Source organism: Rattus norvegicus, chromosome 5 (assembly GCF_021556685.1).
Source record: "Rattus norvegicus strain SHRSP/BbbUtx chromosome 5, alternate assembly SHRSP_T2T, whole genome shotgun sequence".
In the NCBI taxonomy this organism is placed as follows: domain Eukaryota; kingdom Metazoa; phylum Chordata; class Mammalia; order Rodentia; family Muridae; genus Rattus; species Rattus norvegicus.
In genome coordinates, this window is record NC_141538.1 from 66,756,375 (window position 1) to 66,899,910 (window position 143,536).

The 143,536-nt window shown below is 48.9% G+C and overlaps 1 protein-coding gene and 2 long non-coding RNA genes across 3 annotated transcripts; 1 reads left to right on the forward strand and 2 right to left on the reverse strand.

The window, feature by feature from the left end:
- Positions 1 to 2,337: 2,337 nt before the first annotated feature.
- Positions 2,338 to 15,855, reverse strand: LOC102551073 (uncharacterized). Its single transcript, XR_015620205.1, has 3 exons — positions 15,290 to 15,855; positions 7,157 to 7,263; positions 2,338 to 4,126 (listed from the first exon to the last, which is right to left on the reverse strand). It is a non-coding gene; the product is annotated as an uncharacterized LOC102551073 (long non-coding RNA).
- On the forward strand, positions 14,933 to 119,986 carry Col15a1 (collagen type XV alpha 1 chain). Its single transcript, NM_001100535.2, is given in 40 exon segments — positions 14,933 to 15,230; positions 15,314 to 15,402; positions 52,680 to 53,227; positions 54,901 to 54,975; positions 56,578 to 56,658; positions 61,146 to 61,290; positions 64,410 to 64,519; positions 65,922 to 66,056; positions 67,087 to 67,212; positions 68,915 to 69,118; positions 69,518 to 69,646; positions 75,238 to 75,330; positions 76,435 to 76,560; positions 77,386 to 77,448; positions 85,610 to 85,645; positions 86,004 to 86,144; positions 86,342 to 86,407; positions 87,726 to 87,761; positions 87,848 to 87,931; positions 89,521 to 89,586; positions 91,515 to 91,550; positions 93,898 to 93,960; positions 95,710 to 95,778; positions 95,887 to 95,922; positions 98,593 to 98,646; positions 98,743 to 98,802; positions 99,491 to 99,559; positions 99,677 to 99,718; positions 102,415 to 102,460; positions 105,032 to 105,112; positions 105,548 to 105,597; positions 106,038 to 106,130; positions 106,795 to 106,939; positions 110,582 to 110,646; positions 113,072 to 113,200; positions 113,338 to 113,397; positions 114,296 to 114,355; positions 117,072 to 117,257; positions 117,492 to 117,607; positions 118,905 to 119,986. Coding segments are annotated over 40 exon segments (4,038 nt in total). The 5' UTR covers positions 14,933 to 15,219; the 3' UTR covers positions 119,119 to 119,986.
- LOC148005777 (uncharacterized) lies at positions 36,088 to 55,118 on the reverse strand. Its single transcript, XR_015620206.1, has 3 exons — positions 50,649 to 55,118; positions 41,559 to 41,646; positions 36,088 to 37,506 (listed from the first exon to the last, which is right to left on the reverse strand). It is a non-coding gene; the product is annotated as an uncharacterized LOC148005777 (long non-coding RNA).
- Positions 119,987 to 143,536: the final 23,550 nt, after the last annotated feature.

Genomic DNA, 143,536 nt, shown 5'->3' on the forward strand with positions numbered 1-143,536 from the left:
AGGTTCCTCTCTGCACGTTTACAGGTTGTTATGAATGTTCTTTTTTTTTTTTTTTTTTTTTGGTTCTTTTTTTCGGAGCTGGGGACCGAACCCAGGGCCTTGCGCTTCCTAGGTAAGCGCTCTACCACTGAGCTAAATCCCCAGCCCCGTTATGAATGTTCTTAATGGATGGATGTGTACAGGGCTTTGTATGTCTAGGTGGGCAATTATATCTTATCAACTGGATCAGAGGTTATTGTGTTTCATGTTCTTTCGTGTGGCAATTTAATTGAATTCAAGAGAGTTCGTGGTGGCTGGAGACACTGGGCCCACCACGGAATTGGGATGTTTATGTCTGGCACGGTGGCAACTTGCCTTGGGAAATAGACGGGTAGGGAGATTGTTGCCGGGCTCAGGGATGGAGCAAAGCAGGTGAGACACTGAGACACTTTGCTGACTGAGATGGAGATGTCTACCAGGTATCTTGGTGCACTACAGTGCCAGATCTAGTGTGGGATAAAAGACAGCTTTTCTTACAGTTTCACAGCAACACGGGAGCTGCAGAATTAGGCAGTTTGGGTCCAGCTGGCGTCTGGTTGATCTTCATTCTGTCTCAGGCCAACCCGGGGAGAAGTCCATGCTACTGGAGGGAGCGCTATTAAGGTATCTCTCATAATCATACGATTATTGTTTGTGCTGCTGTGCGGTGTGTGCCCCAGGACTGCACCAGGAGGTGATAGGTCTGGGAGGCTCTGTTACTCCTGGAAATCCTGAAGTGACTGCAGAGTTAGGCAAATACTGCCTAAGAGGTGCTCAGGTGTCTTTTAAGGGTGCTGACCCAGACATTGTAAATCAAGGTAACCCCCAGAGGGCATACCCAGAGCTCCATCATTCAGGTGGACACTGGACAGTGGACACTTACCATCACAGACGGATGCCCAGTGAGGGTGAGTGGGTCCCAAGCGGATGAGTAATTCCATGCATTATTGAGAAGGCTTCTCAAATCATATATCACCAAATGGGGTCAAATCCTCAGTGGGGCCAGCCCCATGGGCTACAGCATTGAGACTCGATAAGTAAATAAACAGGCGGATACATAAACAAATGCTCTACACGTTTGCAGCACCACCAGCACCCGTAGGAGCTCCACCTTCCTGCTCTTGTCTGCAATGGGCCGCCTGCCTGTGTCCCTCCTACTCACAGTTTCCCTCAACTCAGCATGTTTAAAGCGATTCTGATTCTGTGGTATGCCCAAGATGGTCCCCAAATCTTTGCTACCTCTCTCTCTCTAGAGTTCTAATCCCTTTGCCTTGAACCTGGGCCGCCTTTAGTGCCCTTCTTGATTAATGGTGTAGGGCGGAAGCAAACGTCTTTGACGTCGGAGATGAGTAAGCAACGGGAAACCTTGGAGCTCCTGCGCTTTGGGATGCTCACTCTGGGGTGGGGGTGGCAGTCACCATGAGATGGGGACAGCTAATCTGAGGATGCTCCAGCAAAGCCCCAGTTTCCTGTTGGGTGTCCTAGAGTGTCCTCAGATGCCACGAAGAGCAAGAGAACTGCCCGGGTGAGCACTGTCTAATTTCCTGACCCTCGATACCATAGCCTACATCGAATGTATCCAAATACTCTGGGATTTTTAGGGTGCTTTTGTTAACACAGTGGCAGATAACCAGGGCAGAGATCTGTTTCCCTTCTCCTAAAAACAGACAATAACAAAAGAAACATCAAAAACAAAAAACGAAACAAACAAACCAAAACAAACAACAACAAGACCAATGGTGGATTGCTTGATTGTGGCACTTGTGTGGAGGTCAGAGGTAAATGTGTAAGATTCAGAGTCCTTCCACCATGTGGGTCCTGGGTATTGAACTCAAGTCATCAGGCTTAGCAACAAATTCTTTGCCTGTTGAGCCAACTATTGGGTCATCCTTTTTCCATCTCCTGTGTGAAGTGGTGCCGTTTAATCTTGGGGTAGAACTTTGACTGCCTCATCCCTGGAAGGTCATGTATGTCTGCCTTCCACCCGCGTCACTGAACTAAGGCTCTCATGGAGGAGAATTCTACTCCAAGGCTCCCTTCCAATTCTCTCCTGTCTCCAAAGTTCCTGGATGAGAATTTAGATTTATTTCCTGCATTCAATATCCACCTCCAACTGATCAAGGCACAGAGTTCTGGGGATGAAATAGAAACTCTGAGACACTTAGCATCATTTCAAAGTTCCCTGACAAGAAGGTCCTTGTATGTGTCTCCATAGCAACCGAAAAACACAGAAATAAGAGATTGGTTAAACATGACATGGTTTCTGCAGTAATGGAATCTGGTGTTTTTTGTGCCTAGAACAAAAACTACCTTAAAATGTTTTCCTTTTTTGCATACGTTTTTTTTATTGACCTCATTTGAAAAATCGATGTCTTCTAAGGACAATGAGTGATGGGCAGGACGCTTTTCCTCCCGACGTCTAATCTTTATTATTGGTGTATTTTTCCTGGAGAAATAACTAGTAACATCCATTGCTTTTTCTTAAAGAAATTCCAACTGTTATGGGAAAGTGGTGATAAGATAACAAGAAGGAAAATTGAAAACAAGGTACAAATCCATAAGCCCGCTGTTTTGACGTTGTGACAACTACGTTTTCTACATTTCCTTATTGCTTTTACAACTTGTGTGCATTTCAATATTTTTCCAGGCGTTTCCACCTAATATTTTATCATAAGCATTTTCTGTGACCCTTCATAAATTGTATACCCCTCATCTTTAATGGCTACAGAATATTTCTTCAAGGTTTAGACTTAACTGCCCTCCTTTCCCTTCATTGAATCTTTGGGTTGAGTCCAGTTTTTAACTGAGTAGCTCCTTGATAGATATTTTTCTGCATATGGCTTTTGCCATATTTCAGGGTATTTTCTTAGGCTAGCTTCCCAGAAAGGGATTACTGAGTCAAAGCCTATGAACATTTTTATGGCTTCAAAGTATCTTTTGAAGAAGGTAGGTGTTCCATTTCATGAGGTCCCCAAACATGAGAGAGGAAATTTGGCTTACAAAGAAAAAAAAAATCCCTCATAACATGTGCATGTTAGCATTTTGGCAAAAGGGCTGCTCTGATAGTTTTCTGAGTAATTAAAACTTGCCTTTCCCAATGAGACAAATATAAAAAGTTATGTTTTATTTTATTTGTTTCTGGGGACAGTCTTTTCTGAGACACTTTGTGCTTCTGAGTTTTTCTAGAGTTCCAGAAACCCTGTTCTTTCCTAGGTACTCACAGACCACAGGCAGCTTTTGGGCATGGGGGTAGGAGGGGTGGAGGCTAAGCCTATTCCAACCACAGATAGCATGTCAGACCCAGCATGTTGGTAGGAAAACTCCCAAGCAATCTTTTCTTGTGCTGTGTGGACAGTGAGGTGGACCTGATCAGTTCTGTTGCTCTTCTGGGAAGGCCAGTGAAACAATGAATGAAATATGAACGGGAAGCCGGAAGGTTCTGCCCTTTATCCACTAACTGACTTCAAGAAGGTTAGTGTTATTGGCTTCCTCATCTCTGTCATGGGGTTGAGGGCACAGCCCTGCCCTAGCTGCTGCGCTGAGCCTTTGAGCTAAGAGCTAAGGATGTCCTGATGGTCTGAACCATGCCAGCCAGCATCATCTCATATAGGTTCTAAGAACAGAGGCCACAGCAGAAGCAAAGCTTTTCCTTTGCTAGCTTGTTGGTGGGATGACACTAAGTAGGGGTGCTTGGCTGAGGCAGGGTTCTCCAGGCTAGAAGTGGGAGTGAGAGTGGGTGTTGGGGTGCGCAAACACCTGGCTACACAGGTAGTGCACGAGGAGGACAGGCAGTATTTTGGAGTGGGCTATCTGTGTGGGAACAGAGAGTCCCAAAAACCAAGGAAGTAGGAAACTGAGGCAGGATGTGTGTGTGTGGGGGGATGTCCAAGGTGAGGAGTTGGACTCCATTTTCTGGAAGGGTATCTTTCAAACTTGTCGATAAAATGGTTGTTGAGAACGCTGTTACAGAGACACTGGGAGAAGGGATGAGATCACTTGCGATAGAGACTTAATGGCAGCAGATTGAACACTGTTGATGAAGGCTGGGGAGATCTTAGGTACAGAGAGATGGAACCCTCCACCCAGCGGGTCCAGGCTCTTGTCACTGCTGGGGAAAGAATTTAGAAAAGAGACAAAGTAAGGAATTGGGAGCAAGTTTACCTCAGAGCAAGGTGCACACTCTCGGGGTGACAGGGAGCAGAGACTGTGCTGAAGGGGGGAGGTTATTGATGTGTTAAGGTGGGGAATCCCAGGAGTGAGTGGGGATTTTTCCTGATGAGAGTTTGATCTCATTCTTAGATCTGACCTGGTGTCAGAGGCACAAAGGGAACACACAGTTTGCAAGGCTGATGATACACAGATACCATTATAATGAGGCACAGTGGACCTCTTTGTCGGCCACACTGCTGCAGATGTCTGTTTATTTATTCATTTATGTCTCAAATGATAGAGGTGTGTGTGTGTGTGTGTGTGTGTGTGTGTGTGTGTGTGTGTGTGCCCACATGCACATGGGTGTAGGTGCCCATGGCGTCAGAAGAGAGCATCAATTCCAGTTCCCCCAGAGCATGAGCTCTGTGTATTTGCAAGCTTCTGGATATGAAGGCTGGAAATCAGACTCCTGCCCTCTGTAAGAGCACTGTATGCTAAAGTGCTGAGCCATCTTTCCAGCCCAATGAAGTCCCATGATTTTTTAAAAGTCAAGCAGGAAAGCGGAAGAATGATTCTCATCTTGAGAATTGCCCAACATTCCTATCCAATGGCTGATTAAATATTTTGAAATCATCACATGGGTCATTGCTTCTTCGTGGATCATGAAAACGATCTCAGGGGTGGGTGATCTGCTGATTTTGACCTTTAATAAAATGGAGCAGAATAAGGTGGGAGAGATCTGGGAATTATGTGGTAAGGAGAAGTGGTGCACGGTGAGTGCAGATGGGACTGGGAGCCCGATGGTCTCTATCAGTGAAGGTTGACAGCGACAGTCTGTTGGCATCTCTCAGTGTGTGCCACCAACACTGTTTTGCTGCAATATTTCATGTTGGGTAGACCACCTCTCCCATTGCTGAATATGATACCCTTGGCCTAACAAATGTTTATAGCATCCACTTTCATTGTGACAAAAGAGATTCCATTTCTGAATATTCCCAGAGCACTATTGAGCGTCTGTAAACCTTTGAACCCTTAGGGCTGAGGGAAGAGGAAGCTATAGCCTGCTGCCAATCACAGAGACCATTCCCTCTTCCCAATGGTACCCAGAGGAGTCAGGCTCTAATAGCCAGAGACAAGAGAGTGTGTTAAGACAAGGTGTGAGCAGAGAGATGGCCTGTCACTGCCCACTCTCAAAAGCAAAGTGAGGCGAAGTCATTTACCCATCACTTTTGGAACAAATGTCCTGTTCCCCTCTCTGGCTTAGTTCAAGGACACATTTGACAACACCTTACCCTTACGTGATTTTTATTACATAAAAATAGACTCATCCAGCATACTCATATTTGCCACGTCTTTTGTATAGTATTCAAAGAATGGCAGCCATTGTCTGTGTATCGATGGGGGAGCCAGGGAAAATGGAAGGCAAGAAGCCTGAGGGTATGGGGAGTCCTTACTCACCCTAGTCCTCTACTAGGAGAGCTGCACAGCTTAGTGTCTGTTCACCTTGGGAACAGGTACAAGGTCTCTTTTAGTCCTACGTAGCTTTCTTAGATCCTAAAAGCCTAATTCAACAAAATGCATTTTTTTCCTTCCTCTTCCCAAGGTGGGCGGGTGATGAAGTTCATCTAGGAGCGACATTAGCAGCGTGTCTCGGATGGAGGCAGTAAATAGATCATTGCCGGGACAGTTTTTGAAACCTAAGTGCATTCTCATGCGAGCAATTCTAGGACAGAGCTCAGCAAGCAGGTGCTGCAGTGACTCTAGACTACCCGTGACAGGCCTCGGGAGATGCTTACCTCCAACTCAAAAGCCCAGCATGAAGCTCCCCCCTCTAACTACACAAATACAGGGAACCTGGACTTTTTAACCTTCTTTTCACAAGGTACTGAGGCAGGCATGGCACAGACTAGAAAACAAATGAACCATGGCTGTTTGGTAGAGTGGAGCCCTCCCTGGGCTGGGTTTAACAGAGTGCATAGATACCTTAGGATATCTTAAAGTCACAGAGCATCGTTCCCAGTTCTGATGTGCAGTGGCCTTGACACCATGTATGAGAGAACTGGGCAGAGAGGAGGGCAAACGGAAGCAGTCAGGACTTCAGATTAACTGACGCTGGGCAAGTCCTCCCCCCTCTGGATGCCAGAGGAGCTGGTCTTGAAGGTCTCTGGCTGTTCTATTTGAGTCGCTATTCTATGACTCTGAACCCAGCCCTATTATCTAGAGACCGAAGTATTCAGTGATACGACTGATACATAAAATACTCACTGAATTGCTATTTGTGTGACTCAGTTAGGGGCTTTAGGCACTTTCTATTATTATGACTACTTTTTTCAGTTCATGAAATTTGAAGAGCAGAGTACTAGTGACTTTCCTAAGATCACACAGACTGTAAGGGGCTATTTCTGGATTTAAAAGTCTGTGGTCTAGTGTTTGAGTACCCTACATTGCTCATACATTCACAGACTGGGTAGAGTCCCCACTATCCTCTTGGAAATAACCATCACCTCCCTCTATTCTATGGCTTTTGGAAGCCCAAAGTCATCTTCAATATTTAAGCAAGCCCCCAGAGGCCAGCATTTTTGTGTTTTCCTTGGACACCAGCCTCCTGTGTCTAGTAACAAGCTATAGAGATGGTCCCTGAGAGGATAGTCTTCTTGCTTCTGGGTCCTGGTTGTAGCTCATCACAGTGTGTGTAGATTTTGTTCTGTTTCTATGACCTAGATACAGAACTTAGCAGTCCATCCATGACACCATAAGACTCCATTGCCCTAACAGGTCTCTGTGTTTGGTAGACCTAGCAAAGTCACGAGTTGTTGATTCTGGAAGAATTCTTGGGAATGGAGGGGCAGTAAAGTGGGAAAGTGGAAAGAGAAAATGGCCATCTGGTGCAGACTGGTTTGTCTTCCTCATGCCTCTAAAGAAGCTGCTTCTCGGGTCTCATCCGGGAGAGGAAGGGGAAAATATTTATTCACCCATTGTTTCTGCTTACCATTGTTCAAAGTTGTCCACATATTATTTCCTGTGCCTTTGCAAGGGGCTTGTGTGTGCACAGCAGACGAGCCCCACCGCATCTTACACTTCCGGCCCCATGAAGTCCTATGGCAGGAAAGAGAAGTGGCCGAGGGTTAAGGCACTGTCAAGTCATGCTCATGGCAAATGGTGGGTTCTGAGGTGACCTCAGTAGCAAAGGCTGTACAATGGCAAATGACCACCTGGAGGCAGGAAATGATAAAAGAGGATGGTCAGTGAAGCAGGAGAGGCCAGAGCTGTGCACTGGGTTGTGCAGCCCACCTGTGAGCTGCAGGGACTTGGAACCAGCCAGGAACAGACACTGCTCCTGAAAAGAAGTCCCCGACTCTCTGTGGTTGTGTTTTCCACAGTTCAGGTACTTGCAGTTAACTGTGACCCCAAAACATTAGATGGTTCATTCCTTAGCTTCCACTTCACACTACCCTGGGCACCCATTGACCTCACTCCCTCTAAAGATGAGACATTGAGTCATTCCATGTCATCACAGGACAAGAATGGAGTATGGACTAAGGAGAGCACAGAGGAGAGGGGAAAGGAGAGGGAAGGGGAGGAGAAGGGAGAAGGGGAGGGAGAGGGGGAGGGGGAGGGGGGGAGGGAAGGCGAGAGGGTAGGGGACAGAGGATGAGGAAGGGAGAGGGAAAAGGTAAGGGGAGGGGGAGGGGAGAGAGAGGGAGGGGGAGAGGGAAAGCTACATCCACAGGCTTTCGTTGAGTATATTGATATGACTACTCTCATTTATCAGTATTTCATAGTTGTGACTCTTACTGTGCCTAATCCATATAGTACATCTTATTGAAGTCCTGTATGTGTTAAAAATGGTGCTTGTGGGGTTCAGAACCATCTGCAATTTCAGGCATCCACTGTGGGGGTCTTAGAATGTACCCTAGAGAAAAGAGGGGATGGTTGTACTGTTACACAGGGCCTCTAATTTTATGGGAACACAATGTTCTTCACATATTTGAAGAAAAGAGATGAAAGACTGGTAGTCAGAGTCCCTTGTGTGAGCACAGCTAACTGACATCTCTGCAAAGCCAGAGAGTAAAGGTAACTCCATCCCCAGCTGAGCCTCTGGCCTCCTCCTCCTCCTCCTCACCCGCTCTAGACTCCCTTTGTTCTCAGCCCACACTACAGATGCTCCAGCCAGCTTGCCTGGAGAGACGGTCCAGACTTCATCCTGCTCTCAGACCTCCCGGCCATCATCCTGAGACCCAGATGCATCCGAAATCCTCTGGGTTGTTCTCTTCATCTATGCGTGTTCTCCGCCTGTACAAAGTAGCAGTGAGGCTGGCTCCTGGTACCCATCGAGCCTCACTGTCCTCCCCCCTTTTTCCCCAACACACACACACACACACACACACACACACACACACACACACACACACACACCCTATTTTCTGCCTGCTTGTCCAATGTCATGAGAAACTCCAAGTGACCCAGTCAAGCCACAGCTTCAAGATTCATGGAAGTACTGTTTCACTGGAAAAGCTTCTCTGCTGGAAACCACCATCCTGACCAGAGATTGCCCAGGGTTTCAGTGCTTCTCCTGAGGGAAGAAGACTTCACCCCAACACAATCCCTTGACTCCCAGACTTGTATATTTGTCCCTCACATCTGTGGGTTCTGCATCTGCGGATTCAACCCAATGCAGGTCAAAACCCGACATTCTGACTGTAGTATATGCAGACTTTTCTTTCCTCTGTTCCATGAACAATGCATACAGTAACTATGTGCATTAAGTCAAGACTGTATTTAATCCTGAGGTGATTTAAGATATATGGGACTCTGGGATGCCCAGCCCCAGCCACATCCTCAACACAACCTGCTCCTGAGGCTCGGGAACATCATGGAAGACAGAGCAGAAAGATTGCCAGAGGCAGGAAGTCAGCTGTGCCTTCTATACATGGCAGAGGTTAGGGTTCTATGGATGCCTTAGCAGGGCCTGCTGAGGGCAATACTAATAGACGTGCTAACATGGAAAAGCCCATGGGACTCCGCCCCCAGAAAAAGACCTGTAGGCAGCTAAGGGATGCCGAGAGCAGAAGCAGTCTTCCCCAGGGAGGAGCCCCACAGTTGATTATCCAATGCTAAGTGCTCAGTCCTAAAACATGTACATGGAAACAGCACTTGTATATTTATTCGTGTGTGTGTGTGTGTGTGTGTGTGTACATGCTCACGCATGTAGCAATAATAACTAACAGCCATGAATTTGAGAGAGAACGAGGAGAGGTCTTGGAAGGAGTTAGAGGAAGGAACGGGGATGGAAGGAAATAAGGCAATTATATTTTAATTTTTAAAACTAATTAAATGAAATATATAGGAGGGTTGCATAGATATACAAATATCATGCCACTTAATATGAGGAACTTGACCAGTTTGGATTTGGGTGTCAGGAGGTCATCGTCTGTGGATACTGAGGGACATCTGTATCCTAGATTCGTGAGACACATTGGCCAGTCAGTGACTCTGTCTCCTACATTCTGCAGGTGAGTCCCATAACTCACAGGGCTGTCCCTCGCTGAGGCTTTAGCAGGCCTTTCTACCGTATCAATACCCAGTTGTGTTCTGTGCACATGCTCACACTGAGGGGTTCCTCGAATGGCCCCTCACCCACAGTCGCTCTTCTGCTATCAAATGGTTCTTTTTATTTGATCAACATCCTATGAACACAAGGTGGATGAAGCAGGCATTGCCTGTTTGGGGATGTAGTAGAGTTGGCAAAAGATGCTCAGCTAGGAAAGGCAAACCAGCACCAGCTGGGCTCTCTGAGGTGTCATGGAGATCGCAGTGTGGGCATTTGTGGCCAGTGGAGTAGACAATCACTGTCACTGGGGCATGCTTCAGAGGGGAGGAGTCCATGCTGTTGGACAAGAAGGAGGACTGACTGGTCTCCCCAGGACCATTGCAGAGTTTTCTCTGTGGTGGATAGTCCCTAGCGAGCAGTGTGAGATACATAGGCTTTGGGCTTATACAGGCCAGTCCACAGTCCTCTTTCCTATGTTTTCTTGTGGAGATGGTGGGGTTGGGGATGGTGGTGTCTGAATGTAGGCTTGCCTGAGTGGAGACCAGAGATCAACTTTGGGTGGCCCTCATTTTTTGAGACAGGGTCCCTCACTGAACATGGATCTCACCATTGGCCATTTCTTGTAGTCTGGCTGACCAACAAACCCCCAGGATCCACCAGTCTCCGTGCTGGGGTTACAGTTGCTCACACCAAGGTAGGTTTTTATATGGTTTCTAAAATTCCAGTCCTCAGGTTTATACGTCAGGTCCTAGAGCTGCTAACATCTCCTCGGCCCTCCCTGGGACTCCCTGTCCTGAATCAGCCATCCTTGTCTTTCACACTGCTGGCCATCATCCAAGACCTGCACCAACTTCTCAGGCCTCTCTCTAAGTGGTCTCTAAGGCCACTCCTCCCTCCTTCAGAGAGGTGGGCCAGCGCACAACCTAAGGGTGCACCTAGAGGGAGAGTTCTCATTACCTTTGCCCTTCACGGTCACTGTGGAGGGGGGATGCAGGACTGTACGCCTACACCCCGTGAGGACTTGCACAACACCCTCATTTATCTGCGACACAGCTCTGCTCTCCCCTTCCCTTGCTCACTGGTTACAATAAACCACCCATGAAGCTGCAGATGGGAGTTGAAGAAGGGCCTTGGCAATGGATGACACAAGGGGGCTGCCTACCTGTTCCCATGGTTACCTGTGCTTTCTGTACCTTTGGGGCCAAGTCTCAAGTGCCTCTATACACTGAGCTTCCAGTAGAATCTTTACATCGGCAACTTGACTTCTGCAGGGAAAAGTCAAGTGAGCGTTCTTGAGACTACTTTCCCACTTTGAGATAGCAAGGCAGAAGCAATCCAGACTCCGGGAAGTACTGAGGGCAGCAGCAGCAGCAGCACCAGGAGTTAAAAGGAAAGGGTGTGCCAAACCCCTGGAAAAGGCCACATGAATGTGGCACATGATTGCAGCTCGTCCTGAGCCTTGCCAGATGCTAACATCAATGGCAGCTGCAAGGCAGATGCAGTGTATTTACTAGAACTGATCAACACGGCCTTTGGCAGTGAGTTGCAGTAAGATCCCACATGTGGGGTCTCACGGAAGGTTCCAAAAAGAGTGTACTTTCACATGGTAAAGATGAGAACATATTGTAGTGTGTTATACTGCAGGTACATCGACTCTTCAGTGTTCACTATTGTGTAGCCCTCGGTAATGTTTGTCCCTCTTCTATGTCGATGATATCATAATAACGGGAGCTTGTAAGCAGTGAGTGACAGGTGACAGACACTTCAGATACTGGGCCAAGGACCATGGATATGTGAAAGTGTGGAAGAGAAATTCCCTTCTCTCATCCTTGGCTACCCAGACAACAGCATCTGAAGTGAGTCTTAGGTGCCTCTGTGCAGTGAGTATCATCCTAGGGAATAAGGGTGAAGGAAGGGGGCGTGTGGCAGCGAAGGAGGAAGAGCCCATAAGAGGCCTTAGCTGTGTGCATTGTGAGAGCACATTCCAAATGCCTTAAGAAATTCCTCAAAATGTAGCTGGAGGTATAGCTCAGGGAAGAGTGCCCGCCTGCTGTGTGCCAGGCCCTTGGAGTATTCCTTGTAGGGAGGGAGAGGAAAAGACCAGGAATGAGAGAAAGGTTAAGAAATCACTGTTTTTGTAACACAGGATCTGGAAGAAAAAAAAAAGAAGTACTAGCCATTTTCCATTGGCTAAAAGAATTGGGAAGGGGGAATTTAATTTTGTCATGCTTGCAGACAGAATAGGCTCCAGGGCCTGAGAAAACATTCAAGGGATGTGGACAGGGGACAATGGCCACTATGCACATAAATGACAGGAGAGAGGAGGTAGGAGCACATGGACAGGACACTGGGTGTGTGCTTAGGAACCCTCTGTTGCACCCTCTCTCCTGTTTTCTCCTGTCCTGCTGTCTTGTCAGATTTTCTTTTTTTTTTCTTTTCTTTTTTTTCAGAGCTGGGGACCGAACCCAGGGCCTTGCGCTTGCTAGGCAAGGGCTCTACCACTGAGCTAAATCCCCATCCCCCTTGTCAGATTTTCAAATCCATAATCATGTGACATGCTGAACAACAAGCCTCCTTCACATAGACACAGCCAAGGTCTCATACATTCATGGTTTTCTCTCGATTATCCGAGACGCAGCCTTCTTCCCCAACTGTTTCACTAAGTTCACTTCTCGCAGGCTGGTGATGTCTGCTTTTCCTTCTCATTGATCAGATGCAGAGGGCAGGCTTTGTATATCTCCTGTGAGATTGCAAAGGCACATCACACCCACACACTGAGAAAGTCCAGCTGAGAAAGCTGTGCACTGACTCTTGGTAACCGCTTTCCAAACCAGGTCTGGGGCGCTCCTTCCAGGTTCCTGTGCCCTCCTAGCTGCTGGAGACAGTCTGAAGAATGCCCTTGGATACAGAGCCTTCTGGGACACTTGGCTGGATTGTAGGAAAATGGACAGCTTACTCATTTAGTCAAGTTCTGGAGAATTCGGGACATTAAATCCCCAGTCTCCACACGTCCCGGTCTTGAAGATTAGCCTGAACCATGGTAAACAGTTTAGACTAGCTAGAGTATGACATGATGCTTCCTTTCGGGTATTTCTACAACTACACATTGAATGGAAGGAAATCACTTAAGCCCTCACGGCACTGTCTGGAAGGAGGTGGAATGCCTTGCTTGGCTTCCTGCCCCATCAGTCCCATACCCACAAGGGACCATCTCCCGACCCTTTCAGCTCCTAGGCCTGAGATATCCCCTGTCTTAGACCATAACCCCCACCTTCAGGCAACACAGTGGTCTTGCTTGTCTTTTCCAGGTGAAAGAGACACAAGTTGGCACTGTTGACCAGGCTCTATTTCCAATCACCGTGTGAGAAAAGACCCAAGGGACCTTTGTCTTCAGGTTCTGAGGAATTGGTCTTAGATGCTTACCTAGAATCAACAAATGTGTACACAGGACTTCCCTGAGAGGGTTGAAAAGGAGTCTACTGCATTGCCCAGCGCTGATAAGTTGAACCACACTCAAGCCCCATCAGCTGAATACAGCATACTGTATACATACATACAGCATACATACAGCATACTTCATCCTGCAGGCAACACAGAGGCCGGGCAGGCCAGGCTTGTGGCACAATGTTATCTCCTATGTATACACAAGCTTTATCTGTGTATTGAATCTGTGCTCTTCCCCATCTTCATTTAGAAACAGCCTTCTCTCTCCACAGATCTTCCGTTTGCCCATTTGGCACAGGTTGGTGAGCTCTCAACCCAGTTCCACTCTGACGTATGAGCAAAGACGGACTTCAAGTGCAGTATTAAGTAGGACCGATCCTTCGTCAGGAAACAGGAGATGGTGGCAACCACGATAAACTGGAGATTATTGCCTGAACCGATTCAATTCCAATAAAATTGGCCTCGAAAATGCAGATTCCATGTCAATAGGTCTACCTGAACTTTAATAATCCACAAATTTGGGTTTTAAAGGAAGGTTTATCAATTTGCATGCAAGTGTATCTGTGTGTCTGTATGGACATGCATGTGGGAGTGCCCACAGAACCTAGAGGAGGAAACCCCAGAACTAGAGTTGCAGGTGATCGTAGGCCACTGTTCGTGGGTGCCTGGAACTTGGGTTCTCTTCAAGAACACTACATGCTCTTACCCTCTGAGCCATCCTTCCAGCCCTACAAAATATGAATCTTAACAAACATGTCATAATTATTAAACGCTGTTATTCTTAACCTTTTCATTTGGAACAGCCTTGGGTGCTGCAGTCTTCTTAGGGAAAATCTTTCCAGGAAGCCAGTTACAGATCTGGCTGATGCGTTTTGCACAGAATACAGAAATCCAGACCCAAGAAAGCCAGCTTCCCATGGTTAGTAACTTGTAACAAGTGTTATACCCAGCACAGCAGGCACAAAAGGGGAAAGAGAGTTCACCTCCATAGACATCGTGAACAGATGTCAAAGCCACTGTAAGTGGGCAGTGTCCTTAGAATGCTGTCTTCCTTGTTCCTGCCTTGGCTCCTGGTGCCTCAGCCCTGGTGCCTCCCTTAAAAGCCTATCAATTGTGCTGCCTGTCTTGACCCCTGTGGTCTGAAGGTGCCATCATCACAGCAGGGGAGACAGCAGTGAGCACTGTACTGTGCTGGCCACTCTGAGCATTAACTTCGTGGCCTGAGAAGGGACCAGTCCCCACCCCCACTTTCCCTGCAGTGCACTAGAAACTTCAAGAGTTCCTGGGGATAGCACGCATAAAAGCCAAGCTCCCAACTCCTGCCCTCTGTGTTGCTTGTTAGTTAAGGGGTGTCTTGTCCCCAGCAGGCAGGTCATACACCTGACTATGTGCCCTGGCCAACGTTGAGGGTTTGTTGTTTCCTCCAATGTTGATTTTCTTGTATGGTTTACTGGGTGGACACCTTGATAAATTGCTTGCCTTCTCTGGACCGTCTTCATTAACTTGGGGACAGGCGGAAGGAGGCCAGATCAGGTTTGGTCAAGGTTTGGGAATTCCAAAATGTTCAGTGCACACTCCATGAAGCCTTCAAAGTCCTAGCTCTGTGCATGACTTCCGTCCCCACCGCGCTTCTCTGGGCAAGCAAGCGGGATCCTGGTTGGTGTGCTGGGCGTGGCACAGCAACCAGGAGCAACTTCAACTGTGTGGCTTTGGGACACTGCCACTCCCCTCTGAATCTCAATAGCCTAGTCTGTCCTATAAGGAAACCCCAGCTATCCCAGGCGGCCCTAAGGTTGTGGAGCTCTGTGTCTGCATGCAGGACTTTCCTCGCGTGTTACATAAGGCCCTGGGGTGGCGAGAAGAAGGGGGCGTAGGGAGGCGCGGCGGGAACCAGCGGCGAGGTGGGGCACCGCGCGTGGGGGAGCGCAGGGCGCGGCGGAGTCGGGTTTCAGAGCGCGGGTGACTCAGGCACGGGCGGCAGCCGGGATCCCGCCGCCGCCGCCGAGCGCCGCCTTTGTTCCGCGGGCAAAGTGGAGCTGGGGTCCGGCAGCTGCACCATGACACACAGGTAGGACCCGCGCCCCACGGCCCCTGAGCCTTGGTCTCGCCGCCCGACCCCCACCTCACCTTCTCTGCCACCGCTTCTTGCAGGAGGACCGCGCAGGGCCGGCGCCCGAGGTGGCTGCTCTCCATCATCTCCACGCTGCTTTCCACCGTCCTGCAGACGCGCGCCGCGACAGGTAAGCCACAGCCGCCGTTTGCGCGCCCGGGTGCTGGGGCGCCTCATTCCTGGACATAAAAGGGAGTCCTTGCTTGGTGCAGCGCACAGGCGGTCTTGCCCCGTGTCCTCCCGGCCCCCCGGGTTCCTGGGCTCTGAGGCGTTTGCTTTAGCCAGGGCACACAGAGTATCTGAGCTGGATGTGGCTCCTCGGAGAAGGCAGAGAGGGACTTTAGTTGTACAGTGACACCACACTGCCAGTGGGAACAGTATCCCAAAGCGCGCTGAGGTCCTGCACACTGGGCTGTGAGTTGAGCAGATCCATGGGAAACAAGGTCTCCGGCAGAGATACCTTGACGTCCTGGTTGTTCCTAACAGAACAGAACAGAGTCGCTAGCCCACTTGATTCAGCCAGAGTCCTGAGAGGTCCCCATCCCTGCAGAACAGAGGTGCAGTGGATGATGGACTAAGCCTGAGAAACTGATCTTTCTTTCTCTTCTGAGGGCATCAGAAGCTTGAGTTAAAGTGGGTCTGACTTAAAGTCAAGCTGCCTGGGTGTGAATCGCTCCTCTGCCGGGTGACTGTGGGCAATACTTTTCACTCTGAGTGCCTCAGTTTCCTCATCTGAAAGGAAGGATTAACTAGACTCTCATAGTTCCCAGAAAGGTTGAGAAGTGTAATGGACAGAGGGAAAATAATGTCCTTTCCATGCTTCTGGGTACTTAGCAGGCAGAAGGAAAGATACCTTTCTCTTCACAGAAATGTGTGTGTTGAAAAGCACTCTTTGAGAGGCTTAGGAAGTGGTAACTATGAAAACCAGAACTCAAACCCAGTTTGGCATGTTCTTGTCCTCCCTCACCCTTTGCATTGAAGACGCTTGGAGCCAGAGCCTCTCACCCATTTGGATTTAGAGGAGTTAGCGAAGCTGGTCTGGGATTGGTGATGGTTTAACTCCTTAGGTACTTGAAGAAGCCTGGTACCACTCTGCCTGTGGTGTGCAAGGGAGTGAGTGAGACGCAGAAGCAATGATAGCTTTTCCTGCCAGGGTGCCCAGCCTGGTGTTTCTTGCAGATCAAAGGGCAGTTGGAACCGAGTTCTGGCTTCTCCTGAGGATGACCAGTGTGGAAACCTTGCAATTTCCCATATGGCATAGGGCTTTGCCAAGTCGGCGGCAGAGGGCAGCTGATGACATTCAATGCTCCTTTGGGATCTGAAGAGGGATCCTGGAGCCCTGAGCTGTGTAGATCTTGCATGCAGTTTCCATGGCTAACCCCCACCCGACCCTGCATCAGTTGAGGTCTGAATGGGGTTCCCATCTCAGTCCCTCTCCCAGGAGCTGGGAACCAAGGACTGAAGATGCCCTCCCTATCCTGAGCACACGGAACCCAAGCCACAGCTTTCTAAGTGTCTAGAGTAGAATCTGATCCAGGTGCTCCTACTCCAGAGACTTTGTTGTCAACCATCAATCAAAAAGAGTTTTCCAGACAGAGATGGCTTTAAGGTCTCCCAGTTCCTGATGTCCTCCTCGTGACGGGAGCCTAATGCACCTCCAAAACTCTTAGACCCTACTGCTCTTTGGGTCATCTCCTTCCTAAGAGGGGAAGCCCAGAAGGGGCATGCAGTCATCCTAAAGCTACTCAGTTGTCCCAAGGTAGATCTGTGGTAACCTGCAAATCTGTGGGCTCTGGGGGACATTCCTCTACAGGGCCATTGTTCAACTGGCTGTTAGGAAATAGGAAGGAAGGAAGGAAGGGAGAGAAAAAGGCCATGCTATGCATGATGGCATATGTTTGTAATCCTAGCACTAGGAATGCTAAGGCAAGAGGATTGTAAGTTCAAGGCTGGCCTGGGCTCCTTAACTAGATTATATTTCATTGGACCCCCAAGACTTCATAGCTTTATAGGAGTCAGTCGGCAGAGTTCACGCCAGCCCCATTGATGCAGCTTCACAGACAACAGTACCGAGGGAAGGTCATTGTCTGTGAGCACATGGCCTCGTTGGTGGAAGTACAACTGGGAGAAAGTTTGCTCTTGACCACTAACCTAAATGTTTAAGCTTGTTTCGTTTCCCCAGTAGTTGGGCAGCTTATTAAACACTAGCTATTCGTTACACCACTATCTAGTGATTCTACTCCTTTAATGTCTGTTTAAGTGAAGGAAAGTCATATGCCCACTCACAACCTTTTATGTAACCCTTCATAATGACTTTATGCATGATGGTGAAGCACAGAAACAAACCAGTTCACCAACTGCTAAACAAATAAACAAACCATGATATACATTCTGTGAAATACTATTTGACACTAAAAAGGGAGTGAGAATAGACCCGTGCTAAAGCATGGTAAGTGACGGCGGCCAGATAAAAGCCTGCAAGTTACCAGAGCCCACTTCAACAGAATTTCTAAAAAGGAAAAGGCCACAGAGATGGATGGCATCCTCAATTGTCCAGACCTAGGGAAGAGAGCAGGTTTGACTAAAATGGGCAGCTGGGGTCTTCGTAAGGAATGATACAAGACTGCACTGTGGTAGCCGTGGTCTCATACAGATGCATTAACTCATTTAACTGCCTTCACCAGGCTGTGCATCTGACCTCAGCAAAGCTGCTTAGAAAAACAAAACAAAAAACAAACAAACAAACAAACAAAACATATGCACTTTGCAGATATCCAGTCTTAGGTGGGTGAAACTTCTTATCTGGTTCCCAACAAGCCTGACACAGCCTGCACATGGCTGACCACTTACAGGCTGCCAGCCCCATCGAGTGCTGGCTGCCCCAGGAAGGTTGTTCTGAGTCCTGGCTGCTCCTCTGGGTCTCCAGCTCAATTGTCCTGCTGTCCCTGAATGCTATCATGGGCAAAGCTCCTATGTTGGGTATGGAACACAGGTGTACAGTAATCTTCAGATTTATTACAAAATAGATTTTTGTAAGCTTCCTAGTTGCCCCCTCCATGACCCAGTTTTGAGGATTGGAAAACCCAGGCTTCATCATGGACCAATTCTCCTTCCGAGCCTCTATTTTCCAATCTGTGAGATGGGATGGCAAGATTTACTCAGCTCTGTATTCCTTCTAGTTCTGAACACCGAGAAAGGAAACGGCATTTACCCAGCTTGAGAGTTGCAACATCTGGTTCAGCAAACAGGTTGAGCACCCAGCCAGGCCCAGGTCTCCCCCAGGAGGCTCTGAGTTCACAAGTAGGAAGAAAAGGTCACATCTTACTCCATATTTACCTCATCCTGAGGGCGCTCTCCATCCCCCCTCCTGTATCAGCCATCATGGCCCCCGGTGTCTCTGAATGGTCAGGGCTAGGTAGCTGGCCAGCGCTGCAGGTTCTTCTCTCAGTGAAATAGCTCGGTTGGAATGGAGGGTGAGCGCTGTTGCTGGAGCGGGTGCTCTTGTGCCTGTTACTAAAGTACTGGTGTGTGCAAGTCATCTATTTCTTTTGCTTTCTCCTGAGGGAAACACCTCGACTTAGAAGAGTGTGCCTTCGAAATCCAGCCCAGCAGAAACAGAGCAGGAAGCAGAACACCCTGCCCTGGTTAGGGGTGGGGTTCCCTGTCTCTCAGGGGTGATTGTCACCTGAATTTTTAGAGTTGTCAATTCTTTTCATTAAACAAGAAGAAGACAATGGAAATACACATCCCTAGATCCCTGGGCTCTATCTTTCTTGTCTTTGAACCTTTTCTACAAAGGATGCATTGTTCAGTTTCTAGTTTTCTCTGAACGTTGAGGTTTTGAGGTTCATGCATGAGGCAAACATTTTCTCTGTGGTATAATAGCCCCCTCTATGACTATACCTACTGTGGTCTTTCCCCCTTTCCTCCAACAGCACGTGGGCTGTCGTGTACCTTCGGAATCTGACAGTTGGGTACCTACTGTTTTCCTGTGTATCTCAGGACACATGCATAGGAGACATCTCCTTTAGCTTCCCATCTCGATGTGGTCAGGGTCACAGGGGTGAATATTCTCCACAGAAGCAGGCACGGCTGGCACGCCTTTCTCCGTTGTGGGTATCAGGGAGTGAGAATCCCCATCCCTGTATCTTGGCCAGCATCTGGCCTCATCACTGCATTTAATGTCAACATTTCTAACAGTGTCTAGTTGAAATCTTAATGAAGCCTTTATTTATATTTTCCTTACTTGTGCATCTGTGCATGTGTTTCTCTTCTCTGTCTCTGTGTGAGTGTGAGCGTGAGTGTGAGCATGTGTATATACACCATCACCTTGTTTTTAAGACAAGGTCTCTCACCTATTAGTGTAGACCGCCTGTCCAGCTGGCCCTAGGGACCATCCCGCCTCCACCTGCTGGTGTTGCAAGCGCACACGATGGTCGGTTTTTAACATAGATGACTCAGGTCCTCATGCTTGTGTGGCAGACACTTTACTCACAAGCACATTTCTCACGTCTTAGTGGATCGATACTTTGTATGTTTTATGAACCATGTGTATATCTTGACTGGCTGTTGAAAACTGACGTGAAACTATTTTAAAATATGGACATGGGGTCTTTTGCTAAACGTGGATCTCAGAGATTAGGCTCTACTTGTTGGCCAGCAAGTTCCGGGATCCTCCTGTCTCAGAGTCCCAGCATCACTGATGTGTCCTGCTGGGCCTGGCTTTTATGTGGGTCTGAGTCATCAGACTGTTAAGTGAAGCCCAGGTAGCACAGCCAGACGCTGTCTCAAAGACTGTGGTTTTGAGCATCTCCCAAACTCTTCACCCTGGTGGCTTCACCCTTTTAGGTTCCTGCCAGCAACATCAGCAACACTTCTTCCTCTCTGTTTTCTTTGGAGCCACCCGAGTGATGTGGCGCAGAAACTCACCATGGTGTGAGAGAGTGACATGGTCTGGTGCCCGGCTATGGTGTGAGCGAGTGGCATGATGTGGAACCTGACTGTGGCGTGTTGAAGTGACAGAGAGTGGATTCACCCACCTGAGATCAGAATGAGGTCCTTATATGTGCCGATGAATTTCACACAGAAACTAAATCATGGCAACCTCTGGTTTACTTGCCCTAACTATATCTAAGATGCCCTTTTGCTGCTTCTTGCTTGAGAGACCCACCTCCTCTCATGGGCAGCTATGGTTTCTGAAGGAGAGGCTCGATGCTGACATCTTTCTCTTTGCCCACACACTGCCCTTTTGATCATGCTCCTGTTCTACTTCATCTGGCAATCCCATCTTCCCTTAGGATTCTGCCCTGGATGCAGTCCCTCTCTGCCCATGGGTGCCTCTCAGTGACAGGGAACTCAGACTGTGTTGTGACCTCCCACAATCCCTTGCTGTACGGGAAAAGTCATGAGACAGGCCTGGGCTTTGTCTAACTCTGAGCCCCAGAATCTATCACAGGGCCTGGCACAAGAGGATACCCAATGGGGCTTTGTAATAAATCGAGGCAGGAGCAAACACGTCTGAGTTTTCTCATTAGTATAATACCTTACCATATTCTCCATGGTCCGTAAGCCATGTTGAACCTCCACAACCCTCACAACTGCAGAGTGACTGAGAAATCAGGGAGCTCTAAGGGACCTGCAGCCTCCTTCTATAACTTCATAACTGGGTGGTCTGGGATTTGAACCCTTGGCAGCCTGCTCCCTGCCATTTGTGATTGTCTGAGTTAGGTGACCCATTTATTTGCTGGCTCGTCTAGCCTCTTATTTCTGATGGCCACTGTAGTCAAGGGCGGGACAGTCACCTTTCCTCTTCTGGCTGAATTTCTGAATTTAACTTTGATGGTTACCACCCAGTCCATCCATGGGCCAAAGATAAAGTCAGTTTTGTTCTACGTGGGAGCCAGGATTCCTAAGTTACAGAGTGTGAGTTCTTGCCCCATTGTGTGGTTTCCTTATACAGGTTTTTAAAAATTAGCAAAATAAATTTAATTCTTCAATTTCTATATTATTCTTTACTTCCACTAAAAAACATGTGTGTACTGCCTTTGTGCGTGTGTGTGTGTGTGTGTGTGTGTGTGTGTGTGTGTGTTTAAACCCCTATAGCTTTGATGATTCAACAATCAAAGCCAGGTGAGAGAATTCACCTGGGTTTATCCACTAAGACATGGATTCTTTTTTAAAAAATCATGTATTGATTGATTGATTGATTGATTATTGTGCATGCATACCTGCCACAGAGCATTTGTGGAGGTCAGAAGACAGCTTCCTTCTTGGTTTGCCTTCTATCATGTGAGTCCTGGGGATGGAACTCAGGCCATCAGCCTTGGGAACAAGCACCTTTACCCCTGAGCCATCGAGGGTCTGAATTCTTTCGTAGGTCAGTTGTTAGATAGCTGCCTCAGGAAATGACTGGTCTCCAGGAGTATTCTGGTGAGGGTGGGTGAGGGTGGGCAAAGGCAGTCAATCTCACACAATTCAGTGAGAGACATCAACAGCTGAGGAGAATGTATACACACAGGACTTTGCAGTCGGAGCACATGACTGAGGAATGGGAACCGCTGCTATCAACAGAGCCCAGGAAAACCAAGATGGTGTCAGAGGTGTTCTTCAGGGGAGTCAGGTTTACTAGCTGACTAGATTCTGCCCCTCATTAAAGAAAGAACAAGCAGTCTAGGATAAGAGTAGAACTTACAAGAAGGCCCAGACCTATTCCTGAGCAACATATAATGAGGGGATAATGGGGCCAGTGGAATTCTGTGAGTGCATCCCACATGACTTCCCCAGCAGAAATTACTCAGTTCTACTCAACTAAACCCAACCCAACTCAACCCAACCCCATCCAACAAAACTAACCAATTCTTTATTCCAACTGAACTAGCATGGCACAACTGATCCCAACACAGCCCAGCACAAACCAATCCAACCAAATTCAATTCAACCCAATTCAGCCCAGCCCAAACCAATCCAACCAAATTCAATTCAACCCAATTCAGCCCAGCCCAAACCAATCCAACCAAATTCAATTCAACCCAATTCAGTCCAACCCAAGCCAATACAACCAAATTCAGTTCAAGTCCTTTCAGCCCTACTTAATGTAATCTAATTCAGTAAAATCCAACCTTACTGAAAGCAGCTTAAGCCAACACAACTGTATTCAACTCAATACAACCCAACTCAGATTAACTCATCCGGACACAACTCAGCAAACTCAACTCAACCCATTCTAATCCCTTCAGTCTTTTGTCTCCATGGTGACATGGGGTAAAAAAAGAAGAAAAAGCTGTTCTGAAAGAACTATTAAGTGACCAGGACTCCAGCTTTAGGATGTAGGGAGCACCTTTCTGGGTTTAGGAAGCTTGGCTAGAGTCTGGCTTTCAGGTAGCAACTGTGGGAATTGACCTCCCTGTTGATGAGGGTCTCAAAGAAAGCCCAGCTGAAAAGTCTCAGAACTATATTCTCTTTAAACTAGCTTCCTCCCCAAAGTATCTCCTGACAATGTCTTTGAATTGGCCTACCCTTCTGACTGCTTGTAGAGATGTCTGTCTCCTCCCCCGTAATTCCTGGCTGTCCTGTTTTCTTAGGGCTCCCTGGAGTGGAGGTGGGGTAGTGAGAGTGGCAGATTCACTGCGCCTTCTGGGAGAGACCCACATGCCAGTAGTGGAGGCTTGGGTAGGGGAGATGGCTTGTGTGCTGAAGGCTTGTTCTGAGTGTCCCCATAGGCTCACAGAAAGCTTGTGCACTACTAAACTAGGGACATCCGGTTCCACTGAAAATGGGGGAAGATAGAAGGGTATAACCAGTGTGTGTGTGTGTGTGTGTGTGTGTGTGTGTGTGTGTGTGTGTGCGCACATGCATATGGGGATCAAAGGACAACCTTGGGTGTCAACCCCAAGTGCCATCTATATCTTTTGTATTTGTTTTGAGTCTGACAGAGTATCTCACTGACCTGGAATTCACCAAGTAAGCTATACTAACTGGCCAGGGTAACCCAGGGATCCTTCTGTCCCCACCTCTCCAGCACTGGAATTGGACATGCTACACCGTTCAATAGTCAGCCTTTAGGAGATTGTTTTCGAATACCATAAAAAGTGATTGAAGTGTACATAGTCACTACAAAAGCCTGGAGACAAAACAAAAACAAAAAACCACAAACAAACAAAAAAAAAAAAACTGAAAGCAAAACCAAAACAAAACGAGTTTTGTTCTGGTTTTGGTTTTTCAAGACAGAGTTTTCCCATATAACAGAGCCCTAGAGCTCCTGGACTCATTTATGGACCAAGTTGGCTTCGAACTCTCAGGAATTCCATTGCCTCTGCATCCAAGTGCCGGGATTAAAGGCCTGCACCACCACACCCTGCAGAACTTTTGGTTTAAATAAAGATCACATGTTATCTTGTGACTATGACTCGGCAATCAGGAAGCCTGCTCACACGTGGGGGACACTCTTTCACAACCGTTACCCTCGTGTGAATCGGCCCATATGTTAGAGAAGAGAGTGTTCCGTTGATTGCTCTCTTCCCTTAATACTTGCTGAGATGCTTCCTCGAGAGCGTTAAACATTCCCTGGTTGTCTCTGTGATTGAACCAGCGTTGCGTGGTGTAGATACAGCGGTTAGGCTGGTTCTCTTGCAGGCCTCTAACTGCTGCTGCTGGCTCATTGCAGATCCTACTGCGGTGACCGAGATATCGTCTCCGATGACCACTGTGGTTATTAGCAAACACAGATTACTAAAACAAATGTTCAGAGGCTTTGTTGTCGTCTTTGGTCAGGCCGTGGTAATTTACAGTCAGGCCACAGTCATGGAGAAAGCCTCTGCCTCCTGCCTTTGACCTGGGCTGCTGCCTCTTCAAGCCTAAATGAGAGAATAGCAACAACCAAGGGCCAGGGTCTGCATACTTCTCCATGCTCCCACCGGGGTTTGCATGCTTCTCCATGCTCCTCCAGGGTCTGCATGCTTCCCCATGCTTCTTCCAGGCTCTACACACTTCCTCACGCTCCCACCTTAGCCAAATGGAGATGGGGCTCCTCTTCTCCATCTAGTCACGCATTTTTGCAGTGCCTTGTAAACGCTAGAAGGTCCCCCCCCCATAAAATTAGAATGTGAATGTGCAGGTCACAAACTGGGTATCTACAACCCCCTAGAAGCACCCTGGAGATTCCAAAAGAACCAATGCCCAGTTGTTGCTCTTCATTCAAACAGGGTTTTAAAAGCGTCTGGTTCAACCAGTGCTGAGAAGCAGCAGTGTTAATAACAACCAATCCAAGCGGGGCATGGTGCACTTAGAAAGCTGAGGCAGGAGAATTTACTAGGACTTCAAGACCAACCTAGGCTACATAGTGAGATATTGTCTCAAAACAGCAACACAGACAGACAGACAGCAGACACACACACACACACACACACACACACACAAAGCCGAGAAAATCCTCCAGTTCTTTTAGAAGGAAATGGTCCTGAATCCTGGATAGAGTCTATATTTAACCATAACCCAGGTGGCAGAGCTGGTGCCCAGGAAGAGATTTAGGATGTGTGGTTCATGCCTCTGGTCTCCAGAGTTCTGGGCTCAAATCTTAGCTCTGCCGCTTCCCTTTGAGTGACGAGTTTCAGTCTTTCTCATCTGTAAGTTGGGACAGGATTAGAAATGAGTCAGGAGCCAGTCACTGACGGCCAAGCTCAATGCCTCATTAACCCCCTCCCGCCTCACTATGGGTTCCTGGGAGGTAGGACCTTTGTTTTACTTACCTGTTTCCCCAGCATAGGCCACAGCACCCAAAGCCCACATTGAGCACTCAAATTCATCGAAGAGTGAATCTTCAAAGCCTGGGGCTGAGGTGATCCCAGAGAAAACCCAGCATCCTAAGTCCTTTGACATGAACATCTGTGTGCTGGAGGCTACTTAGTCATTCTTTCTGGTGGTAGGAGGTGGTGAGTAGCTGAAAGCAAGACTTACAACATGGCCAAGTCAGGAAGAGTGTGTGTTTTCTGGCTAGAAATGCAGCAAAGTGTTAGGGAGCTTGCATAGCATGCACAAAACCCTTGGTTCAATCCCCAGCCAGTGTACACCACACGGTGGTTGCACTCGATAGAAGTTCAAGGTCATTCTCAGCTATATGCTGAGTCTGAGACTAGCCTGGGCTAACAAGATGTTTCCATCTGCTAGAGGGGAAATTCTGAGATCCGCTGATGAGCAGGCATTTCATCAGTACTTTCTGCTTCTCTACCTTCTTCTGCTTCTCCACCATCCTCTGCTTCTCCGCCTTCCTCTGCTTCTCCGCCTTCCTCTGCTTCTCTACCCTCAGTCACTCAGACTTGCAGCAGCTTGCCTCTGGCCTTCTGTCCATTCCAGAGAAGTACAGTGACTAGCTCAGCTAGCTGGAGGTCAGAGTGCGAATTGAAAACAGAGAGTCACATCTACAACAGAGCCTTCTAAGTTTGCACTCTGGGACTTAGAGAGCTTCGCATAGACCTGGATGCTGAGTTCTATGCGTTTTTATTCAAATTTGCCATATGCTATGTTTCAATCGCATTCCCACCAACTCCTTTCAGACTCTCAACTCCATGTCCATCCCAACTCTATGTTTTTCTCTCTCCATTTCTCTCTCTCCAAAGAAATCAGAACAAGTGAAAATCAAAAGAAAAAGAAAGCCAACAAGACAAAAACAATCTACAATCTGGCACCTTGTGATGTGGACAGCCCCTCTGCTTCTCTACCCTCAGCAGAGTCTGTTTTGCATTGGCTACCAGTCTGGGCGTGGGGCCTGCCCTGGCCTGTGGTTGCTCTATCCAGTGACTCTCCCTGGAGAAAACTGCTCTATAGGTTAAATACATACTCTGGTTACAGAAATGTGCATGTTTCATATTTATCAACGATAAGTACATATGACATCTGTGCAGTTTATAATTATCAGCTATGAATATATGTAATTGTATGGTATACATAGAGATTATATGCATATTAAGCATCTATATGCATCTGTGTTTCATATATAAATTGTCTGTATATATAAGCTTCTATGTATTGTGTCCGTGTGTGTCTGGCTTTAGGTATACATGGTGTACACATAAATACATTGTGAATTAGAGTGTGTGTGTGTGTGTGTGTGTGTGTGTGTGTGTGTGTAACACATCCAACTCTCCCAATAGCCCTATTGTGGGAGAGACAGTTGAGTCTCAGCTCAACAGGAGCACCCAGGTCTACTCCAAGTCCAGCATCTACACTGGCGTTCCTCTCACATCCTTCACAGTCCTGGCATCTTTCTGTTCTGTTGTGGTCTGTGAACCAGCACCACCTGGGGACATAGAAAGCCAGAGTCTCTGGCCCCATTTAGAACCCGGTGAGTCAGAACCTGCATCTTAATGATCTCATGGTGGAATTTATCAATTATTGTTGTTGTTGTTTCGGATTACGTTGGTCCTGACTAAAATCTTTCCCACGATAATCACTGTAATAGGCAGAGCAACAGTCTTCCAGAAGAGTTCATATCCAACCCCAGCCCTGTATCAGGCAATGTGGCAAAGCAGAATTAAGGTCTCAGGTGAAGAGACACCACCCTGGGTCATCTGGTTGGACTGAGTACATCCACAAGGTCCTTGAGTGGAAGAGAGAAGTAGAGGTGGAGGGAGGCTGGGAGGGTGTAAGTGAGGGCAACTTGAACAGCGAGTCACAAGCCAAGGAAAGAATGTAGGCAGCCTGAAGGGGCTGGATCCAGCAAGGGCACAGATTTTCCCCTGGAAGCTTCTAGGAAAAAAATCCTTCTGTGCCCCCTTATTGGGGGCAAGACCTGTTGGCTCTCTAACGTCCAGCTAAGTCTTTGCTGGTCTGAGCCACTGAGTTCATGGCAATGGATAAAAGCAGGACAAGGCAGTGAATACAGTAATTATTCCTACTCCATCTGTGGTCCTACTGAGTGCTGCTCTGGCCTGGTCTCTCAGACCTTTGCTCTGAATCCTTGGGGAGCCCTACTTCATGTTCTGAAGGCATGAGATCAGGGTGAAGAGAGCAAAGCACTTAGCATGTGCCTGGCCTGTGGGTTGAACTTGGGTGACTACTCTTGTTGAAGGAGTCCTTCATGCAACTTTGACCCAGGTTAGTGCCGACCACAGAATCCCCACGCCCCTCAAGCTCGCTGTGCGCAGGAGGCAGCTATGGCCAGGAGGAGGGTTGTAACAGAGACCAGCCAGAGCCTGTGTTCTTTCTCTGCCCATGCAAGCTTCTCTCTATCACTGGGCCTCACTTTCCCGATCTGAGAAACGAAGAGGTCACACCAGGTGAATTCTACGCCACCATCGGCAAGAACATTTTAGCATGTCTGTGTTCGGTTTGGCCCAACTTTGTGACAAATGAGGGCATCGTTGTGACCGAGCAGGGCTCAACCCAGCTGTCTGGTCCCAAGCACGTCCTCTCTCACTGACAGTCCATTCATGAGCAGGCCTCAAATCTGCTGAACAACTGTGTATATTTGGTACCAAACAGAGACTTTAGCTGCTCTGGCCGCCGAGTCAAAATGCCAAATTACTCATTCTCCTGCAGAAAGCACAGGGAAAAAGGAATCATTTCTCCCTGCACAGTTTTTCCATGTGACAAATTTTCTAATTTTACTTCAGGTTAAGTTGACTCCAGCTCATGGCTCCATTTCAGAGTCTCCTGACCCTTTTTGGGATTCAAGCTTCCTGATTGAAAAACACAGTTGGTTTCGTTGGTTTAACGTTTGCAGACATGAGCTGCTATCAAATTTGCGACCGAATGTCTTCATCGTCTCTACTCTATGATGTCCAGCAGTGGCTTCTTGGTGTAGTTGTTTGGGTCTAGGCCTGGCCAAGTCCTGTTCACCTTGTGTCTGCAAACACTTTTATCTGCTGAGGGAGGGGAAAACTGGATGAGATGGAGCCCACATGGCTGGATGGAAACAGTGGTTGCTGGATATGTTTCTAAGGGTGGTTGGTTCTGTTAAGACTGTTGCGATGGGAGCCCACACCTGCTGCCAGCTGTGGGTCTGCGTGGAGACAGTTGGAGCACTTTTAGCACTGGGAAGATCGTGATGGCCATGTTTGAAAGACATGAGTTCTGCCTGTGTGGCATGCCCTCACTGTCTCCCACCCTCTTGCCACCCTTGGGGTCTTGTCTCTCTGACAGTCGGGTGTTGCCTCTCTCTGACCTCTGGTTCATTTTTCTGTGCAGTCAGAGAGACTTGGCCAAAGCACATGTCCTATCTTGTCCTTTCTTCTTCTTCAAGTCCCTCTCACTTTCCATTACAGCAGTGAGCTCTACACTGCCTGGGCTACAGCCAAACCCTCTCCTCTCCCGTCTCTCCTGGCTTCTGGCTCCGGCCCCGCTGAGTCCCTTGCTGGTCTCTGAGATCACAGGCGGGCTCGTTCTCATCCTTACAAGCCTCATGTTCTCCACAGACTTGCTCCTTGCACTGTGGTGGTCCCTGAGCTGGCAACATGGGTATTACCCTGAGCTAGTTAGGGATACAGCACCAGACTTTGTGCTTTCGATGCCCCTGGGCAATGCATTTGATGCCGAAGTGTGATCCACAGGTCTCTGTAGCCTGGGGAGTGTGCAAGTCTGGCAGAGCTGGCTGGGTTCCAGGCTCCATGAGCTAACAGTTGGTGACCTTGGATGGCTTCTTCATCACTGCAAACCTCGGTTTCTCCATCTGTAGCAGGAGGGATAAGAATGTATCGAAGACTACTGTGATCAGTAGATGCAGCGATGGTCTCTCCCCTCAACTCAGTACAGTGCATGTTGATCCTCCCCTTCCCCCTCCCCCCGCCCCCAGCTCTGCACAGTGCATGTGGTAAACACTCAAAAGGGCAAAACTTCTTGGAGTGGGTGTGAGAGGGACATAGGCAAGCTGGGGAGTGTGGCGTATATTAGAGCACTTACTGACGTCATGGACAGATGGGTACAGCATGGTGGGGGTCTGAAGGGAGGAAATTGGGGCCTGTGTGTCAGAAGTGAGGGTCCCTCACTTCTTATAACTCTCTGAGAGAATGGGGAAGTTTTGCAGCACCAGCCTGGTGGTTTCTGATTCCCAGGCAGGATCAGAGAAAGTAGTGGAGAGCGGGATGTGTGACTACCAAACCCCCTTTTGATGTAAAGCCACTTCCCAGGTGAGAGATTCTGGCACCTGGAAGTCTGTCAGCTGGGGACTCACAATATCCACCCCAGAACCTTATTTTAGACAACTGTGAGGGAGAAAAGGCTGCTGAAGGCATTATGACGTGAGCAGCAGCTGGATTCTAGCATGACATCCTTATAGGTCACAGGGCTGAGGCCCAAGCTCAGTGTCACCAGTAAGTCCTCAGGTGGCTTCATTCCAGGTTGGCTGTCTCTGTTAGGTGACAGAATTCACCTGCAAGCTCATTTCACTGAGGACTTGGAGGGGTTCATGTCAATGCCACTCACCTTTGAAGGTTAGGGCTGTTGACCCTTCAGGGACAGGAGAACAACAACTGTAATTAGATGTGGGAGAGTTGAGTCTGCTAAGCAAAGATGGGTGGACAGAAACACTTGTGAAGTTCTGTGGTAGAAAAGGCTCATCCACCTGTGGAAGCCTGGTAGGTTTTTCAGACTCATCCATTTATTCCTTTGCTTTCACTTAAACATTTACTGTACGCAAGGTGATTTACGATGTGTTGGGTATAAAATGATGGACAGGCAGGCCTGGTTCCAATGGGGAATGCTAACACTAACAATTCATCCCTAACAATCCTTTGGTGATGATAAATGGCAAATGGGTCTGAAGAATAGGAACCAGACATGGGAGTGCATGCTTTTACCTTAGCACTCAGAAGAAGGGGGAGGCAGGAGGGTAACTAGTTTTAAGCCAGCCTGGGCTACAAGGCAAAACCTAGTCTTAAGAAAAACAGTCTTAAGTACAGGATATTTTCATCTGTATGAGGGCACCAGGGAAGTCTTCCCAAAGTGTGACCTGTAAGATGTGGTCCAAAGGATGAACAGATTTATTCAGGGAAGGACGCTGGGTAGATAGAGCTGAGCCATCCAGATCTCCAGGTGAAGGGATCCAAGTTGGGAGAAAGAGTTAAGAAGAAGCCTGCTGGGGCCAGAGAGATGACTCAGTGGTTAAAAGCATTGAGTGTTTTTCTAGAGAACCAGGTTCAGTTCCCAGCACTCTCAGATATTTGTAACTCTAGCCCCAGGCTAGATCCAATGCTGCTGCTAGTGGCCATTACAGGTCCCGGGCACCTATGTGGTGCACAGGCATACATGCAGGCAAAACACTCATATACATAAAATAAAAATTTAAAAACGTTTTAAAGGGCCAGCCTGCCTTGCCCAGCGTGCACAAAGAAGGAAGGTGGAAGCTCCAACAATAGCCTAGAGTAGGTACCATGGCCCCTCAGGTTTCATAAGGTCCTCACGGCTCAGGGATTGACATAGGATGAAGGCCTTGGGTCCTGGAGGAGTGTAGAGGGGAACTCTGGGTTTGGGCACCTGCCTTGTTTCTACCTCTGCTTATAGGAGAATGTACTGATTCCAGTGGAGGAAATTTTTCACAACCCACTTTTAAAAAGGGTTTAACCTTTCCTCTAGCCCACTACCCAGCAGAGATAGCGGAAGAGAAGAGTTATTGGGATATGAAGGAGGTGGACCTGCTCAGTAATAGTTTGCTGTGGGTGAGCTCAATCTTCTTTGGTAGCAGTTCAGTCCTGTAACAAACACCAAATATGACTCAGCAGCTGCAGACCAGTCTTCTAGGCAGGCAGACAGCAGGCATGAATTGGCTGCCACAGTTCAGCTCTTTCAGCAAGCAGACACCAGGCAGCTGTAGTTCAATCCCGAAGAAACCACTAGGCTCACCAACAGGCCTAAGGTGAGGCCGCAAAAGTGGCAAGCTGCTGTTGGAACCTCATGAGCAGTTCTTGTTGAGCTTCTCTCAATGTTGAAGTTATCACAAGTTGAGCTCAACATCGCTATGCAAGGCGAACCAATACATGAGTGTCATTAGTGCAGAAGAGCGAGGCAGAGCAAACCAAGGCTCAGTGCTCGTCCCCTACTGTCTGTGGGGCCATATCTATACTCCTTCATCACGGGTCCTTTCACACGTCTGCTATATCCAAACGTCCTTTCACCTTCAGGACAAGAGTCTTCCGTGTGTTTGCTTTAGCAAGCCATCCTTTCACCTGTGTGCCCCAGCAAAACATCATTTGGCATAGCTAACTTTCCAATGAACTAGAAGTTTCCACTTCACAGTACTAGGTATCACCCTGCTCTGTGGAGGGTGTTGAGAATGTAAATGCGGTATGAGTCAGCCTTGGGTTCTTGCTGAGACAGAGGAGGGAGCTAGGTCCCAGTGGTGGGGTGGGGGTGGTGTCTGGGTAGGGAGGGGGGAGTGTCTGGGTGGGAGACTAAGGGAGCCATTCCTTCAGAGACAGCTGCACCCATGGGAAGAGAGCCCTGTAGTGCCCCCTCCACCAGCCATCCCTTTAGTGGCCTCTGACTGCTGTGCAGTGGTTCCTGGCGTGGTAACAAAGGCCTGCAAAGAACCACATTGTCTATTCCCTGGAGCACGCAGTTCATTCAGTGGTTGGGAAGTTGGGGTAGGAGACCAGTCGCAACTGGGGAGTAATCTGGAACGCCACTAAGAGACACAAACACCCGTGTGTTATGAAGGGAAAGCTGAAGGGCTTTGAAGCAGGAGGATCTCCTTGAGTTTCTAAGCTCCTGTGGCTTGTTGGCTAACTCAGGCCCACAGGTGTGGGGTCCTTGCTCTCTGATGATGTGAAGCTTGGGTAGAGATGGTATTTTATGTAGAACCGAGGTTCCCAAATTGTGGAAGATGCCAGAGCGTACTTGGGAAAATTTTTACTCCATTCATAGCCCACGTGTGTTAGGGCCATGTATTGGATGACAACGTGGAGACCACTGTGTACCGGATGACGATGTGGAGACCATTGTGGTCCAAAGTCTTGTAAGAGAACTCTAAGTTCCAAAATGACTTGTGTCTGTCACTGTTGCACCTCCAGCATCTAGAATGGCGCCTGCCATATCGCAGGTGCTCCATAAATGCTTGCTGCATGAACACCGGTGCGTGTGTGTGAGTGTGTGTGTGAGTGTGTGTGTGTGTGTGTGGTGTGGTGTGTGTGTTGTGTATGTGTGGTGTGTGTGGTGTGGTGTGTGTGTGGTGTGTTGTGTGTGTTGTGTGCATGTGTGTGTTGTGTATGTGTGTGTGTGTGGTATGGTGTGTGTGTGGTGTGGTGTGTGTGTGTGTGTGTGGTGTGTAGGTGTGTTTTGTGTATATGTGTGCATGCGTGTGTGTGTGTGTGTGTGTGTGTGTGTGTGTGTGTGTGTGTGATAATGGCTTCTTTTGCTTGCCTTCTCAGCCGTGCTTACCTTTCCAGGAATAAGTGAGTGGGGCTGCTCTCACATGGGAAGCTTGGGTGGAATGTGAAAAATTCACCTCATGAATATGCATGCGGGAATCCAGCCAGTGCTGCCCCAAGCTCAAGATTTCGAAGAATCACCCTTTGGAGGCAACCTCCTACCCAGTGTGGTTTATGCCACGCATTGGCTCCTTGTGGGTGAAAGCACAGTTTATCATCCATGTACCTAGCCTGGCTAGCCCTCCTTTCTCATGGGTCCTGCACATTTCTAGCATCTGGGCGTTGGTGATGGTCTCTCTGGGCTCTCCCAAACTGCTGGTGGGAAAAGGTATTGAACAGCCACTGTCAGCAATACAGGGTTTCAGGACCAAGTCTAGAACTGTCTGCTACTGTCTGGGTGAGTGCAGCCCTCACCCCTTTCTTGGAGTTTCTGAGAACATTTGAGCACAGACAACACAGTTGTCTGTCTGTCTGTCCCCTCCAGGAGCGTGGCTAGCAGTGAGCTCTGCAGTCGTTAGATGGACTTCAGATCCCAGCTCAGTCCCTTACTAGTACTGTGACTGAGCACCTTTCTCAGGTGTGGGATCTACATCTGGGCAGAGGAGCAGACTGCATGAGAGCCAGTGGGGGATGCTGAGTCTGATGAGAGCATCTGCCCAGCACTGGGAGTAGCTGAAACCTCACTCTTCTGGGCAGCAGTAGGCCTGGGAGCTTCCCGAAACACCAAGGCCTGGGACATCACCCAAACCCCCATTGGAGCTGAGGCCAGGCACCTGTGTTCTGAAGCTCACAGTGTGCTGGCTCCCAGACAGTTTAAGGAGCTCAGTGTGGACACCTGTGCTATGGGAGCAGGCTCACATCTGACCTGTTCTTTCTGAATGTCCAGGACTGGCAGGGGTAGGCACTTTCTAATCATGACATTCACCACGCACCACAGTCCTGAGAGCTAGGGATTGTATCATCCCAGTGCCTGCATAGAGACTTAGGCTCAGAGACGTTGAAGGATGACCCCAAGGTCCCCAGCTAGGAGGCGATCAGCAGGGTCTTGCTGGTTCTCTTACTCTCTGCAGCGCTGTGGGAGGCTGGCCATCCTCTGGTCCCTGCACCGTTCCTGTCTCTTCATTCCACTTCTTGGTGCCTCTAGCACCTTGCAGATTCCCTTGCAGCTTCCTCGAGGCCGTGAGTTCTTCCTCCGGCAAACATTTGGAGACTGTCAGGTTGTCCTTTCATCTGAGTTAAACAAGAGTCAGCCTGTTTCAAAATATGACTCTGGGGTCACCATCTGTCCTGGCCACCATCTGTCTTGGCTGTTCCCTTAAACTCAAATCCCACTTCAGAGCCAGGCTCTCCAGCAACTCTCTGAGGGCAGGCCTCTGCATGCTTGGGCCAGAACATTTCTACAAAGATGTAGTGTCTTTGGTAACAACCGCAGAGGACTTTTTTTAATGCACATTGTTTGTTGTCCCCTCACGAGCAGCATTCAGATCATTACCGAGGACGGCAAGCCCCTGGACAGGTTTGGTGCACTCATTTCTCCAGCGGGCATCTTCTCGCTGTCTTCAAGCACCTTGCATGGCATTTTCGCCATCTCTCCCTTCTTTGGAGCCTCGGGTGGGCGTGGCCTGGGTGGTTTGGGAATTTGACATTCCTGGATCTGTGTTTGCTCATCTTAGGGACTTGGTATTTTCCAAAATCCTTCCTAGATTTCAAGGTGACCCTGCCCTCTTTTTCCATTTTTTTATTATTATTATTATTATTATTATTATTATTATTATTATTATTATTATTATTGCTTTAGAGAGTGCAAGCATGATTTCACCTTGCCTGCTACAGCTGGGAGCTCTTTCTGCTGTAGCAGCTTCCTTGCCCTGGCTGGATCTACACCAGAGCATCTGTGGGGACGCCCCGGGCCGTTCCCAGGGCAGCTTGATTTGCCCAAGGCGTACATGCCAAGTGCTGAGAGAATGCAGGCAAGTGTGTCTCCTGCCACTGCCAAACTCCCACATGCACTCTGCATTCCAAGTCACCCAGTCCCACCCTCTCCTTGGCAAGGGAATGGAAGGGGGGCTGATTATCAGGGCAACCGCTGGAGGAGAAGGAGAGATTCCTCCTAAAATGGTCAGGGGAGCTTTCCTCAGAAGCCCTCGAGTTACCCTGCTGCCTGTCATGTAAATTTAAGTCTCCTGGTTCTGATGTTTGAGGGCCTCTGCTCCAAAGAGAGAAGGCGAATGGGCTTCATTCATCTCCTTTGCCCTCGACCTCCTTACCTGAGGTATGGAATCCATCAGATTAAATGTGCTCCTGTGTTTAGCCTGAAATTGGCCTGTGGATGGCCTGATATTTCTAACCCTATGGAGCCAGGAACTCTGCTCCTCACAGTCTCTTTTTCTTCCCTCCCCAAATCACTCAAATCTTAGCTTTCCTCACTTGGCCTCCCTTCTGGATCCTCTTCAATGATGCCCTCTTTCAGGCCACTTCCTAGAACTTTCAGTAGATGAAGAACCCCGCAGGTCCCCTCCTGTCCTTAACTCATGGTCTCCAGACTCAGGTCTTCTGTGTCAGATCTATGGAGTAGGCTGAGAACCAGGTGGGAAGCAACTCTCTTATTTTCTCCCTGTCTGGGCCAAGTCCTGATGGTTGGGTGAGGAATACAGACACGGGTACAGGATTGGGGTAAAGCGAATGGTAGGAGGGCAGCTCTTGCTTCCTCCTCGGGGCTCTGATCTTTCTTGTGGTTCTATTCTGAAGGGTCTGAGGACCCGTGGATGGCCACTCAGAAGAGGCTTGCTGACTACTTAGTAGCAACTATGCTATACCCAAAGATTCAACCCTAGGACGTGTTTCACTTATGGGTGAAACGCTCCAGGAAGCTCCAGAATCACAAAACTTTCTCAAACTCACCCCCATCTCTCCGTGATGCACCCACCCAGTGTCTGTCTCTTTAATGAGCTTGGGCTTTATTCATATGAGAGGACCAGAGATCTCAGAGTTCCTGGCGCCTAGAAGGCTAGAGAGTCTCATCTGATCTTGCCCAGTTGCCTGAGCTGATGTCCAGCCCCAGGATGGGCCACAAGCACCCTCCCTAACCAAGGCACAGAGAAGGGAAGCATCTGTTATTCACAAGTCCCACCCAGAACATTGTTCCAAAGAGAGGGAAGGTGGAGGCGGCTGGAATTTCATCTGAAGTCTGAGAAGCCAATGTGTCTCAGAGGCACTCCCAGCCCAGCTGGATGAGAGCCCTGGGCAGCCATCTTGCAGAAGGCTACATTTTCCAAGTCTTCCTGCTTAAGGGCCAACTGAGAATGTGAGATTGCAGACCTCGGCGAGTCAACAGTGAGCCTCTGTGTGGCTATTGAGGTGATATTAATAATTACTGTATTATGTCTAGGCAGCGGGGGTCAGACGAGGGTGGGGTTCGAAAGTACATATTAACTAAATATTGGTATTGGTGAGCAAAGATTGGCTTTTAAAAGAATTCTTTATGATCAATGATATCAAATATACAGTGGCTAAGGTAGGCATATAGTTATTCTTGTCCAGAATCCACTAAGCTGGTTCACTTATTCATTATTCGTTCATTCATGCATCCATCCATCCATCCATCCATCCATCCATCCATCCATCCATTCATTCATGTATTCATCCACCAACTGTTTGACTTTTGCCAAGTCTCAGGCAATACCCCGTGTCCAGAAGCTGTAGGGGGAGTCTGGAGGCTTTAGAGGAGAGACAGATTTCACCTGTCCCCTACAGCACCTACAGGCCAGTGGGAGACACAGACAAGTGAACAGATGGTAACAGTAGTAAAAAGCTGGGGCTTCTGGGAGACCAGGCAGGGGGAGAGAGTTGCCCCTGGGACCTGGGGTGATATATCTGTGAATGAACAGAAGAATAGGAAGAATAGCGGGCTACAAGCCTACTTCCTGTTGAAGCTGGAGTAGCTTCTCCTGGATGTCTGTCCATCTCTAACTGTATGTGGCGCAAGACTGGGACGAAGCTGAGGAACCAGGTGCTTCCTTCACCTTGGGAGGAATGAGTCTGTTCTGCTCTAGACTGGACATCCTTCCATAGAGCAATACCAGCCCCTTGCAGCCGGCTACATAACCCTTGCCCAACAGTGCCTGGATCTGCCAAGCCCCTCCAGAGACTACCCTCCAGGGATCTACCCACATACCTCCAGAGACATCCCTCCATAATCTTCTTACCAGTCATCATCCTTCTCATCAGTGGGGAGCAGGTGGCACCTTCCCCCTGGCCCTGGGACAGACTACTTCCTACCCGTAAAATCTGGCGATTCATACACACAGCCTGACTGGGCAGCCACTCAGCTGCTAACTAAGCTCCTGTGTTACAGGGAAGGCTCAGCTTTCCCATGTAGTCCTAGGGCACTTCCTGTAGTGCTCTTAGGGGCAGCAGCTGGATTCTTACCCCTGCACTCTGAGTTTGGGTCTCTGGCCATGCAGCAGACTCCTACCCTGCTTGCTGACTGCTCCGTGACTCCAAGACTGGATGTAGGCCACCACAGCAGAGCAAGCTTCAAATTCAAGTGTGAACTATAAACCCTTTGTGGTAAATGCATGACATTCAGGGCTCTGCCCCAAAATCCGTGGTGTTTGGTGTGGATCCTGAGATCCGGTAAGGTCCCAGATGCTACCAGTCCAGATGTCACACGTGGAGACCCTCTAATGTCCTGGGAAAGCAGATGGGCTATGGGGTCTGAACCGGGCCATAAAGGTCCAGACTCTTCCTTGTGTGGCTGCGTCCTTCTGTGCCTCCATCTCTGTGTGAGAAGAGCAGGGTTCACTGTAATAGCTCTTCGCTGGATTCTTGGGAGTATTGACTGTGGAATGGTGCTGGCGTGCATCAGGAAATATTCGAGATACCTAGAGAGCGGTGAACAAAACGCCACAAAGTGAGTCCGCTAAAACATCAATAATTTATCACCGTGCAGTTGTAGATGCCAGGAATGTGAAATTAAGATGTCCAGAGCCCTTCTCCTCTGAGCTGTTTTGCCCCTGGAGTCCCAAGCTGAGCCCTGCAGAGCAGCCTGTGGGGAGGGATGGTGACTCACTGTAGCTGATGTCATCTTCAGGAGTCAAGGCCCTGCTCACATTCAAAGAGCCTTTGTTCCCCCAAATGGAAAGCAAAGTCCCCACACTAAGAGAATTGACTGCAAGCTCTTCCCTGGTGCCCTGGGCAGCACTGGTGCACTTGCCACTCTTCCCACAGTCTCTGAGGTGACAGCACATTCAGGTCCCGCATCAGGTGTGGGAAGGCAGGTGAAGGGAGGTTGCAAAGGCTCACACTGCAGAGCCCAGCTCACTTGCTGAGGCTCAGATGTGGATCTTGTGGGGAGGCTGGTTCCCTCCCCCTCCCCCCTGTGTGTGTGTGTGTGTGTGTGTGTGTGTGTGTGTGTGTACACATGTGCATGCTAGGTGAGGTGAGTCCCAGAATGAGGAATGAGGTGAGAAAGCCCAGTCCCAGAACGAGGAGTGAAGCTCTGCGAGCCCCATTGATTTCTGCAGATTGTTTCTTTCTGGCTCTATTTAGCCAATCACATTCTTTCCTTTGTGGCTCAGAGATGTAAGATGCTTGTGAGGCTAATCTGGGACATGGCATGTTGATCTGGGGGGGGGTGGAGGTGGGGGGGAGCAGAGGTCAAGAAGAAATCAACTTATCTAGGCCTCTGACTATAACCCAAGTGATCCATGCATGCCAGGCCCCGTGTTTAGCTCAATGCTCACTGAGTGACGGATCTCATATTCTCAGCCAGGGTCCATCATGTCTACACTATACAAATCAGAAGGCCTCAGCTCAGAGAGGCCAAGTGGCTAGCCCATAGCCACCTGAGTAGCTAGTGGCAGACTCAGGACCCAGTCTAAATCTATCTGATGTTGAAACTGGCCTATGGCTGTTACCACCAACAGGGCATCCCACACACTTAGGCCAGATCCTAAGGACAAGCACCAGCCCTTGTCACCCTGCCATGTATATCCTGCTTTCTAGATGTGAAGTGGGTCTAACAGCACCTTCCACCTTGTGTCAACATGAGGAGGAACTTGCAAACTGTTGAGGAGTTCTGGGCATGGTGCAAGCCCATAGCAAAGGGCCATGGGTAGCATTGATTCTAGTCAGTCCATTCACAGGTCGCCTTTGTTAAGGCTTTGCTCTGGGGACTGAGAGGTAAGCTGGAGTGGGCCATGTGGAGGCCCACGAAGATGCAACAAGTGCATAGGAAGAGGGTGGCTCCATGGAAGGACAGCGAGGTGCTGAGAGCATAGGCAGTGCTTCATGGGAAACTCCATGAGAGCTGTGGAGGCAGAGGGATGCTGCAGGCAGGACCCTCTTCCAATCTCATTGCTTACTGATCCTGTACTGAGTGAGCCGTTCCCTCGCTGTCTAGGAATCTCTCCCTGAGAACTGAGAGAGAGTACTCCCACCTTGCTATACTGTTACAGGAGGAACAGGCAAGGGGATGACTGGGAGACTGGAGAGTTACCCCTGGACAGGTAACTTCTGCTGCCTTCCTGAGAAACAAACTGTAGCCCTCAACCCCAGATCCTAGACCCTTACTAACCATCCTCTCTATGGAGTAGAACAGAAAGGAGGAGAGGAAAGAGGGAGGGAGAGGGAGGCCTAGAGCAGAGGAGAGAAGGAGAAAGGGAGGGAGGGACGGGGAGAGAGAGAGAGAGAGAGAGAGAGAGAGAGAGAGAGAGAGAGAGAGAGAGAGACGCTTGAGGGAGTGCTCACACAGTAAGTTCATTGAGAGGGAAAATTCTTTCGCTATATATGAAAACCGGAAAAAGGAAGAGGCGTTCTCAGTTTACTTGGAGGAAAATGCTCTTCTGTGATTCAGAAAAATGGGGTCTTTGATCATCGCCCAGCCAGGTCTCCTTTCTAAGTGGGTCCAGGACTTTTCCCTGGCAGGAAAACATTCTTCTAAGAAATGCTTTGGGAGGTGGGTTTGTCTAAGAACCTCTTGCACTTCACCGTGTGGCCTGGAGGGTGCTGTGTTCACGTCCCTCCTGTTGGGAATCAGGTGGTCCCAGGGCCTCTTGAGACCAGAGGGTCCTTGTAGTTTCCCCAGGGCGAGGCTGATTTTCCTTACAGGCAGAATGTGATGACATTATTGAGGGTATCATTGCTTCCCAATTCTAGCGAGGCCAGGAAGTCTGTGGGGGAGAACTGCTCTCCTGGCCCCTGTAGGAGTCATTCCTTCCAGGCCTGAGGGAACTGCTGTCTAGGGTGGTTAGAAAAACTGGAAGGCAGAGGAGGAGGATGCGGGATTGGAGGCACTCCGGCCTGGCAGGGGCCTTGGGAAAACATTTAGTCCAGACTCTAGTTTGCAGATATTGAGCCAGAGACTTGGAAGTGGCAAAGAGATTTCTGAAGCTGTGTGTGGGGTTGGTGATTGGAGGCTGTCTTAAAGACTAGTGCCTTTTCTAGTAGCCTTGTGACATCTGGGAGACCACCGTATGGAAGTTGACATTTTGTCACCCACGGGGCTGAGCTCTGCCAGCTGGTGGGGTGGGGCAGTTACAGGGAGGATGGGCTTAGCTCAGCATGAGAAAAAAACCTTGAAGACTTAGAATTTTCTTATGGCTGTTGACTGGGAGCGAGCTCTCCAACAGTGGAGGTGAGCAAGCGGAAAGCAGGTGGCCGTTGACAGGTATGGACTGGAGGAGACTGTCCCCACAAAGGGAGCTTTTTTTGTCAGAGATCTGTAGCTTGTTAAACTCCTCACGTCTTTTCTTTCCAGACAGTGAGAGCCAGAGAAGCCACACCCAGGTCCTTGGGGTCACTTTTCTGCATGGATGTCCAGGAAAAAGTCTTACATGGGTCTGTTATCAGAGGCCTGTATGTGGTCTCAGCTATGGGGAGGCTGAGGCGGGGAGTTTACAAGTTCAAGGCCTGCTCTAGCAATTTAGTGAAACCATGTCTCAAAATAAAAAGTAAAGAAGGTTAAAGGTAGGCCCAGCCATGCAGGGTTTGCCTAGCGTCTATGAAGATGTAGATTCAATACTCAGAACTGAGAACAAAATATATTAACAATCCTAAGAGGGGTTGGGAAGTGTCAAGGAGGATATAGGGGTTCTCCTTCAGCCTTAGAGGGGTAGTAGAAGGAATTCTGGACCGGAGGATCCATGACGGGGTCCTAAGGATAGTCACTCCCATCTTACCCTGCACACCCCCTAGACGGCTTGCTGGCTCTAGTCCAGGCTACAACCACCACAGGGAGTCCTTGATTGAGGGACTACACACACCACAAATGAAGACCAGCCAAGTGCTCTGTCAGCTTCCTGCATGGGTGGGAAGGACAGCCAAACATCTTTGCCTCCCCAGGCAATCCACATTGGAAAACAGGATGGGAGCTATGCCTGTGGGTTCTAGGCTCATCCTGGTCACAGAGCACGGCATGATGTCACACCTCTGCTCCTGGACTGTTTTCAAATCTCTGTGGTTGGGATCTGGGTTCCCTTTGGTTCCTCAAGTCAAGTGCACTCAGTATTCCTAGGACCCTGGGCTGGAGTTCTAAGAAGACACAGGTCTGTGAGAGGCCACTAGGGGCCGCTGCTGTGCCCAGTGGTGGAGCGTTCCTGGCTGTGCTACACAAGGCTCTTGGGATTTCTCCACCGCCCAGCCTTGACCTGGTGCCAGAGGAAAGCAACTAAGTCTCTTGAGGCCTTAAATGCTGACAAGCAAGAGCCCTGGGCTCAGGTCCCAGATGGTCATCTGTGGGATAGAGCTTTGCAAAGCCAGATAGATACGGCTCCCTAGGGACACCAGGCTCCAAAGCCCAGACAGGTCCCCACGGATGGAAAGGTTGATCCAGCCCAAGGCACAGAAAGGGATACAGGCTGAAGGGCAAAAAGAGGTACAGGTGTCCAGGGGTCTGTGGCAGAGAGGAGGCGAAGTGATGGGACTTGTTTCTTACCTCCTCCAAATGTTGAACCTACTAGTCCGGTTTGTTTCTTCACTGTTAGGAGTCTTTCCTGGTTTCCATGGAAACTGGCATCCGGACCCTTGGGAAGAAAGTGGTACCCTGTGGGGACTGCTCAGATTTTCCTCTAGAGTTTTCTAAAGCCCTCTGATGACTTCTCCCTATGCCCTGGGGAGGGGCCACCCTGAAATCACTGGGGAGTCTACACTGAAGTTTCCAAGGGCAGGAGGCCCAGTTCGTTTCTGTCTGTCCTCCTTTCCCCTGGCCACGTTGCAGACTACCAGCTCTGCCAAACCCTGTGAGTGCACGGGAGGGATGCCTGGGGCTCTGTTCATACGATAGAAGTGGAATTCCTTGTGTTGGGGTGCGACTGACCCAGCCTAGAAATGCTGGTGAGAAGACACAAAAGAAAATATTACGGTGCCAGAGAGATGGCTCCGTGCTTAAGAGCACCTACTACTCTGGCAGAGCACCTGGGTTCACCTCCCAGCAGCCACACAGTGCCTCACAGACACTTTTCATTCCAGTTCCAGCGGATGGGACGTTCTCTTCTGACCTCCACAGAAATTGTATGCACATGGTACACGGATATAAATGCAGGCGAAACTCTCTAATACACATAAAAAAAACCTTTAAAAAACAGTAGTAATTTAGCAAACAGAATGAGAAAAGAAGAAAGAAGAGAAGGAGGAGGGAAGGGAAGAGGGGAGAAGAGGATAATTTCTGTGTCCCCCACACTCCACTGAGGATAAATCCAGAGGCTCACGTACACTAGGCTCTATCCCAAACCCCATATGTGCCGGGAATGGAATTTCGACTCAATGTTGAAGGAACCAGGGAGCCATTGGAAGCATTGGAGCTGGAAAGAGGTGTGAACGAATAGGTAACTGCTAACTGTTCCTAGACGGTGTGCGTCTTAATGTCGGAGGGTCTGGGCTCAGCTCCCTCCACATCTTCAACACCACTTGAGACACAGCATGGGGGGTGGGGCACAGACTTTATCTGAACGACACTCCCTCCATGAAACAAGTCCTGTGCATCAAAGAATAAAGGAGCAAGACTGAAGTTAGAGGCAGCGGCACGAGGTGTTTGAGGGCAGCGACGATACACAGACAGGCTCATCTTGTTCAATCCGGTGCGGACAGGGGAACTGAGCTCAGAGCCAGGAAGCTGTTAGCTCATGAGCACAGCTGGGACATGAACTTGAGCCCCACCTCTCCTGCCTGCTGTCTCGTTGTTTGCTCTGAGGCTGTGTGACTTCCAAAGAGGCTCCCTGGGAGACGGAAGGAGTTTGCATGCCTACATGATGGATGAGCATGCAGGTGGTTGTAGGGTGTGAGGCTGGAGGCTGGCTGCACTGACGTTCATTAGGACTTCAGACTCAGAGCCTGGATGTGGGTTTAGCCAGCAACCCCATCTTAGCCAATTCAGCAAGCCCCAGGCCAGTGGGAAACCCAGCTTCAATAGTTTCTGAGGAATGACAGGTCGACTCCAGCATCTGCATATTCATCCATTCAAATGTGTACACACACACACACACACACACACACACACACACACACACAGAGAGAGAGAGAGAGAGAGAGAGAGACAGAGAGAGACACAGAGAGAGAGAGACAGAGACACACACACACACACACACACAGAGAGAGAGAGAGAGAGAGAGAGAGAGACACAGAGAGAGACACAGAGAGAGAGAGACAGAGAGAGACACACACACACACACACACACACACACACACACACGCACGCACGGATGGGACCCGTTCATGCCAGTTTGACCGCGAGTGTAAGAACTATATGGAAAAATAACAAGGTAATTATAATAGTAAGAGAAGTGTATGCTGAATGTTCTAGATACACAGTTTTGCTCAACACATGAAGCTGCCCTGTGATAAATGTTAAGATCTGTGGAGAAGTATGAGCTACTTCAATGACCCCAGTCCAGAGAGTCCTATTAGCAGCCCCCACCAGCAGTGTTCCCAGACTTCCAGGCCTGTCCCTCCAAGATGGAGAGATATCTTCCCAGCAGCTGTGACCTTTTTCTCTCCCTTGCCCCCAGCACAAAGCCATCCCAGGACAAGTCATGGACCAAATTGCTGAGCCTGTTTCTCTTGGCTCCCAGGCTCCTCCTTCCCGCCCCTCGTGGCTGCCCAAGCAGGTGGCCTTTCCGCTGGAAGCCAGGGATAAATGAGCCAGCAGGCACAGGCCCAGCCCTGAGCATGGGTCACTCCAGGCCAGGGGTCGTTCCCCGCCATACCACGCCATGGGACCATGCGTGTGGAGGAAGGCGGGGCTGCTGAGAGCAGGGCTGAGGACCAGGGCTTGCAGCAGACTCTGTGGCTCTCTTTCTGAGGCGGAGTCAATGGAAACAGGGCCTGTGGCCCAGCGCCTGCACACTTGTCTTCTCTTGCGGGTCTGAGACCTTAGGATGAGGCTGTGAGCGGAGAGGGTGGCTGGAGAGATTCTGCAGCCTGCAGCTTTTGCTAACTTTATGCCTTTCGAGCTTTGCTGACAACTTGGATTACTTGTCATACCCCCATAGGATCTCCCTAAAGGAAGTAGGCAGGACGGCCCAGTGTCAACCTGGTCATCTACGCAAAGGCTGCACGTTTGGTAGAGGGTAGAGGCTGGAGGGGATCCCAGCTCTGACCAAAGTTAAAGGCGTCTCCCACTGCAGCCTGCTTCCTCTTCATCTCCCCTTCGACTGCTGGCCCACCATGGTGCCTGGAAAGGCTAGGTAGCTGGCATCTTGGGGACTTGTGATTTGGAGTCTGGGTCGCCCCAGATTCTGCTGCTAGGCCTCATGACTATGTCTCTTCCTCCTCTCCATCAGTTCCATTTGATAGAATTATGAAAACATTTTCAAACAGATACCTGGATGTAGGAATTTGTGAGATGGCCATAAGGAGTCTAGAAGTGCCCTCATGTGATCCCCGAACTCTAGAGCACTGGATATGAGCCAGTCCAGTTATCCTAACGGCATCACAACTTCTGCAGATGCAGTAACATCCCACCAGAAAGCTTCCCCTCCTCCTAGTAGAAGAGAGAGGGGATGGGTGGATGAAACAAAGAACTTTGGGCTTGGTCTTTTATCTAGAGCTGTGGTAGGGAGGGAGGAAACCTGAGTGAGCTCTTCTCCCTTCTCCCCTGTTTCTTTCTTACAAAGATGGCTACATCCCAATGAAAAAGCATGTAGTTAAGTTTCCTTCTCCCCCCACCCCTTCTCTCTCTAAGACAGGGTCTCTCTATGTAATCCTGCCTATCCTGGAACTCATGATGTAGACAGACTGCCCTCAAAACGCATAGAAATTCCCCTGCCTCTGCCTCCTAAATGCCAAGATTAAAGGTATATGTGCAGCACCTGGCATTAAATTTCTAAAAACAGATTCAAGGAGTTAAGAATACCTTTATTTTCCACACCAGGCGAATGGTGTAATATAAAGGTATCCAGTGAAGAGGCATATCCTCTTGTCTCCCTTCCCTGGACACAATTTCTAGCCCCGGTTTCTTGAGCCTCCTTCTGGAGAGATCCTAATATATTCTAATATATGCATTGATAATACATGTAGGAACCTGATGTGTATACTTGAACTAAGAGCTTTGAAGCCCCTAGACAGCACCCTGTCTTGGGCTACCTTACACATGTAGCTCATTGCTGGTCAGCAGTGTATATAGAACATAACTATGGGCTTCAAAACCCTTTGCGTGCTAATGTCTTTGCTGTGTTAACCCAGGCACTTCCTGCTGATAATCATCCTGCGCCTTAACTCTTTTTACCGGCTGAATTCTGGTTGTTGCTCAAATCATCACCTAAGGGCTCATATCCTTTGGGAGGACACGTTGAATTCCCTTGTGTGAATGTATTTTATCATTTATACGGGGTCAAAGAATGCATGTGCATCGGTACTTTTGAAAGGTGTCGGATTGCATCCCATGGATTTCACCAGCAGAGCAGGAGAGGCCTCGTGCTGCCTCAGCCCCTTGCCAGCATTTTTGATTAGCCAACGTTCTGATCGCTGCCAATCTGACGAGGAGGATGGGTTTGTCTTGCAGCTCTGCACTTCCTTCTTTATGAGGTCAGACATTTCCCATATCCTCAGATCGGAGCCGCTTTGTTGTCTCTGCTGTAGATAGATCTTCCTGGTCTTCACCCATCTTCCTGCTGACTTGCGCCTTACCCATCTGCTTTGCATGTTAAAGGAGCGGGCTCGGTGTCTGTGACATCATGATTCTGCTCTTCCTGTCGGCTCTTGGTTTTTAAGCTGACATCTCGAGGATTAATATTATGATGATTTAAAAAAAATATGTTTTGGCCCTCAGATTTTTATTTCTTTGTAGTCGAATTTAACCAGATTTATGTCCTTAAATTATGAAATCACTATTGTGAGCCTTTTCTTTGTCTAGTTACATTTAACCAGATTTATTGTTCTTTTAACCTACACCTTGTGGGGTTTAAGCCTCAAACTAAAATTACTTTGAATGATGTCTGTCTGTTTGAAAGCTGGCTGCAAACTGGAGAGGAGAGCTTTCAGTTGAGGATTAAGTCTGGGTTCGTGACCATGGGACCCTTTCCCTCTATTAACCCTGGCTTTGTGTTCTTTAAAATGAGGAGGTTAGGAGTTTCCGCCCTCCCTTCCATCCATCGCCCTTCTGTCCTTCTACTGGCTCATTTATTTGTTCATTTTTTGCACTCCTCCTCACTGGCCTGGGTCCTGGGAACCATGAATGGTGAAATCCTTGTCCCCATCATTCACTGGGGGTACAAACAAGCAGCCAATGATGACATGGGGAAGGGGCTGAGATAGTGACCCCAGTGTGCATGCAGGAGTCATGCAGTTCCATCAAGAAGAGCTTATGGGCAGTGAGGGGGAAATGGCTACAGGGGAGGGAGGCCTGGACTGAGTCTTGAGGAGGAGCAGGAGGAGGAGGAACAGGATGAGGAGCAGGAGGAGCAGGAACAGGAGGAGGAGCAGGAGGAGCAGGAGGCACAGGAGGCACAGGAGGAGGAGCAGGAGGAGGAGCAGGAGAAGGAGCAGGAGGAACAGGAGGCCCAGGAGGCACAGGAGGAAGAGCAGGAGGAGGAGCAGGAGGAACAGGAGGCACAGGAGGAGGAGCAGGAGGAGGAGCAGGAGGAACAGGAGGCACAGGAGGAGGAGCAGGAGGAACAGGAGGCACAGGAGGAGGAGCAGGAGGAACAGGAGGCACAGGAGGCACAGGAGGAGGAGCAGGAGGAGGAGCAGGAGGAGGAGCAGGAGGAGGAGCAGGAGGAGGAGCAGGAACAGGAGGAGGAGCAGGAGGAGCAGGAACAGGAGGAGGAGCAGGAGGAGCAGGAGGCACAGGAGGAGGAGCAGGAGGAGCAGGAACAGGAGGAGGAGCAGGAGGAACAGGAGGCACAGGAGGAGGAGTAGGAGGAGGAGCAGGAGGAACAGGAGGCACAGGAGGAGGAGCAGGAGGAGGAGCAGGAGGAGGAGTAGGAGGAGGAGCAGGAGGAGGAGCAGGAGGAGGAGCAGGAACAGGAGGAGGAGCAGGAACAGGAGGAGGAGCAGGAACAGGAGGAGGAGCAGGAGGAGGAGCAGGAAGCACAGGAGGAGGAGGAGGAGCAGGAGGAGTGGGAGGAGCAGGAGGCACAGGAGGAGGAGCAGGAGGCACAGGAGGAGGAGCAGGAGGAGTGGGAGGAGCAGGAGGAGCAGGAGGAGTGGGAGGAGCAGGAGGAACAGGAGGAGCAGGTGAAAAAGGAAGAACAGGAGGAGGAGGAGGAACAGGAGGATGAGGAGGAGGAGGAGAAGCAGGAGGAACAGGGGGAGCAGGAGGAATTGGAGGAGGACCAGGAGGATTAGGAGGACCAGAAGGAGGTGCAGGGGGAGGAGGAAGAGGAGGAGAAGGAGCAGGAGGAGCAGCAGGAGTTATTCTGAAAGGTAATTGGGTGGATGGAGTGAGTAACATAGGGGAGGCATTTGGGGTAGAGGTAGGTCTGTGTCAGCAGAGGAGCACTCTAGGGGCCACTGTAGATTATCTTAGGAGAGTAGGGGAGCATGGCCGGGCCCAGACAATAAAGGTCTCTCAAGTCTCTGGTTGGCAGCCTGACCCTGGGGACCACAGAATGGCCATAGAAGATTTCTAAGCAAGGACTCTATGTGATCCGATTTTCTCTTTAGTTGAAGAGGGTGGTCGTTTTCATAAAAGTTGCGAAGTGCCTCCAACGAAGTATGTTCTGAAGAACAATTGTCATCACAACACAGTGGCACACACTATTAATCCTGGCACTGGGGAGCAGAGGCAGGCAGATCTCCCCAGTGACTTTGGGGCCACCCTGGTCTACAGTGGATCACCAGGCCAGCCAGGTCTACCTAGTGAAACCCTTTACAACAACAACAACAACAACAACAACAACAACAACAACAACAACAACAACAACAACAACAGTACAGTGAACACGTCCTTGGAACCAATATTAAAATTAAATATATGGGATCTGGAGGGATGGCTCAGTGGTTGAGAAGGCCACGTGTACTTTTCCAGAAGACCTGAATTCGAGGCAGTGCACTCAACCTGTAACCCCAGCTCCAGGGCATCTGACACCTCTGACCTGCACTCACACACCCACGCCCACCACACATACACGTAATTAGAAGAATAATAAAAATAAAGATTTCAAAAGATTATACATACCACTGCAATTGAAGAGTGTCATGGACCTCTCTCAAGTGAGTCTCTCTGCCTCTCCTCAACACGGGGAATGCTAGGCCACCCGTGGGTGGTCGGCGGCACAGAATCTTCAAAGAGCACTTTAGCAGCAGCCAGTGAGATTGTAAGCGAGCAGACCCACGTCACCCACCGTAGATGACGCCTGTCATCTGTGCAGTGGGATGGCCTGTACCCGTAAGCAGAGGAGGTAAGGATAGCGGAGCCTGTAGCAAATTGGTCTGGAAGTCACATAAACCTTCCTCTCCATTGCCAGAGAAGCTGCTCACTGCTTCTCATCCACCCCATGCTACTGTGGTAAGAGCAGGACCACAGCTTCAGCGAGGACTAATCCAAAAGTGACGACATTGTGGGGAGAGTGGGGAAGGACTCGAGGGACGGCCGAAGGCAGCGTGCCAGTGTTTGTGTGAGGGTTGGGGGCATCCTTGGTAGCTCTGCACTCTGTTACAGGCAAGGCTTACATAGTAAATGAAGACAAATGGACAGGAATGGTGACACTGGTGTCCCCTGGGGCCTGGGCTGAGGAAGTGGCCTGGAGAGGGTCAGCAGAGCCGGTGGGTGGCTCTTTTCTGAAGAGGGGTGCTGGTCACGGGCGGCTTCTGCCCGCTCTCCTTTCATTCTATTTTTTCCATACCGGGACTGGGACAGAGAGTGGATCCTGAGGGCCTTGTGCGTTAGACAAGTGCTGAACCAGGGAATTTTAACCCTTTCTCCGCTCTTCTCCCTCTCCTTCTCTCTTCTGCTTTCTGAGGCAGGGTTTCTCTGTGTAGCCCTGGCTATCCTGGAACTCACTCTGTAGACCAGGCTGGCCTCAAACTCAGAGATCCGCCTCCCTCTGCCTTCCGAGTGCTGGGACTAAAGGTGTGCACCACAGGCACAGCCACCCAATCCTTCCTTCTGTTTGCTTTTGAAACAGGGTCTTATTAAATTACCCAGGATGGGTTTGAACTCATGATGTAACCACAGCAGACATCAGACTTATATCTTGCTTGCTTCAGTCTCCTGTGTAACTGGAAATATACACCAGGCTCAGCTAAAAATAATTGAGATGAAATAACATTTAACCCTCAAGCTTCCAAATGATCATTTGAAATCATGACCAATATGAAAATTAATTATCTATGTTACACTGGATTTGTTTTTCCAAATCGGGTCTTTGATGTCCAGTGTGCATTTAGAGCAGCATGTTTCAAGGGGAAGGCACACCACTCAGGTGTTCAATGCCTACTTTTCGCTAGTGGTCCCACGCCAGAATGGCAGGAGTTAACACACTCAGGTGGAGCTTATATCCCCTCCAAGACTGAAAGTCCAATAACAGTGATGGGGAAGGCAGGGGTGAAGGGTCACCCCATTTACTGCTCACAAGCCCTGCGCCAGCATCCCACACTGTGCCATTTAATCACCTCAATAATCCTGTGTGGTGACTCGTGGTTTTCTTTTAAACATTTACTTGTGTATATGAACACATGGACATGTGTGCAGTAGATGTGTGTGTATCTGTGTGTGTATGTGTGTATGTCTATGTGTATGTGTCTATGTGTGTGTGTGTATGTATGCATATGTATTTGTGTGTCTATGTGTCTGTGTGTCTGTGTGTCTGTGTATCTGCGTGTGGAGCAGGGGGAGAGTTTCACTTGGAAGTCAGAAGTCAGGTTGAGCGACTTCCTCAGTCTCTCACTGAATCTGGAACTCACAGATTCAGTCTGTCTAGACTGGCGAGTTGGCAGCAAGCTTTGGGCATTCTCTTGTCTCTGCCTACCTAGCACCGGGGACACAGCCGTGTTTTTAAATGGAGGCTGGGGATCCAGGTTCGGGTCCTCGGATTTCCATAGTAACCACTGCTGACTGAGCCACCTCCCCAGCTCATGTGTGTCTCCCACTGTGAGTGAATATGCATAGCATTTGCCATTTTGACATTTCGATGAGTCTCCACATTACTCCTTATACTTTCTATAGAACCAAAGCACATATTTGGCTTACACACACACTCACACACACATGCACATGCACACACACATATACACAGAGACATGGACATACCACACACACACACACACACACTCATATACATGCACACACTAACACACACCACACACAGGCACACACACACTCACACCACATATACACACACCACACACCACACACACACACACACACACACACACACAGACATATATACACTCACAGACACACACCACACATACACATGCACACACACAGACATACACAGACACATACACACAGATACATGTACATACCAGCCACACACACACACATAAACACAGACATATATACACATGTACATACAGACACACACAGGGGCGCACACATGTCAGGCACACATGTGCTAACTGCTAACCCTGTGGCTGCGACCTTTACCTCAGGGTCCTGTTGGTGCTCAGGATCTGCCTTCGGCTGAGTTTCACCCAGAACCATTGTGGAAACCCCTCTTCTCATCGAACTTTCTGATATCACGTCAACTGGAAGTCAGGCTAACTGTGGTTCACAGATCTTCCCCATCACTGACTGCCTGTCCTCAGGCCAGGGTTTCATGTCCTGAGCCTCAGTTCTTCATCCATGAAATGGGTTAGTAGCAGTTGATTTCCAGGGCTGACGCAAGGACAAAGGAATACAGCAGATGGCAAATGGCAGCGAGTGTTCTGGACTAGGAGCTCAAGGACAGAGGTGGCCCTGGCCCAGCACAGGGAGTATCGACCATTGTGTAGATGTAACAGAAAGGGCTGCTGTGTCTCAAGTGTTTCTGACTGAGGGCTTTGGTATTCTACTTTACTCTTCTGTTGTGACCTAAAGCAACTTGAGGAGGAAAAGGGTTCTTCCACCTTAACACTTCCAAAACGCTATTTGTCACTGAAGGAAGTTGGGACAGGAACTCAAGGCAGGAGCTTGAAGCAGAAACCAGAGAGGAGCACTGCTAAATGCTCCCTAACCTCGTTTGCCTTCTTTCTTTTATAGTCCAGGGCGCCCTGCGTTGAACTGACCCCCCCCCCCCCAGTGCATTCTGCCCTCTACATCAATTTCAACAAGAGGCTCCCACAGCTCAGTCATAGAGAACTCTTCATCCGAGGCCTCCTTCAAGTTGATGGCTGAAGCTAACTAGGAAAGATGGTCTTAACCATCCATTTGGGTCGTCCTTTGGCTTCCTTGTGGGATAGAGAGAGAATCTTAGCCATGGACTAGGGGCCTCTGGCTGATGGCTATAGCAGGGGCCACTAGGAGATCTGCCCTACTGTCCGCCACTGCTCCATTTTAATGGCTCTGAAGCCCTGTCCTCTGCCTCAGTGGCACTGGGTGAGTTCATTCCACCCGAGACCTGTATTCCTCTCTCACCCCCCATTGCTGTCACTTCTGCAGCAGCTCAGGACTGTGTGTCAGTCACTGGAGCAGCCTGTAGCTTTTGCCCATGGGCAGTGGTTGGACCTGGGGTCCTTCTCAGGCCACCTCCCTGCAGGTCTATCGACCCCACCAAGCCTGCTGGTGAATAGCACAAACTTAGGTCAGGGGCTCTAGCCTTGAATTTCGCATGTGACTCTTTCTTGCAAATTTGTTAGCTTGTGGCAGTCTTGATTTTTCTCCAGAGTAAGCAGAAATAACAGTACCTAACCTTGTGGGGCTCGAGTGAGGATGAAGTGAGCAGAGCTGAGAGAGTTGCCTGGTACAGAGAGAAAGGTGGGATGCGGATGCTGGTGATGTTGCTGCTGTCACCACCCCTGATGATGGTGGTGGTGGTGATGGTGGTGGTGATGGTGGTGATGGTGGTGATGATGGTGGTGGTGGTGATGATGGTGGTGGTGGTGATGATGGTGGTGGTGATGGTGATGATGGTGATGAGTATTTACCACTAGTAAGCAAAACTCAGTAGTGCTGGACTCCAGAGAACAGCCTCCTCTGTGCTGCTTTACCCCTATGCTCTGACGCATGTAAACAGAAGCCTCATTTAAAACAGAGCAGTACAGCCAGGTTCAACTTTCTTAATAATGAAAGAAATCTCCAAGTTAATGTGGCACTGTATATTCTAGAAACAGTTTGTGTTTTTCCAAACTGTAGATCACTGTCCATTAGTGGGCAATCCAATCTATTGGTGAGCCTTGCGGGCACGGTTTTAATTTTTACAAGAGAAAAGAAACAATTAGCCGGAAGGAGAAAACAGTGGAAGACCCAGCGCTCAAGTCACCACGAGGTGCTTTCTGAAACGGTGTTTCCAGTTATATTCGTGTGTTTTTGTGCACACTGTACACCACACTTCAATACTGGGGCTTGTTTCAGAAGTTTGAGAAACTGTCATGCAGAAAGTCCCCTTTCAGTGGATCCCCGTGGAATCCAGTTCTGCTTGTGGCCCCCACCTCCTTGTTCGAGCATAGTGGAATCATGGCCTCTCTCCCTCCCTTGCAGGGTCAGCCTCTCAGGACCACCTGGACCTCACAGAGCTCATTGGTGTCCCATTACCCTCATCTGTGTCCTTTGTCACCGGCTATGGTGGTTTCCCGGCTTACAGCTTCGGGCCTGGGGCCAATGTCGGCCGCCCAGCCAGGACCCTCATCCCATCGACCTTCTTCAGGGATTTCGCCATCGGTGTGGCAGTGAAGCCCAGTAGTGCCCAAGGGGGCGTGCTTTTCGCTGTTACTGATGCTTTCCAGAAAGTCATCTACCTGGGCCTGCGGCTTTCCCGTGTAGAGGACGGCCGCCAGCGGGTTATCCTCTACTACACGGAACCCGGCTCCCACGTGTCCCAGGAGGCTGCTGCTTTCTCGGTGCCCGTAATGACTAACAGGTGGAATCGCTTTGCTGTGACCGTCCAGGGCGAGGAAGCGGTCCTTTTCATGGACTGTGAGGAACACAGCCAAGTCCTTTTCCAGCGATCTTCCCGGCCGTTGACTTTTGAGCCCAGTGCCGGGATCTTTGTGGGCAACGCAGGAGCCACCGGCCTGGAGAGATTTACGGTGAGTTTCAGTCCACTCCCCACAGGCCACAGAAGTTCATACATGAACTCCCACACACTAAGGAGGAGCAATGATTATTATTATTTTATTCTTATGCTCTCAAAAGGCATGTAAGTCACGTGGGAAGGACTCTGGGCCCGGAAGCCAGTGATCCTAGTACTCTGCGATAAACTGGGGCTGCAGGCTTTAGGCAGCAGTAAACGAGGGAGTCTGTTGTACTGACTGAATGCGGGCATAAAAGCCACTATCCTGAGGTTGGGCTCTTTGGTCCATCCTGTACTCTCAGCACTCAGGAGACTGAAGCAGGAGGAACATGAACTCAAGGGCAGCCTGGGATACATAGTAAATTACAGGCCTGTCTGGGAAAATAGTCAGAACCACTTTGTTCACTAGAATCCAAGCCTGCTAGTCTCAAGTGATTTAATGTCCGAATGTAAATGGTATTGTGTTTAAGTTCTTTCTGTAAGGCTGGATGAATGTGAACAATTGAATGAGGACTCACTTCTTGTCTTCTTTTAAACAGTATGTCCTAAAACAAACAGAGGTCCGACTTCACTACTAGAATCAGCACATTCTAGAGAAAATAACTTATCAGAGGGCCTAGACACACTAGGACAGGCCAGAGTTCTGACTCCTACCTGTAATCTCAGTACTCAGGTTGCCGTGCGTCATGAGTTCTATGCCACCCTGAGCTACATACAGAGTGAGTTCTGTTAGCCTACAGAATGAGATTCCATCTCAAAACCCAGTGTGGTGGTGCATGAATTTCAGCAATCCGGAGTCAGGCAGATCTCTGTGAGTTCAGGGCCACCATGGTCCACCTCGTGAGTTTCAGGACAGCCAGAACTACAAACTGAGAACATGTCTCCAAAAATAAAAATTAAAAATTAAAAATTAGGGGCTGGAGAGATGGTTCAGCGGTTAAGAGCACTGACTGCTCTTCCAGAGGTCCTGAGTTCAAATCCCAACAACAACATGGTGGCTCACAACCATCTGTAATGGGATCTGATGCCTTCTTCTGGTGTGTCTGAAGACAGTTACAGTGCACTCACATAAAATAAAAATAAATTAAAAATTAAAATTAAAAAGAAAGAAAGAAAAGAAAAGAAGACTCCCAACACCCCTTAACCAACCAACCAAAAGAAGAGAAAAAAGGCACCACTAGAGGGCAGAGATTGAATTTATCTGTAGCACAGCAGGGAAGCTGAGGTTGTGTGTACAGAGGATGTTGTGTGTACATGCTACACGTGTGTACACACTGGCGTTGGTGTCCTTTGAAGACTGAGCTCCAGATCTGAGGAGTAGGGTGGGGATCCTGCTGGCAGCTCACCACATCACAAGAGTGTCTAGCAAGGAAGTTTTGAGCTTTGGGGGCAGGTTTCAAGGCCTGCTGCTGACCTGCAGGGGCCCTGGAGATGTCCGGAGGCTGTCATGGCTGTCCATGTTCTGAACATATGCAAAGGGGATCGGTCCATATTCTTTGGAAGCAAACAAGGAGAGTCCCTGAATGGAGAGCCAGAGTGGAGGGTGCCCAGAATTCCTGGCACCTTCATAGACAGCACATTCCCATGCTGGTTCTTTGCAGTGTCCCCCCTCACTGAGACAGTCCCGTCTTCCTTGGCCATTACCGTGTACACATGTAACCGGTGACTCCGATTTCTCTTCTTTCTCAGGGCTCCATACAACAGCTCATCATCTATTCAGACCCCAGGACCCCTGAGGAGCTGTGTGAAGCACAAGAGTCCTCGGTAAGCCCCTGTATCCCACCCCGATCTCACCCAGGGCTCCGTACCTCCATCCCCCAGTCAGCCGGGGGAAGGCTGGGTGCCCATCCAATTCTCCCTCAGCGTCATGCAGTCTAAAAGCCTCTCATCATGGCCAGCACTGCCCCAAGTCCTATTTTGGGCTTCTGGCTTTCTTTCCCTTTTTAAATCGCTTCAGCCATCGCCTTGGAGTGGGGGCTGTGTCTTATAAGGTGTTCCTGTGGCTGGGGCAGTCAATGGCCTGGTTTCCAGACTTCCTGCCAAGAAGGGTGTCAGGATTCTAAAATCAGAGCTAAAATGCTAAGATATTCTGGGTGTAAAGTCCTATAAAAATGAACCTAAATTTAGGTTCATTTTATGCTTGGCAAGTGAATCCATTCCTAAGTTGGGGGGTGGGGTGGGGGCTGGGGAGGAAAGATGGCTCCTTCCTTCTCTCCAGGATTTGCTGGTAGTGACAGCCTGGTGTAGGCTGGGGTAAGCGTATGTACTTCAGGAGCTGCCCCCTCCTCCAACCTCTGACACATACTTGGAGACACAACTCAGTGAGAGAGAGAGCCTCAGGCCCAGCTCAGCAGGTCAGGGAGCAGAGGGGCAGGAGGGGGAGCTGGAAGCCAGTGAGGGAGAGGCACTGTCTGAAGGTTCTTCCAGGCAGACGGAGCATCGTGCCAAAGCCAGATGCAGGCCGAGTGGTGTTTTCTGTGACTGTTGCTCTTTAAGTGATGTCAACTTCTGAACACATTGGAAGTCGGTTTCATTAGTTTAGCATTAAAAAAAAATTCCGTACACCAGAGGTAGCACTTGGGGCTGTTTGAATTTCTGGACTCCTGAGCCAGTGCCATTCAAGAGAGCTGGGAGACGGAATGAGCAAGTTGTCAAATATTTGTCTCTGCTCTGCATTCTAGCTGAAGTATAAATATCCCAGAGGTCTCAGAACATGGAATCCATTGCAGAGCCACAGCACAGGCTCCTGGGCTGACCCAGGGGGGCTAGCTCTGATGTTAGGCAACAGTAGGAAGCCACCTTGGATGAGTGCTCCCTGAGTGGGCTCCAGGGAGCACCTTGCACAAACCAGGAGGAAAGGGAGCCTGCACATGGTTGGAAGGTGAAGTAACAGATTGTAGCATAGCAATATGGATAGAAATAGATTAACCAACCATGCACGCTGACTTTCCCACCCTGTCTCTGATACCATGTTTGCATACATGCATGCACACACACACACACACACACACACACACGAGGCACAAACACCACAATACATATATTCATATGTACATTCATGTATGCATGCATACCACACAAACATATATATGCGTGTTTCACATACATATGTGTGTATGTGCACATACAAGCATGCATACCACAGATGCAGCCAAACAGACACACATACACATATACATATGTGCATACTCATATACACATGTACATGTCTATATATATTCATATACACATACATGCAAATGTATACACATACACACACAGTTCCTCCACAGGAGTTTGATTGTCAGCCTCTGACCTTCTCAAGTACCACAATCCTGGGTAGCCTGACCTCCTGCCTTGTGTGTGTCCTGATGTATCTCCTCGCAGGCATCTGGAGAAGCCAGTGGGTTTCAGGAGATGGATGAAGTTGCTGAAATCATGGAAGCCGTCACTTACACACAAGCCCCGGTGAGCATGGATGCTACCCCTGTGAGTGGGTTACCTGTCTCAGGCTGTTGTCAGTTCTGTGAGGTTAAGTACCAGATCCTCTGGGGGAGTCAAGAGGGCCCTTTGCTACCTCATACCCACACCCAAGCAAGCTGCCCATAGCTCAGGGCCGCCTGCATGTATGGCTATGAAAGGCATGCAATGGCAGATGTGTTGTGTGACTTTGGAGAATTTACTCAGACCCACTGAACTTCTCTTCAGTGAGTGACGATAATAGCAAGGAGAATCTGAGCTGCAAGCAAAGGAAGCTCCCAGGATGGGCTCAGCACTCTGTGAAGGCTCCTAATAGAAGCAAGGAGACAGAAATAAGGCAGGAACTGTATGCTATAGACCTCAGGCAGCAGGGATGTGGGTGTGGCAGATAAGAACCATATTGCTGGGCTGGAGAGATGGCTCAGCGGTTAAGAGCACTGACTGCTCTTCCAGAGGTCCTGAGTTCAAATCCCAGCAACCACATGGTGGCTCACAACCATCTGTAATGGGATGCTCTCTTCTGAAGTGTCTGAAGAGAACTACAGTGTACTAACATATAAATAAAGTAAATAAATCTTTAAAAAAAAAGAACCATATTGCTAATGCTAGAAGGACTCAGGCAGAGATCTATGCCAGAGAGGGAATCTGCTAGGCTAGAGCACATGCCTCTTGATATCTACCCGTGGGTTTATGGTCTGGGTGGGATTGTGACCGTGCACTACCAAGACCTTGGCCAATCTTGGCTGAAATAGGGAAGGCCAAAGTTCCAGGAGTCCAAGCACTGCATAGAGGGTGAAGCAGAAGAGGAAGAGAGTTCACGTTTCTGTGGATACAATGCCACTTCTTCCTTACACCCTGCATGGAAGGTGGCTCCACCATGACATCAGCACTTCAGATACAGGGACTATATGTATGGGGGATGGGAGGGAGACCTTGGCCTGGAGAGGGTATGACATCAGTCCCTGAGGACCTTGAGAAATGATGGAAGGGAAGTGGCTGGTGGCATGGTGCACTTGGGGGCTTCAGGAGCGGCCCACTCTTTTCCTTCTCCGGTTTTTAGGGACTTGGGAGAAGCATTGCACTACCCGGAGTAGGTCTTAGCCCTGTTGCTCCTGGCTACTGGCCTTCAGCAGGAGACCTAATGTTTCCAAGACAGCTTCTCCCATTAGTGCAGAACTTGCCTGCTCTGTGGATTGGTCTGAGAGGTGGACAAGCCACATGGTCCAAACACTCAAGTAGACCTTGGTCCACAGCAGTGATGGGTGAAGGTTTATGGTGGTCACTGCAGACTAGCTGGTGAGGATTTCAAGAAGCCAGAAAGCTCAGGGCCAGACTCAATGCAGCACACAGTGGGTTCCCTGTTCCTTTTGGAATCCCCTCCACACTGGCTTCCTGGTGTCCAGGTGTGCAAACACCCTATGGCTGTCCTCTGCTTAAGAGAATTCCCCTAGGTCCACCCTGTTGGTCCCAAAGCTGCTGGTTCCCAATGCCCACACAGCAGAAGCCATCCTCATGGTTCTTCTGTCCTCCTACAGATGTTCCTTCACTTAGTCTCTCACCGTCGAGCAGGTGCTGCTTTGAGATCAGTGTCATTTCAGAGAGGGCCCCTATTCTACAGGAGAGGGCATGGAGCAGCCATGTTGTGGTTGAGGCCACATAGCCTGGAGGTGACAGAGTCACATCTTGGGCCACAGATCCAGAGTGGTCGCCATCCCTCCACCTTGAAGGGCATCATGGCTCGTTTTGGTGCAGGGGATTTCCCTCTCGGTCTCAGACAGTTCCTCCTTTCTCTGTCTGTCTTCTCTCTTGGGCAGAATCTCACTTCCTCATTTTCAGCCTTTGTAGCTTGCTACCCTCCAGGACTTGGACCCTGACTGGCAGACAGAACCAGAGACAGCCTGTCCAGGTCTCCCCCTACCTCCCATTTAGGGTCAGCACCTCTGCTGCCCCGTGCCTGTCTCTCCTGCCGAGCCAGCCTCTCCTCAGGTGCTTACCTTCTGCTGAGTTAGAATTAACTTCTGTCTTTCAGCTCTGACTATACATGTGAGTCACCTGTATGCAAATGTGCATGGGATGGACAGAGGTCTTTAACAGAGCGGCTCCTGGTCTGCTTCCCTGGGGTGTTCAGTGTTTCTGAGCAAAGAACAAGAATCTACATTGGCAGGGAGCTCTGAGGGTGATTCCCAGACACAGCCAGGACCTCTTCCAACCACACCTAAGGGCTCTTGGCTTCCCAGACATACCATCTGGGACTTCCAATCCCGACAGCTCTGTGCAATTCTGTTTGCCTGGAACCCCCACCTCCACCCGCGCTTCCTTCCTTCTGGCAAATTCCTATCCACCTCAGGATCCAGGCCAAATCCTCTCCTGTGAGGCTACCCGCTGCCATGCCCTGCTCTCCAGCTTGGCTCTTGCTTCTGCTATCCTGTATGCTCCGTGACACAGCAGGTGGGGCTGGGCTGTGCCTCTCTGGGCTCTGGCAGGAGCTACGGTAACATAATGTGTCCCAGGGCTCGGCCCACAATTGGGCACACAGAAACCTATCTGTGAATGAGCACACCAGACTGTGACTGTGAGGGTGGGCAAAACCAAAGCAAGGCACACCAACACACCTCCATAATAATTTGAAAAGACACTAAAGTCTTCAGACTAGACCTGCCTACACCGCCAGAGCCCACACTTGGTTCTTCGTCTGTATTACTTCTGCAGCCAGGAGCTGTGTGATGAGGTGCCTCACTTTCTCCACAGGGTGAGATCCTGGAATCTCACCTTTCCCCAAAGCAGGGTCCAGGTAGCCATGGCTGCCTGCCTAAGATTTGGTTAGACTTTGGCTGAAAGGCTGGTCAGTGACTCTTACTGAGATCTCCTTGAGTAACAGCTCATCCTCCTTCAGGCTTGTCCTCCTGCTTGCCTCAGTCTTGCCTACTCCAAATATCTGTCCTGAGGCCCACATGTCTCACAATGTACCCTTGCTTCCAGCCATTGGTATCCCTGGAGGTTACAGTTGGGCAAGCATCCCTGGTCCATTAGGGACCCAGGGCAAAGAGACTCCTCCTGGAGCCCTCACAGGAGAAGAAGATACACACCCCTGGGTGGGCCATTCCTAGCTGGGCTTTACTACTTTTCCTGGGGGTTCCCACTCTTTCAGCACCCCTATCTGGCTCCTGCTATTTGGACTTTTTCAGTGCCTGGCTCAAGGCTCCTGGGCTGGGCCTCAGCATCCCACACTCTTCCGGCTACTCCCACCCTTGGCACTGACCTTGTCCCCCTTTTTAGATTTATTTTTATTTTATGTGTATGGGTGTTTTGCCTACATATATATTTGTGTATCACATATGTGCAGTGCCCACAGAGGCCAGAAGAGGGCATCAACTCCCCTGGAGTAAGAGCCAGTTATGCTGGGAATTGAACCTGGGTCCTTGGAAAACCTTGGAGCCTTCTTTTCATCTTCTGTGGAACATGTTTTATTGCCCCCCCCCATTATACAGAGGAGAAAACTGAGGCTTGGTGAGGCTGTGTGATTTGTCCAAAGTAGGTCAGCCAACTAAATAGAAAGCAGACATTCCACCCAAGTCTGACAGTAAGGACTGAACTGTGAACGCGGAAGTCCCAGGGCTCCTCCTAACAGTCCTCCCTGCTATGATGGGCTAAACATTTACCCAGTGGAGTCTACCATCAAGAGCTGTGCCTGGTCTTGTTAGGACGCCCAAAGAGTGCTGCGGCAGCAAATGAGCCTGAAACCCTAGTGTCTTAACACAGCAGGGATGGGTTTCCTTTCCACGCGCTAAGTACAACATTAGATCCTTCCATTCAATTTTCCATCCTCCCCGGCAACCCGCCAGAACTCAGAAAAATGAAGAGGCTGAAAGCTAACCACCTTGGGTCTCACAAACTGTCCCCAGCACCTAGGGTCGATGTTCAGACACTGAGCGCCAGCACTGAGTTTCCTGCCTGGATTTCTGAATTGCCTTATTTCCAGCCGTTGGGTTTCGTCTCCCCCTAGTTAGTGAGACTGGTTAAGGGCTCCGCTGGCTTTGTGTAGATGCAGGAGCTCCCCTGGAAGGAAGTGGACACATCCTTCACTGTTAGAGCCTTGCCCACCATGCTGCTCTGGGGCTGGATTTATACCAGTGCAGTGCAGCCTGACTCACTGAGATAACTGTGCACACATCCCTGAACCCAGCGTCTGCCCTGAGCTAGCCTGATACCCGCACATCCCAGAAGTGTGGTCTCTGAGCTTTGAGGCCTTAGTCTGAGATCAACAATGTCTCCCGGGCGGTGAGTGGCTTGGAATGACACCCAGCACATACTTCTTTCCAACCTGGAGGCAATGCTACCCAGAGACGCAGCCAGGGTAGGCATTCAGGATTGTTCAGAATTCCGAGGATAAATCATCTTCCTGCTTCACTGGTAAGTAAACCCTTTTTTACATAAATGATTCTTTTCTAAAGTAAATTTCGTTCTTTTCTCTTCAGCCTAAAGAAGCACACGTTGATCCCATAAGCATGCCCCCTACTTCATCCTCTCCTACTGAGGACACAGAGCTTTCTGGGGAACCGGTTCCAGAAGGAACCCCAGGAACTGACCTGAGCATCATTGGACACAGCAGCCCTGAGCAAGGCGAGTCTTGACTCACGCATGAGAGGGGCGGGCTGTCAGCGAGTGATCGACATGTATGCAACACACAGAGCTCATGTCATCATCTCTTCCCCTTTCGAGGGAAGATTGACAGTTCAACCCCTTAAAGACAGGACAGGGAAACTGAGTCACAGAGAAATCAGGTAACCCATCCAAGACTGCGTGTGTGGCCTGTTATCACAGAGCTGGCACTTGCCCTCCAATGTCTGAGCTTGTAACTTCCAGGCTTCCCTATGGTTTCCCTATAGGAAAACTTAAAAGAAACACTGCAGCTAATTGAGTACCTACTGTGTGCCTACTGTGTGCCTCTCGGGTGCCAAGTGTGTACATACTTCTCCAGCTCCACCATGCCACCCAGTCAATATAGCTAGCTGCAATTTTACCAGTGGAAAAAGGCAACCCTTAGAAAAGGCCAGTGTGTTCACAAGCTCACTGCCCCATCTCAGAATCTCCACTTGTTCTGACTTCTGCCGCTCAACTTTCTGGGTCTCAGAGGATCTGTTCAGCTAACGGATGACCAGAAACAGGCATGGTCATCCAGCGGGTGAATGACCCCCACCTGCTGCTCCTCTATCCACCCGCCACACACACACTAAGGTGCACAAGCAAAAGCCCAGGGGACATCTATGCTTCCCCCTAAGCAGCAGGATAGCGTGCCCCCATGGCCTGAGAATACCCTTTCTAGGTGAGCAGTCATTTGTAGCCCTAGCTGCAGCCGAGGCCAGGGCTCTGAGAGGCAGGGACAAGATGGCTGAAACTGCCTGTCGAAGGATGGGTGGAGAAAGCACAGTGTCCTTCATCCAGGGGATGGGGATGGTCTAATGGGTTTGGGACGTGCAGATTTCAAAACCACTGCGGCCAACACTATGAACACATGTTATTCACGTGTGTGAGAGATACATTACCCATTTGGTACAACATCCCGTGTGGGGTAGGACTGCATGTGGTTTTGATTCTCTCTGTTTAACTTCTGTGTCTCAAAACATCTTTCGCAGTAGTAGTGATCCTCGCTGTCTTTGCTTCTGCCGTTGGCTAATGAGTTATTTTAACAACTGAACTTGGGGAATCTGTGGGCAAGACACAGAGAGGACTAGACAGGAAAACTATAAATAATTTAATAACGTTACAGTGAGACTCAGGAGTCTTGAAGAGGTGGCAGTAGGAAGCCGGGAGAGCAGAAGGAGTCCCAGCCAACTTCGAAGGAAGCCCTGCGTGGCTGTTATTTGCTGTGGGCCTGGGGACATGGCTGAGACTGCAACCCCCCTTCGTCCTCTTTGGGGAGTCGTAACCATCCTTGCTTCCTGGTGAACGGGAGGGTAGGATGCCCTGCGGTTTCTATGGTCCTGGAAACACAAAAACATCATCAGTTGTGGATACTGTTGAGTGAGTTGGGACCTCTGAGTCAGGAAATAGGCAGGGTGGCTTTTCCAGTCTAAAAAGGTGAGATCCAAATGGAGGCCACCTGAGGAAGGCCAAGGCCTCTTACCTGTACCCAGGGACAGCTTTGCTCCCTATCCAGTTGACAAACAACCAAGGGGGAGACCCAGAGCTAGCCCAAGTGCTTTCCCAGAGCTAGCCCAAGTGCTCCTTTTCTTGGTGAGGACGTAGTCCAGATGGTGATGAGAAAGGAGCCTGTAGCCCAAGTGTCCATGGGGAAAGCTGTCTGATATTTGAGCCATGCTTTCTGACAGTGTCTGTCCCAGCTCCATCCAGGGTGACTCTGGGGGCCAGTAACTTCTTGCATAGCACCCCCTAGTGGTCAGAGCAGGGAGGACCCAGACACCGGCCAATGCCAGACATAACATTCCTAGAATTCTGAGAGGTAGGGGGACAGGGTGTCAGGGGAGTGGGGACAGGACATGACATAGACTGCTGGAAACATTAGGGCATATGTAAATGCTACATGTAAAAGGAAGTCTGGTCTGGAGACTACCTGCCTGGCTTACAAACCGCTCCCAATCACTACTTTCACTGTGACTGGACTCCTCTGCAGAAGGGGAAGCATAATGAGACAGACCTGGTAGCACAGGCCTGCAATCATTGCCAATTAGGAGACGCCCACAGGATCATAAGTTCAACACCAGCCTAGGCAACTTAGTAAGACCCTTTCTTAAAAATATAAAGAGAAAGGGGAGGGGCAGACATACATAGTACTCCTTAGCTTGCAGGAGATTCAATGTTCAGTCCTTAACACTACTACTACTAATACTAGTAATTAACATTAATAATAATTATTATTTTAAAGCTGTGATTAGAGTAAGATACCTGCCCTGGGGTGTTACCAAGGAAGCTGAGAGTGTGGAATTCTGGCCCAGCAAGAGGTTGGTGGCACAGTTCCTAGAGAAGAGACAGCTTGGCAAACAGCCATTCATCTTACTGTAATCTCTTCTTTGCATTAGGAATCCATTTGTCTTTTGAAGCTCTCTCCGCAGATGTGTATGTGGTAACAATTCAGTCATCGTAGAGTTGTAGGGACAGCGGCGCCGCTGGTGACAAAATGATGATAATCTCTTTTCTTTCCACCCCTGTAATCGGGAAGACGCAAGTAATTATTCAGCACTGGATTTAGCTGTAAATACACGTGATGTATGGACACCTACATAAATAATATGTGTGCTAAGTAATAATCACTACATAACGCACATATGTAAGAGAATAACCACACGGAAGGATGGGAAATGTGTAACTCGTACGTAGCCCTTTTTCCTCTTCCACATGCCTCCAATGCTCATGAGTATTTGTGAGTGGCTTGCTGGTGTCGGGAGCTGTTCACAGCACTCACCTCATATCAGCTAGGTGAATAATGCATAGTCATTAGAATAGTTTCACCCTCCAAGGTAGGAGGCATGATCTCCACTCACAGGTGAAGGAACTTGAGGCACAGTTAGATATTTGCCCCAACTCACATTCTGGGGCATGGCAAAGCAGGATTCCAGACAGCAACCCATGACGGAAGCCACCAGGCCCTAGGGCCTTGCCCTGTTCTCTAGGCTGTAGAACTGTAGAATCATGGACATCTTCCCAAGTTACCTTGTACAGAGTTGCCGCGCTCTCTTCCAAGACTGCACAGTTATTCACATCACCATTTCTGCTTCCTGTAGGGTCTGGTGAAATCCTGAATGATACCCTGGAGGTCCGTCCTGTGGATGGGAACCCCAGTACTGATGGTGGTTCAGGGGATGGGGCCTTGCTGAACGTCACTGATGGTCAGGTAAGTGGGTGGTAAATTTGATTTGATAACCTAACGAGGATGTATTTGCTTATTTCATGTTTGACGGTGACTGAAGCATGAAGCGGTTTTAGTTGAATGTTATCAGGACTAACATATAGAAAAGGCATAGTAGTCAAGCTCCAGGGGCACACCAGCAAGGGTGAGGGGAAAGAACCCAGGTTGTCTTCTCCCATGATTGGTGATACATACAAATGCAGCATGCTCTCGACGGTGGCCACCTTGCATGGGATCCTTATGAAGGCCCCAGTCCCCTCAGGACAGAACAGGGTTAACCGCAGGCGTGCCCACACTCTCCTTAGCAAAAGTCTTTCATAGCTACAAAGCCAGTTTGAGAAATAGCTTGATCTGACAGAGGCATGGTGCCATCTTCTCAACTCCAGAGTTTGGGGACAAGTGTGAAGGCCTGAGTGTGAATCCCCAGCACACCCACAGAAAGGCTGGGGTTAGCGATAAATGTCTGTTACCCCAGTATGAATGGCAGGGAGACAGACAAGAGGGTCCTAGAAGCGTGTTAGTCATTCAGCCTCTCATAAGCTCCAGATTTAGCAAGAGACCCTGTCTCAAAAATGCGGTGGGGACCCATGGGTGAAGACTCCCAGTATTAACCTCTGGTCACCACAGGCTCATATGTGTATGAACATGACCATACACGCATGTGCACTCGGACCTACTTCACCACACACATGAAAACCCTAGAAAACAACAATAACATGCCATTCCTACGTAGACCACTCTATAGACCAGGCTAGCTTCAAGCTCACACAAATCTGCCTGCCTTTGTCTCCTGGGTGCTGGGGTTAAAGGTGTGCACCGTTGTTCCTGGCAAATGTGTCCCTTTTTATGACGCTGGCAGCCACAGCTGTTCCATTTCCCTATTTGTTCTGAGAGCGTATAGACATATTTTCATTGCCCCGAGGAAATGAAATTACAGAGAAAGAGGGAAAGGCATGTTAGGGCTGGAGTGGACTGGGGACAGAGTTCTGCCTGCGCATGGCTGAAGGATCACAAGTGCGATGCCATTACCCTTGTGTCTGGATGGGTGTACAGCAATGGTCACAGGAAATCTGTGTGTCTAAACAGAATGTCCAGAGCTGGAGCCAGCTGACTCAGGAATCAATGACCTGTGGTCACTGGGTGCATAAACAGATGTTGGCATGAAATGTGGGGCATCAGCGTCTCGGAGATTTTGCAAGTCTAGGACTGGTCTGAGACTGTGAAGTCACGAGGGTGGAGGTGCCTAAGGTCAGGATGCTATAGGGATGTCAGATGGCAGGGTGTGCGTAGGAAGAAGACCCAGGCACTCAGTACTTTCCAGCCATACACTTGTAGGTCAGAGCTAAGGGACCAACAGCAAGGTCTCTCACCATGTCCTTGTTTTCAGGGGTTATCAGCAACAGCAACTGGGGAGACCAGGGTGCCTGTCACCACTGCCCTGGAAGTAGAGAATGGCAGTATGCCCACTGGGAGCCCCACCCTGGCCATGTTTACCCAGAGCTTCAGGGAAGTAGACATGCTGGTGAGTAGCTTAAACGTACTTCCCCTGCTAGGGCTCGTCCCTGGTAGAAGCAGGCACTAGCCTCCTGCCTACCCAACACAGAGTAGCAGCAACGGGCTACAGGGCATTCACTCACTGGGAGGGGTTTGTAGAGTGTCGTGCCACACCAGACACTGGTCCTGCTAGCCAGGGCTGATGGCCAATAGGATAGGTAGGCTGAGTTCCCAAGTCACAGTGGCCAAGGGACACAGGACTCCCAAAACAACTTGTGAGTGAAGAAAGGGCGTCCATATCCCATCTTGCAGGTGAGAGAGCTAGAAGGTGAGCCTGAGAGTCTGAGGAGACTATCCAAGCAGATGGGATAGGTAGATGTTAGAGGTGGGGGCCAGAGGAGCAAAGGTCTAGAGGCCACACACAGGACCTGAAGTAATACGGGGTGCCTTTGGAGTCTGCAGGGGGGAGCCCTGATGTCACCTAAAGCTGAGAAGATGGGGCTGGAGAGACCCAGCACATGTTGGCTTCTGCTGGGTAGCCGAATAGCATGTAGTGAAGTTGCAACCATTGGCATTCAGGAGAGGGTGAAGAAATCTTAGAATTCTAGAAAGACTGCCTTGACTTAAGTAGAGAAAGGACGGAGGAGGCTGGCCTGGGTACATGGGGATGGGTCTAGGCTGAATCCAGGTCCAGGTGAGCATGGGTGGCCATGAACATATCCGATCTTTTCAAAAGTTCCAGTGAGTGAGGGGCTGAGAAGCACCCATTGATTTTGTGAGCATGATTCCGAGTGACATGGAAGAGGGCAATTTTAAACGCGGAGGCACTGAGCTAGAGGAGCAGGAGGTAGGAAGCCATCAGGCGACTGGTGGTTGGCAGTTGCAGGTAGTGAGGTTAGAGACTCAGGGCGGGTCTTAGATGTGTCTGTGCTTTGAAGGTGAGGGTGGGACAGGAGACAGGTACAAGAGGGGCCTTGGCTATCTGTCCCTTAAAGCCACAGACATGGATCAAAGTGGTGGTCCACCAGCCTGGACCTTAGGGATGTCTTTCCATTTAGGATCTAGAAAATCTAACAACAGCATCAGGGGATGGTGAGGTGCCTACCAGCACTGATGTGGACACAGAGGCTGGCACTTTGCCCACTGGAGGGCCAACCCTGAAGCCAAGAGAAGAGACCACTCTGGTAAGGAGTGAGAAGAGCTGGAATAGCCTTCTAGCAGCGTGTGTCTTAACACACAACAAACCAGGGTGTGGGGGGACACCTCTCTGACCAATGCTAGTTCAGAGGTGGGATTTGCCAGGACTTCTAAGTATATGGCTCAACCCCTGAGTTCTAGCAGGGCCTGAGGGAAGAGGACCAGTAACCCGTGTGGTTAGAAGAGTAGAGAGGAGTCCTAGGCCTGTGCACAGAGTCTTTTGTCCCCACCAGCAGAGATCAGGGGCCAGGCATATGCCCTACATGTGAGGGAAAGACGTGACGGTGTTGCTGTGGGTTGGCAGGGTATAGACAGGCATGCCTAACAGGGTGCCTGCAGTGTAGACAAGGCTGGACACACACATCCCAGCTGGACAGTGGACCAATCTGTCCCTGTGACCATCTCCATAGAAGCTCTCTACCCGTCAGATTCAAACCTCCCTGTCATGGTCACTCCTGGGTTCCCACCTCGTGTGAATGGGGTAGTCCCATCGCAGCTGCTTAATGTGAAATTATCTCCCCTCTTCCTTCCGTCACATGAGAATGGAGTCCTGTTGGTTTTTCTATATAAATCTGTAATTCAGTGGTGTGGACCCTGCCCGAGTAGTCCCTCACAGAACCTGGCTGGGTGTTGCTCCTCTTCTTTTTGGCTCTTCTGACCTTGACCTACTGACCCAGCTCCTCTGAGACACCAAGCAGGGTCTGGTGCATGGCCCTTTTGGCTGCACCTTGGGGCTTCTGTGCTCCAGACCTGAGCCAGGGCCTTCTGCTTCAAGCTCCCCTTAGTGTCTTTTTGTGCTGCAGTCTTCTACACTCCCTGTCTACAGAGACTCCCCGCCCCTTCCTTCACTTGTCCTTCAGAGTCAGCCTAACAGCACTTCCCCAGGAAGGCACTGGCCTTATCCTTGGAAGACCTCTATATAATCGAATTGGTAAAAGGCTCCATGTGTAATGCAGCCCTGGCTCCCTAGCAGATCAGGAGCTCGGTGGGGATGGAGCTCAGCCGATCCCACTTCCCAGAACTGCTTTGCCTCTCTCAAGTGGTAGGTTCTGGACTAATTTGCAGAGTGAATCCATGAAGGCAGCGGGCCTACCAAGGTCAACAACCCACCTCCAAGCTCCTCCACAGGCTCGCTCTCCTGTCTGTAATGCACCCAGGCAGGCAGCCTTCCGCTCTACTCTTGTATCCACACAGGCTAGTGACAGAATTCTCCAGGCCACCTGACTGTTACACAAAGGAGTTCAAAGTTCCTTCCTGTCCCACTCATCCGTTTTCTTCTTTAAAGACATAGTATGTGTCACAGCAGGAGAAAACCAGGGACCAGAGCTCTACTGAGTGTCAGCTTAATAGAAGCTGGAGCCTGGCTAGCAGAGGTGTTAGGAAATAGGAGGGCTGCCTGCAGAGGAGATGTGCTCCCTAGGACCAGAAGTAGGCAAACTTAGCCTAAGATATACACTGAGCAGAGGTGGAGAGCTGGGTGGGTGGATGCCAGAGGTGGACTGAGGATGCCCAGAAAGGTGTACTCTAATTCTGAGCCCCAGAGACCTGTACACTGAGGTACTTCCTCAGTGAGTACAGGAAAGAGGCAGGGGACCCACTGAGGTCTGATTGCCCCAGTGGTTCCCTTTCTGTAGCACGTGCATGGGGATGGGGATCCTGTGGTATCATCTCACGCCTGCTCTATTCCAGGGTTCACTCGGTGAAGAATGGTCAACCACAGTTGTGTCCAAAGTGCCCCTCAATGCCTTTGAGGAAGAGGAAGCCAGCGGGACTGCCATCGACAGCCTGGATGCCTTCACACCCACAGTGGTCCTTGAGCAAGCCAGCGGGACCCCTACAGACATTCAGGCTGCTCTCACCACCACAGTGGCCCCTGAGCAAGTGTTTACTGCTGTAAGTCCCAGAGAGTATCTTCTCTGATTCATGGGACAGAAAGGTCAGCATTCTATGCTAGGAGCCATTAAGGTCCTCTGCAGAGACACACACATCAACGCTGTTGTGAGATCTTGGGAAACTCTACCTGGACAGGGAAGATAGTGATAAAAAGGGACCAGGTTGCTGGCTTTTGTCCCTGTCTGCTACACCCTAGTTTTGACTATGAGTTTTCCTAGAGACCAATGTCCCAAAAGTGGGAAGGGTTTCAAGGAGTCACTTCTGTGACTGAGCCAAGTGTGAGGATGTTGGTAGGTAAAGTATGTTGACACTGGACAGCCACCACTGAATTGACAGCCCCAATCATGCAGCCTCGTGGGGTGGGGTCACAATAACCCCTCCTGTTGATGTCTTTTACAGGCACCCACAGATGGAGAAGACCTGGTGACTTCTACAGAGGAATCTGACGAGGAGGGATCTGGTAGCACCCTCCCCATAGGGCCCCCGCTCTCCAAACCCACAGTGACTCCAGAGAGGCAGGTCACCCTGGTAAGTGTCCTGGGGTTTCGACTCAGTTAGCAGATCTTTCAGTGTGGAGAAAGGCCACCCCAACCTTTTCAGGGTCAGTTCATATCTTGGTTTGTAAAGACAGTATTTGAGGACTTTGGCCCAACAAGCCAGAGCAGACTATAGTTTGGGTAGGAAAAGGTAAATCATAAAGACAGAGGGTCCTTGATTAAGTCTCTAATTGCCTTTGGAATTGCATTGAGATTAGCAATTCCTTGGGGCATAAACACTGAATATAGCGCTGAGCAGGGTCTATAGAGGCATGGAGCATGAATGGTGTGTGGACCTGAGGGGGGAGTGGGGGGTGGGGAGTGGGTGGGTGTTGGGGGGCTCCAAGCTGGGGGTCTGAGGCTGTGGGCTGCTACTCTTGACTTTGAGCCATCCATTGGTACTATAGGCTGGCTTCTGGTCTGAAGTCAGTTCAGAAGATGTTTAGAGCCATCCTTGCGTACACATAAGGTGGGCTGCTTAGAGATTGTCACTGACTCAGAGAAGTGGGCAACTCAGTCAGGCTTGTGTGAATCCTGGGTGAGCTGCTCTTCAGGGGAAGATGGTTAAAAGAAGAACCTCCTGCTGGTGACCCGCCATGGTGTGTCAGTTGGAGTGACACTCTGAAAGCCACCACTCAAGGTCCAGCCATGTGATCCCTCAGCTGAAGTGCTCTGGTAGCCTCTGCTTAGGGACTGCAGAGGTCAGGAGAGGCCTCTGAGAATCCTGAATGGCTCTTGCCAGAGAGCATCTCCCGGTGACTAGTTGGTTCCCATTCGGCTTCCTTTCTCAGTGGTTAGAGTTGCCCTCACCAATCGATTGATTTGGGACCTTAGAGTTGTTTGGTTAGTTTGATTTTATTATAATCACAGTATCATCCATCTAACAAAATTAGCAGTAGCCTCTTCGTGTTCTCTAATACTTAGGTTGACTTTTCAATGTCCCTTGTCAGTTAGTTGGACTCTGAGTCCTCCTCAGTGTACATATTATATGTGTTGATACTCTGTAAACTGAGGACATGATTTCCTATAGTTAAGGGAGGATATATATGTATGTGTGTGTGCATACATATGTATGTATGTATGTATGTATGTATGTATGTATGTATGTATGTATGTATGTGAGAGAGAGCATAGCCAGAGGAAGAGTCCAGAGGAGAAAGAGAGAGAGAGAAAGAGAGAGAGACTGTGATACTGAGTGAGCCTAGAGACCAGTATGTATGCACTTTGATATGCTAACAGGTACCACAGGTAGCTGTAGGTGCCTTTGGTCCAAGGCAAGGGAAATGATTCCTTTTGTTAGAGGGGAGCCAGCTTCACAAGTCCCTGAGGGATGCTGGCTTTTATCTAACCACCAGAAATTCTCCTATCTAGGTAGAGCCCATTTCTGGATATTTGGGCTGCCTTTTGGAGTCTGGGGAATTGGAGTCTCCTTTGGACCTAACAGATTCATCTCTCAGGGGTCTTTTCATCTCTGTCCCCTGCCTTCTTTTTTTGGTTTGCCATTGATTTTTTTTGTGGGTCGGGAGGACTGGGCCAATCATCCTTGTATCCTTGAGTTCTCTGTTCTGAGAAGTCAGGCTGTCGGGGCCAGCCATACTGGCGGGTTGAGGGTAGGGGGTGAGTGGGTGGGGCTTAGTGCTTCTGGGAAACTCTGTCCACATATATTAATGATGATAAAACTGCATATTAACAACCAGAAATTAGCCACCACGCAACTGCAACCAGGAATTTGGTCTCAAGCATCCTTCGCAATGGAGATAGACTGCTATGTAACAAAGGGTTTGTTTACTAGGACATTAAGCTTAATATCTGTCTGTAATAGAGGAAACTTGGGACTGGTTTAATTAGCTAGCCAAGGGAGACTAATCAAATTAAAGTCTATTCAAATCATGGGGACATTAAAATTATTCTCATTTGTCCTCAACGTTGGAGAAAACGCTAGGGTGCCACGCTAAGTGAAAGAAGATGGTTATAAATTTTAGTGTGCTGTGTGGTCTGGGTTGTTTGGAAATACATACTCTAGGAGGAAACGCCCTCCTTCAGTGTTAGCAGTGTTGCTTCTGAGTGGTGGGACCGTGGCAGTGTGGCTGGGTTCTTTGGATGTTGTTTTTTCCTGGGGAACTTTTTAAGTTTTTACAGTAGATTTTTCTCCCACTGGTGTTGGTCTAGTCTCTGTAGTGCCATGGGTTGAACATAAATCCCTGTACACGCTAGGCCAGCTTTCTACCACGGAGTGACATTCCTAGCCCTTATGACAGGATTTTAAAATTAATATTTTAATTAATTTATTTATTTGGAGAGGGGCAGCAGCCATAGGTACACGAGTGGAAGCCAAAACAGGGTGCCAGCTGTTCCCTGCCGTTCGTTAGCTGTTCTTTTGAGGTAAGGCTTCTCTCTCAACCTGAGCCCCCTGCCTCCTCTTCTCAACTAGACTTGAAGTCAGCAAGCTGTAGCAACAAGCTATCTCCCCACCCCTTTGCAAAACAAAAACAAACGGGGCAAACACACAAAGCATTACTGTCAAGAGCCTGTGAAGGATGCCCGGATTGTTGTCCAGTGCCGGGATCCAAGCTCTAATCCCTGAGATCCTGTAGCAACCGGTCTCATTGCTGAGACATCTCTCTAACCCCAGAGTCTTTTGTAAACCTCTGAGAAGAGGATGAGGGGGAGGTGCGTAAGAGGAGCAGGGAGGGAGAGAAGGGGTGTGGGGAGGGGAAAGAGAAGAAGGGGACACAGGACGGAGACAAGAAGGAAGAGATAGGGTAAGAGAATGAGCAACAGAGCAATACGCAGCATCCAGGCATGCAAGTCGTACAGACAGATGACTGCCAAGCTCATGTGTCAGGTGAGTGCTACGAACAGAAACTGATGCCCCAGTTTCTGTGTGGAGAACTTAAGCTCAGTCAAGCGACACCTACCCTGTAATAGTCTCAGAATCATTTTGAGTCACAGGGGCCATGCAGTGCAGTGGGTACAGGACAAGCCTGACTCTGCTCACCTGCAAACGTTTTATATCTCCGTGTTCTGTTCTGCCGCAAAGCTCAAGGACCACAGACAGCGGGGTTGGTTCCTGCCGCATGATTCATGAGAGCCAACGAGTTCATGAGCGGAAAACGTTGCCTAGCACTTCATACCTGCTCCATAAATTAGTTACATGCAATTCCGTATCCCATGAAGAGCAGAGAGGGCTATGCTCACGTAATTCCTGGGAACAGGGGTGAGAGCATGGTCCTTGGACGTCGTGATTTGAGTTTTTGTACTGTCTACAGCCCAGCCGCCATGATCAGACAGGACCCAGAAGTTAGTCAGCAAAGCCCACCAAGTGTGAAATGAAGTCCTTCCATTGGCTGAGTCCTTTGAGCTCGGTGGGCCCCAGCTTCCCTGTCTGTTGTGGAACGTCCTGCTGAGTCACATGTCCCGTCCCTAGTTTTCCTCTTGAGAGGTGGTTTAAGAAGAAGACACTGGACCCGGATGGTCTCTGGGCAGCTGGAGGACCTCAGTAGACCTGAGGTGATGGGGGTTACCCGTGGCTCAGCTGCCAGGAGCTCCATCACCACAGAGGTTGTCTTCTGGAAGAACTGCTAGGGCAGGCTATTCCAACATCCCTGTGATCCCAACTGTGATTCCCCAGGACTCCTGCTCTGGCCTCTCTCCATCTCTGTTGGGCCTCTGTTCTCATCTCCCTTAGAGAGCAATCTCCAGGGCAGCCAGTGGCCTGGGGGTGAGGTGTTCTCCTTGGTCCATCTCTGCCACTTCAGGGAACTTCCGAGGCAGCAGGGTTCAAAGGGCAGGCAATTCAGGGAGCCCTAAGAAGAAGCCTCCCAACACCCACACTGGGCGTTCAATGGCCCTCTGCACTGTCCTTTTGTTTGGCTGAACCATTCATTCATCTTATTTGTCAGAACAGCCATTTCTCTGGAGGCTTTTGGACAGCTGAGCTCTCAGAGGCTCACCCTTCTCCTCCCCTCAGCCCCTCCTCCCTTCCTTCCCATCTCTTTCTCCTCACACGGACACTTCTGACATCTAAAGACATTTCCTGAACACCAGTTATGGCAGGCTGTGAGACCGGAAGGGCTCCCTGGAGAAGCCTGTGGTCTAAGGAAGGCAGAGGAATGAGCAGTTCGCTGGTTCCAGATGCCAAGCCTCTGGCAGGGCCCAAACAAGGGCTGAGGAAATCCTCAGGCAACACCCGGGTTTGTGCGATGTGTGTGCATGTGCGTGCAGATTATCCTGCATGCTGCTTCTTTTACAGTGGGGTGCAGGAACAAACCCACCAGCGGAGTGGTGGCTGCAGGGGGCAGGGTGACAGGGTCTGCCTTGGGCCATCCTTATAAAAGAAAATGCCTTTCTTCAGTTTGAGTTGAAAGATTAAAGGTGAACAGTTTCTCCAGAGAGGAGGGGAGCAGCGAGAGATGCGTCACTGATCATCTCTTTAGGACGCTGCTGTGGAGCAGGGAGACTCCCTGGACCTCCAGACTCCATGGCTCCTTCAGTCAGACCTCAGGCTTCCACTGTCCTGGAGCCCTGGAGAGTTCAGTTCCATTTTTCACTTACATCATTATGTTTTCTGGACCCCTGACAGGGCAAGAAGGGTACCCTAATTAGTCCCTGGCTCAAGACCTGATTCTTTCTCAGGGCTTCCAATCTCTAGGTTTGACATCCTGGAAACAAACCATGAATGTCCTCAATGGGTCCCTCTCTGCTTCCCATCTAGGCCTTCCCAAGTTCCCTGAACTTAGCTGTGAGGTATTCCCTCCTCCATCAGATGAAAGCAACAGCCTTCAGCCGACTTCCTTACCTGTAGTACTACTATCGCTGCCTTAGTTACTCGTCTATTGCTGTAAGGAAGCACCACGACCAACACAACTTATAAGAGGAGGCATTTGATTGGAGGCTTGCCTACAGCCTCAGAGGGCTAGTCTATCGTCATCACAGAAGCTAGGCATGCGAGCAGGTTCTGGAGAGAAGATGAGAGATTACTTCTGATCCCCAAATTTCAGGCCAAGAGAGACTGACACTGGGCCTGGGGTGGGCTTCTGAAACCTCAAAGCCCACACCCAGTGACACACTTTCTCCAACAAGGCCACACCTCCTGATCTTTCCCAAATGGTTCCACTATTTGGGGACCAAGTATTCGAACATGGGAGCCTATGGAGGCCATTTTCATTCAAGCCATCACAACTCCCTTCTGATGGCCACAGGACAGTGAGTCCTGCTCCTAGCTCTAACCTACAATCCTGATCCTCCTTGAACCTCTCGGTGAGGGCTCGGCATAGACATATTTGACACTCAAATAAACTTATACCCAAGTCCTTACCTGCAGGATGGTTTCACACTGGAGGATACCTAGGAACTAAGCCTGGAGAGGCAACAGAAGGGGTTGAAAGGAAGCTGAGTCCAGGTCACTGGCAGGCTGAACCTTGGGGAGGCTGAGGCAGGACTCAGCTGGAAAGGGGAGGGGAGGCCAGAAGAAAAGTTGGCCATAGACATTTTAAGGCTATAGAATATGAGTGCTTGAGGTGGCATAGCTGTCTATGGAGACTGGAGGTCGGATCTGCATGTGGGAATTTCTTCTTTCTTCAGGCAGGAGTGGAGGCCGAGGGGTCAGGCCCTGTTTGGGGCGTGGACGTGGGCTCAGGCTCTGGAGACATTGTGGGCAATGAAGATCTGTTGAGAGTGAGTACTAAGGGTTTGGGGGAGGCTGGTGTTAGGGCCCTGGGAGGGAAGGTCATGGGTCAGGCAGCCGTGACTGTAGGTTGGCCCCTTGGGAACTGTTGGCTCTTGTGTGTGGAGGTCACCATACACTCCCCTTTACTTCATACATGTTTGATATTTTCACCTCGTTTTCAATAAGCTTGAGCCTGGATGTGTGTTGCAAGCCCCCTTCACCACCCTCCTCCTTCCCCGGCATCAGTTCCATTCTTCTTCACAGCAGGTTTGCTCCCTGGCCTTCACCTCTAACCATGTCTCCCACTGTCCTTTTTCTTTATGAAAGACTTACCCTGGTTTCTTCTGTTTGGATCTCAGTTCACACTCAGGTTCCAGTATAAAATTCTCCCTGGTTCCAAGTCTGCCATGTTGGTCCAGTCTTGGTGCCTGTGGCACATCTGGCCTGCCCAAGGCTGGGCTCTGCCAGTCCTCTTTAAATTGCCCACAGGGAAATGTGGCTGTGGCTGGTTCTTGAGGCAGCTCTTGCCCCATCCTTGGGCCTAGTCCTCTTTCCAGCCCTTTCCCCTGAGCCCTGTGCTACCCTAGTTTGAAGCTCCACTTAGCTGGCCCTGGCCGTTACTCATGCCCAGGGCTGGAAAGGTCCCGGGCTCAATGAATGGGTGGTGTGAAAGCCCAATGATCTACCAAGAACATTCTGGGCTGGTGAGATCTGACAGCCCAGCAGGAGGCTGAGGAAACAAATCCCCTTTGGTAAGCATTTCAGGATGAGGCCAAACACAGGCTGTTTGGCTGACCTTATAGACAATTAGAAAGCTGAATTAGCCAGAGCTCCTCTGGGACTCCAGATAATTGGCTCTTTATTGTATATACCATTTGGGAGAAAGCATGGTGTGATCTGCTTGGAAAGCCATACATTCAAATGCCAGCTCCCTGCTTTTTCAACTGCGTGAGTTTGAGTCCTTGAGTCAGGTTGTCTTCTTGAGCCTCAGTTTCTCCCTGTGCAAGGAACCCCAATCCTTCCTTATCGGTTTGTTTCAAAGATTGGAAAGAAGGTAGAACACATGCTTGGTACTCAGCCTCTCTCATTGCTTCTAATAAACTGCCTTTCAGGGTCCTCCAGGTCCCCCAGGCCCACCGGGATCACCTGGGATTCCAGGGAAACCAGGAACTGATGTTTTCGTGGGAACTCCTGGGTCTCCTGGAGAGGATGGAGCTCCTGGTGAGCCAGGACCCCAGGTGAGCGACTGAAGCCTCCTCCCTCACTCTTCAATCATACGACTTCCTTTCACACAGATTACAGACCCAGCTCTACCCAAGGCTGGACACCAAAACCTTCCTTCCCCATCTGAATCATTCCTGAGACTCCAAGGAAACATTCTATACGCACCAGTTTCCTGATTTATGTGGGGATTTGTGTGTGTGTGTGTGTGTGTGTGTGTGTGTGTCTGTCTGTCTGTCTGTCTGTCTGTGTCTGTCTATGTGTCTGTCTCTGTGTGTCTGTCTGTGTTTGTGTGTCTGTGTATCTGTCTGTGTATGTCTGTGTGTGTGTCTGTGTGTGTGTCTGTGTGTGTGTCTGTGTGTGTGTGTCTGTGTGTGTGTCTGTGTGTCTATGTGTGTGTCTGTCTATCTGCCTGTGTGTGTGTCTTCTATCTGCCTGTGTGTGTGTCTGTCTGTGTGTCTGTGTGTGTGTCGTGTCTGTCTGTGTGTCTCTGTGTGTGTGTGTCTGTGTGTGTGTGTCTGTGTCTGTGTCTGTGTTGGGGGAGGGGGATGCAGCCTCATGGAGGCCTTTGGAATCTACCACAGTATACCACCATTAGGGTGTGGTGTGGGAAAGCCTTGGAGATCTTTTCCTGTCTGCTCCCGATGTCCTTCAAGTACAGAGCTCCCGGGTACAGTTCTGAGTGAGTAACCTAGAGAATAGAGGGTGCTTGTCTTGAGGACAAGCAGCAAGCCCTGTGCTTGCTGGCCTCAGGTTCCCCAACCTTTGTTCCTTCGTATTTTAGGGGTTTGTGTGGTTTTTAGCAGAGATTCTGTGAGCTGATTGTCACTGATATTCCCCAGGGCCCTGAGGGACAGCCTGGACTTGATGGAGCCTCTGGCCAGCCTGGAATGAAAGGAGAGAAGGTAGGAGACAGTGTGAGGTTCCCACACAGGACTCCAACCTGGCCAGTCTCTTTCCTCACCTCTATGGAATGACTCACCATTGGGCTCACAGTCCCCTCTCCTGTTTCTCCTTCCCACTCCTGTGTGCTGTAGCATCAGTGGACAGTAGTGACACCATCTACCCCGTGGCCTACCTATGACCTTCCTGTGCATCCTGACCAGACGCTCTTCTCTTCCTGCCCACCCTGTAGCATTAGGGCCTTCCCTGATGTCCTCTCCTACAGTCATCTTCCACCTGTGCCTGTCCACCTTCCTGTCGCAGGTGCTCACCGGCTCCTGAGAAAATACCTATGGCAGACTCTTGGGCAAAGACCTGATGCCTTTCTTGGTTGGCACCAACTGTTCTGTAGCACGTGACCTGCTGCTCACTTCTACAGCTCTGAGCAACAAACCAGTTGCTCTGTGGTCCCCTCTAGGAGCTTCTAAGCTTCTGCATGTGGTATCTGCCTTGTCTGGAATGCCACGTCTTTTTGTCATCAAGGCCCAGGTCAGATACAGTGACCCTCTTTTGTCCTAAGAGTCATTTTACAAGACTCCTCTCTACACATTTATATTGTTGCTTTCCTTGCGCGCGCGCACACACACACACACACACACACACACACACACACAGAGCTATTTAGTTTCTAAATTAAGCACAGTGAAAGGTTAACTGTAATAATTGACCAATCATAACAATATACTGTAGTAAAATAGCGGCATCACTACATCACTGCTGTCTACTTCAGAGCCATTATTAGGTAACACAAGGGTCAATGAATGGGTGAATAATGGTCTGATAACTGAGATGGCAGCTAAGATACTGATGGGTAGGTAGTGTATAGAACATGGATACGCTGGACCAAGAGATAGCTTATATCCTAGGTAGGATGGAGTAGGAAGTTGTAAGATTGTATTGTTCTGTTCAGAATGCTGTGTACTCTAAAACCTGTGAATTGCTTATTTCTGGAATTTTCCATTCAATAACTTCAGCCTGTGGCTAACGGAATAGCTGAAGCCGAAGACAGGGGCATAGAGAAGGTGAGGGGGTACGGAATGTCCTCCTCCTCAGTCTTTCATTGGGGTCAGTGTTTTGTTTGGGGTTGGTTGAGATGAGGTCATGCTACCTAGGCTGGATTGGCCTCAGACTTGTGATCCCTCCACCCACCATCTAGTGCTAGAATTACACGTGTGTTCCATTATGCCTGACTTCTCTCAACATTTCCAGCACCCTTCCTTCTTCCTCTTTCTGTGAGCACAGCGTTACTGCTGGTGAGAACTTTCTTAGCAGTGACACAGAAGTTGCTAGCATTCTTGTGTACCCTGAACTCTTATCCTGCCTTAGAGCTGAAATATTCTTCCAACCTAGCACAGCCTCTATTAGTCTTTTATGAATAAGTGGAACATTCTTCAAACAGCATTTCAATCTACCATTTCTATTCAGCCTGCTTCCAGTCTGCTGAAGCTGCCTGTCTATGCTGGGCTCTGGGGGAAGGCAATTCTCGCCCCTGTAGCCTACCCAGACATAACGAAGACACACCTCTTTATACCAAGAGAGATAGTAAAGACACTTTGCACTAGTGACGTGTTAATGAAGGTTCTACAAACCCCCTCCATAGGAGGTAGGGGCCCTGTACGTCACCCCCATGAGCATGTTTGAAATGTCTCCTGCCAGGACACCACAGTCACTGGATCAAATACCAGCTTCCATCCATCAGCCCTGAGCATGCTTAGCTGAAAGAGTAGCTTGATTTTTTTTTTTTTTGCAAATGAATTTCTCAGAAAGAGACAACTGTGCAATCTTAGGGGAGTCATCTTATAGGAAACAACAGCTTCATAAGAAATCTAGGTCTGCGGGAAGCCCCACCAACCCACACTTACCTTGTCCGCCCCTACAAAGCAGCGGCTAAACCTCCCACGCTGTCTGTGCTTGAAGACACCCCGTGCTGCATACTGACGCCCCTGTTGGCTGCAGCTGGCTCAATAGAGCAGCAAGGAGGAAGCGCCACCCTGCCCTGGGTAACTGCTGCAGATCTGTTTTGCTGGTTTATTCCTGGGATTTGCTAAGAGGCCCACTGTTGTCCTGGGGACATGGTATGCTTTAGGGTTAAGCAAAAGAAGATTCTAGAAGGACTTAGACATTTGCTTTTGGAGAGTTGAATGGAAAACAGTCTGGCATACAGTCACATAAATGACTTCATTTGTGAAGGAAATGAGTGTCTCCGGTCCTTATGAGACATCAGCCCCAGTGATACATTTGATCCCTGACTCCAACAGTGTCCTTTTTTGGCCCACACATCCTTATTGACAACACCTAGGCAGCACCGCCCATGGCTGGATAAACTGAATTGTAGGAAGTCTTTTCTCATGCCATTAATCTGTGCTATAACCCCTGGTAATTATCCAACTTGGGAGGGCAGTCCCGTGCCTCCTAGGCTAACCTCCAACTCCATAAAATTTAGAATGACCTTGAACTCTAATCCTTCTGCCTCATCCTCCCAAATGCTGGAATTACAGCTGTGTACTATCATGCCCAGGTCAAAGTGAGTTGTTTTCCCACCATGCATAATGAGTAAGACTCAATTTATTTGCCTGGGCAATTTAATACTGATAAATAAGACCATTATTATCAAATGTGAACTTATCATCAAAGTGTAGATGGTCGTTAAGAGTGTATCTAGTAGATTATTTATGATGCATAGCATAAATAGAGGCATCCTTTCTTTTTCCCACGTTAAGTTGAACAGCTAACCCTGCCACCTTTATCCCAGGTGGGATTGGTCTGTTTTCCCAGCTGCAGAGCACATCTGGGAGGGTAGCAGAGGAGACTTCTAGAGAGCAGCATCCTTGGATATTGTTCCGTTTGCACTGAAGTGTCTGCCTCCAGCTCTCCCAGGACTGAAGCATGAGGTCTTCAGGACCCAGGGTATTTGTGGTATTCATCTGCCACGGAAGGTTCTGAGGCACCCACAAGAAAGAGCGTCCTCTGAAATTTTCTCAACTACCCAGAATTTCTGGGGAAACTTGAGCTCCTAAGAGCCGTCTTTGAGTAATCTCACTGGGCTGGAACTGTTTATGTAGGCCCAGCTTCTGCCTTTCCCATAAGTTAGAAGAGAAATTTGATGATGTCGTCACTATGGTCCCCATCTCTTCTCTATCCCGATCTGCTTTGGAACGAGGCTCATGTGATAGCATCAGAGAACCCTTGAAGACTCTGAGGATATAGTCGCTTTTTGCCTAGAATCCAGAAACCGGCTGTGTTTGAAGTCCTACACACCATGGTATTGGCTTCTTATGTCTCTCTTTCACTATCAGCTGGCTTTGGCACATCTGCATGGAAGGTCTCCATAAAACCAAGGAGACTGTAGTCTGTAGGGGTTACTGAGCTGAAATTATCATTACTTCAAAGCCCAGGAGCAAACCCAGCAGACTGCCCTATGAGGAACCCAGGCAGAAAAAAAGGCCATGTATCTGGGGCTCCTTCCGTGTTTCTCTACTGACACCTTGCAATACCCTTGATAACTCAGTTCACCACCCTGAGCCAAGTTTTCTACTGAATTCTGTTATCCTTCTTGTTGCTGTGACTAAAGCCCGGGGAAAGGGGGAAGGATTTGCTTTGGCTTTTGGTTCAGAGATTTCAGCTCATCGGGGTGGGAGCCCATGGTGGGTTAAGGGTCAGGGGTCAGAGGCTCCAGCCACATGGTGGTCCAGTACAGAACAGCTCATGTTCTCCAGAAAACAGAGTGCATGCCTGAGCCAGGAGCTCTCCCTTTTCTAATTTTATTCCATCTGGACCCCTAGTCTATGGGACATGCCCCTCACATTCGGGCTGAGGGTCTCCTCTCCTTATTGAATCCTCTCTGGAAACACCACAGACATGCCCAGGAGTGTGGTTTACTGATCCTGACAGTCTCACGCCAATCAAGTTGATAGTTAAAATTTATCATCACAGAAGCTAAACTACAGGACAGGCATGGCGGCTCACACCTTCAGTCCCAGTGCTGTGGAGGGAGAGGCCAGAGCATCTCTAAAAGTGTGAGGCTACCCACGTCTGCATAGTAGGTTCTAGGCCAGCCAGGGTTACATGGTGAGACCTTGTCTCAAAGTAAGAATCACTTTTTAAAAAATATAGTGAAATACGATCTTGTGACACGCAGCACTGTTGTGACTCATTCCGGTGTAGAGTTGATCTCGCCATAGTTTCCCAGCCGTGACCACACCTCTCTACTGGGTGGAATTCCAAGAAGGTGTCTGGACTCAATGCATACAAGTTCCTTCTGGCTAAGGAGTGGCGTCTGCTACTGTCTCATTTCGGAAGTTCAGTGTATTTCCTGAACTATGTATCACATCTCTCAATTTTTACCCTATTCGTTCCTGAAAATTCCAGTAAGGTAGATCCTTCCTGGTTAATCTGCTCATGTTCCAAACTGATGGCCACCATACCTGAGAGGCAGTAGACTGGACCTAAGCCCTACCCTTTTCAAGCTGAGTAAAATCACGAGGTGGGGGGAGTGCAAAGACTGTGGTGGCTTCTCTCGATCTGCTACAAGATCCATTTGTCTTAAATGAACTTGAGAAAGCTATCGGAAATAATGCAGTGTCCCCCTGTCACGATAGAGTTCTCTAACCGGGATCAATCGGAAGTACAGCCGAACCTTTTCAGAGTCGGGGCAACCTTAGGTATGGTTCACAAGAGCCCTGCTGCTGGTGGTTAGATGTGTGGCTGGAAATAGATACTTTTCTTAAGCATGTACCGGAGCAGACAGCGTGCAGTGTCTAACTGCTCATGCCGAAGGGGAACAGAAATAAGAAACTGCAGCTAAATAGGGACTCAGTAACTGGGGACACGTTTCTGCCCCAGGTCACACACATTTGCTCGGTTTGCCCCTGGTGGCCATTGGTGAAGGTGTGGGGAGGAATGGGGATAAGGGTGGGAGTAAGGGTATGAGGGAGTGCTGTCTTTGAACATGACTACTTACTCAGCTTAGTGGTCCATTTCCTTGTGTCTCAGCCAGGACATCTCTGATGGCTTCTGGGCTAGGGGGCATTTGAGCTTCGATAGGACCTGCTACGGAGGGTTCTGACTGACAGTTTGGTACACTCCAGCATGCTCTCCCTGCTCTGAGAATCTGGTGCCACCTCCAACAGTCTTAACACTTTTCCTGCTCACATCATTAGCCTAAGAACTGAGCAGGGGTCTCCCAACCAAGGAGCTGTTAACTGAGATGTGGGGCCTTTTCTCTATACCCTACACATGCCAGGCACCTGTCTCCCTTCAGCACTGCTGGACAGCGCACACCAGCAGAATCCTGAGTCTCTCCACAGGGAGCTCCCAGGGGCGAGGAAGGTTATCAACAACCACTGAGCAGAGAGCACAGACAGAGAAGCCTGGTGGCTTGACTGTGTGCTGGGCTCTCCAGGGATGCTCTCACCTTTGCCATTTACCTGAAGAACTTTGGGTAGGCTCATCCCCAGGAAACATTCCCAGAGCCAGCTGGAAGGAACCTGAACAAGTATTCAATTCCTGCCTTCCTCCCTGTGTCTTGGCAGAGCCGTGGGACAAGAAAGTGTGTTGGGCTCAGATGGGAGGCCGGAGAAGCTCTGCCTTAGGCAGGTTCTGAGTAAATTTGTAGTTCTAAAAGTAGTCAAGGTGGACACCTTTCATTGCTTCCTGTGTCCCATGCTTCCTCCTCAAATATTCTTGAAGGATGATATACATCTCTGTAGTGTTTTCAGAGCGGGTCTGTGCACAGCAAACTTTCCAGATTTTGGCTGTTTAAAATTTTCTGTTAGCCTCATGTGGGGATGCTAGCACTGAGGAAGCAGAGGGAGGTGATCTCATTGTGTTTGAGGCCAGCCTGGTCTATCTGGATAGTGGATTCCAGACCGCACACGATGTGATCCTGGGCTATTTGGTTGTGTGTGCAAGTTTAGGGGTGAACCCATTTGCCCCTGGGATCTGAAGGTGAGCACCCTGTTACTGAGGATGAGCTCAGATTTCGCCCCCAGTCCCAGCCGACCCAGAGCCACCGCCTTTTCCCTTGGCAGGTTTTAGGAGTCGCTTTCCTTTGCTCAGTGTATTGGAATCCCTTGGTGCATTGTCTCTGGATGTGGATTCTTTAAAACGTGTATTCTCCCACTTGGTACTAAAGAGCCTTGGGGTGGAGTGGCGTTTAATCTGGAGACCTCTGGGTTGTGGAGCTTCTGTGTTTTGTTTATCCAGAAATGTTTGGCGTAGACCTCAGCCTTCTGCTAAGGCCAAGCACAGGGATGCCCAGTTACTGTTTACTCACATGCTGCTGGCTCTGTTCTCTTTATTCTGTTTGACCAGTAATTAGAATTCCTCATTATCCTCTGAGCTCTGTTTGACCATCCTTTCTATGTCTTTTATTCGTTTGTGCTGCTTTTCAGAGCAGTTCTGTATCCTGGTCTTTGATCTTCTCTGTAGTATTTCTCTTCAGGTTGTGTCTTTTCTCTTAGTCCCACAGAGTTCTTCATTTCAACCACCAGAAGTTTTTACAATCCCGAATTTGTTCTGTTTCATAACCACTGTTCTCATAACAGTTTGTTCTTGCTTTGTGATTCTGTAGCGTTGTCCCTTCTCTCCCTGAAAGCATCCGTGTTCTTGTTGCGTTATGTTCTATGTGCTATCGTTGACTTTGTCTCCTTCACAGTGTTGCCTTTCCTCAGATCTGGGGATTCTTTCTTTGTGTTTGCTTTTAAAATTGACATCTCATTTAGTGTCTAGGCCTCCATCACATAGGGTGCCTCAGTAACTGATCTTCATGGAAGCCCATGGGTCTTTTAGGCTTCCAGAGCCCTGCCCTCTCTTTGCTCCTGAACATAACTCTTACTGTTCTTGTGGTATGAAGGCACCCCCAGTGCTCCTGGCAGGGGTGTGCCAAGAAGGTAAGGGGAGCTGGTGAGGGTTGACAGCTGTCCTGTTGTAGAAACTCGGCCTGTCTCCCTGCTAGAGGATCCCGGGGCATCCCTACTTCACGCTTCCTTCAGGGTTAGCCCTGCTCCCTCTCTCCACCCATTCTATGCACACTCTTGCTTTCTCCACCACCATGCAGGGCATTTCAGTCTCTGCAGCTCCTCTCTGAGGCTGAGGCCTGCTTAGTTCCCAGTTTCACTTTGGCATTTCAGGCCAGGGGATGTCTGTCTTACTTGAGGATTGGTCTTACAGACTCACCACTTATCCTAGGGGTGATGAAGTTGTTATAGACTTACCACCTGACCTAGGGGTGATGGAGGTTGTTGCTATGCATGGGATCTTCTAGCCCAGGAACGGGACAAGGAGAGATAGAGTCCTTCACTGCTGGCATGTCATTGTATGTGTCACAGCTTCGGTGTGGTCACACAATAGCTGGGCTGTCTCCTGCAGGAGAACAGCCTTCATTAGTCTCACAGTTTCAGGGGTTCAGGTCCAGTTACCTAGCTCCAGCGTTTGGTCTGGTCCATGGCTGAGACAGAATCAGGGCAGCAAGATGACGTAGCAGAACAAAGCTGTGAACTCTCTTGGCAGTCAAGAGCAAGGTAGCGGTGTGGGTGCAGTGCTAGCCGGCTCCCTGTTCCTTCTAACTTGGCCCATGGACCCCCAGCCTATGGGATAGTGATACCCACATTTGGGGCAGGTCTTCCCCTGCTCCTTATTTGATACTCTTGGAGACTCCCCCAGAGACACACCCCGAAGTGTGCTTTACAAAATCTTCAAGGTGCTTCTCATCCCAACCAAGTTGATAATCAGAATTAACCACTACTCCTTTCCTTGTTTAAAAAATTGGAAGCACCCCTTACTTCTGTCATGGCAGGAGGTGGGGGAGGGGGCAGCTGCCTCGGTGTGAGTCTCCAAGAGACTGCTTTGATCTCTCCAGCTTCGTGCCAACTGCCTTCGTTTAATCTCGAGGAAGAGGGCTTGGTTAATTATTGAGAAGTAGGCTTCTCAAGATTTGGGCCTGACTTGTTCAGTTGACTGATACCTATGGCAATGCGCTCAGACTGGAGACATCAGCCAAACCCAGACAGAACAAGCCTGTCGTCATAGCCTGCTATTCACTCGTCTACAATTCTGCATTTTTTTTTCCTTTGAGCAAGCCTAGTGCGATGCATCCTAATTGGCCCCTGTGTTTGTGTGTTTCAGGGAGCAAGAGGACCTAACGGCTCCGTTGGCGAGAAGGTAATTGAGAATGGCTCTTCTCCCCTCTACTTCCCTCTCCAGTGTACCCCTGAGCCAGAAGAGTGAACCCACAAATGTCACAGAGCAGGGAGAAGCACTCCCCAGAGTGGAGGCTCAGGGAAGTTAGGCCAGCTGGGATGGTGGGGAGCCAACCCGGCAACAGTTCCTCCTTCCCCAGTACGCTAGTGAGCATGTCAGCCAAGGGAAATGCCAATTAGCGAGACAGCTGTTCTGTGCCATCAAGCAGCGCCCATCGGAGAATTTCTAAACTTAATTAGCTTCAAGGAGTCATTTTCCGACCCAGGTGCTCACACTGCTTCTTCTTGCAGCTGGTAACTATCCTGTCTTCTTCTTACAGGGCGACCCTGGCAGCCGAGGCTTACCAGGGCCCCCAGGGAAGAACGGAGAAGTTGGTATCCCTGGGGCCATGGGACCGCCGGGGCCTCCTGGACCCCCTGGGCCTCCAGGTCCGGGATGTACAACCGAGCTTGGATTTGAGGTACTTTTGCCCTTTCTGGAGCTGAAGAGTGATGGAGGGTAAAGATCACTGGAAGCCACAGTGGACTGGGCACTGACCCTGGGGTAGAGAGAGGTTTTGTGGAGTCCCCTGTGAGCTCCTCCCCCCCAGCATCCTGCCTAGCTCAACCAGGTGCCTGGAAGTGAATCTGAAATTCTTGCTTCTTCTTCTTCCCCCAGATTGAAGGCTCTGGGGACACCCAGCTGCTGAGCAAACCCAGAATCTCGGGACCCTCCTCTCCAAGTGTAGGTAGACTTTTATGAACCCTTTCATGAGGGCTGTCCTGCTGTTACCCCTGAGGGGAGGCTGTGGGGCCTCATTTCAATGGTTCACACTCACTAGGCCTCTAGCCCCAGACCTGTAAGGTACTCATGGCAGCTAGGAAACTTAATCATCACCAACTTGAGCATCTGTTTCATGGTTTCCTGTCACTATGTTAGATTCAGTTTGCCCCTATTTCAGTTTTTAAAAAAAAATGTGGCACTACCAGTTCCGTGGGTACCTGGGCAGTTACTTTCTCTAGTTCCTATGGCTCCGTGGGGCCATAGGAACTAGGGCAAATTATCTCAGCAGCTCCACGCTGGCCCCCATGGTACTCTCTAACCGGGCGGTCTGCGAGCCGTTCCAGCGTGGCACCCTGCCACACCGCGTTGCTTTTGCTCACAGTTCCCTTGGTGGGTCGTTACCATGCCAGGCACACACATCCCAATTCTGTGGTGGGCTTGGTGAGTCCCACCACCGCACCTTCTCTTGAACTCAATTAAGTGCCCACATGAAAGAACCCACTACACAATAACCTCTGACCCAATTGATAAGATATAATTTGCCCATCTGGACAGCACCAAATCCTGTACACATCCATCTCTTAAAATTAGTCATAGCAACCTGTATCTATGCGCAGAGAAGAATCTTAACATCTGCCGCCATGTTCTCCCAGTTTCTTCTCCTGCTTCTCCCTCTCCTTCTAAAACCTTTGTTCCCACCTCCCTTCCTTTTCATCCAATGACAGGCCTCGTTTTGTCTTGTCTGCCTTCACCTGCATGATGACATCAACCGACATGGCCCCTTTAAGAACTTGCCCCCTCCACTCGCTCATCCCTTGCAGGCACTGCCCTTGTCCCATATGAGACACCTTCATGAAGACCCTCCACTGGATATTATGATCATTGTCACATGGGCCCAGAGCCAAGTGCCCAGGGAGTGACTTCTTTTTTTTTTTTTTTTTTTTTTGGTTCTTTTTTTTCGGAGCTGGGGACCGAACCCAGGGCCTTGCGCTTCCTAGGTAAGCGCTCTACCACTGAGCTAAATCCCCAGCCCCAGGAGTGACTTCTAACACACAAGATATCTTCCTGCACACACGGGATCTAAGGCTAGGGTAGGAGGGCACTACCATACCGGGAAAGGACCTCTGTGGCTTGCTGACTTCTCTTCTGAGCCTGGATCCATCACCCAAACCAGCATCCACTGGAGAGCTTAGGAAGAGATAGCAAGAAGGTAGTGTGAGCCAACGAACGGGAGAAAAGCCAAAGAATGTCTCGTCATCTGTTTGCTTATTCTTGTCAGGGTCCCAAAGGAGAAAAAGGAGAACAAGGAGCCAAGGTAAGTTAGCCCATCAGAGGCAAGGTCTTTCTAGAGGGTTATGGAAGCATTATCCTTGGACCCTAACTTCTCTCTGCTGTAACTAGGGTGAACGGGGGACAGACGGAATCAGCACTATGGGGCCTCCTGGGCCCAGGGGGCCACCTGGACGTGTTGAGGTCCTGTCCAGTGTGAGTATCGCTCATGTGGAAGCTTTGCTGCATGCTTTCTGCTTCGCTAAGGGGGATAGCAGGTAACCTGTCACTCCAGGACTTTGAGGCTGGTGGCTATACAGGATGTCAGAGTCTGCACCTGTCAGCATGCTACCCTATCTGTTCCTACCCACTCCATGCCACCACACTCCTACATACCTTCAGAGTCTGCTCTTCTGCTGGGCAGGGTCAGGAGTCAGACAACAGCCTAGAAAGTACCGGAGTCTTGAGGAAGGCCCAAGTTAGTGCTCCAGAAAGGCTGTGAGTTAGTTAAGAAGCCAAGTCAAAGCCAGAGACACAGGCCTGAGATCACCTTCACTGCTGGGAGAGAGAGTACTGACAGCCTTAACCCGGTGGGAGACGCTGATTCCCGAATCCAGCCACAATATTGAGCTCACTAATTCCAGAGTCAGACAAGAGAGAGAAGGACGGTGCTGTCACGCTCTAAACTGTCATCAGAAAGCATCCTCCATCTTCCAGAGTGGGGGTAAAGAGACCAGGAGGAACCAGGGTTACGCCTCTGAGGACCGGTTCTTGTCGAGAGTTAGCTTCGGAAGAGCTCATTGGATGGCTCTTTGGGAATTGGTTTAAAAAAAAAAACTATTAGTAGACAGATTCCAAAATTTCACTTGGAAAGCTCACCACATGGGTGAGCAAACCAAGCCTCTCTTCATTCTGACCCTCCATCCCCAGGGAGGAAGTAATGCACCCCCCATTCCCAGAGAGGCAGTCATGTATGGTTTCCAATTCCCCATTGATCCATATGGAAAAGCAAAGTCTTGGCAACACCTGTCCTTCCATGTGCCCCTTATCTTCTGCTTCTTCCTACCTGAGTGCCATTTAAACCTCTGTGTCTACCATCAACACCCTAATGCAGACACTCATGCCAAAAGAAAAAGTCCCAAAGACCTGGAAAAAGAGTGACCGTAGTTAAGAGGAAAGAGTATGATTTAAAAGTGCCAAGCCTATGGGGAGGGAAACAGACAATCTCAAGTGCTTGTGGGGGAAGTGTAAATTGCATGGCCCCTTTGGAGGGCTCCCTGACAGTCTGTTCAAACTAAAAATAGATGTCTTCCAGAATCGCACATGGGAAGCTCTACACAAGATGATTGAGTAGGAAAGGATGAGTTGAAGGGGAGGGTACAGGGCCTAATGCCATTTATCTAAAGTAACGACATACGTGAGCTATTACACACACACACACACACACACACACACACACACACACACACACACACGCACATGCACATGCACACACACACACGGGCACACACATGTATGAATGTATGTATGTATGTATGTATGTACGTACATATACATATGCTTATAACTTTGAAAAAGAGAAGGAATTCATCTACAGGGTAATTTTAAAGTTAATTTAAAAGGAAAAGTGACAGGCAGGCTGGGGCTGTTTGACGGGGAGTGGGAGGGCTGGGTGTATTTGGCAGTGACTTTGGGGTCTGATCCATGTACTCCATCCTGGGTGACTTCAATTAAGGTCTCTTTGCCAGAAGCAAGGAGGAGCACTTGTCTTTCTTTGTCCTCACTGTGTAATTTTTCTCTTTCAGTCTTTGATCAACATCACCAATGGATCCATGAATTTCTCAGACATTCCTGAGCTCATGGGGCCTCCGGTTTGTATCTGCATCTGCCCTTGAGTGAGGTTTCTACCCAGAAGCCTCTGGAAAGTGTTGGGTTTTAGCTCTGGAAGCATACAGCCCGAGTCTGTCAAAGTCGGAATCGAGGAAGCCTACATCTTTGAGTTTTTTATAATTCAAATTCTGTGGTGCAGAGTTGTGTTCAGGGAGCAGATATGTTCAGTCCTGTGCACCGGAAATCTGTGTGAGATTGGGAACCACTGCCTCCTGGTCCGTGTGGTGGGCCTGCATGTACCCGCTCAGTCTCACTTCTTAGAACGGGATTCTGCTAATGGGACATGGGAGCCAGAGGAGGATCGACACCCACTTCAGTCTTTCTCATGCCATTTTAGAGATGAAGAAATCAATATATGGGGACCTCACATGTCCCCCTCAAGGCTCATGATTGACAGGGTCTCAAAAGAAGGAAGGTGTTCAATAAACTCCCATGGCATCTGATGGGGACCAGGGAGGAGAAAAGAGTGGCCATGGGCCATGGTCTAGCCTCTTCTCTGAAGACCACTCAGAGCCCCCTGGTTCTCTTTCCAGACATTGGGGCAGCTTATGTGAGGTAGGGGAGATGAACGTGCTTGGCACACTGTGGTACTTGGCAAGACACTCTGGAGTCATGTAAGATACATGCCTATGGCTGTGCAGAGCAGATGTTCACTGGGGGCAGCCCACTCTGCAGTAGCCAGGGACATCGACCATCCATGTTGTGAGGGAAGGACCTGGACTGTATCCCAAGGTTTCTGTAGCTTTCTGGAAGATGCCTCTGCCCCAGCTTTCTTCTATGGAGCAGCATCTGTGAGGCTCATCCACTCTGACCTCTTCTATGCTGTGTCCCATTGATTGCTACTGAAATGCATAATCCAAAGACCCAATATTCAAAGTCCAAGGCACTGGGCAAAAATCCATCCACAGGGGTCTTTGTTCTCCCTAGAACTGCTAGAGAGAGCTTTGGGGTGCTAGTGGGTGACAGCAGAACAAACATGAGCAGCAGCATCTCTGAGCTGCTGAGCCCTTCTCCATCAATGTCCTTCTCAGGGTGACTCCAGGTTCTCCTCATCCCTACTATTGAATCAACCTTCTACTTGCGCTGTAGCAGCTTCCTCCTGAGAGAACTCAGGTGTTACATTCATGCCCCTGCCCCACCCCACAGCCACTGGGTTAAGAAACTTGTTTCTAAATAGTTCTTTTTAAGCGTATTTAAATTTATTAACATTTTGTGTGTGTGTGTGTGTGTCCCCTTCCTTCCTATCTATCTATCTATCTATCTATCTATCTATCTATCTATCTATCTATCTATCTATCTATCTATTTATCTATCCTGTCAAACTCGTGTCCCTTTAATAACATCAACAACCTGGACTTGGCCAGAATGGGGGCTGTGACCCAGTGTGGTGAAGCACACACTTTGTCAGACCCTTTAAAAATTCCCATTCCCTTCATAAAAGTCTAGCTCCTAACATGGGCCCACTTCTGCCCCAGCCTTCAAGCCTATCCTCAAGCCCATCTTCAGAGCTGACTGACCCAGGTTCCCACACTGTCCATCCCTGCCCCTGCAAATTTCAGAGTCATCACTCAAAGACAGCTTCAGTGTTGACCAGGGGCAGGCCTGGGGAGTGACACAGACCTCTGGGTGCTTGAGGACAGATCCTGCCTCTACCGTTAGCCAGCTGTATGATTCCAAATGACACTTTCCCTTAGTGTAATCTTCTACAAAGTGGCACAGTGATCCACAGTGGGTGGAAATGGGCTTGGACCCTTGGCCAGTGACCCTGGGAGTGTCAGTGACTTACCTACGTTCCCATGCCATCCCTGCTGGATTTAACAGGCTCAGGCCTTTACCCTCCTGAGAGACTGTGGCCCGTGAGGTACAGTACTCCTGACTATGAAAACCCTTTGTCTTTGGTTTGTTGCAGGGGCCAGACGGTGTGCCGGGGCTGCCAGGGTTTCCAGTAAGTACTGCAGTGGCTAGCTTCCTCCTGGGCTCAGGGGCTGTGCTCATTCTGGTTCCCCTGAGATGCTCTTCCCTCCATCCCTCACGACCAAGCCTCAGCACCATTGCACACACTGGTATTTTTCGTACTCTCGCAGATGTGTCCCCTCCTTTGAGACCCATAGGGTTCACTTTTACCATCTTGTAGTAATTCTTTTCTGCCACAAGGGACAGATTTCTCCTGTGTGTATCTACTTTTATGATAGCTACAGAGGGCTGGGTCTTATGTCTCTACCCCTGGGCCAAACAGCCCTGAGCAGTAGCTGGGAGACTCTAGCATATCAAGCGATAGTCCCTCAAGATGTAGGAAGTCAGTGGTGCATGAGGACAGAGGAGAGCCATGGACTGGAATTAACAGCCTGGATGTGGCTTTATAGGAGGGCAAGAGCTTATGCACTAGACACCATCAGTTTTGCCTAGAGTTTGTGCCCATGAAGAAGGCCAAGAGCGGCTCAGGGGGAGAGCTGCACTGCTTCTTTGAAACTCTGCAACTTGGAAAGGCCTGAGGTGCTGTGTCTGGAACAAAGGAAGGAAACAGATAAAAACACTGGAGGAGTGTTCTCCTGATGGCTGAACTACATAGATGGTCTCCTCTTACCTTTTCATACTTTCCTGAACTTTTAATACAATGAAGCTTTTTGACACTTTCCACGTGAGCATTAACTGTGAAGATGGTTTAGCAGAAGAAAGAGGCAGCAGGAAACAGCCTTGTGGTTGGTGGTGGGGAAGAGGTCTGGCCTCTTAGCTGCAGCCTCTAAGGTGGCTGCTTCAAGCCTGAGAGCACATTCTGGAACATTCCAATATGCTTTTGAGAGTGATTGTGTGCTCTGAAGGGGTCACCACAGGGAGTTAGAGAGCCTGTGTGAACAGGAGCCGGGCCACATGCCCCAGATGTGAGTCTTCATCTGACAGATTTGGCCCAGTGGTCCTTTACTTAAGATTATTTGAAAAGGGAAGACGAACAGAAAGTTCACTGCTAAACAATATCACTCAGATATTCTCAGGACGCTGCTGCGATGGATAACATACCCTTCCACCTATCTGTATGGATAACATACCCTTCCACCTATCTGGCTAAATAGCAATAAAGCAGTACAATGCCTTGGAGCAGTGAGCACCATGAGTGGATAAGTCACTGTCACAAATGTTCTGTGTCTGCTGGGGTCGAGGATCATGAATTCTGGCTGAAGTGTACAATTTGGCTCTACCGAGGGTGCCGGGCAGCCCAGCAAGGGGTGGGGAGCACAAGCTTTAGTGCAGGGGCAACAGGTCTGGTGTGAAGAGGTCAAGGGACTAGAGTAACCTCCATGGTGCGGGAGATGAAGTGTGAGTCCCAGCCAAGGCAGGCTAGGATGCTGGATCCCATCTTGTGAGGTGGATGTTGGGCCAGCAGGTAGAGGCTGTCCAGCAGCTGTGGATGAGTCAGCCCAGGGGAACCGGGTAAAAGCAGGTCCAGGTCTGTCCACCTGGAGGAAACCAGCGTTCAAAGGAGTTAGGCTGTCCAGGGGAGCAGGAACAGGCTCTACCGGGGAGTTCCAGCAGCAGATCTACCTCATATCACGGGAACCAGGGTCTCCTTATGGGATTCCCACTTACAATAATAAAGGAATTAAGAACATACGCAAGTGGAGGCACAAGGACATTTTATTAGCACTTAGAAAGAAAACCCAGGGTAGGCAAGCTGTAACTCTCACAGCTGCCTGAGGAGGAGAAGAGGGAAGAGAAACATGGAGATCAGCCATCTGGTGGCAGGAGACCACCCAGTGGGAACAGGGCTTTAGAAAAAGAACAAGGAAGCCAAATCTTTGATGAGGGACTTTAAAAGCATCCCTCCTTCCTCTCTGGCCAGCATCCTAAAGAAAAGGACAGGAGAAATAGACCCATCTGAAGAGAGGATAGATAGCTGACACCCCCACACACACACACTCCACCATCCAAGGACCTGGGGAGGAAAAGCACAGTCTTCTTAGGAGTGGATCCCTAGCCACTCCTTGAGGTGCCCCACTGGGCACCATTCTCCACAGCAAAGCTGGCTCTCCCAGCCTCCAACGCCCAGGCTTATCTTCTGCCCAGTTTCTTAGCCCCTTACAGTTAGGAAAAGATCAGAGCTAATCATGACTTCCGCCGGGTTGATAAGAGCTTGTTCTGACAGAAGGTCAGGGGAGAGACAGACACAGAGACAGAGAGAGAGACAGAGACAGAGGGAGAGAGACAGAGAGGCAGAGAGAGACAGAGACGGAGATGTTTTTCTGTTAGGGGAAAAAACTTTTAACCATAACACAGTGCCCTCCATTGATTCTTTGCAGGGCCCCAGAGGACCAAAAGGTGACACTGGTGTGCCTGGATTCCCAGGTCTAAAAGGAGAACAGGTAGGGGCCCAGGTGGGGATGTGCTTGGAATTTGCTGGCCGTTCCCTTTTGCCAACTGTTTCTTTCTGGAGACACAGTTCCTAAAGTGCAATCCGGTGACATTTAAGATTCCTAACCATCACTACTCTCTAATACCAGGATGCTTCTTCAATTACAGTTTATTCTGTTTTACTTTTTATGTGTGGAGTGTTTTGCCTGCAACTTCCTGGTGGTTTTTCCTAGGGGAGGAGGACAGGAACATCCATAGGTAGAGAGCAAAGACTCCGGCTTACACTCACGCATTCCCTTCTCTGTGTGCAGGGACTCCTGGCAGCTTCTTACAGAAAGTGAAATGGGAAGACAAAGATAAGAAAGCAATGTAGATGGGCAGGGTACCCCCTCCCCCATTTCAGAGGCTGCACATGGGCTGGGTGACACCTCCCTGGGAAGTCTAGAAGGACCACCTATCAGAGGAGTGAGGATTGGCCTGGCTTTCTTTCTCATGTGCCACATTGCCCCCAGGTCAAGGAAAGAGGCCCCAGAGACTATTGGTCTTCAACACTAGGAAGTAGAGAGCTCAATGTGTTGGGCCAAGTTTGGAAGCTCGTGAGATTGGTGATGTCTGGGTCCCTATGGAGGGCTTGCAGAGAAGAGATGGGACTGGGCTGACTCTGAAAGTTCTTGCTTCCCATGTTCCTTTTTTCTACAAGGCAAAGTAGGTAGAGCTGAGACTCTAGATCCCAGAGGCTCCTCCTGCTGCTAATTCTCTGCCGCTTTAAATGTCTGGGACAGACACCAGGCAGTTCTGCTCCTGCTCTTACAACAACTGCACTTCCTGCCGCTCTGCCTCTAATGCTTTTGTGCTTGCCCCTTCCTGCTGCTCAGGACTGCCTTTCCTCACCAATGAAGTGGTAAGACTCACATGTCAGCTGCGGGCTTTGGGGGATGGAGAAAGAGGCTTCCCTGCTTGCTTTGGTGCCCTATTTGGCCACTTGTGACTGTGGAAAGGAGGTTACTGTACTGCCAGCCCAGTTGCCCAGGACTAGTACGGAGGCCTGGAAGGATGCTAGTTTCTCCACATGGCCTTCTTTTCTGCATGCATGTGTTTCTGGAACTCTTGGGTTAGTAGAGCTTATTGAAAACAGGATTTCAGAACAGTATCCTGCATCTTTACTGCCTAGCCGCCCAGCATCTCTTTCCCAGCATCTAGGAGAGCTCTGCTTAACCAATAAGCTATTTGTGCAGACGCTTGGAGAATGGGGGACAGCTGCCCATGAAGACAGGTGGCTCTCGTGTTGAGAGAGACTCCAGGCTCCATGCTTAGAGCTTTGTCTCTCCCAAGCCTCAGCTTTAAACAACAATAAGGATCCTTGGTGGGGACAAAGCTCAAGTCATTAGGAAAACAAACCATCAAATGTGTCGGAGCTTGATATCCAGGAGGGCATCCTATGGCAAGAAATAGAAGACTATGCTGGAGCAGGATCCTGGGGTCTGAGAAGGAGGGTTCAGGTCTGTCCTCGCTTAGAGCCCTTGAGGGCATACTTGAACAGTTAACTCAGACAGCATGTGGACGAAAGATCTCAGAAAACATTCCAGCATGCAAGAGGCTTTAGTAATCCTTCAGCAAGAAGGCTTGGCTGGAGGGGCGGGGCTGGAGGGGCGGGGCTGGTGGTCTGAAGTCATGGTGGCAGGATGGAGAGCTCTCAAACATGACCTCTCAAACAAGGCGACAGGAGGAGGTTGGACCTTAAAAGATTCTCTGTATTGCAGGGTGAGAAGGGAGAGCCTGGAGCCATCTTGACTGGGGATATCCCTCTGGAAATGGTGAAGGGGAGAAAGGTGATTCTGTCTGCTCGCCCTGAGGGCATACATGTGCTTTGACCTGCTGTCTTTGGTTGTATCTTAAGTAGTGTTTTCTGAGTGACAAGTGCCTGTCTCCTGTTGTAGGGTGAACCTGGAGTTCATGGAGCACCAGGACCTATGGTAAGCTGGGTGTCTCTCCAGTGGGACGCGGGTTCAAACCTCTACCGTGCTTTGGCTGACTTAGACTGTGTTATTCTACTTGAGAAAATATAAAAAGTAATGTAATGCAGTAACAGGTGGCAGAGCATGTGTCTATGTTTGTGGGAGGCAAACTACAGGGACATAGACTTCTTAGTGGTTGCCAGGCCTACACAAGACTCTCAGAAACAAACAAAGCAGGGATGGAGGGAAGAGAGATGGCTCGGTGAATAAGAGCACCTGCTGTTCTTGCAGAGGACTCAGGTTCAGTTCCCAATGGGCGCCAGGCATGGATAGAGTACACATACATACATGCAGGCAAAACACTCTTACATATAAAAATAAATAAATGTAAACAACAATAAGCAAACGCCCACTGGTTGACCATAGGAGTGTCCCATTTCTCATTCTTGCACAATCCATTGTGCCTACTTCCTGCTGGACCTCTCTCCTCCAACAGTGATCCCAGCATCTTTTGGATCCAAAGTCATAAGAATTGTCCAGTTGGAAGTCTGGGAGGAGGTAGAAGATTATAAAGGCCAATGGTCATCCCTTCTAGCACCTTCCACTGGTCAGAACTCAGATTCTTGGGGAGCCTCAGATGTGTAGTGTAGCTGTGTGTCTAGGAAGCAGACTAGAACTGGTAGGAACTGACAGATGCCAGGGAGTCCCACAAGGAACCTCGCACGGTCTGCTGTGTTATTGCTTTGGGGTGGACCATGCCCTCCCCTCACTTTCTGGGCTTCTTTCTGCCCCTGTGTATGATGAATGGATTGGATTCATGCTAGATAGCATCGCAAGCTCTTTGACTTTGCTCTTTTAGACATAGGTAGCACACTCAGACTTTTGAACACTTCTGAGCTCTTTCTCCCAAGGATAAACCGTAAACTTCTTTGTCTCACACACACACACACACACACACACACACACACACACATACACACACACACCTCGAATGAAGAAAGATCAGGTGTGGCCCACCGCGGAGGGTCAGGCACTGTGTAAGCTTCCTAAGGACATCTCCTTTCAGCCTCATATCCCTCTGGAGTGATCACATGACCCCCCAAGTCTATAGTCAAGGAAACAGGGTTCAAAGAAGATAAGTAATGTGTAAGAAAATAGAGAGACTTCAGGCCAACCTGTCATGCCTTGTATTCACCCCCCACCCCTCCACACAACCTCCAAAGAATAAGCTGCCATTTTCTAATCTGTCTGTCTGTTGTCTGTATGTCTGTCTGTCTACTGAAGCACAGTGGACTGTCAACATACACAGGGCATCTGTTGGACTGAAGCTGGACCTCAGACCCGGGGTGAAAGGTTCACACTTGAGCGGACACTTATGTGTTCCAAGCACATCCTTCAGAAAACCTTCTGGGTCTTTTGGGTCCCCAAAGTCAGGCAGAAAAGACTGACTATAGAGTACATGGGCCGAGAGCGAAGGCAGATGGGAGAGTCTTGTTCCCAACTGGTTAACCACTCAGTAACCTCCAGTTCTATGGGAAATGCAAACAGTTAGTAGTGGAGCCAGCAGGAGGCTCCAGATGGCTATGGCGGGTATCCCACTGAAGGCCAGCTTGTGTACAGCTTGCCAACACACAGGCAATAAGGGCACCTTTTAATTTGCATAATGCTTCCATCTGGGCTAGCTATGGCCCTCGGGACCAGCGTAGCTTACAACTCTTTTACAAATACGCTAGGGCTTGTTACTCGAAGTGTGGTCTGCAGATCAGCATCCCTAATGTCACCTGGGAGCATAGTAAAGATGCAGAACTGCAGGCCCTGGCCCAGCTACCAGCGGAGACACTCTTGATCTGCACATTCATGAGATCCAGCACACTCCGTGTACATGCACACACAGGAAATGTTCCAGAGAACCACCTACCAAGTGGCCCGCCCGTGCCTTGGAAACTTGCTTTGCTCTTCTAAGATTACCAGAGATTTTTCATGCTGACCCTGTCTTAATGCATTTTTTAGGGCATGCGATCTTTGGTAATGGTGGTGGGCAGAGGAGCTTGAGGCCCTGGACATAATTAGAGCGGCCATTCTTCAGGCGCCAGTAGACAAGATGATTCCTGCCAGGAACTTGGATCAGGGCAGTGACTCAAGAAATATGTGGACCCAAAAAGTCCATCACTGAAGTAGGGTCTGTGGGTCAGGGACTCTGCAGGAGTCACTGTGCTGAGACAGGGCTTCAAGATGGGTGGGAGCGGGGCAGAGACAATATCCTCTAGCCAGTTTGGGGGCAAACTGGCATAGGGAGGAGCAGGGCTGCAGGATTCAGAATAGAGGACATGGGGACCCCAGAATAAATGACCAATGCAAAGCTGCGTGTTCTGAGGCAGCCTGGCATGTGGGTTCCTGGGACGTTAGGCACAGAGCTGCTAGGTTCTTGCTACTTCCTTCGTTCTGACTGAGGTGTTGGGTCCTGGATGCATAGCCTTCAGAAAATCGGGAGATCTGAAGGTCTGAGCAAATGCTTCTAGCTGAGGAGAGGCAGGAGACCAGGAGCCGGGCAGTGGGTACTCCAGGACATTGCTAATGCCCCTTCATCCCGTCCCTGCTGCTCTCCCTACAAGAGCAGGCCCAGCATCCCTCTATCTCTGGACTCTGAGTTTCTGGCATCTGCTAGCCTGGTGCTTGTTTTGCTTCTAGGGACCCAAAGGACCACCGGGACACAAAGGAGAATTTGGCCTCCCAGGACGACCTGTAGGTATCAGTGTACCCCCGACTAAAGGATGGGGCATGTGGTGGCCAGGCTGGCCCACAGCAAGAGCTCACTAAGGTGTCTTGTGTGCATCTCAGGGTCGCCCAGGATTGAATGGCCTCAAGGGTGCCAAAGGAGACCGCGGGATCATGTTGCCTGTGAGTGCTAACTTCCGCATCCAAAGCCCTGGGGTTACAATGTGGGTGAGGTCCTGTTAGAGAGGGTCTGGTACCATGAGGTTCAGTGAGTGGGGCCTGCAGAATACATGTTCAGGGGAGCTTTCTTTCTTCTTCCATCTGTTCAGAGGCCCTCACACACACCCACCCCCGTCCCCCATCTCACTCTCAGGAGGGCCCTGTGTCACCTAGGTCATTCCCATGCTGCAGAGTGTCAGGCTCCCCATGCAGACACCAGACAGAAAGGAGAAGGAAGGAGAAAAGGGATCTGAACATCCTGTGCCCCCTCCTCGCTCCTGCACACAGACCCAGGAATGCAGACCTTAACCCAGCATTGCTCTGGGGAACTAGAATCTGGGTTTCAATTTCAGTTTTCTGTAAACTGCTGTGTGGCTTTGAGCAGATTGTATCCTCTCTCTGGGCCTCATTACCTGTGGGTGCCAACCAGGATAAAATGGCTGTTCTGCTGTCTCCCCCGTGCTTTACCAACCCTTTGCAGTATGGCCCGGGTGTGGGAGTGCTCTGTGGATGGGCAGGCAGACCTGAGGCAGAAGCCGGGCTTTCTTCAGAAGCTCCTCCCTCCCTGCTTCCAGCCCAGAGCCTGTGTTGTATGCTGCTGTTGCCTCCCACCTCTTCAAACTCAGTAGCGGCTTTTCTTTTCTTCCTTCAGGGTCCACCTGGCCTACCTGGACCCCCAGGGCCCCCAGGACCCCCTGGAGCTGTGGTTAACATCAAAGGTGTAAGTTAGGATGGGGCTGGGGGAGGCATTTCTGGGGACCCTGCAGTGAACACAAGATTGGCCTCCGCTGGAACTAGGTTTCCTGATGGCTTCACCCCTCATATTCTCTTCCCACAGGCTGTTTTTCCAATACCTGCCAGGCCGCACTGCAAAACACCAGTAAGTAACTCGAATGCACATCTTCAGCCGCAGGCTAAGTACCGGTGCCAACCCCAGAAACAGATCAGTCTTACCTTGGCACCTTCCACCCTTTTATGTCTACTCTGGTATCTTCTATCCACATATAGACCCCTAAAGATCTAGACGTTTCTAGATACTAGAAGCACACTGGCTTATTTTAATAGGATCACTACAGCTAGTAGCCTGTTAGCGAAGCCACATTTGGCCTCACGGGCAGGAGGAGCATTTTGCAAAATAGACTCCCTTTTAACCAAAAGAAGCAAGACCAATTCATGGCCTCTGAGCTGGGAACCTGGGGTTAAAGTGTGTACTACTCTGTTCCATTCTTCCATGGTTTGGGTTACTGCTCACCACCCCACCCCAAGAGGCAAGCGTTATCCCTTTATCATGGGAAGTCAGCTACCCACAGAAGCTCTTTGGTTAGCCCAAGGTCACGGAGCAAGAGGCAGCTGGGACCATGGCTCAGATCTCCTGGTCACCAGGAAGCAGGTGCAGGCACTGTGATCCCTTGCCCAGCCTCCCTGCCCCCCCAAGGCAGTTGGCAGCACCGTCTCTAGGATTTTGCCAGTATCATAGAGAGACATTTATTTCTGTGAGGAAACACGGGAACAGGCATGAGTCACGGATCTGTGTGTAACCATTCTCTCATTCTTTCAGTAAATATTTACTGAGTTCTCACCAGTGCCAAGGACTCTGCTAGGCCCCGGGGGACACAGGGATGACCTAGACAGACGTGGTCTCTGCTTTCTGGAGTTTGCAAACGATCAGTTCAAAATATTCTTTGAAGTGGGCTTAAATTGATTCCTGTGGGAATGGGAGTGCTGCTGCTCTCTGATGCATCTAACTGAGGTAGGCTGGCTGGCTGAGTGTTGGCCTAGGCCTATGTCCAAATCTGACCTTTGAGGCATCCAAGTGGGCAGCTCATGGCCCAAGCATACTAGCCTGGAAGGCAGAGCATGGGATCCCCCTGGGGACATCACTGAAGCTCCATGAGCCAACAACATCACTAAGGGCATGTTTACACAGATAACTGTGGAGAGGCATCTGGTGCGAGCACAGGTTCTGGAGATACTCCAAGAAAGCCGTGCATCTCCTCATACAAGGCCAGGAGGCTGCCTGTGTCCCACTGTTTATGAGTGCTGAAGGTCCCTTCTCCAACACAGAGCCCCGCCCCATTACTACCTCCCACAGACAATCCCAACACAGCAAGTATGAGACAGGACCACACACTTTAGACTGTTGTGGGAATGTTACTACAGTTAACTGACCTGGAGTGGAACCTGGGCAACATCTGCACTCGAGGGATGGTGGGGGCAGTGACAGAGTTACTTAAAGTCAATGCTAGGCTCTAAGTGTTTGGAGTGAGTTTTGTCTTGGTTTAAATTTCCTGTGGTACACTGGGACACCATGGGAATTAGAGGCACAGATGTTTTCTACCTGAGACATTATCAAACAGAAGCATACCCAGCACTTTGCAAGCACCTTCCGGTTCCAGCAGTTTAACATCCTGATGGTTTACACTCCCACCATCTTGCTTAACCAGAATTTCTGCAATGGTCATCCTTAATTTTGTTTGTTTGTTTGTTTTTGTTTTTTCTGGAAGGTTCCTTCTTCTTCCCAATGTCTTTTCACGATGACCTCTAAGCATCTTGCAATCCCCACTTATAAGCACAGAAAGATCCCAGATCTAGGTAGAAACTCTGGGAAAGGATGGAGGCAGAGTGGGATGGTTACATTCAATTGTGGATGCAGAACAATCAAATTGTCCAAGACGAGAATCTCGATGAGGGACTGTCTAGGTCAGGTTGGCCTGGGATTAGGCATAGTACCTAAACCAAGGCAGGAAAACCTGCCCACCATGAGCGGCACCATTCCCTAGGCAAGAGACTCTAAGCTGTTTAAGAGTGGAGAAAGTGAGCTGAACACTCACGTGCATACATTAATCCATTGCTCTTTGCTCTTGACTGTGGATTTACTGTGACTAGGTGCAATGCTACCTTGACTTCATAGCAGTGATGGGCTGCAACCTGGAGCTGTACACCAAATAAACCCTTTCTCCCGTAAATTGCTTTTGTTGTAGTTTCCTATCACAGCAACAAGAAAGGAAGCTAAGACAGTTGAATAGTGTTACCCAGAACTGCTTGGACTCCAGACCCCTGCCACCTAATGAAGAGCCCATAAAAGTCCATCCAATCTAATGACAGCCCTGTTATTTATCACCGCCACTGCTGCCATGGCCTGTGCCTTATGCCTGTCTCTGATTACACTCAGTAGCAAAGCAGACGACTGGCCCAGCTTCAGAACTGGCTCAGAGCTGGCTCGGACACTTGGCCTCACATGGGAGCCAATCCTAATTGATAAGAAAGGAGGCCAAGACATGCAGCATTGGCCGCATTCACAAACGCTGTCTGAAAGCCTTGCGTTTCCCTTCTGCTGAGATTTTTGGCCAGAAATCTCAATGCTGTGTACTCGAGGCCAGCTACATCATGGGTTTCCCCAAATGAAGGCCCAAAAAGTCTGTGTTGAGAGTGCTGGGGGAGGGGGTACTCCAAAGTCATATAGAAGCCTGGCCCTGTGTCATTTCACCATCTTTGATATGTCCCAGGGACTGTAACTGCCCAGACAAATGCTGGGGTGGGGTTTCCTATAGCTAACTGGTTCTTTCTCTCTCCCAGGTTGGTACCGCTCACCCTGGTGACCCAGAGCTTGTCACTTTCCACGGTACATACTCTGTTCTTCATGGTGTCTCAGGGACCTCCCTGATCTAGTGCCGAGAGATGTTTACATGTGCCTGGTGCTGGCCACAGAGGAGGTGGTCAGGAAGGGCTGACTGGGCCTGGGAGAGGGGTGGCAGCGGAGCTGTGGGTTGGTTTCCTCACATCCATGCGTATCCCGGGGACTGGAAGCGCTCCCTCTGTTCACTCCTTTGCTAATCTATTCAGAAGACAGTCATGGGTGCCTGCTTGGTGCTATCCCACGCTGTTCCTGCCTGCTCAGTCCTTAAAATAGTTCAAGTGACAGGAGCCATTGAAAATAATTATAGGACAGAAAAGATGGCTCATCTGGTAAAGAAAAAACCTGAGGTTCTGAGTTCAATCCCTAGAACCCACATCTAAAATGATGATGATGATGATATAACAACAATAATAATAACTGTGTTTGGTTGGCAACACTGGAGGAATGACAGCCAAGGACACCCTCTTGTCTTCACACACATTTGCACACATGGGTATTGTACCTGCACACACACACACACACACACACACACACACACACACACACACCCCACAGAGAGAGAGATAGCACTAATCCAAGAAAGAACCATTGGTGTATCCATGTAAGCATCTTGGGGAAGCACGTTTGAAATGCAGGCCTGCAGAGGGTGGTTCTGTAGCAGGGCACTCTCCTAGCATGTTTGAGTCCTGAGATCTGATCCACAGTGCTGTGAGGAGAGGGTAAGGCAAGACCCAGTGGTGCATACTTAGAATCCTAGTACTCAAGAGGCTGAGGTAAGAAGATCATAAGTTCAAGGTCAGCATCTGCCCTGCATCCATCCATTGGAGCCTGCATGGTCCTAGCCTTGTGAGAAACCCCCTTGTTCAGTCTCTCTGTGTGTGTGTGAGTGTGAGTGTGTGTGATTGTGTGTGTGTGTGTGTGTGTGTGAGTGTGGTGTGGAGAGGGATGAGGAGGTTAGTAAACATTAACACGCTCAGCTTCTCAAGAGCACACCACAGAGGAACAGGTCTGTAAGAAAGCCTAATCCTCTTTAACCTCCACACCTTGTCACACAATAAACACAATATAAACAAGGGGACATCTTTATCTGCAATCCCCTGCAGCTTGGCTGTGACTCCTGGTCTGCTGGGTAAGGGTCTCCCTAATGGTTTCTTCTGCATTGTTTTCCTTGGTCATCAAGTCCAGGTCATGTTCTGACTTGGTGCTCAGAACTGCGCCACGGCCCCTTTCTCCTTGGTGCCAGGTGAACCTTAGTTTTATGGGGGTTTGTTGTCGTTCAAGAAAAGATCTCTCTATGTAGCTCTTGCTGGCCTGAAACTCACTGGGTAGACCAGGAGCCTTGAACTCATAAGATCCGCCCACCTCTGCCACTTGACAACAGGGACTAAAAGGCACGATTGTCTCTGGCTTATTTATAATTCACATTATGATACATGATTTATTTTAGCTGGAGGTGGTGGGGGTAGGAAGAGGAGCTGGGTTTGCCATTGCAGATCTTCAGTTGCCCCCTGTCCTTTGAGGCTCCCCTGGGAGGAGGGGCAGGAACAGAAATTCCTGGAAGTGCTGTCCCTGGGGAGAGGCGGTAGTCTATAAGCATGTCTGGGGTGTTACTACTGCATCTCATGGGAACAGCTATGGCTGTCCTACTCACTAGCGTCTCCTTCACTGATGGCTGCAGCCTCAGTGGGAACCTACAATCCTCTGCCTATGCCCTTAGTCTCAGTGGCTTCCCAGGATCAGTGGGACTAGGGCCTACCTGGCTGTAGTTCCTGTTGCTCCCTCGTGGGCTCCATCACACCTTTGGTGCTCTTGGCTCTTCTCCTACACTGAGGGAATCTGTGCCTACCTCTAGTCTAGAGAACATTGGAAGATTTATCTGCTACACTTTCTAGGGCTCATGAACTGGGAGCTCTCACATTCACCTTTAGCTTCCATCATGGGGAAGGAAAGAGGCCATCCCTCCCTAAACACTGCTTTCCTGTAAGCCTTCGTCACAAGCATCTCTCTTATGAGGAGTAGGAAAAAATGACGCGTGTAGGACAGTCCAGGTCTTCAGACTCATTGCTGAGGCATGAGTGGGTGGCATGTGACCCACAGTGGGTGTTCATTCCATCAGCCAGCTGTGTGAGTGGATGATTCGGCCCCCTTAGTGCACAGTATCATCACCCCTGCGAGGTTTATCTGTTCCTCAAGACCCCAGGCTGCACAGGCCCAGGGGACATGACACTAGAGACCTGTGTGGGATTGGGTCTTAGTCTGCATTCACAGACTGTCCCAAAGGAGGGAGAAGCTGGCCCCTGCTTGGTCACAACAGCCCCTGCTGGGCTCAACCCGTAGTCCCTCTTCTCTGTGAAAACATGACTGTGAACCAAGCCAAGACCTGCAGACCTGACTGAGGCAGTGATTATGATTCCTCCCAGTCTCTACCTGCCACCTTCTCAGGGGCCTTCTGGTCTGATGGGTTTCGCTAAAGGGGGTTAGCTCAAAAAGGTTGATTTTCCACAACTTATTTTTCCTTTGTCTTAAATGTGTGTGTGTGTGTGTGCTTGGTGACAGGTGTTAAAGGAGAGAAAGGGTCCTGGGGTCTTCCTGGCACAAAAGGAGAAAAGGGGGACCAAGGAGCTCAAGGACCACCAGGTATGCCTGCCCCTGCTCTAGACCTTGCTGACTGAGGCTAACTACAGAGCTACCCTGCCCCAAGCACGGTGGGTTCTAGTGAGAACCAGTTACAGGCCGGATCCCATCCACAGGCCGGAGCACTGTGGAAAGAGCAGGGGGTAGGGCTGAAGGTAGAGAACTTGCCCAGTGTGCTCGGAACCCTGGCTTCCACCCACAGGGCTACAGGGGTGGGGTAGGGGCTGGCTTTCTAGCATTCGTATATAAAATATGGAGACTTGCCTAGGATCGTACGGTCCCTGAGTAGCGCGGCCTTGATTAGGGCTGGAGATGCCTCCAAGCGTAGTGTCAACGCAGTGTCACTTTTACTAAAGCGAAAACCATGGTTATTAACTTAGAAGCTCTCTGAAATCTCTGTTGTTAAGTTGGTGAACTTACAAAGCCCTTCTTCTGCAGGCCCTCCAGTGGACCCCACTTACCTGAGACATTTTCTCAACAGCCTGAAGGTGAGTGCTCATTATCAAGCATTCGGTCTATTATGCCGGTCTGTTTGTTGTTGCTGTGACCGAATACCACTGACTGGGTAACTTGGAAAGAATAGTGGTCTCTCTGGCACATGGTTCTGGGAGTTGAGCAACTGTACTGGTTGGGATTCTGCAGAGTCAAGAGGCTATGCCTGAATCACACAGCAAGACAGAGCAAGTACGACAGAGGGCCTACTTTACAGCAAAGCTGCTCCCTAGATTAAAAGTTACTCCTATAACCCACAGACTTTATCTCTCAGTGCCAGCAACCTATGAGTTCAGGGATGACAGATCCAACACGTGGCCTTTGGGGCCCCCTGAATGCTACTAAAACTGCAGCAGCCTGTGCCTCAGTTTCTTGAGTTTCTGTGAGAAAGAGTCCAGGCCAGGCTGACTGCAACCTTTCATGGTCTCTCTTCCAGGGGGAGAATGGAGATGCTGCATTCAGAGGAGAGTCCAGCCACAACCTCTTTGTATCAGGGCCTCCAGGCCTACCAGGACACCCAGGCCTGGCTGTGAGTAGTGACTTTCTGGAGACCTGTGTTTTTTTTCCTGTGCCCTGCCCCCAGCATGAGATGGTGGTCCTAGAGTTGAAGTTAGTGCTGTGCATGCCGGAGGCCAGACTTTGGGATGAGCAGGCTCTCCCGTGTATCATTGCTTGCTGGGAGGTTAACTCTTTAGAGCTGCCCAGGTTGTGTGCAGTGAATTAACCCCCAGGCACCAGCCATACACACCGTGGAAAGTTCACTCTGGGACCAGAGCTGCCAATAGTGAGGGTTATCTCAGAGGATGAACGGAAGGTTCTGGCAATGCCTTTAGACAGACTCTAGATTCTTCTGATGTCTGACTGAAGGTCAAGCTTTAGAGCTTATCTTCATCGTTAGGCCTGGTCTTTATAGATGGGAGGAGAGTTATCAGCCATGAGAGAAGATTAAGGTTTGACCTAACTTGACTGACTTAAGACAAGTCTTCTCCACTCTGAGGGCTCAGTTCCTCCTTGTGTAGAGTGAGAAGGCCAGACTAGATCTCCAGGCCCCTCTGAATGCCTGAGTTTGCTGGTGTCTTTGGACTCCATACCTGGCCTGATGCTCACTGGGACTGACACCACCTGGAATCACTGGATTTTACAAATATCCTAAGAGGAGCGATTTCGACCTAACTGTGTGCTTGCCTCAACAGGGGCAGAAAGGAGAGGCTGTTGTGGGGCCTCAAGGACCCCCAGGAATTCCAGGCCTGCCTGGGCCACCTGGCTTTGGGAGACCTGGTGTTCCTGGACCACCGGGACCCCCTGGGCCACCAGGACCTCCGGCCATTCTGGGTGCAGGTTAGTACTGAGTGATGCCTCATTCCTGCTGCCTCTGCCTTTAGGCTCAGGGTGGCATGTCAGAGTCTCTTTGTTGGATAGAGGGCTGTATGCTGGACAGAGCCTACCATCTTCTTTTAAATGGATACAATTCAGATATTATAGCATACGCCTACTTCAAGTGTACAATCCAGTAATGCTGAAGGTCATCTTCACCAGCACATGTGGTTACACTGGCTCAGTCCTGATGGCTGTGAGGGCGTTTTCTGAGTTTCCCTAGTAATAATGTTGAGCATCTGTCCAAATACTCTAGAACCTTCCTAGCTGTTCTGTCAATGCCTTAAGAATCTGGCTGTCCTAGTTAGGGTTTCTATTGAGGTGATGAAACACAATGACCAAAGCAAGTTGGGGAGGAACAGTTTATTTGGCTTACACTTCTACACCACTGTTCATCACTGAAGGAAGTCAGGACATTAACTCAAAATGGGTCAGGAACCTGGAGGCTGGAGCTGATGCAGAGGCCACGGAAGGATGCTATTTACTGGTTTGCTCCTTGTGGCTTGTTTAGCCTGCTTTTTTATAGAACCCAGGGCCAGCAACCCCGGGATGAAATCACCCACAAAGGGCTAGGCCCAGCCCTTCCACATCAATCACTGATTAAGAAAATGCCCTATGGGCCTGTGTACCATCTGGTCTTATGGAAGCGTTTTCTCAATTGAGGTTCCCTTCTCACAGATAACTTTAACTGTCAGGTTGACATAAAAACCACCCAGCACAGTGACCCAAGGACCAGTGTCAATGGTCGCTCTTGGTGTAGCATTCCATTCAGGCCTAGGAACTTCTAGGGTGCCAATGCAAAGACGAGTTACCCAATCGCTGAACAGTACCCAGTGCCAGGAAATGCACTGACCATTTTGCTACAGATTTCTGGGTATTCTGGGAATTCCAGAAAACTAATAGCAAGGCCTGGAGAGGCAACTCAGGCCATATGCATTTAAGATCCCTGGAATTCATGCAAAACAGTCAGGTGTAATACACACACACTTATAATCAGTGCTAGAGAGGTAGAGACAGGCGGATCCCTGGGGCTCACAGTCAGCCAGCTTCAGGCCATTGAAAGACCCTGTCTTAAAAACAAAAAATCAAGAGGCAGTGAGAGACACTAACACCTGAGGTTGTCCTCTGGCCTCCACACACCCTGGGTATATATGCATGTGCAAACACACACACACACACACACACACACACACACACACACACACACGGACTAGTAACTTCATTTTATGCTACTAAATGGCATCCACAGATTCAAAGCCCAGATACCCATAGCTCCAAGGCCTATGCTTTTCCTGATGTTCACTCAGTGGACATTCCATGGTGAGCAATAAAACTGAACATCCCTAGATGCAAAATGCTCAAAGTTTGAAGTGCCCACAACCTTGTGAATACTGTCACGGTGCCACAGGTGGAAACTCTGTATCCTGAAACTGTTTAATGTCCAAAATTATTATTTAAAACATAGAGGGCTTGGATGTTATGCTAGTGAAGAAGTGTTTCTCAGCATATCAGAAGCCCTGAAGTCAATCCCCCAGAACCATACCAAAATTAATAAAAGAAATATAAAATTACCATTAGTTTATTCTGGGCCTGTCCCCAAGATATGCCATGGACATGTAAATATTCTAAAACTTAAAAAACAAAACAGAACTCTGAAGCACACCTTCATATGATAGCAGCCATAAGCACAGGGGTGTTTCTTGCTGATTGCATGGGCGTGAGCTGGGTGTGGTGGAAAAACATATGGTGGGATCCCACGGAGCCTGGGTATTGGGGAGAGACTTGCAGAGGGTGGCCTTGGGCTTGGCTTCAACATGGCCTGGGCTCTCCTGGTTGAAATCTCAAATCAGGCTCAAATCAGGTTGAGTGAAAGGGATGTTTGCTGGATGGAAGGAGGGACTGTTCAATCAGTTTGTGACATGAGTAGACCAGCACCTAGAACCCAAGAGCAGCCTGGACCTAAACCAGACCATTTAAGGATGCTCTGTCCATTCTTCGCCTCTCTTTTTGTACCAGTTTCAGGCTAGCTCTTCACCGACCACACCCTCTGCACAGAGGGGAAGATGGTTGCTGACAGCTTGTGCTTCCACTGTGAGCTGGGAATCACGGGCTTCTTTGTCAACTTTAGTCTGAAATGTCTTGGGATAAGACAGTTCTGGGGAAAGATTCTAATTGGCTTGTCTTGAGCTAGATGTCAACTTTGGACCAATTATCTATAGTCATGTGGTAGGACCACTTGGGAGCACAGTAGCTCTCTTTCTGTCAGGAAGTGGTTGTGGGCGTGAAGGGAAAGACCTCAAGAGAAAACCACAAGGACTTAGATCCTGCAAAGATGGGTGCTGGGTAGGCAGATGTGGTATACGGCCTCAGTGGGCGAATAGGCAGTGCAGGAAATAGAGGGTTTGGCAGGGTGAGAGCAGGAGGCAGAGAATCTGTTGTCCACAAAAGCACCCCTTCGGGGGATCCAGACGTCTTGCTTCCTTCAGCATAGATTGCCTTTCCCGTGATGCAGTCCCAGTTTATAAAACACTCACACAGACACTATCCCCATATTCTTCCCAGAGATGCTGAAGGGAGATGAAGTGGATGTTATTATAACTCCGAGGAGGCAGGCACTGAGGCTCAGAAAGGACTTAAACCTTGTTCAAGGTCATTCATGCCTGAGGAACACATGGCTAGAACCAAAATCCAAGTCCTCCCCTGACCCTGTACCCACTGGCCACTTCCCACCTATGTGTGGACATCCAAGCCCTGTGTGGGGGCTGACGGTCTGCTTGCAGTGGCCTGAAAAATTAATGGATCCATTTTCTAGGATTTACACAGACATCCTTAGACCTGCCAAGAGCTTTGCAGATTCTGAAGGGGGAAGGGCTTAGAGAGGCAGAAGAAAAACCAAGGGGAAATTCCAATACTTTTGTGTTTGTCTAGGGGCTTTTCAGTTGGGCACTCATGCCCCCTCATTTTTTCTGGGCCTCACTATGGCAGCCTTGAGCTGATTTTTAAGGGTCCTGTGACAGTACAGGAAGCTCTGGGCAGTTTGTAATGTGCACACCTCACCTGAACCTCACTGGTTCTCACCTGCGTGCCAATAGAACGGTGTAGTGGAAGGGATTCCGCTGGTGTCTCACAAACAACTTTTGAGAGCCCACCACTTCCCTAAGTGTCCAGTAGGCGATTAGCAACCTGGTCTTCTGGCCCCAAGACCAGTGCTCCTGTCTCCACCAAACTGGTCTCTCCCCACAGCAAAGCCCTTTCTCTTCCTCTTCGAAGCCCACTTCCTCTAAATGGTGGTCATATGCTTTGTCTCTTGAAAAAGTTATATGAGTCAGGGCATTTTCAAGGAGGTGACAGAAAATTTAACTCAACCTGACTTTTACAATTAACCACTAATGGATTTTACTTACAATCCTGACAAATGCTGGGCACAGCTCATCCAGGGAGATAGTGAACAGTTCCAGCTCTTCCTCCCGAGCCAGTCAGTACGGCTTTGGTCTGCACAGTGGATAGCCATAGCATGGAATGAACCATGAGCACCCCTCTATCTCACAGAGACCCCTGTACCAGAGGCTGTCCTTTATTTCACGTCTTTCTTTTGTCTTGTCCCAGCTGTGCCCCTTCCCGGCCCACCTGGCCCTCCAGGACAGCCAGGACTCCCCGGATCCAGAAACTTGGTCAGTATCTCGTGTAATAGCAACTCGACACTGGATAGATTCACAGGCTACTGGAGGGGAGGGGGAGGGGAAGGGGGAAAGGAAGGGAAGTGGGAAGGAGAGAGAAGGGGAGGGGGGAGAAGACGGAGGGGAGGGAGAGGGAAGGGGAGGGGGGAGAAGACGGAGGGGAGGGAGAGGGAAGGGGGAGGGGGAGGGAAGGGAGAGGGAAGAGGGGGAGGGGGAGGGGCTGGGCTGGAATCCCTTTTATTTTCAAATTAGAACTCTGCCAGGGGTTGGGATGTACTGTAGCTGGTAGACTTTTTTCCTAACATGCAGGAAGCCCTAGGTTTGGTCTCTAGCATCACATGAAACCAGGCATGGCGGCTCATGCCTGTTGCCCCAACACTTAGGAGGTGGAGACAGGAGGATCAGAAATTCAAGGTTGTCCTCAGAACATAAAAGTTGGAGACCCTATGTCTAAATAAATAAAGTTCCATGACAACAAAATGTGCCGTTCCACCAATAGCAGTTGTTTACTTCCTATTCAGGTGACTCGTTCAATAAAGAGCTACAGGAAACAAAATGACTCCTTGAAGTTGTAGCCTGTGAGCCTTTAATTGACTAAAACTCAACCGTGCTCTATTTTTAAGAACAGCACGCACATGTGTAAGCAGCGTGCACGGGTGCTCTGCCCACCATACTTGCCTTGGGTTGTCCAACTGGAGCACAGCTCAGGAGCAGTCGCTGTCCCACAGTGCAGTGCAGTGCAGTGGGTATGACTTGCCCGGACTGTTAGTAATGCTCAGAGAGACAGACAAACTCCCACCAGACCTAGACCAAACGTCAGCAGCCCTAGGAGCCTCTTTGGGTTACTGGGTTTCATTCTTTAAAAGATTGACTTTCAAAGGACAGAACTGTCCAGCAGATGACAAAATTTGACTATTTGGCTACTCTGGGGGAATTTCTATGCCATTTTGATGAATATTATTATTGTCGAGCTGAGATTTTTTTTCTTTGTTTGTGTGTGTTTTTTCTCAGTCACAATGAGACTCTCAACTGGTAGTTTCTTGAGACTGGTGCTATTCAGATTTTTTTTTTTTTTTTTTGCAGCTTCAGCTTCCTGAATCTGCTTCTAGATATGCTAACCGGCTGCCATTCTTATTTTAGGCAACTTTTTGAGACAGAGACGCTGCAAGCCCCCGTTTTTTTAAACACATATTTAATATTGCAACCATCCAGCTAGACTAAAGACTAAGTGCTAAGTATAATTGCCCACTTGCTTGCATTTCTTATCCCAAATGAAAATGAATTTGAAAGTCACTGAGGAGTGTGAGCTGATGCCATTAGCCAGTGTAGACGCTGCAGAGCTGTGTTTAAAATCAACGCGAGTGGCAAAAGAAAGCAGCGTATTGATGATTTTGCTAAAACTAAAACCCGGCAAAGACTGTTGCTACATCTTTATCTTCACAGGAAATTATCATTTGTGTTTTTATTCATTTTTTTATAGTCTAGATTTATAGTTCAAAGCCATGCATGTTTTCGTTTCATGGAAAAGAACTCCCTTAGGCAAGCATGATGGCACAGTCCTGAAATCCCGGCACATGGAGGCTGAGGTAGACGGATGATGAGTTCAAGGCATGTCCTGGCTGCATAGGGAAAACTTGTCTCAAAAACCCAGGGGCTAAGGAGACAGATCAGTGGGTAAAGCGCCTGCACACAGGCGTGGAAATCCCAGTGCAGACCCCAGTGTCTACTTTAAAACATCAAAAGCTATGGATATATCCATAACTGCACATATCCATAACTGTAGTGCTAGAGGAGTGGGAACAGAGGCAAGAGGGTCACCATAGCTGACTGGCTGGACAGTGTCGCCAGTCGGTCAGTGCTGGGTTCCACGAATGACCCTGTTTCACACGGTAAGGTAAGAGCAAGTGATAATGGAAGATTTCCCCATGTCTACCCCCAGCACCTCCCTACACACACACACTCAGTCTCACACATACATAAACACACATACTCACACACATGTACCTACACATTCATACACTCATACACACACTCACTCTTACACATACATGCACACATAAACACTCATACATTCATACACACACTCACACATATACACTCATTCATATACTTACACATGCAAACTCTCACACATACATACATAAACACTCACACATACATACAGACACACACACACTCACACTCATACTCACACATACAGAGAGAGAGAGAGAGAGAGAGAGAGAGAGAGAGAGAGAGAGAGAGAACAGCCAGGGTCTGTGTCTCAGCCAAAATACTAAAACAAACTTTAGTTATTAGTAAAGTATCATTGTCCAATGCAACAAACCCTTTTCTTGAGTGAGGGGTTATTTATAGAAGGGTGAGTGTGTCACATTTTGCCACTGTTTTGTAACAGTTTTGAATTAAAACGGTCTGACAGGTCACAGCGCTCAGTGACATGGGTGACATGCTACAGAAAGCTCACTTGGTCATAGAAGGGACGTTCATCTACCTGAGGGAAAGTGGGGAGTTTTTCCTTCGTGTCCGAGATGGTTGGAAAAAGTTGCAGGTAATTCTTAACCGTCCTACATCCCTCTCCCCTCCAAACACCCTCCAACATAAAGAAGTACCCCCACCCATTAGTGTCAGTTCTTGGGAACACTTTCTTGGAGTTGTTTCATTGACAACACCCTCCTTCTCTTGCAGTTGGGAGAACTGATCCCCATTCCTGCTGACAGCCCCCCACCACCAGCACTTTCCAGCAATGTAAGTAACTCCCCTTCCCACTCCCTGAGCTCCCTGCCCCTTTAGAAGGCCCTGCATCAAGCTCTCTAAGTCTGTTCTGTGTGACTTAATACTTGGTGGAAACCCAGTAGTTTTTTTTTTTTTTCTTTTTCTTTCTTTTTTCGGAGCTGGGGACCGAACCAGGGCCTTGTGCTTGCTAGGCAAGCGCTCTACCACTGAGCTAAATCCCCAACCCCCCACCCCCAGTAGTTTTTAAATAGGACTTTATCACCACAGAGTGGAGAGAGAGCTGGATGCTCGAGACCCATTCACAATTTATCCACAAGCCATCTAGAAGAGTCCCTCCTTTTCTCCCTCTCTCCCTCCCTTCTTTTCTCTCCCTCCCCATCTCTCTCCTTCTCTGCCTCCTCTTCTCCCTCCTCCCTCCCTCCCTCAACCCCTCTCTTCCTCCTTCACTTATTTTGAGACAAGATCTCACTAGTTGTTCTGGCCAGCCTGGATTCCCCTGCCTCTGCCTCCTGGATGCCACCATCCTTAACGTTTAACTTTACTCACTACTATAAAGGGGCACAGGCAACTGGTGTAATCTGCTGTTGGACTCTATTGCAACCCTTTGAGGCTAATACCATCACCCCGTTTTTCAGATTGCAAAACTGAGCCTTTGAAGAGAAAGACATGTTGGCTTTTAAGCTGAGGTCCCCTACTTCCCCAGTACAGGGGACCTGACAGATCTTGAGGACACTTCCCCCTTTCATGGTGGCTTTTTGTTTGGCTGTAAAAGTCCTCCATGTAAGAGTCACAGTTAGAGGCAGAGCCCAAATATTTAAAGCATCACGCCAGGGTCGCCCGTGCCTCACTGTACTCTGGAGAAGAGACTGAATGTGTTTTCTTACTTTAACCTTTCCCTTCCATGTCACAGCCATACCAGCCACAGCCTCCACTGAACCCCATTTTAAGTGCCAATTACGAGAGACCTGTTGTAAGTATAGTTCATACGTTTCCTTTGCAGATAATGACTGTGTGCCGTAAGTGCTAGGCCCTGTGTTTGGCATCTAGTTTTTTTTCGTTTTGTTTTGTTTTGTTTATTTTACGTATATGAGTGTTTTTGCCTACATGGTTGTATGGCACCATGCGTGTGTCTCTGATGCCTGTGGCGGTGAGCAGAGGCAATTATGTCTTCTAACTGGGGTTATAAACAACTGTGAGCCACCATGTGAGTGCCGGGAATCCAGCCCCGGTCCTTTGCTAGAGTAACTAGTGCTCTTAACTGATAAATGGTTCTTACCATCCAACTGCTCACAAACTAGCCAGGAGGGCGCACTCCCCAGACAGTTGTATCACTGTGTGCTAAGCTATTTGAGTGAGACAAACCCAAGATGCTAGGGTTACCAGAAAGACTAAGGAAGTCACTCTGAAGGAGGTGACCTCTAGATTCAGACCTAAAGAACATTGGAGTCCAGGAGTGAGTCAAGCAGGGAAAAACAAAAGTAGGAATTCCGGGCAGCGGGGAAGATGGATCGTGGAAGGGTGGGATGAGTGTGCGTGCTGGTCCTTCCTGTGTTACATTTCAAAGTGGCTAGAGGAGTAAACGTCACAGCAAAGGTAGACGATTAGGTTGTTGAAGTGAACAAAGGACCAGAGCTTTGCCCCTTTCCTGCACGCACTGGGAGCTGCCAATACGTGGAAAGCTGAACAGGGGTATGCAATGAGGTTGGTGCTTTGAAATGACTTTGGTTTGAGCGAGTAAGAGGATTGGAAGGGGCAGAAGCAGGGGCACAAAGCAGTAAGCTTCAGAAGAGGGCTGGCCAGAGAGACATGAAGAGACAGGAGAAGCCAGCTTGGCCCTGGCTGCGATGGGAATGAATGAGACGGAGGTGAGTCCAAATTCTCGGCGGGGTGATCCAGTGGTCACAGGCATCATCTGACATGAAGGGGTTGTAGACTCAGCCCCATGTAATAAAGATCATCTCCCTGTCACTCCAGGGACTTCATAGGACTTGATCACACGCAGTTCAGCCAGCCTGGGAACTCTCTTTTCTGCTCTCAGTCATTTTGCTATTTCCACAGACCCTGTTGTATAAGAGTTTCTCTTCCTGTCCCCATCTACCCCTTACCCATGCAGGCATGGTACACAGGAACTTACACACAGCACAGGGTTGCCACAGGGCTATCTCGTCCCCTCGCTTTCTCACCTTAAGTTTCAAGAGCCCAATCCACCTAATCTTGGGAGAAGCACTCCCCGTGCTCTTAGATCAACTACTCACTTCCACTCCAATAAAGAGCACCTGGGAGATACGGTCAAAGGCCTAAGGCCTTCAGAGAGCAAGGTGTAAGCCACACAGCACAGAAATGTGCTTTCTGCAATGCAAACATGTCCAGAGAAGACCTTGGGTTTAGCAGAGCAAGTCTGAAGTGGTCCCAGGAAGTGGTCAAGTGAAAGTGGGAGTGAAAGAGAGAGGGGACTAGAAATGTCTGAAACCCACCGGGAGACCTTCAGCAGTGCCGTGGCCATTGTAATGGGAATGGAGGTGTCCAAAGAGGACCTATGTGGGACAGAACCAAAGAAGGTTGATGGAAGAACCCGAGGGGCAAATGAGAAGTTCTGTCCTCCTGAGACAAAGAAAGAGGGCCAAACCAAGTCCTCGGGAGTCAGGGGGGACAAAAATGACTGAAAGGCAGATTTATAAGAGAGAGCAAAGTGTTTATGAGCCAAAATGATTCTAGAAATCTGAGGAGAAAATGCTCAGGGGAGAGAGAAGTAAATTTAGGTAAACCTTCAATGAGCCCAAGAAGTTAGTTGGGTGACCAATGGGGTAAAGCAGTGCATTGGTTTTTGCTTTTTAAACGTTCTATTTGTGTGTAAGATGTGTGACTCTGTATGTGTGGTGGTGTGTGTGTGTGTGTGTGTGTGTGTGTATTTGTGTGTGGTGTGGTGGTGTGTTTGTGTGGTGTGTGTGTGTGTGGTGTGTTTGTGTGGTGTGTGTGAGTGTGTGTGTGTGTTTGTGTGAGTGTGTGTGTGTGTGTGTGTGTGTGTGTGTGTGTGTGTGTGTAGGGGTTCATTTGGAGGTCAGTGCCAACCTGTCACTCCTTAGATGCAGCTAGAGAGTGGGAGATTGAGCATCCTCAGGCCACGGACTGATTCTATGTCATATAGAATGTCAGCCGAAAGGAATGGAGGGAGGAAATGGATGCCAATGTACAAACCAAACCAAACTCCCAAATGGCTTTGGTTGGGGCTGATGGACACAGTGTCAGGAATGGGAGCCAAGACAAAGTGGTCTTCGAAGCATTCTGGTGACTAGGCTGGAAGCTACCCAGAGGGCTCAGGCATGGCCTACACACCCGAACCAGGTCTCCAAAGGGCTTTACTCAGTCCGAGAAGAACTCTGCATCTTTATTAAATCTAAGAAAGGCATTCTTACCCAATGTCTGTTCACGGAGCTGGAAGGGGCTGGAGTGCTAAGGCTATCTTCTCTGAGGGTAGACAGTCGCACCTGGCACCTGGGCCACTAGAAGCGGGTGTCTTCCTTAGAACAGGAGGAGGTGGGTGGGACCGCTGACGGTGGGTGGGACCGCTGACAGTGGGTGGGACCGCTGACGGTGGGGGGTACTGCTGGCGGTGGGTGGGACTGCTGACAGTGGGTGGGACCGCTGCCGGTGGGTGGGACTGCTGACGGCTCCCTTACTCTTTTCAGCTGCACCTGGTTGCTCTCAACACGCCGGTGGCTGGGGACATCCGAGCAGATTTCCAGTGTTTCCAGCAGGCCAGGGCTGCAGGACTACTGTCCACCTTCCGAGCGTTTCTGTCATCACACTTGCAGGATCTCTCCACAGTTGTGCGGAAGGCAGAGAGATTCAGTCTTCCAATTGTGAACCTCAAGGTAAACCCTGTCGTCACTGTCACTGCCTTCAGGCTTGCCGATCCCCAAGTGGCCCAAGCATTGAACACTCCATGCAATCAACCATAGCTCCAAGCCATAGTTTCTTCCTTTTCAAATCACTTTCCTCTCTGAGCTGGGGACTCCCAGAAGTGGCTTCTGAACCAGGAAGAAGGAGCCAAACCCTAATTGTAGGCTAGTGGCATGAAAATTCTAATGAGTCATTTGTCTTTGTAGGGCCAAGTGCTTTTTAACAACTGGGACTCAATATTTTCTGGTGATGGAGGTCAATTCAATACACACATTCCGATATACTCCTTTGATGGTCGGGACGTGATGACTGATCCTTCCTGGTAAGTGCGGGCTTGGGCCCTGTGACATAGCACGATAGGTATTTCTTGGATGTTTTCGATCAGCGAGATCCTTTTATCCGCTACCCTCCTGGAACACCGCCAGTGTGAAGCCACAGTAAGGCAGCTGAGTCATGGGAAAGCCAGGGCCTTGAAGCCAAGTCTAGTAGCTCATGATAAGACCTGGGCAAAGCACTTCACTCCATGAGACTCAGCGGCCTTGCCTGTCAGATGAGCACAGTCATAAGTTGGACTTATGCAACATAGGACAGTTGCACACATGGCCGTGGGTGAGAAAACACGGTAGGCAGTAGACAGTGATGTGGTCCCAGCATTGTCCTGTGAATAGCACTCTCAGTCTTTGAAGACAGTGTGTTCAGAATACTCAGTGCCTATGCTACAACACACGTGAACCCAGGTCTGGAAGGCAAATTGCACACCCACACAGCCATACACTTTAAGAGCGCCCAGTGTCAAGGGGCAATAAATAACACTACATAGAAATGTGGAAAATTTTATAGTTTTACAATAGAAAGAAAGCTGATAATAGGAGCAGAGAGGACGTCTTCATTTTTTAAGGGTGAGAATCAAAAGTTGAGTCCTGCAGGAGGGACCCCTACTGTGAAGGAGTCACAAGTCTAACCATGAAAGAGGCTACCTAACAAGTGACCTCAGGGAGCCATGGCCCAGATTTGTGAAACCTAAGGATGCCATTGGGAGATTACTGTGAGTGGGTATGGCTGCAGACAGAGTATGTCTGGAAAGCAGGTAACAGCCTCAAGGCTAAAGAAAGGGTTTGGCGTTGAACTATGGGTGAGGAGGAGCATGTCTCTGTTTGCTACACTTCTGCTAACTTCCTCACCAAGACAAATGACAAAGAAGTGCTGTTTAGGAACTAGGGTGATGGCTCAGCGGGCCAAGTGCTTGCTGCACACAAGCATAGCAATCTGAGCTCAGATCTCCATCCTTCATGGAATAGCCAGGTGGGGCAGCACACATCTGTAACTCCAGCTCTGAGTGGGAGAAATTGGTCCTTGGAGTTTGGGGCATTCAAATCCGACTAAATTAGCAAGCTCTAGGTTCAGTGAGAGACCATGCCTCAAAAATAAGGTAGGGACTGATTGAGGAAGATATCCAGTGTTGAGCTCTGAAACACACACTTGCGCGCGCGTGCACACACACGCACACACACACACACACACACGCATGTGTGCACAAACTATAAAATAAAATAAAAATAAAGAACTTCATGTTACTAAAACTGCCATTTTAAAAGTAACACTATAAAATTCCCTTCTAGGCCGCAGAAGGTTGTTTGGCACGGCTCCAACCCCCATGGTGTCCGCCTCGTGGACAAGTACTGTGAAGCCTGGCGAACCACGGACATGGCAGTAACAGGATTTGCCTCCCCACTGAGCACAGGGAAGATGCTGGACCAGAAAGCATATAGCTGTGCTAATAGGCTAATCGTTCTGTGCATCGAAAACAGTTTCATGACAGACGCAAGGAAGTGATAACCTCCCCATGGTTCTTAAAAGAGTATTCTAATATTTCTTATGTGAAGAGTTGACACTGAAGTCTAAAATGTTGTAAATATTACAGTTTGTTTTTTTTTATATTACACATCTGTCCAAAGAGAAACCAAAGAAAACATACCTCAGTATAGTCAAAAGGAAAGACGGAAGGGACTCAGACCCAAGTCAAATCCAGTCCACATATTGGTGCTAGATTCTGTGGGAAGACACACCTCCCTCCCCTCGCAGTGTGTGAACACATCCCTAACACAGAGTAGGGCAGTCTGAAAACAGGGGCTGGCATGGTTGCCCCGTGCGTTCTTCAGAAAGTCATTCCTTCCTTCCAACCCTGGCTGTTGAGGGTAAGATGTCCTTTGTGTTTGCTAACAGCATCACCTTTTAGATATGTGAGACATAGCTCCCTCCCTAAGAAATGTGTGAACCAAGCGCTTGGCGATACCACGCACGGTTCCATACAGCCAGAGAAAGAGAGCTGCTCCAAAGATCCTGCTCATGTTTCCTCCGATATCGGGATTTAATATGGTCCCCTAAAATATTATTGCCTTCATGCTGTAGGGTTCTGCCTGTCTACCCAGTCATAGTTGAGTGTGGCATCTATTGATGTAAGTCTGACTTGCTGGGAAGTTAAAATTCTAGGAAGAAGCAGCACAGAATCTTGACCTTCCCCCAACGCTCCCCCTTCCCATCCCCTGCGCCGATCTTAAGATTTCCATTTGACAAGTCTTGAATTATGACTGCAGCTGAAACAGATTCGTTGAGATGAATTTTATGAAAAGTCTGTATCATCATGCTATAGACTCCGATATCCTTTTCCATGTAAGAACATAAAGACATCTTTTCCGGGTGCTTTCTTCTGTTTGAGGTCTTTCCCCTGGGTCCTTCCTTCCTTGCCGCTGAGGCAGAAGTGGCCTGGGTGTGTGTGCTAATATTGTCACCAGCACTGGGGACAATTCATCCAAGAGTTAGAGAGGGGTCGGGGTGAGGTGGGGATGACTCTGAGTGGGAGGCAGGCTCTGCTGTGGTTGTACCAGGGTCTCAGTGCATGGCTGTGGGCTCTTCTGTCTCTCTCAGGAAGAATGGGACGGACATACACAGCGTCAGCTTCACTCAGCCAAAGTTAATCATCAGTAAATAAGGTCCCCTCCCCCAGCTCTGCAAAGTGGGTACGTTTCAACCTCCACTTTACAAATGAAGGAAAAATGGAAGTGGAGGCTCAGGTCCTTCCTGGGTCCAGTCATATGGCTGTCATGTGCAGGACTGGCGTCAGACTCAGGCCCAAGGTCCTTTTAAGGCACCACTGGATATGGCTGCCGGCTGGTTCCCTCTCCACCCCAAGCCCATGATTCTGGAAATATAATTAGTAGGCAAGAAGCATGCTGGGATATTTCCTCCCATTCAGTGGTACTGGCTCAGAAAGTCATCATAGTGACTATGTCCTCCTAAGTCCTTGAAGTAGGAAGGAAATTCAGGACAAAAATAAAACAAAATAAAACAAAACAAACAACCCAGAACCTCCACTTCAGAATCCACGGCAGGAAGAGCGGTAGAATCTTTCTAATGAGTCACGAACAGAAATGGCTACAGGGGAATGCCAGGGGGTGGGGTGTGGGGAGGGGGCGGAGGCGGGGTGGCTGGTTGGGGATGAATCCAATGCTGAGTTACGGGTGGGGAGTGCTTTGGTATGGCTCGATGGCAGGAGAAAGAAGACAGGAGGGTCCTGAGTCAGGAAGTATAGATGCCACCCACATCAGTCAGAGCCTGCAAGACCCAAGACCACAGAAAGGACAAGGTGGAGGGGAGCTAAGAGAAGCCAGGAAGAGAGATGCCCACTTCTCCTGACCCTAGGAGAGGACGGAGAGGCTTTCCCCCTCTGCATGCACTGAAGGACCTACCCTCACAGACAGAGTCAACTGTAGCTACATACGCTCTGACTAACCATCACAATCCTGTCTGACATTCAAGAGTCTTCACTGAACGTTTGCCTCCACCTAATCTTTTCTGTCCCATGCCATAGTCTACCTATCCTGTCTTTCTCATGGTCTCTTAGGCAAACCACATAGACTCTTCTGATGGGCCATGTTGTCAAGCCCTGTATCATCTTAGCAAAGCATTAATCATTAAGTGTCCCTTCCCTTGCCTTCCCACCACAATGCTGTGACATCCCCTAGACCGACCTACCTGGTGTCATACCCCTGTCACTGGATACCTGGTATGCTTCACATCTGAAATGTATCACTCAGAGGGCTAAAATACAGTGGCTGAAGGGTGTCCAAGCCTTCACTACCCATTTGCCTGGAAGTCTTGGAGGCACTAAAAGGCTCTTAAGCCAACTCTCACTCAAACCAAACACAGGAGGAACACTGAGTGTGTATGCCTATAAGCTCTATGAACTGGAGGGCTTTGGCATGCTCTGCCTGTATCGAGGACCTTCAGGTCTTAAGCCTATGGCTTCAGGCTTCCTGGATCTTCCATCCAGAAATAGAGCCAGAGCGACAGAAAAGGCTGCCAACCCATGTAGGGAAGGGGGCAGATTTATGAGGACGGTAGCTTGGGAAGAACAGAGCAGCAAAAGAGCTGAGCAGCTCTGGTGGTGGTAAGGGGGTGGGTATGGAGGTGAGGGGTGGGGGTGGTGATAGTGGTACTGGGGGGTGGGGGGGATGTTGGTAGTGTTAGTGGTGAAGGTGGTGGTGGTGGTGTGGCCAGCACCAAGAAGGTCTGGAGAGTCTGATGTGACTCCATGGTGTGGCCTGAAACAGACCTGGTAAGATGAAGAAACTGAGTCACAGGAACCATTCTCAGGTTCCCAGGGTCCTCTGGATCCCTGGGCTGTGAGCTATGTCTCCTAAACATGCATGGAACAGAGGCAGAATTGTGGGAACTGTCAACAGCCTAGTATCATAGCTCAGTATGTAGTAGTCAAGGTTCAGAAAAATAAAAAGTAAAAATAAGAAAAGGAATGAGTTTGTCCATGAGACCAAGAAATGGGAAGGAGTGCAGACTTGATGCGACAGTGTCCCACTTGGGTTAAGGTCATCTTCCCATCTGTCTGGCTGGCTGTCTAGCTGACTGACTGTCTGGCTGGCTTCTGCTTTTCTCTGTATATGTCTCCTTCCTTCCAACCAAGACTGCTTTTACGGGGCAGGGTGCAGAGAGCTTCAGGCAGGCCTGTGTTGCCCTCCGTTAACCAGAGCACACCCACAGAGGGAAGAAGAGGCTTCCTCTCCCCGTGAGGTTACGTCAGTTCCTAAAAATGACCACTGCTGGCCTCACTTGAGTTGTGTGTCCAGGCTGTGATGGGCAGCCTCACCAGAGAGGAGAAATGCCAGAAAAAAACAAAACTTCTTCCTCCCTCTGAAATGCCCAAGGTTTCTGAAATGGCCAGAACATTGAAAAGACTGAACACATGTACAGATGCATCCTGCCCACAAGAGAGATGGCATGGCCTGGGCAGGCAGGCAAAGGTGAGATCACGTCAGCCTCAAGTTCTCCAATAAAGCAGCTCACAATGAATGGGCATGGCACATGGGGAAAACCTGAAAAGGGGAGCGCTGGGGCCGGCTCCCTGTTGGTTAGTTTGCTCATCCACTCAGAAGTATCTGGGATAATCATCTTTTTACTCGTGATCATGTTTCACTGTGGAGGCGGAAACATAAACGATGGCTCTGTTTTTCAAGTCTACCAACCCCTTCCATTTCTTTAAAAATTATTTTTAAATTTCCTTCCTCCAGCTCCTTTCATGACCCCCTTCAAATTTCTGGCCTCCTTTTTAATTGTTGTCCTGTGCATAAATAAATATATAAATACAACCTGACCAAGCCATTTCTAGCTGACTGCACAGCCCTCAGCCCTTGGGAACTCTGCAGTCAGGACAGATGGATGTCCCTGTCTTCCTTAACCTAGCAGCTAGAGAGAGAGAGAGGCTTTTCTGGCTACATCTGAGCTCTAGTCACCAGGGAACCACTGAATCTCGTCAAAACCTTTCATAGCCAGCGATAGGTTTCCCCATCTTGACTTGTCCATCTGGTCCTCTAATTCACACGGCCGTCAAACACTGAGAGGTCTTTGCCTGAATCTGAATGTTGGCTCTGCCACTTGTTGCCCACATCACCACTGGCAAGTTCTCCTCCAAGTCAAAGTGAACATAACCCCTGCACTTAATCCTTCCCTGCAACTCAGTGTTTTCCTTTGACAAACACGGAGCCCCAGAAAGGACCCTTCGTTGGATGCACTTACTCGTAGTGTTGAGAGTGATGTTTTAGCCCAAGCAAGCACTTCAGTGTGCCTGCCATCCTTGGCTTGGCCAGGTGTCTCCAGGAGGAGCTGAGCTTTCTTTCCCGTGCTGGGCTAGATGGTATCTCCAATCTGCCCAGCCTTTCTGGCCATCTTCAAGCCCAGGGCTGATTTACCATGTCCTCCCTGGTACAACCCTGACTGCTGTTGGTGAGATCCGCTTACTCCAAACACTCTGGCCACCTTGCTCTCCACTAGCAACTAAAATGCTTTTATCATCTTGCTTAGTCAGGGCTCTGGATCTCAGTCCCGAGACTAGGGCTAGATCCACTTGGGTTAGTAGGGACACGTTGTTAGGTAGACTTCCCATCTCCTGCATGAGCCTGCCCACTGTGCTGAGTTCTAAGAAGGATCCAGAACTCTGGTATGAAGAAACTTCCTCTTTTTTTTCTTTTATACTTGCTCTTCCACTCAGTAAATGACACCACTATCCCACAGGGCCTGGAGGGCTGTTTATTTATTCATTCATTCAAAAAATACTTGTAGTGTTTTTTACTCGGTGCAAAAAAAATGTACATGCAGAGGATGTGTTTATAGTGTGTGTGACATGAATAGAGTAAGGGTCAGATCAGACTGACTGACATTCACATCTCCTCAGATACTTATTATTTCTTTGTGTTGCAAACATTCAAAAGTCTATTTTGTTCAGCAAACTATTGATTGAATGTCCCATTAGTAGTTATGACATCAAGAAACACTAAGTGCTTGGAGCATCAATGTTATTTATGGTTTAAGTCGAAAATGTTCCCCCACAGACTCAAGATCTAAACGCTGGGTCCCCACCTGAGGCACTAGTATGAAGGTTGTGGAATCTTTAGGAGGCGGGGCCTGGCTGGTGGGAGGCAATCTTTAGGAGGCGGGGCCTGGCTGGTGGGAGGCAATCTTTAGGAGGCGGGGCCTGGCTGGTGGGAGGCAATCTTTAGGAGGCGGGGCCTGGCTGGTGGGAGGCAATCTTTAGGAGGCGGGGCCTGGCTGGTGGGAGGCAATCTTTAGGAGGCGGGGCCTGGCTGGTGGGAGGCAATCTTTAGGAGGCGGGGCCTGGCTGGTGGGAGGCAATCTTTAGGAGGCGGGGCCTGGATGGTGGGAGGGAATCTTTAGGAGGCGGGGCCTGGATGGTGGACGTAGGTCACTGGAGGGTTTGCAGGTTATGTCTGCCCATGAGTCATTTGAACAGCCTCTGCCTCAAGCTCCCGCTGCCACAGATGGAGCATTTCTAACCACCAGGCTTCTGCATCACAAGGGGCTGAAACCTCTCTGAGAGCATGAGCCAAAATAAACCTTCCTTCTTCCGGGGAGGGAGGGGAAGGCAGATGTTCCATTTCGGCAACAGGAAAAATGACAAGGAGACCGAACAAAGTGTAGCTACTTAAATGACCGCCATCTGGATTTTTTTTTAAAAAGCGGTTTATTTAATTTTTAGTTCTGTACATGTGCATTTATCTCTCTGTATGTGGGTGTAGGGCAAGTGGGTTGTGCCACCAGACAGAAGAACCAGTAAGGTTGAGTGAGACTTGAGATCAGCAAGAGTCGAGCCACTCCCTATCCATTTCTACTCCTGCTCTAGAACACATAACCATGACAACCCATGGAGAGGGCCAATGCAACCAGTCATATAGCATAAACACCTAGAGTTCTCCATACTATCATGGTATCTATCCTCAGCCCCCAAGCATTCAGCCAATGAGCATTCTCTCATCCCTGGTTCACCCTGAGTTAAACATATGCATTCGCACTCATCATCTAACAAAGCAGTTTAAACAAGCAAGGACAGTCTCTTAATCGAGGAACTAGATGGGAAGGCCTTCACCTTAAAGAGCCACACCTAAATCTACCAGGGAAGGCTTTCCCCTCTAAGCTCTTCTGTACTCTGAGCACTCGTTGGGAATCAGACTGGTTCTGCTCTCTGGTCCCAGGCTTTGTCTTCTTCTTCCTGATTGATACATGAATGCCCTGAGAGAAATGTGGACAGGGGCAGGGATGGAAAGACTAGTCCTGACTCCCAGCGGTTCACCCGGGGAACACAGGAGACAGAAACCACAGCATTCATCCCAGACCCCACTTCTAGTTCTGCCAAGGAAAACTCAGAATGTGGGCCACTTGTTTCAGACTTTGTTCTGTCTTCTCAGGTGGCATGCCAGCGATGTCCTGGGCACTGCAGGGGAGAAGCAGGGCGAAGGACATGTGTTATGCAAACACCCATGAAGGCCAGAAGAGTGTTGAATGCTCTGGAGCTGTAATTACAGGAAGTTAAGAGCTTCGCATTGTGGGTGCTGGGATCTAAACTCTAGCCCTCTGAAAAATCACCAAGCATTTTTAGCCGAGAGCCATTTCTCCAGCCCCCCTGTAGACTTTTACGGGTTTAAGTACCTGGGGCTTCTGGGTTTCATGCGTGTACTTGTCTTCCATTGAGTGCCTACTGTGCTTGTCCCCTCTAACTCTCGGCAGCCATGTTGGCTGCTCTTCTCTCCAAATCATCTCTTCCTGGACTTTAGTTTCTCTCCTAGCCCATTCTTTATAATGGAGGAGACTCTTTACCCAAAATCCTGCTACACTTCATCAGTCTGAGGGGATTCATTTGTAAGCATCTTATAAAGGAGAAGCGCTTCCCCAACCCTTTACAGAACTGGACAGGGAAAAAATGGCAGAGCAAGAAGTACAGCTAGCTAGTACAGTGGGTAGCCGGCTCCCATTCTCCTCTCAGGACCTCTAGGACCTGTCTTCCAGAACCCTAGATTTTCCACCAGAATTAGAGTGTTGTGATATTTATATACTTGTGGATTCAGCTTTAAATGACTGCCGCCATCTTGAGTCTTAGCCACCATGGCTGCCCCTAGTAATGTTAGTTGGGGTAGGGAGGGGTCCTGCATAGCTTTGCAGCAAATGATAATGAATGGCTCCACCCCAATCTTACGTGGAGCTTTACAACTGAACTGTGTTTCCGGAGACGTTCCTGACTCATCCACAGATCCTAAGAAAACCCAGGTACATCCCGTTCCACCCTGGATGAAGTCGGCTTTGTTCTCACCCACAAATCTACCCGCCTTCTGCCTGTGAGGACCATATTTCCATCGCTAACATAATGGTTAACAAATGTTTCTTTTTGTTTGATCCTTCATGTTTGCCCCTCCTCCCTCAGTCTCAGGGCACACTGGGACTAGTCTTGGAACACCAGGCTAAGCTGTTCCAGATAATAGACCAATTCTAATAGGCTCCTGAAAAGTGGGTGGGCAGGGGTGAGGCCAGGGCACCGTGTCAAACTCCAGTGGGCCGCACAGAAGCAGCGTGGGCTCTGATGGGTAGAGTAAGCTCTCAGGGCAAGAAGTACCGTTACAGGAATTCAAAGGTTTATAGGCGGTGCATAAGGGCTTATGGTATCACGTTGAGTTTGTGAAGGAAACCACTCAGGTTTGATTTCAAGATAATAACTTGAATTTAGAGCCGTATCAAGATGAGAAGACTGTAGGGGAGGAAGAGATGGTAGAGGAGGAGGAGGAAGAAGAGGAGGAGGAGGAGGAAGAGGAGGAGGAAGAGGAAGAGGAGGAGGAGGAAGAAGAGGAAGAGGAGGAGGAGAAAGAGGAGGGAACTGTGGTACAGGAGGAGGGAGTGGAGGAAGAAGAAAAGGAGGAGAAGAGGGAGGAGTGAAAGGAGCAAGGGAGGAGGGAGATGTGGTAAGGAGGAGGTGGAAGAGGAAGAAGAGGAAGAGGAGGGAGAGAGGAAGGAGGGGGAGGAGGAGGAGGAGGAGGTGACAACCTGCAAGTCACTGGTACAAAGGGAAGCACACCATGAGCCGGAACTGTGACTGCTCGCTGAGAAGCACAAACCTGACATGGCTGGACGGCTGAAAACCACAGCAAAGGGCAGGCCTGGGCCCCACTTGTTCTTGGACTGCTGGTCCATGCAAGCAGGGCTGCAGTCAGAGAGGTGCTGAGGAAGGGGTGGGGGCCAGCAGACACCTGTGCCACAGACCATAGCCTGAGCAGATCTGCTGATGCTTATCTCTAGATTTTCATATTCATGGGCATCAGCAGCAACAATCCTGTCAGTCATCTGAGGCGTCCCGGCAGCTCTCGAGCGAGCGGGAACTAGCAGATGGGTCAGAACCAATGGCTTCTATTTAAAAAGAATGATTATAACAAAAAGGAGACAACTTTGTAAATTCAAATTTGTATTCTCAGTGAAATTTTAGAGGATAATAAATTAGATAAATTTAGGAGGATCAGAAACAGTCCTTGGAGATAAAATAAGGTGCCAGTGAGATGGCTCGGTGGGTAAAAATGTGACCGAGCTAGCCTGATCACCTGAGGCTCATCCCAGATCCACGGTAGAAGGAAAGGAACTCTGGCCTGCTGGAGTTTGACACGGTGCCCTGGCCTCACCCCTGCCCACCCACTTTTCAGGAACCTATTAGAATTGGTCTATTATCTGGAACAGCTTAGCCTGGTGTTCTAACTCTAGAAAGTTGTCCCCTGACCTACACACACACACACACACACACACACACACACACACACACACACACACACAAACACAGAGAGATACACATGTATACATGCATACACATACATACACAGAATATGCATACATACAACACACATGTAGACACAGATATACACACATACACATACAGAGAGACACACGTGTAGACACAGGCACACAAACATGCATGCATATGCATCACACATGGAACATACATACACACAGAGATACACATGTAGACACAGACACACATGCACACAGATATACACACGTACATACACACACATGCGCATACATACACAGGGAGGATGGGTTTCAAAATTACAGTATCTAGGTACTCAACCTGTGGAAAATCTTTTGGAAAATTATAACCAAGTAGAAATCGATAGAAAATTGAGATCTCACACAGAAGAGAACAGGAACCATAATAGAAATCCAATGAGGAAAAAGTCACACTATAAGTTACAGTTATGCTCCAACTGGTGGTTTCTAATGTGTACTGTGTGTACGCCATCTGCACTGAGGTGGCTTTTACATTGTTATTCTGACATGCTAGAAAAGTGTCAGTAGATACCCAATTCATAATTTCACACTTATTTCCATTTAACATGAAACTAAAATGAATACATGAAAACCTTACAGCGTGTTTGTTGAAGGAAAGATCTTAGACAACTAATGACACAGGCTGTATGATGTTAGCGTGTGTGTTAATAGGGTCCATGTTGTTAGAATGTATAAGGTTAGGATGTATGTGGTATATCATTGGCATGGTAAATGACTAAATTTGTGCTTCTGCTTCTTGGCACAGAAAAAATGCAAGCAGATGTGTCTTGAGGTAGAATCCTAGCCACAGGAGTTAAGTAGAGCCTTGTGTCACAGAGGTGGCTGCAGCTGGGCTAAGGGGGCCAAGGCTGACATAGGCAGCTTTTACTGCAACCTTTCAGTAGGCCACGCCCAACCTTGGCATCAGGGCTCCAGGCGCCATTTTGTTCTATCCAGTAAGTCCTCTTTATCTATGGGTCTTGTTTTCTGCAGTTTCCATTGTCCATGGTCACCTACCACTCAGAAATATTACATAGAAAGTGCTAGTCTAAAGTAGTCATAGTTTTTGCACTGTGCATCATTCTGCACACCAGAGCTATCCTCCCCGTGCTGGTTGCTTTAAACAGCCAACTTGACACATTCTAGGATCATTGGAGAAAAGTATTGGTGAGGACCTGTCTAGACCAGATTGGCCTGTTATAGGCATGTCTGTGGGAACATCTATCTATCTATCTATCTATCTATCTATCTATCTATCTATCTATCATCTATCTATCTCCTTTATGAATTTGTATATATATGTATATATACACATATTTCCTTTATATATATTTCCTATATATGTATATACCTAGATATCTATACCTATCTATAATGTATGTAAGTAAGTGTTTTCCCTGTGTATATATGTGTGTACTTGGAGGTCAGAAGAGGTTGTCAGGTCCCTGAAACTGGAGTCATAGATGCTCGTGAACCACTGTGTGGATGCTAGGAACTGAACTCTACAAATACAAGTGCCCTTAACTGCTAGGCCATCTCTGCAGCCCCATTTCCTTAGTTGAGTTGGCAGGGATCAGGAGCCCTGCCCTGAATGTGAGCTGCACCTTTTCATGAGCTGAACCCTGAACTGTATGAGTGGAGAAGGTGAGGTAAGCATGCGCGAATTTCCTCCCTGCTGTTGCCTGTACATGTGACTAGTTGCCTCGAGTCTCCTTGAGTTCCCCCCAACCCACCCCTCTGCAACGACACCGTAAACTAGAAGTGTGAGCCAAGTAAACCCTTTCTTCCTTAAAGCTGCTCTTGTCAAGAGTATTTCATTACCGAAAAGAAGTAAAAAGTAGGGCACTCCCATTGGTCACTTAACAGCCAGCCCAGTATTAGAGTGACCGCGAAAACGTCTACCAAGGTTTAAGTTAATGGCCCAGAGCACCGAATACCTCATGCAAGTCTGGCAAGCATAAGTTATGGTGCGAATATAAACCACTGACCTAGAAGCCACTGTAGACTAAGAGACTCTAAGGGGGAGTCAGAGGCACGTGTGATTAAGATAAGTTACATACACGTGAGCTCCTCAAAGAATAAAACTATAGGAGACCCCATATACAATTTAGAACTTTGGGTTTTAAGATGCGGATGAATAACGTGCTATGAAAACGTCACAGGTACAATCTGAACACTTCCCCACCTATAAATTAAATCAGAAGGAATATCTTAGAAAATCTGCTTGGCTTTCCACATTCGGCATATGTATTTATGAGTAGTATTGGGGCAGTTCCTCAAGGAAAGAAAGATGCTACAGGAATGAGAAAAATGACAGGGCAGGTGACAATGTAGTCCGCTAAGGCTGGGGATGTCGTTTTGTTGGTAAAATGCTTCCCTACTAGTCACAAAGACCCAGCTTCAGTCTCTAGCACCACTCAACCAGGAGTCACAGCAGAGGCCTGCAATCCCGGAAGTTGGGAGGTAGCTCAAAGATATCTTGGGCTACATAGCAAGCTTGTGGCCAGCCTGGACTACATGAGACTCTGCTCAGGACAAACAAAAAGCTGCCCACTGCATCCTACTCCTTGTGCTAAATACTACACATACAGGCACACTCACTACACACTGCCTTACTAACAATATCAAGAGTGTTCTAACTCAGTAAAACGCACTCGCTGGACTTCCTAAGGATCGCCAGCCAAAGTGACGTGCTATCTAGTCCATCTGAAGTTCTGGGGTCTGTGGTGAGGTCCATTCCTCTTAATCAGGGGCTGATCAGGTTGTGATTAATTAATTACTGGGAGGGGCAGAAAAAGAGCAACTTCCCCCGAGGGTTTATGTTCCCGTGGAGTATGTAGAATTCGCATGTAAGCAAGTACATTGATGTGGTGATTCAGACAGTCCTGAAAACTGTGACAAGACAAGGTAACAGGGCTGAGAGGGGCCGGGGAGTGGGGTTTGCTCTCCTCACTCGTGTGAGAGGTAACATCCCAGTCAAGATGGGGTGTCCTGATTTAGGTGTAAATATGAAGTGACTTCTTGAGGTTCCTCCGTCTCTGCAACACAGTCTCCTACAGCATAGACTTTAAAGACCCCTGGGAAAATGCATTAGTTAAGTCCATCCAAGAGACAAACTGCACTTTAAATAATTGAACCAAGGGGATTTGATGTGAACAATTAATTATATGGATCGTAGAAAAGACACGGCATGAATAGAGGGCAGTAATGTCTGTCCGGACATTATAAAAAGACCGGCAAATGGAGAAGGATGTATTTAACAGCTCGGAGGCTAGGACCAGAATACAAAAATTGGCTCGTGCTAGGCCTGGAGTCATAAGGGAGAGAAAGTCCATAGCAAATGTGTTGCTGGAAATGGGAGGCTGCTGGGTCCTTCTTCACAGGACACTTCTTTTTTTTTTTTTTTTTTTTTTGGTTCTTTTTTTTAGAACTGGGGACCGAACCCAGGGCCTTGCCACAGGACACTTCTACATCACGCACCAATCAGCTGGCCTAGCATCTTGAAAACTTCAGCTTGTAGGAAAGTGGTCCCATCCCTCCTTAAAGAGCATGGGTGAAGAAGGGGAGGGGCCAGAGACTCGGGATGGACACAGGAAGATTGTGTAACTTCCCAGTTACGAAGTGTCTATCTCCTGTAAGAGCCAACCTTAACATCCCCTTGCAGGGCTTCTCCCTTGCCCTGCCCTTACACAGCTCTCTTGAGCCAGCATCCTTTTAGGAAGGAAGATAGAGGTGTGTGACCTGGGCCTGAAAAATCCCCTTCCCTTCCTTCTTTGTGCCCAGTTCCTCTCATGTGTCTGAGGTGACCAGAAAGGGAAGAAAACAAGACTAGAGTCTCTACTCCTCTGGCTACAACGCCAGTCTTTTCTGGGTTGGCAGTTGCTGCTTCTCTGACTAGTTCAGGCCACCAATGCCTTCACTGTGATGGGTCTTCAAATGGTGGGAGAAACAGCTTATAGGCTCAGGCCTAACCACTTCCTGCCTGATCCACTATGTCTAGCCAGACCCTCCTCCAGTTAGTTATCTTCTCCCCCCAACCCCCATCTTCACCTTGACATAAAGCCAAGTTATTTCTTACCTCAGCCCAAAGACAAATAGAATATGGCATCAGTTTGAGAACATCTTTTCTGCCAGGACTGGCCCTCTACATGCCAGATTTTGGGGACTCTATGGTGGCTTGAATGAATGGTCCAGATAGGTACATATAGTGATTTAAATGGGTAAGGCCCCCATAGACTCATGTTTTTGAATGCTTGACCCACAGTGAGTGACATCATTAGCAGGTATGTCCTTGTTAGAATGGGACATTTAGAGAAAATGTGCCACTGTGGGGGTGGATTTTGAGGGTTCCTAGTACTCTAGCTCTACCTGGTGCTCAGCTCCTTCTCTAGCCCCAGGTCTACCTGGATGCCGCCATGCTCCCTGCCATGATGATGATGGACTGAACCTCTGAACTGTAAGCCAGTTTCAATTGAATGTTGTCCCTTACAAGAGTTGCCTTGGTCATGGTGTCTCTTCAAAGCAATGGTACATAACCCAAACTAAGATAGCGCATATGTTTGAATACTTGGTCCCCGGTTGGTAGAAGGATTTGGTAAAGATTAGGAAGTGTGACCGGCCTTGTTGATGTGCCACCAGGGATGATCTCTGAGGTTTCAAAAGTCCTCGCCATTCTAGTTATCTATCCCTCTCTCTGCCTCCAACTTGTGGATAAGATGTAAGCTCTCAGCTACTGCTCCAGGGCTATGCTTGCCTGCCTGCCACCATGATAGTCATGGACGCTACTGTTAGCAAACCCATTAAATGCTTTCTTTATAAATTGCCTTATAAAGGCCATGGTGTCTCTTCACGGCAATAGAAAAGTCACTGAGACAGGAGCTTACTGAGAATTGACGTCATGACGAAGGTTTACACTTATCTGGAGTCCTGGAGTATTTCTCAAGGCAGATGACCATGACTCTATCTCTCCCTCTCAAACTGTCCCAGGCTTCTCATGAAGATTGAGCAGTGAGCCCAGGGAGCTGTAGTGGGTATTGTGGTGGGCAGGTATAGTCGTTATTTTTCTCACAACTGTTTTTTGTTGGTGTGAACAAATACCCAAGAGGAACAAGCTAAGGGAGGAGAAAATTACTTGGGCTCGTGGCTTCAGGGCATAAAGTCTATCTTGGTGTTGAAAGTGCAAAGGTTTAAGGATTCCACTGTAGTGGTGGGAGCACAGGGAGGCAGCTCTTCACGCCTTGCCTTGCCACATCAGGAAGCAGGATGCCATAGCGAGAAGCAGATGGCACATATTGCCTTCAGAGCCTACCTCAGTAACCCATTCCTGATAGCTAGGCTAGAGGACCCAGAGGTTCCACACCCTCCCCAAACAGCATGACCATTGGTTCACCATTCGTGAGCATCTTTCAAACACATGAGCCTGTGGGGGTGGGGTGGGTGGTGCATTTCAGATCTAACCAGGGCAATAGATACCTCTTTTGAGAAGGTGTTTTACTGACAGCCTTTTTTTTTTTGGTCTGAGCTTTAGATGGGATTTCCAGACAACAGGAAAAGAGGGAAAATACTGTGGAACATCCCTGCTTTCAAACAATGGAGAAGACAGGGTTCACAATAGTTGCTCTAAGAAGTACTACTGATAGCTTTTACAATTGAACTTGCTCTTTTAAGTGTGTGGGAGCAGTGTGTGTGTGTGTGTGTGTGTGTGTGTGTGTGTGTGTGTGTGTGTGTGTAGGGGGGGTGTCCAGGTACCTACAGAGGCTGAAGGGAAAACTCCGGACCCCCGAAGTCGGTTACAGACGGTTGCCAGTGGTCTGGTTAGGGTGCTGGTAACTATAGTAGGGCTTTTGGAGGAACACCATGGCTAACACTGAGCCCTCTCTCTAGCTCCTGATTGGTTTGAAGTGTTAAGCATTAAACTCAGGCCTGATGGATACTAGAAACGCACTCCACCACTGGGATATATCCCCAGTCCCCCCCCTTTTAAATTTAATTTGAAACAGGGCTTTCCTAATTTACCCAGACTACCCTTGAACTCGATATATAGTCCAAGCAGTCCTGAGCCCATGAAACCTTTGCCTCAGCCTCTCAAGGGACTAGGATAATAGGAATATATCACCAGGATGGTTTTGCTTTATTTATTTAAGTTTACTTGTGGCTCTGGCCTAGTCAGGGTTACTATTTTTATGAGGAAACACCATGACCAAAAAGCAAGTTGCGGAGGAAAGGGTTTATTTGGCTTACGCTTCCATATCTCAGTCCATCACTGAAGGAAGTCAGGACAGGAACTGAAACAGAGCAGAAAGCTGGAGGCAGGAACCAATGTAGAGGCCAAAGATGGGCGCTGTTTACTGGGTGGCTCCTCATGGCTTGCTCATCCTGCTTCCTTATAGAACCCAGGACCAACAGGCCAGGGATGACACTACCCATAATGCACTGGGCCCTTCTGGTCAGTCACTAAGTAAATGCCTTACAGACTTGCCTATAGCCCCAATTTATGGAGACTTTTATTTTTATTGAGGTTTCCTCCACTCCAACTACTTTACCTTACATCAGGTTGACATTAAACTTTCCAGCACCTTCTCTCTCCAGGGTCTCCTGTAGCCCAAGATAGCCCTGAACTCCTGCCCCTGCTCTTCCTGCCTTGACTAACAGGTGCTGTGATGACAAACCCACATCACCACGCCGAGCTCCTCATGACATTTTCTATTGTGAGAAAAACAAAACAAACCTATCCTTGGTGCTCTTATGCCCGGAGACTGTCTCACAAGCCGCACACCTTGAGTAACATGGATCCTATTTGTCAGACAGATATGCTGATCTGGCTGTGAGATCTTAGCAGATCCGTTGGGTTTAGTAGGACACCAACTGGTGTGTGTTTGGAGTGACCAGTGTGACTTCTGCATGCTGCTGGGACCGTGGGGGAGACATGGGACAACCGCTTGGTGATTGCAGCAATGCCCCCGAGAGCTTATGATGATGTTTTAGGCTAGGACGAAGCGGAGGGGGTGGCAGAAATAGACTCAGGTTCAATCGGAAAAGAAAACTTGCTGTAAAGTCTTGGTGATGGTACGACAGTCCTGGGCTTTGGGCCTGACTAGCTGCCTGAGTCGTTATGTTATTTCCTGGTATGGGAGTGACTCTGCAAGGGTGAAATTTGCTCATACTTCTGTTTGTTTTGTTTATATCCTGCCCCCAGGGTCTGGAACGGTGCCTGCCAGTTAGTTGCTCAATAAATAGACACTGAGTAACCGAGAAGTCATCTGATCAGGACGTAGTCTGCTGGGCATATACCTTGACCGGGCCATGTTGAAGCACTCCCTGTGTTTGCCAAGTCCACTTGAAGGGCAGGGTGGAGGGCTTAACTTCAGCTGCTGTAACTGAGAACCACTCTCCAGGCCTTTTGAACAAGAGCAGCAAGACCCACTTCGCTTGTGGGAGAGAAAGCTCTTCCTGTCTGCCAGTCTGCCCCGCCCCTGGGTACACTGGGAGAATCCACTGAACAACCAAAAAGTGACCTGCATCTTAGTGTAACTCCTGCTTTCCCATATAGCTCCAGAGGAGGGCCCATTTCCCATCAGCTTGGCTTCCTGGATTCCGGTGTTTCAGAGCTCCCAGTGACCCAGGCTGTAGCCCTGCCAATGCCACCTTAAAACAAAACACTCCTTCTTTACCTTTACTCCCTAGAAACATTGCTTTCCCATCCCAGAACAGCAGTCGTGAAGAAAACAGATCATCAGTGTCCTGCACTCAGACTCTTGCTGCAGAGAGGAACCTCTGTATCCACTTACGGCTCCCTCTGGCTTCCAAACAGCCTAGCTTTGATCAGAGTCCTCATCCAATCTTGGTGCCTGGGTGCGGTGCTGTGTTTGTGTTTTGTCTATGGTTCCTGGCTCATAATCCTCTCCTTGAGACAGGTTATAGAAACTAGGATCTCTCTTCCTCAAAGTAAACCATATACCCCCATCTTCCTCTGAGTCTCTGGCTTAGAGCCTGCTGGGTCCATACCCATGAGGCCTGCCCTTCAGCAGCAGAAGCAGGAGGATCCCAAATTCCAGGCTGTGAGAAGTGGATATGTGAAAGGAATTCTTTCCCCTCACAGCAGATGCTAAGACCTGGACTGGAGAATGGGTCCTACTTCATACCCTTGAGCCAGAGATGCACTGGAGTCGGACAGGCCGCCTCCTGAACTGCCCCGCCCAGGCTAGTCACACCAGAAACACACCCTTTATATCTGGATTTGCTTTTGCACAGTTTTCTCTGCTTCACCAGTTCCCACGCAATAAAGTCTCCAAGAAAACCCAACAGGACAGAGTTCAAAGAGCTCCCAGATGGCTAAAGAAGACGAAGAATCCCAGAGGGCGGTGCTGCCCCAGGCTGGGGCCATGGAAACTCTGCATCCCTCTCCCATTTCAAGCCTTGGGCATCTCATATTTAGGTCACACAAGCAGTCCGTATATCCAGAAATTAGCTCAAGCTGGTCTACAGAGGGCTTTCTGGTGGTTAAGCTAAAAGCCAGCATTCCCCAGGAACTTGTGAAACAGGCTTTTTTTTTTTTTTTTTTTTTTTTTTTTCCTATTCCCTCAAAGGAGTCATTTCCTTTACCTCTGGCGGGAGGGCTATGTGATTCTCCTATGGGCTTATACTGGTGGTAGCTATTAGCATATCAAAGTCCATGCTGTCCTCCAGGTGTCCTCAGCATCACAAGGACTTGGTACACATTTTAAAGTCTACCTGGTCATCCTAGCCCTTTTCCAATCCCCCTTTGCCCTCCCCTCACCTCATGGCTTCCCTCCCTCCAGCTACAATCATTCTGATAATCAGATGGCTCTCTCTCTCTCTCTCTTTCTCTCTCTCTCTCTCTCTCTCTCTCTCTCTCTCTCTCTCTCTCTCTCTCTCTCTCTCTCTGTCCCCCCCTGCCCTTCTCTTGCTATCCCTGCCCCTTGCTATCCTCTCTCAATCTCTCACTACGCTCTATTTTCAGTCTCTTGCTATTGGCTCTCCTGGGGTCTCCACTATTCTCCCCTCTATGCTCCTTCACATGCATCTGGTGCCAAAATCCTTCATGTCTTTCACCTTCGGCCTCTGGAATTGTCTTTATAATAAGCCCAAGTGTTTCTTTGAGTTTTGAAAGACTCTCGAGCAAACCAATCAAAGCTGATTAGGTAGTGGTGGAACTCCGGTTTCCAGGAGTGGGAAGAGAAACACCAGTTGCTTAGAGAGTGTAGCTACCGCCTGAAGGAGAGGTTGGGGTGCCAGTTTGTGAACCATCCTTCAACCATGAGATGTAGTGCTATTTTCAGATACATAGTATCAGAGCAATTGAATCGGAGGACACCAGTTGAAGGATCTGCTGAACAGTTCATTGCTGGCTTTCTGATTGGGAGAAATCCCATACCTTCTGGGCTCACAGAATGATCCTCGTGGTAAGCACACAGTAGAAGCTGAGTGTGAGCCTTTGGTGTGTCTCTTACCAGTTCTACAGAGCAGAACTGGTTATTATCTTTGTAGCTTGGTATCCAGAATCAATAATTCCGTAATTGGCCACTGTACCTCTCTCTTCCCCTCCTCACCCCCTTCCCCGATCCCACCCCCCAACTCCCCCACCCCTCCATCTCTCACCCCCCACCCCCACCCCACTTGAGGAGGGGGCGGGGCTATGTACCGGAAGAAGGTAAGGATGCCTGTCTTCCCAGGAAGAGACGGAAAGGCAGTGTAGGCAGGCAGCAGAACTAGTCAGATAGAACATGGCATTTTGGGGCTGGGGATTTAGCTCAGTGGTAGAGCGCTTACCTAGGAAGCGCAACGGCCTGGGTTCGGTCCCCAGCTCCGGAAAAAAAAAAAAAAAAAAAAAAAAAAAAGAACATGGAGTTTGGGAATGAGTGAGCAAATTTTTGTTTTCTTCTCTAACTTAAAGAGATCAAGTTGGTGATGAGGACAGTGACTGCAGACCCCTTTCTTTGAGGGGAGCTGCAGGAAGAGGGCGCAGGCCCCGCCTTTGTCACCCAGCACAGAGGCTGTCTGAGAAGGAATCTTCTTCAGGTAGTGACTCAGCCTGGCATGCCACGCCTTCCTCGGTCCTGCTCTGCCCAATTCTCCAAAGCCAAGCAAATAGGAAGTGCAGCAGACGGGCCCATTTTAGCAGCGGTCCACTTGGGGTTGTTTTGATGGGCACGAGTCCACTGGAAAGCAGTTCCTTTCCCCTTGCATCTCTGCCGCAGCAAGGAAGCACTTTTAAAGAGAGATTTTTAAAGAAATTATATTGCCTGAACAAAACGGACCCACGCACTGCCCAGTTGGATGGGCTAAATGTCATGACTTGTTCTGATCGTGGGGTTTATTAGAGTCCCAGCATGCTAGAATCAGAAGGAACCTCAAGACCAATCCTCCAGAGAAAGAACTGGACGCCGGATATGAGACTGTGGTGATTTAAAGGATCAGTGACCTAGAAGTAGAGAAGAGGCTAACTCGGAAGTCTTTCAGATTGCTGCACCACTGTGCGTCCGTCCATCTTGTCAGCCAGTGATGCTGGCTAAGTAAATAATGGAGAGTTTGCTGTGAATTTGCTTCAAAACGTCCTTGAAAACATGGATGGAAAATTTCAACTACAAGTGAAATGTTTATGTGAATTCAATTCTTACATGCCAAAAATATTCTTACAAAGAAGCAGCAGTATACAGATGTTGTTTGGATTTAAACATGGAGCCCTTGAACTTAGCCATCAAGGTCATGGCTTTGCTCAAAGTAACCTTATTTCCACTGGTGTTTTCAGTTCCTAAATGTCTGAGGTCTAAAGTTGTCTGGACAGGGAGACTTCCTGTGTTTTCTACAGTCTCTGATTTGCCCCCTACTCTCTCCATCTTGTCTGATGTGCTAGGATACTCAAGCCTGATCCTTGCAACTTCCCCATCCCTTAACTGTGAGTCAGAGTACAATTAGCTGTGTCTCTTCAAGTTGACCCCCCTCCCCCAATGTAACAGAAGGTTACTTAGTCCATTGACTCCCATGTCAGTCAGTTCAGTTAACTGCCTAGAGGTGGCAGGGAGAAGGAATGAGTTCAGAATACATATTTTCCAGTTATCTGTCTGTGGGATCTTCAGGGAATGGCTTGAGAAGCACAGCTTCACCCTGTCCAGAGCTCAGTCCCCAAAATCACAGCAACTTTCCCTTCTCTCCCCTGTCCAGGCACTGGGGAAGGGGGGAGGAGGGGTAAGACCTGCTGATGCTGGTGCTTTGATGTTCCCTTTGGGCTTCTGTGGTCTCCCCTGTGGCTTCTTCTCACCCTACCATTCCTTTTTAAAACAACCCCTTTATTAAACTTGCCTCAAATTACCTGCCATCTGTTCAGCTGCCTATTGCTCCAACCTAGAGCATTATCCCCAGTCTCTGGGACACAGTCAACCCAGAGAGAAAGACTCTCTAGAGACCACTTTAAAGAGTCACAGTGACTTTAGGACCCTTGCTCGTGGACTCCTCCATCTTCATCACAAGTTCCTATCTTACTCATAAGAAGGATCCTCTAAGAACTGAGATGGAACCTTTGCATGGTTATGGCCAAAGGCCAGGAAATCAGATGCTGTCTGAGCCAGCATCAGGTGGCCCTCACAGCAAAGGAGCACACTGAGTCTGGGCCTGTGAAAAGAATGTCTGCCCTGTTGGCATCAGACGTAGATTACTTTCTCCTTGGGTGGAGAGACCCGGGGGAAACGTATATGTGGTGTGGTATGGTGTGGTGTGGTGTGGTGTTGATACACGTCCAGAACTTGGGAAGTGGAGGCAGGAAGACTGGGAATTCAATGTCCTCCTTGGCTCTTTGGTGAATTTGAGGCAGACCCAGACTACAAGAGACTCTGTCTCAAAGCAAAAGCAACAGCAACATAAAGAATGGTGTGGGGCTGGGGATTTAGCTCAGTGGTAGAGCGCTTACCTAGGAAGCACAAGGCCCCGGGTTCGGTCCCCAGCTCCAGAAAAAAAGAAAAAAGAACCAAAAAAAAAAAAAGAAAAAAAAAGAATGGTGTGTGGTTAGGCCCAGGCATGAAGAATGCAGGTGATAATGGTGAAGGGCCGCTACCAGGATTGAAGGGCTCTCAACAAGGTGAATTATAGTCCTCTCCCCCATAATCTACCAGTTCAAACTCACCTCCTCTTATCTAGCTGTCCCATGTTCTCTTAAGCAGCAAGCCCCATTTCGACAATGACAAGCTATTCAGCAATAGCCACGGTCTTTATTTCCATCCCTCATCGTGCTAGACACAAAATATGTTAGATTGAGAATAATTTATAGTCACTTACAACCTGCTTCCTTCCGACTGCCACTTGAGTATAAAACTGTGTGGATAGCAGTTTCACAGAAGAAATAGACAGTTAGCTGCAAAGCTACCCGGAGTGATAATATTATCTCACATTTTTTTACAGTGTTTCACAGTTTGTCAGACATTTTCTCATGCATTATGTATATTAGTTGATTCTCATAATAAACCTACTATATATGTGTGTATGTGTGTATTATATATGCATCTATGTAAATGATATACACATATACATATATATGTATGCTATGCATAATGTATCTCAAGTAAGGCTTAAGAAAGAAAATTACTTATCCAAGGTCATGTAAGCAGGCAGAACGAGTTTCTCTGGGTATACCTTATGGTCTCACTGTGGAATACAGTATGTCATGGTGTCTGTCTGCTTCTGTCTGTGAGCTCATTAAACACAGAGTCTGTGGATTTTGTTGTTGATTTTGCCATATACACCAATGTTCAGGTCCATGTATGCCAGGTACTGTGAGTGGCTATGTACAATAAACTAAACCCTTTGGCCCACCTCTTAGATCAGGATATAAAAGTTTTCTTTAAGACTCTTTTAGGCTTGGGGTTGGGGATTTAGCTCAGTGGTAGAGCGCTTGCCTAGGAAGCGCAAGGCCCTGGGTTCGGTCCCCAGCTCCGGAAAAAAAGAACCAAAAAAAAAAAAAAAAAGACTCTCCCAGACCCTGTGAGAGAGAGACCCAACCGCCTGGTCAGGTGGGCACTCCTGAGGCTGCAGAGCAGAAGAGACCACCAACACTGCTCACCCCTGCCCACATCCCTGGCCCAAGAGGAAACCGTATAAGGCCTCTGGGCTCCCGTGGGGGAGGGCCCAGGAGCGGCAGGACCCCTGCCAGAGACACCGCCAGACCCTGAAGGTAACAGACCGGATAAACAGTTCTCTGCACCCAAATCCCGTGGGAGGGAGAGCTAAACCTTCAGAGAGGCAGACAAGCCTGGGAAACCAGAAGAGACTGATCTCTGTACATACATCTCGGACGCCAGAGGAAAACACCAAAGGCCATCTGGAACCCTGGTGCACTGAAGCTCCCGGAAGAGGCGGCACAGGTATTCCTGGTTGCTGCCGCCGCAGAGAGCCCGTGGGCAGCACCCCACGAGCGAACTTGAGCCTCGGGACCACAGGTAAGACCAACTTTTCTGCTGCAAGAAAGCTGCCTGGTGAACTCAAGACACAGGCCCACAGGAACAGCTGAAGACCTGTAGAGAGGAAAAACTACACGCCCGAAAGCAGAACACTCTGTTCCCATAACTGGATGAAAGAAAACAGGAAAACAGGTCTACAGCACTCCTGACACACAGGCTTATAGGACAGTCTAGCCACTGTCAGAAATAGCAGAACAAAGTAACACTAGAGATAATCTGATGGCGAGAGGCAAGCGCAGGAACCCAAGCAACAGAAACCAAGACTACTTGGCATCATCGGAGCCCAATTCTCCCACCAAAACAAACATGGAATATCCAAACACACCAGAAAAGCAAGATCTAGTTTCAAAATCATATTTGATCATGATGCTGGAGGACTTCAAGAAAGATGTGAAGAACTCCCTTAGGGAAACACAGGAAAACATTAATAAACAAGTAGAAGCCTACAGAGAGGAATCGCAAAAATCCCTGAAAGAATTCCATGAAAACACAATCAAACAGTTGAAGGAATTAAAAATGGAAATAGAAGCAATCAAGAAAGAACACATGGAAACAACCCTGGATATAGAAAACCAAAAGAAGAGACAAGGAGCTGTAGATACAAGCTTCACCAACAGAATACAAGAGATGGAAGAGAGAATATCAGGAGCAGAAGATTCCATAGAAATCATTGACTCAACTGTCAAAGATAATGTAAAGCAGAAAAAGCTACTGGTCCAAAACATACAGGAAATCCAGGACTCAATGAGAAGATCAAACCTAAGGATAATAGGTATAGAAGAGAGTGAAGACTCCCAGCTCAAAGGACCAGTAAATATCTTCAACAAAATCATAGAAGAAAACTTCCCTAACCTAAAAAAAGAGATACCCATAGGCATACAAGAAGCCTACAGAACTCCAAATAGATTGGATCAGAAAAGAAACACCTCCCGTCACATAATAGTCAAAACACCAAACGCACAAAATAAAGAAAGAATATTAAAAGCAGTAAGGGAAAAAGGTCAAGTAACATATAAAGGCAGACCTATCAGAATCACACCAGACTTCTCGCCAGAAACTATGAAGGCCAGAAGATCCTGGACTGATGTCATACAGACCCTAAGAGAACACAAATGCCAGCCCAGGTTACTGTATCCTGCAAAACTCTCAATTAACATAGATGGAGAAACCAAGATATTCCATGACAAAACCAAATTTACACAATATCTTTCTACAAATCCAGCACTACAAAGGATAATAAATGGTAAAGCCCAACATAAGGAGGCAAGCTATAACCTAGAAGAAGCAAGAAACTAATCGTCTTGGCAACACAACAAAGAGAATGAAAGCACACAAACATAACCTCACATCCAAATATGAATATAACGGGAAGCAATAATCACTATTCCTTAATATCTCTCAACATCAATGGCCTCAACTCCCCAATAAAAAGACATAGATTAACAAACTGGATACGCAACGAGGACCCTGCATTCTGCTGCCTACAGGAAACACACCTCAGAGACAAAGACAGACATTACCTCAGAGTGAAAGGCTGGAAAACAATTTTCCAAGCAAATGGCCAGAAGAAGCAAGCTGGAGTAGCCATTCTAATATCAAATAAAATCAATTTTCAATTAAAAGTCATCAAAAAAGATAAGGAAGGACACTTCATATTCATCAAAGGAAAAATCCACCAAGATGAACTCTCAATCCTAAATATCTATGCCCCAAATACAAGGGCACCTACATACATAAAAGAAACCTTACTAAAGCTCAAAACACACATTGCACCTCACACAATAATAGTGGGAGATTTCAACACCCCACTCTCATCAATGGACAGATCATGGAAACAGAAATTGAACATAGATGTAGACAGACTAAGAGAAGTCATGAGCCAAATGGACTTAACGGATATTTATAGAACATTCTATCCTAAAGCAAAAGGATATACCTTCTTCTCAGCTCCTCATGGTACTTTCTCCAAAATTGACCATATAATTGGTCAAAAAACGGGCCTCAACAGGTACAGAAAGATAGAAATAATCCCATGCGTGCTATTGGACCACCACGGCCTAAAACTGGTCTTCAATAACAATCAAGGAAGAATGCCCACATATACTTGGAAATTGAACAATGCT